Genomic DNA, 143382 nt, shown 5'->3' with positions numbered 1-143382 from the left:
AGGGTGTCCCTCTGTGAGTGTCTTTGTCCTGATCTCCTCTTGTAAGGACACCAGTCTTATAGGATCAGGGCCCACCCATGTGACCTCATTTGCCTTAATCACCTCTTCAGAGGCCCGTCTCCAAGTACAGTTAGATTCTGAGGAATTGGGTGTTAGCACTTCAACATATGAATTCTGGGGGCACATAACTCAGCCCTGACAACCCCCAAGCTCCGTTTCCAGCAGAGCCGACTGGAGAGAAGGTGGAGACGGGAAGATTGAAGTGACCATGTTAGGCCACCACTCTCAAGGCCTCCCGTGGATGTCGGGGACTCGGCACTCTTCACTCCTGTAAACAGAAGCATCCAGAATACAGCCAGAGGCAACGTCTCTGCCCAGAATACACGCAGGAAGTGTGAGCCGCTCTGCAGCCAAAGGGCACGACAAAGCAGTGCTTCCGTGCTGCTGGGACAGACCCTGCAGCAGCCAGACACGGGCCACCCGGGAAGGACACAGCCCTCGTCAGGGCTGAAGGGCTCCCGAGACCGTGCAGGCCCAGCCTGCGAGCCACGCATGGCCCTGTCCCCTGTGTCACTCAGAGGCTGGCTGGGACAGAGGGAGCTCAATATGAAGAATTGTGCATCAGGTAGCAGAGAGCCGAAGGGGTCAAAGGCTCGTGTCGGTATCACAGAGGCAGTGACTAGAGGATCAGCTCATCTCAGGGCTGTGGGGAAACAGGACGAGCTGAGAGGAGAGCCCAGGCGAGCCACCGCTGAAGCCTGCGAGGGCCGCACGATGGCTCACTATAGAGAGACCCGTGGAAAAGGGTGCTGCCCCCCGGAGCTTGGGGGGCCTCTGCAGAGCTGGGATTAAGACCTCTGAGGGGAGCTGCGGCTGGCCGGTGCTGGCATCTTCGAGGGAATCCCACGAGGCTAGGAAAAACAGCAGCGTGGAACCCACTGCTGATGGCATCACCCCGTTGCTGCTGGGGTGAAGAAGCACGCTGTGGCGATGCCGGCAGGGCAAGAAGTCCTCCTTCCCCTCCAGTCTCGCAGCTGCTCTCCGGTCCTCCCCAGGGCAGAGCGTGACGCATGGGGGGGCTGGTAAAGCAGGAACGTCGTCCGCAGAGTCTGAGCTCCGGCCGCACAGAGCAGAGCTGCTCCTGCCACCAGCAGCGTGTTTGCAGAGTGAACAACAATTTAGAGAAGCTTATTATGAGGCGTCAGGGAGAATCTCCAGTCTATCATTTCATAGAAGATGGGAAGGGCAACACAGCACACTTCGCCGAAAGTCATGTGGTTTAGGCATTTGTGGTACAGAAGTTAACCTCAAGTATCCTTGCGTATCAGCACAAGGGGGCCGGGTCACTTTATTGACGTGATCTACAGCAGCTGAAATAAATGGCGCAGGAGAAGTTCGTCTTAGATACCTGTTTGAGGACTTGCTAGAAATCCGCCCACTTCTCTGGGTACTTCATCCAGTAGAAGTGGTTATGACATCATGGCACAAGGAGTAGGGGCTGAGCTTTTCACGTTACTGTTTATGATTCACACTGTTTACCTGATAAGACACTAGCAGTCAGAAGTAAGTGAAAGTGTTTCACAAATACTGGAATCTCACCCTGGACACCCAAGCTCAGTCACCATTCGCACCTTGTAATATTTCCTACCCAGACGTAAAGAATTTTCGGTATTGAAATAGAAGCAAAATAACTCAGTAATTGCCACTTCCTCCTTCTCGTGTTTCTTGCTCTGGGTCGCACATTTGGAGTGTGTTTTATACGACGTATGCGTTAAGTAACACCTGGGAGGTGCTAAATATATATTGAACAGCAATAGTAAAGGGACTTACTCATCTTATGGAAATACTAGTAACCTCAGTGGGAGATTGAAATTGATATTAATAACATATGTCTCCAACGAAGTGTACAGAATCCTGGAGAAGTCAAGGAGTATTAGAAGCCACCAGACAATGTGGCACATCCTCCTAAAGCTTCACTTTAGTAAAAAGTTTGAAGGAAATAAAGCTTTTTTTAAAACAGTAAGCGTAGGTCAGACACTGAAATTATAGAGTAAGATGAAAAATTTCATGTGGACTTTCAGATAGAATAGACTTGAAAAAATTTTACCCTTGATTCTGATGTCGTATCTCCAGGTCCTCATGTCTGAGTTTATTCTTCTCTGCTGTGGGGGACTTAATGAAGTTTTGGAAGTGGGGAAGGAAACTTGAATAAGTGAACAGTTTGTATTTTAAAATATTTGTGGGTTTAGTGCTTCAAGTGATACATACAGAAAGAAGGAAAAATCTAAGGATTTTTCCAAGTAAATTCTTCAAGGAATTGCTCCAATGTGTAGATAAGATATCTGCATTTAGCACTGTCATTCACTATCATCAGACTTCACAAGTGGTGTAACATTTCCTTATCTGATCACATTCTTTGAATAAAAGCCATCTTTGCAGTAAATGCAAGACTAAACTTCAAAGCAAGACCACAGATGGACATAAATTTCTTATTTTTAATATCTTAATTGATATAGCTTAGTATGTACAAAATAATACATATAATAATATATATGTGTTATAATAATTCAAAGACTTATAATACATAATTTTTAAACCCATGCATTCAGAGAATCAGGAACATAGCAGACCACAAGCGGTTTTATTGTCCAGGGTCTTTTTAAAGTTTTGTATAATGGCTAGGGTTTTGTAAGATCATATAAACACTGCATCTTCATTTAATTGTCTTGCCTCGTGGTTATATAAAAGTGTTAATTTGCAGAGGACTGAGGCCACCTTTCACCATTTTCCTGCTTTCTCATTGGCCACCAGTGTTGGCCCCACAGCAGGTGTTTACCTACCGATGAATAATAGCAGCCATAGCCAGTTAGTCAGCGATCTCCCTGCAGTGCACGTGTGTGCTGAACATGCCTTCGGAGTCCTTGGGTACGAAACTATATTTAAGAATTCAACAACTTCCTGACAGTTGTGTTACTCTAATTTCATGATCTGAGGATAAAAGTCTTTGTTCAGCAACATTTGAATAAATCCCACACAAATGGAACCCATAGCAAGTAAGCAAGTTTGACAGATTCTGCGGAACTAGTAGATATTTCTGTGTTGTGAACAGTTGCTTTAAAATAGAAGGAGGTATTTGATTTGACTTTTAGATCCTGTTCCAAGTTGATGGCTTGCATTTTAGAATAAACTCGCCAATTGGAACATTTGTCTCCTCAGTAGGTTTGGTGTGTGTGTGTGTGTGTGTGTGGTTGCCATAAATAAAACCAATAAAGCCGTATTGCTTGGCCTTGCAGGTGCGGCTGTGTACTTCAGTATGTCTGGAGACAATCCTTTGTGGCCAAATATTGGGACACACACAGTAAGTATTAGGGTATACTTCCTAGGACTGCAGGATGGAATACTCAAAATGGGGGCTTTTCCCGGAAACTTGCAATTATGGTTTCCTGTTCCCCAGATGTCCCCATTGTGACTTCTTATTCATTGTTTCCTGTCTGTTCTCAACCTGCCTATATGGATTTATCTCCTCCCTCTCATCTGCCTGGTTGGACTTCCCTGGGACCAGGACAGTAAGCACGCTGGAGTGGGTTTTGTAAAGAAAGGGCACTTTGTGGGCCAAGTCCGTGGCTGTTCGGTGAGGAGTGAGGAATAGCAGATAAATTGGATAAACGGGGTCCCCAGTACTGCCTGTGGAGACTTGCGTTCCTGCCCAGAGTGCAGAAGTGAGGTGCTCAGCTCCGAGGACCACCCTGGGGAACTTGAAGGCTTGTCTCTTCCAGGTGGTGCCGGGTGGGGATGGGGAAGTAGATGGAGCTCGGGGAGACTCCCTGCCTGTGCCGGCCTCACAGTCACTGGCGCCTGGAGAAGAAGTTCTTGAAGGCGCTGTTGTAGGTCTTGTTGAAGGCCGTGTAGATCAGGGGGTTGAAGAAAGAGTTGGAGTAGCCGAGCCACAGGAAGACGCTCTTCCAGGTGGCGGGGATGTCACAGGAGCACAGGGGGCTGATGAGCTCCGTGGTGAAGAAGGGGATCCAGCAGAGCACAAACACCCCAATGAGGATGCCCACCATTAGGGCGGCTCTCTGCTCCTTCTGTTCTCTCCACGTGGCCCCTTCTGTCTGGAAGGTGACAGTGGCGTGGCGGACGGTGAACACCATCTCGGGCTGCCGAGTGGAGGCCTTCACCTGGAAAAGGTAAGCAGAGGCTTCAGGAAGAGCCGCCTCTTCACGCCTGCTGGGTCTGGGCGGGCTGAACCTAGATGCGGGTGGGCGTGAGCCCCGCACATCCACTTCAAGAGAACGTCCTCAGTTGTCCGGTGCAGGGACCGGGCAGCATGTGGGGACCACCCTCGGCTATGAAAACGTGCTGACAGAGCTGGGTGTTTGCTTACATCTTAGAAATGGAGGGAAAATAGGAACGTCTGCAATAATGCAACGACGATGGAGTCCCTGTTGCCGTCTGTTCAACAGGGAACAACAGAAGTAAGCAGGTCATGCGGTGTCTACAGTTTATGACCGCGGAACACGAGTAATCAGGAGCCCGCTAAATCCTTATCAAACCCCGTACACGCAGGACCCAGTATTCCAAAATCGAGAACTTTCTGGGTTGCTGTGAATCCCCTCTAAAAAGTTAGAATTTTCTAGAACTTTTCTTCTGGTATAAGGTTCCTACTGCTGTGCTTCCAGAACATATTGTACTGTTTGGGACAGTTCACTCACCAGGATGTTTATCTCCCTGTTTATTCTGTGTTCCGCCCCCTCCCCCGACTTTTATGGAAAACAGAGGCTCTAATCTCAGAGTCCCTCCACGTAGGTTCTCTCAAGTCCTCTGGAAGGCAGGTTCCCACTGAACTACGTTCTCCAGCTTCACACCCCTTCTCTAAAGGGGTGGAATTCCTGGGAAAGGAAGCTCTTTCCTCCATTCCAGCCCTATTTTTTAGATCTTTGGGGAACTGGAATAAGGGGTGTCTGATGATGAGGCCCCCTAAATATAAGGAAATTGCAGTGGGCTGATTTGCTAAGTGAGCAAATTAGTTGCTCCAGTCACAATGTGGGACAGTTTCTGGGTCGATCAGTCATTCACTAGTGGTGAGACTACCCTGACATTAAATCCTCTTCTTCCCAACTCCAGCCTTCTGTGACCCCCGTACGCTTGAAAAGGAGAATTACCCAGCTTGCGCCCCAGCAGCTTCCCTATCGTATAGAGTAAGTGAGCTGAAAATAGGAACACTATAGTTAAGGGAATGTTAGCTCATGTATGAATTATTAAATTTATGCGATAGCCTTCCTGTCATCTGTTTGAAAAACAGTGAAACCCCAAGCATTATACAATTAAACAGAAGATCGTGAATATTGAAACAAATAGTTCCTTTTTCTGCAACCCTTAAAAGCACATATAAAATAAGAAGTGAAAATTTCTCTCTCCCAGTCTCACCCCTGGATGGAACCATAGTTACCTTTCTTATTTATTAGTGTGTATCTGGGAATGCATTTCATGGAGTTAATTTATAGAAATGCAAACACAGTTTTAGTTTCAATTTTCAGCATAAAGAAAATAGGGAAAACTACCCATTTCCTTAATAAAACTCAATCCCAAAATGGCATCAAGGCAGCCATTTCCCAAAGATGGCAATGGAAGAATAATTCTGGTTCTGACTCTTAAATCCCTAAGAAATTCTCCTTCCTTTCAGACCTTTTCGCTGCTAAGACTGGCCACTCAGGGTTGTGACGCCATTGTGACCACCCGTTAATTCTCTATAGCACACCTGGTGTAAAAGCGGAACATTTAAACCAGACTCAAAGGCCCTGGGGTAACAGTAGAAATAAATACAGCAACACATAACTAGATATTCTGGCTTTTGAGCTATGACACACTCTAGGGAATCTCTCCACCCCTCCCGTCCCCACTCCCTGTCTGCCTTCCCTGTGGTCAGTGCCTTTTCAGGTTGACTCCAGAAGCCCACGCTTAGTCCTTCAGATACTCAAATTCCAGTGGCAAGACACAGTGAGCCCCACGATTGGACTACCAGTGTATGACCAGTCTTCTATGAAGGGTGAGATACACCCCCAGTGCTACATGTTCTATTAGTAGGAGTTTGCTCTTGCATAATGGAAAAAGCTGCAAAGTTTCCATTCTGAGGAGCCGTCTTCTCTCCTAATGATTGACACTGAGAATGTCTGCCTCTTTTGAGACTCTGCTGGTACCTTCAGACACAGTCCTGACCTGTATCCAAAGGGGCTGCCGTATCAGAATGTAGCACGGTACCTCATCATTCGCCCGAGAGACACAGGATCACAGGGTTGTTTGCTTTGCAGGTGTAGCGTAGGATATGAATATTTCTATAGCCCAAGTATTATAAGACAGTTTTATGGAAACCCATCACTTCCAATCTTGGTCCTCGTAAGGGAATGTTAAGCGCCGTTAAGTGTGGGCCTGCTTGTGTGGGTATTTGGCAGCTGTACTATGAAATCCTGGATTCTTCCAGTATAAAGGACCCGGGTTCTTATGAGCTGTTGCCAAACATAGCCTGCATTCATTGTATCTACAGGAATTTCCCACTGTGTGCTAGTTCTAATGTTGCATAAGTGTACTCTCGAAGACTTCCCAGTTACTTTATTCCTCAGCTTGTCTTCAGGATGATTTCTCTCTGTCAGTAGGACCCACGGGCATTCTACCCACCGTCCTTTTCACTGAGTTCTTAGCACAACACTCCGGGAGCACATTCGCGGGGCCCCTTTCCAGCAGAGAATCTAAATTCATTTTTAACGGTTCTTTTAATGTTCCATGGGGTCTTCTCCCACTTCTTAGAATTCTATTTTGAATTCCAATTAAACTTTTTTTCCTAAATACATTGTTTTTATGGTTTGCTTTGAGTAAGGAATTTTCATAGGTTAGAGAACTCCATGCTTCTCAGAAAAGCACGCTCTCTATGACCGTGGTGAGAAATGTTGAGCATTTTATGGGTCCCTCTCTTGTGTGTGTGGCATTCAATACCAGCTCCCTCGGTGAGAGTGTCATTGGTCTGAAGTGGCTCTTCCGGGACAGCAGAGGCTCAGCTGCGGGGAGGAGCTTTGCCATTGGGGAGTTTCGGGCTCCCGATGCTGGCAGGTGGTTGATTTGGCTGCTCGCCCCATGGCTCTCTGACTTACAGACTCCTTAGCTCTTTGCTCATCGACGACTGCAATAAGGCACTTAATCAAGTCTGGAGAATAGACTCTATTGATTACTCTGTCAATTACTCATCATGGTCATTAGTAGATTCACAGAAAGAGGTAACGGGGCAAAAAAAGGTGAACATTCAAGCCGAATTGCACCTTTCCCATCTATCTTTGAAGTGCTATATCATTTAAAGCACAAACCTCACAATTTAAGATTCACATGAAAAAATTTTCTAAGTGAACACTTAGCCTCACATCTCCAAATAAGCGAATTTTGGGGGGAACATGTACCTATGAGTTAGACTTCTCATTCTTCCAAAATGGTTATGTGTTAAATAACTATTTACTGGTTAATCATAAATCTAGCATGTTCTTTTATTTCCTCAAACTATTCTGCTTCACCTCCCTATTAATATCGCAGATAATCAATAGATTATCATCAGTAGTGCGTATTGAAATTAAGGGGTGAAGACTCTTACCTTGGAAGTGTGGCTTCAGGTGATTTGCAGGTGAGATCAGGTCACTGTCACGATGTAAGATGTACTGATGATTCAGGATGTTCAAGCTAGAAATGATCTTACCCATTTAAGGAGGGCTCCACGAGGGGCAGAATAAGAACGTCCCCACAAACTTAGCAAAAGACCAACTATTCTGTAGCTGTGGCAACAAAGAGCCTTGCTACTTGCTTAAACCCCTTCAGTGGATCAAGGACAATGCAGCTCTGTGAATATACACCTGCAAACCAACCAGTCGGTGTCAGCCCTCACTTCTGAACGTCAGCCAGTTAGGGCAGGACTCACCCCAATTAAGTGCATCTCTGAGCTGCAGTCAACCAACAGCAGTCTCACGCAGTAACCCCACTCTGGGGGTGTCAGCTCACTGCTCCCCTCCATGTCCTCCAGTCCCTGAACTCAACGCTGTCCCCAGTCCCCATAGATGATGGGCATTCTGCTTTGTCAGACGGTGCCTGACAAGTGTAGCTTTCTCTTACTATATAGTAAGGAGTATTTTTATTTCAGATACTGTGTGGTGGTTGTATCATCCTGGGACATTCTAGAGAGTCTACCGAGATCATTTTGTGGATCCTCCCCAGGATCCTCGGACTGCAGGTGCATTCACTGTACCCCCCGACTCCAGCTGCCTTTGGATCTGCAGATGCACATCATTCTCAGTGAGCTGAGTTCCAGCCAGCTCCACCGGGCTCTTCTCACTCTGTGTGTTTTGTTATACAAGGATTGTAACCAAGTGTCTTTGAATAAGATCATTCAGCTTAGGTCTTTGTATCAAGTAACTAGACCTTTGTTTGAGAGGTGCACCATTTGGTAATTGACTTATGTTTTTTGTGTAAGGCTATTAGATCTCTTGTCTTGGAGGTATACCATTTAGTGAAAATTTTTATGACATAACCTACTTACTATATTGTTGTTTTCTTTGTTTTTGCTGTTGTTTGTCTAAATATGCAAAGCCTTGTTTTCATAGGTTGGTTGGTTTGTTTTTTGTGCTGGAATACCTTTTTTTTTTCTGTTGAATATAAAAAGGATTGTTCTGTAAGGCATTGGCTTGATAAGCTCTAATCCATTCCAAGGCAGATCTGAAGGCTAATGATTTGGGGACTGTTAGACTTATGACCAATTTGTGAAAAAGCAATCGATCAAACTTTGCTTTGGGTTCTTCACAAAACTTAAGTGAGGGCACTTGCTATCTTGTCAATTTATGAAAAAAAATGTCGCCTTGTCTAGTTGGTATTCCAGCTCATTGGATTGGTGGTCATATGGCCCCCTCTTGGCCTGTGGTGAAGGATTTGAGACACCATTCACAAGCACAAACTGTTGGCCAACTGTAGTGGCCTTTTTCTTGTGTGTCATGGTTTGTCTAAGTCAAAGTCGCAAGCTTCTCCTTTGTGAACTTCTATTTCCTATTTTAAATTGCACTATAATGCTAATTCTTGCATTTCTCTTGATAAATGTGAAAGAAAATTTTTTTACTTAATGAGGAATTTCTGAAAGTCAAAATCAATAAATTAACATATTTAAGATCAACTCTAGAAAAATTAGAAGACAAACACTAAACAGTTGAGAGTCAGCTTCTTTACTTCTGCTAAGACCTTAAAACAAAATTCTAACTCTAAGTTAGTCTCAAAGATTTTGTAACTTTCCAAAACCTCCCCACCTTGCACATCTACATCTCCCATCTACATTTCTACTCAGCTTTACCTGAGTAGACCTCCTAAATGAACTATCCTTTCTTCAGGGATTTTCTCAGGAAAAACAAAATCACATTGTAAAATTGCCAGACAAGAAGTCAAATCTATAGAATTTCAGTTAAAACCTTGGTCTAGAGCTAAGATATAGGCTATAATTAAGAATTTTTCTAAACTTCAGGGAGAAGGGCAAAAAATTGCTGTAGAATTTAGACTTCCTCTCCCGTTGCGGAGCACAGGCTCCGGACGCGCAGGCTCAGCGGCCACGGCCCACGGGCCCAGCCGCTCCGCGGCATGTGGGATCTTCCTGGACCGGGGCACGAACCCGTGTCCCCTGCATCGGCAGGCGGACTCCCAACCACTGCGCCACCAGGGAAGCCCGAATTTAGACTTTTTTTAAGAGTATTGAACAAAATTCTTATTGTCCTGGACTACAGATCAGCAGCAACTAGTTAATTAAAATCTCCCTCAGATGAGGAAAAGTATTTAAAACTAGAAGGATAGAAAAGAGAAGAGCTGTATAACCCAGCTGTGGAAATTTAAAATATAAAATACATAAAGCAAGTTCAGAAGGCTATTTTTAAGAGGAGATTAAATAAGGATTCAAAATTATAAACTAAGTATAGAAAATAGACTTCAGAAAACTTTCAAGCAGTATTCTGATGTAAACCCAACAGCTGAAGTATAATCTTGTCCTGTCTTTCTATAAATGGGCTCAAACCTGAATTAGGGAATTTAATAAGAAAAAATAAATTTAAATGTGAAATTGCCAATTTAGAAAATATCCAATATGGGGCTAGACATTGCCATATATCCTTAGAAAGTAAATAATACAAGATATGGCTCTCTAGATAAAACATTCAAAAGCACTTCTGTTTTCAAAGATTTGGGAGCCTAGACAAGAACACCTGTAAATATTGTCAGCAGAAGAATCTTTGAAAGAATCAATGTCCCCTATTGGCTAAAGATCAAAATGACAACTATCTAAAATCTGTCCAGTGAAGTCACTCCAAGGCAGGTATTATCACCCAACAACTTCCTGTCCTTCTAAACTTCTAAGGGGAATTGCCTATAATTACAGATGTACAACAGTACAGCTTTCTTGTTTATATGGGTGTCACCATAACTACCATTATCCCCACAATTATAAAACAATAGCTCCTTCAGCCTAAAATTTTAAAGCCATCTGAAAAGGAAACATGCAAATCAACTTGTAATAAGTTTTAAAAAATTGAAAACAATGATTGGTTGTACAGATGCTGAAATAAGACCATGAGAGACAGATTTATGGTGTGGCTATTTGAAGGGCTTAAGGGAAAGTAAACCTTAGTTAATACAAAAATTCAAGCAATGAAAATCTTTAACAATCCTCTGTGCCAACTTGTAACTGATATTTCAGGATCATTATCAGAATACTTTAGTTTCTGTAACACAACTGCAAATTTAATAAGTAGAACCCGCTTCCAGATAAAGTGTACTGCTGTCCTTACACATTATGAGATTATAGCTGGTCTGTACATGAAAATGTGTACACTGTATATAATTCAAGACATTACTGAAGAAATAGCAATGATCCTGGAGTCCTTATGGACAAAAGACACCACAGACAGAAAGATTAATTAGACCAGAATGCATGAGAGTCCAGATTGATTATTCCTAGGTTATCATGAATGTGCCTTTTTGTACCAATGTGAAAAGGCTGGGCCGTACTCCAGGTGGATTAATTCAACCACATGACACCTGTCTAAGAACTATTGCCTACTGAAGCCCACCCCTTAATTCAGTAATTAAGGCTTTGATTCCTTGCCTCAGAGAAATTACAGGCATCAATTAAACTAGTGTCAGCACATCTTCAGAACTTATATTAAGCCTTTGAATCTTATGTTATCATATGTAGTAAATCCCCATTGCTAACTGAAACCAGCCAACGTTTTTCTACTGATCGGTTCACTGTGATTCAGTATCTGTTGTCCAGAGCTTTAAAGGCTTCTGCACAGCGCTGTTCTGACAGACGGGTATGTTGATTGCTGTGCAGTCTGAACATCAGGCCTCCACAGATGAAACTTCATCTTCAAGGAGGAGCAACAACAGTGGTGGCGATCTGGACAGTCCTCGATGGTCTCTCTTGAAGCTTTGGCTGAATGAGGACCCAGATCAGGGGGATGAAAACTAAACTTAGGGCGAGTCTGCATGTTCTGCAGCCTGGGTCCAGTCTTGAACGTACTCTGTTGGTCAAGGGCAGTTCCTCTCAGGGGACTTGGTCTTGCAAGCCGTGCCAGTCCCTCACTTCTGAAATTCAGGCATCCACGGACGGACTCACTCCAATAAACTCCCACTGGAGTAACGCCCAACAAACAAAGCTGCTCATACAGACGATGCCAACCCACTCAGACCTCGAAAGTGCCGCAGTCCCTTACACTGGCAAGGCACAAATCCAGCTGTCTTCACGTCAGCTCTTCAGTAGTGGTTTCGCCAGACTTTGTCAAGGGTGCAAGGCCTGCCTCTCTTGTGTTTCCTGTTTTCATCTTGGTATCTGACAAGGGTTAGGCTTTCAGTATGTATTTGAATAAAACTCTGAAGATACAGAGCAGGGAAGAAGCGTTGTGTTTCCCTCGGTAACATAGCTAGTTGGTGGTAAAACTGTATTTAGAAACGTTGGCACCTGCTACCACCGAGAAGTCAGGAAGCCTGGTTTTTAATTAACCCTTCACAGTAACATGAGGACAGAGGCAGTGCCGCATTTTATGCAGAGCCCTGGATCACTTAGAGGCTTTGCAAAGCCAAGGGACCCATTTTTGAAAGTTATCCGGCAGAGAAGGAACATGAAACAATGCTTTGCTTCTGCTCTCTCCAAAGCTGAGCAGTGAAAACCCCTCTTCCTTCCACACTAAGCCCTCTGAGACAGAAGTATAATTGCTTTTCCCTTCTAAAGCTGTTTGGTATTGATTATAAATTGTGTTTACCTGGATAAGCGCCCTGGCAGAAGAGGATCTGTGTAAGGAGGGCCTTGGTGGGCAGCCAGCCTCCTGTTCCTGACCTGGAATCGGGGTGGATGCACACACACACGGGCATTCCAGGCATTTTGGCAGCACTCTTACCCATCAGCACTCTGTGTCCAGTTTAGAAATCTAACAGGTCAGGGTTTCCCAAATTTGGCACTATTAACATTTTGGTCTGAATAGTTCTTTGTTGTTCAGGGTGTCCTGTGTGTTGTACCACGTTTAGCAGCATCCCTGCTCTCTACATGCTAGATGCCGTTAGTACCCTGTCCCCAAGTCTTGGTAATCAAAAACATCTCCAGACATTCCAGATGTTCCCTGGGGTAGGGGAGGGTAATTTGGGTGAGACTTTTGTTCTAGATAAAAGGACAGGTGCCCTCTGACCCCTTTTTCCTTCTTGTTTCTAGAATGATGCCCTCCCCTTTCTCCCATACCTACACCTCTGGTTCCTCTAAGTTTGACTGACTGGTTATACTTGGAATTAGCTACTGACTCGAAAAATACAATCATATTGCAATGTTCACAATGCATGTCTCTCTCACTAGACCAGACTCTTCATAGGCAAAGATGATGTCTTTATCATTCCTTGACCCCTTGCAGCAAGCCTGTAGTATGTGCTCAGTGTGCTTAATTGAATTTCCTTTGTTGTCCCAGAACCAGGAACAGAAATGGGTGCTGCATAGTATTCTGATCTAACGTAAATGAGTGAAGCAGGTTCAAGGGATCACCCTTGGCAATGAGTGCGGTAGGGGGTGGGCAGCCTGCACAGCCGGTGGATTCATGTGAACTCTTATGGTCCCTGAATCTTGAATCATAGGGTCAGATTACCAAGAGTGAACAAAAAGCAGGAAAGCGTGGATGGAGAGAAGATGAGAAAAGAGCCCTCACGGGTGCTGTAGCAGTTGCCGTACCTTAAATGCCACTTGTAAAGAGCTGGGGAAGTGTCTGCCTTAGCGTTTTAATTTCCTCCTGCAGCTTTACTCATGTCCCGGGAGGCAAGCAAGTGGTCCTCAGCTGCACGGACAGTCTGATCAGGGGTGGGGACAGGCCCAGAAAGCAGCACCACAGGCAGTGGATGCATATAACAAGGGCAGAGGCTCTGAGACAGGTGTAAACAGTATCTTTAACCTTGCGTGAGGACAGGAGGATGCTGGGCATGACAGTAACCCAGGAGATACCACACTTCGCAAAATTAATTGGCAAAGAGAAAATAGACTGGGTTGGAACACTAACCTGCTTTGCCTGATGTATGGCAGTCTTCCTGCCAAGTCAGATGACCGTCCCTCCCCTCCCACCTCCTCAAACACCCCCCACTGTAAATGCAGGAAGCTGCACTTTTCTCTAGTGCAGCCCCAGACACCAACTTCCTCAGGCGTTCTAAAGGATGTTATAGATCCATAGAATTTTCAAGCCTAGTGGGACCCTGTAGAATTATGTAGTCCAGATCCCTCGTTTTATATATAGGGAAAGAACCCATGAGAGATGACCTGCTCTGTGAATCTGAGCATGTCAGAGCAGAGTCTGTGATGCTTGCTTTCTCTCTCCCAGTCTACCTCGGTCCCTTCCCCACCAGCCCCCACCAAAATACTAAGAAGTCCCACTTTCTACGGATGTGTGGGGAGATGTGCTGGGGATGAGGCCTGTGCAAATGCAAGCAAAGTTTTTTAAGGATCACGTTAACACCCACCTCCACAGCTTCGGAAACGGGGGAGACGCTGTTGGCCTTCCAGGGGCCCACGCGGAACTTGGCCGCCTTGTAGATCTTCCAGTATACGAAGAGCACCACGCAGAGCGGCAGGTAGAAGGCGCCCACGGTGGAGAACACGGTGTAGGAGGGCTCGCGGCTCACCTGGCACTCCTCGCTGCCCTCAGAGTAGGTCTCCCCCCAGCCGAAGAGCAGCGGGGCTAGGGAGATGACTGCGGAGAGCGTCCAGGTGAGCGTGATCATTACGTTGGAGATGCGCTTGCGGGCACGGAGCGTGTATTCCAGGTGACGGGTGATGGACCAGTAGCGGTCCAGCGCGATGGCCGTCACATTCCAGATGCTGGCCGTGCAGCAGAGCACGTCGCATGCGATCCAAAGCTGGCACAGCCGCCGGCCCAACTGCCAGCGGCGCCCGGACAGCTCGTGCACCAGGCTCAGCGGCATGACCAGAGCAGCCACCAGCACGTCCGAAATGGCCATGGATGCCACCAGGTTGTGCGGAACGCGATGGAACGTGCGCACGCGGAGAATGGTCGCCAGCACCAGCAGGTTCCAGGCGAGCGTCGCGGCCACCAGGAAGCCCAGCAAGGTGAGGACGAGCACGCCGAAGACGGAGACCAGGGGCAGACTGGCGCGCGAGTCTTCGGCGTCGAAGCTGCGGTTGGTCTCCAGAGGGGCGGGGGTGGGGAGGATAAAGTGGGTGAGGTTCGGCGGCAGATCCATGTCTGGGCCAGGAGACGGGCTCGCCGGTGTGCGGAGAAGGGGCGCTCGGGAGGAGGGGTGGTGACCACTGTGTCGGAAGCCACTCCGGATGTTTGTCACCTCTGGCCAGTGGCAGGGTTTCTGGAGAGTGTCTTGGAGTTTGCCCCGACCCCCCGCCAGCGAGCCTCCGTGGGAGACGGTGTGTCGGAGAGGAGAGGAGGGCGCTGGGCTGCGAGCCGCGGCGGGTCTGAATCCCTCAGGCGCTGGGAGAGCAGAGGCGAGGGGCTGTGTCTCGCAGCCGGGGCCCGTCTAAGCTGTCACATGACCAGGGCTCTTCGCCTCGGCGGAGACAGCAGTCTAGTCGCCCAGAGTCGGGCATCTCCCAAGTGGAGGAGGAGCTGGGCGCCCCCGGAGCGTGTGGGCGCCGAGAGACGGGCTGGTGCGTCAGAGCGGCAGTTCTCGCCGCGCGGCCTCCCTTCCCGCCCCTCTCGCCCGCGGCGGCAGCGGGCTGCAACCTCAGCTCCGTGCTGGGGAAGCCAAGCAGGGACCTGCTTTCTAGGTCCTGCCTTCTGCTGTTCCCCCGCCCCTTCCCCGCCCCGTCTGGGGCTGCGGCTCCGGCTCCGGAGAGCGAATGCTGGCGCGCCCACCCAGACCTGGCTTACCGAGCTGGGGATCCAGCCTACGTAAGGTATCAGCTGATAAGGCCGCCTCGCGCCCGGGGTTCGCGGCGCCAGCGCTGGCGCTGTCCCCGGTGCTGTCCCCGCCCCAGCGCGCTAGGCTTGGTGCTGTCCATGGTGCTGTCGCTTCTCCCCGAAATGAGTTCCCCCGGTGGAACAAGTTTACCAAAGAACTTTCCTTGAAACGTTTCTCTAGCCACCGCCTACCCACGTCCTTCTAGGGGCGGTCTGGATACCTTGAGCGGGTTCTTAGCTTTCCACAGGTCTTAACCTTTGCTACGTGTGTTCCCAGTTAAGGGTCTAAGATGATTTCGCTGGCTTTTTTTGCTCTGGATGAGTTCAGTGCATGATTGCGTTCTTACACAACACCTGGTTCTTCCCTTCAAGGGTTGTTTTCTTTCCAGGAGAAAAAGCAAGATAGCAGTTGCTGCTGCCCTAGAGGTGACTGAGGTATTGGAGCTAGAACGTTTAACCCGTTTCCTCCGAGTCACAGAGAAGGTGCACAGTCTCCAGTGCGTTCTGTCACGTTTGCTTTTTGCAAAGGGAAAAGCTGGATACAAGTTGCTATGAAAGCTCCATCTCACTCGCAGAAAGAGAGGGCGCGCGTAACTCTTCCCCACACACACTCACATGACCATACACGTATCCACAGCAACTGAGAAAATATCAAAAGTTCCTACCCAGAAGCTGTGACGAAAAATAGACACATGATATAGCAAGATACAATAAATTAAAATCAGGAAAGTGAGATGACAGAAAGGAAAGTAAGGTGGCGTTAAGCTTTCAATTTTAAAAGTACATACAGTGGGCGTCATGGAATCATGTACATTTACAAGTGGTTGGCCACAAATTTGGTTGGAAGCTTTTTAGCTGTTTGAACATGAGAAAAATGTTTTGTTACAAGATTCCATTTCTAACAGAGTAAAACAAGCATCAGGAGACTGCGCTGAGAAGAGAGAAGCTCCTCCACTGGAACCCAGAGGAGAGGACCCTGTTAGGAAATGTTGAAGAGAACGTTGTTCATTAAATAAAGATTGTTCGCAGAGCCGCTTCACCAAATATCTCGTGAAAACAGCTGGCAGTGGCTGCGTTGCGCACTGCTACTCTGCGTGGCTCTAGTCAGGGGGCCGACGTGCTCATTTAGAGCACATCCCCTTTTTGGAGTCACAGAACTAATTAGAAGGAGATGTAAATGATTGATCCCCTTCTTTCGGGAAAAAAAAAAAGGTCTGAACAATTCTGCATTCCGTTTCCAGAGCCCATGACCAGGAGGAGTGGATGAGCTGCATTTCTGGTAGTCAGGCCTTGATGATGATATCTCTCAATACAGAGCTTGGAAGGCATCATGGGCTTGAAATTATATCCCATGCCCCCCCGCCCCCCCCCCCCCCCCCCCGCAGCACTGCCTGGCACAGCTGTCTGTACTGATAGTGAAGTGAGTAGCTGTCCAATAAGGGACCGAGCCGGGGATAACTGAGTATACTGTGTGCAGATCAGAGCATCATAAACTTAAGAACTGAATGGAACGTTCTAACAAAGAAGAGATCCAATGGAGTATTTCCAGAAGAACCAAATTCTGTTGAGAAATTCTGGTTTATCTTCTTATACAGACACAAAGGAAAAATCAGAGCATTTCAGCTTTTTAATCCTAAAGCATGGTCACACTTTCAGCTTGAAAAAATGCAAACAGGTGTAAAACTCCCATCTGCCATATAAAGCACCTCTGAAATGCCAGTTTTGAGGAAAACATTTTCTTTTTTACCACCTATAGGCTGAACTGTATCCCTTCTCTCTTAAAACTCACGTGTTGAAGTCCTAATCTCCAGTACCTCAGAATGTGACTGTATTTGGAAATAAGACCTTTAAAAAGATGATTAAGATAAAACGAGGCTGTTAGAGTAGCTCTAATTGAATCTGACTGGTGTTCTTACAGGAAGAGGAAATTGGACACAAAGAGACACCAAGGATGTGCGCGCACAGGAGACAACGTGAGGGCACAGCAAGAAGGTGGCCATCTGGAGCCAAGGGGGAGGCCTCGGGAAACCGCCCTTGCTGACACCTTGCTTTTGGACTTACAGCCTCCTGAACTGTGAAACTGAAAGGAAATTTCTGTGGCTTAAGCCACTGCATGGTATTTTGATATGGCTGCTCTGGCAGATGAATACACCATCCAGCAAAAGATACTTGCAAAAGGGTTTCCCTGGTGGCGCAGTGGTTGAGAGTCTGCCTGCCGATGCAGGGGACACGGGTTCGTGCCCCGGTCCGGGAAGATCCCACATGCCGCGGAGCGGCTGTGCCCGTGAGCCATGGCCGCTGAGCCTGCGCGTCCAGAGCCTGTTGCTCCGCAACGGGAGAGGCCACAGCGGTGAGAGGCCCGCGTACAACAAAAAAACACACAAAAAACAAGAACAACAAAAGATACTTGCAAAAGATGCAACCAGATTACTAAATAAGTAAGGTGACATGCTGTGTGGTGGTTTTACAGACATATTAACAAATTATAGGACACCTACTAAAACATGTCTTTATAAAACATACTCTGTGGCCATTCTAGCAATAATTAGATTGCAGGCTCAATTGCCTCTTGAAGTTACTTACAGTTTGTGGTTAAGCCAAATAAGCACATAGAAAACTGCTTATTTTACGTTTTCTCATTTTCTTAGTGGGAAAGTATGCATCTGTTTCATTCAAGTAGGAGCTGATTCTGAACTAAAACTTTGAAAGTAAGAAAAAACTGGAAACACAGAACAGAACCTTATTCTACCCCACTTGCAAGGATCTGATGGGTAAGATTATTCCTACCACAATTTTATGAAATCAATAATTCGTTAAAAGGTCATTCTTATTATATAAAATCTATATTATATACCAGGCATTAAATAAGTGTACCTGTATGATCATACCACAAAAATTTTGTGAGAAATTGTTATCCCTATTTTATAATTGAGGAAACTGAACCTTGGAGATAAAGTAACTTGCCCCCAAATCACATAGTATTTGAACCTGAGTGTGACTACAAGCCTGTGCTCTTTTTTTTTTTTCTCATCACCAACCATTTATATTGTGTATTCCATCTCTTTTCATAAGTGTCAAAGGGAGAAAAACAACAATACCACCAAATGCTAGCAACCTCTCATCCTTAACCCTTCAGACAGAGGGAAACGCTATAACTAATAAAAATAGTAAGTGTATTGTTCACATAACCATTACATGGAAATGTCTGTTCTCTCATAACTTGGATGTTTAAGGTTGGATTGTGGAAGCTCAAAGTGTTCATTAACATTACAAACACAGGGCTGTGGCAGTAGGCCTGGTGCATAATCACATGGATAAACTCCTTTCACTTATAGGATCAGGAGAACTCACGTTTTCATCTTCACATAACAATACAGACCTGTGCTTCATTTTATAATCACAGTATGATGACCGTCTCTGAATACAGAAGAATCATAAGGTGTAGAACGTCAGTATTTCCTGGGTCTTGGGCTCATTATACCTCTGAGGGCATACCAGAATGAAACGGCTTGGTGGACCAAACATTACAACATTTTAGGAACAGGCTGAAGTAAGACAAATAACTTCAAAAATTCAGTTGAGAAACAAAGCTCTATAAGACCAACATCAGCAAATTACCTGATGATAAAGCAATATTGCCATTCCACCAAAGAAGCTTCTTTATAGACCCTTGTACAGCCACATTCTGGGGTGATTTTTTTTTTAACATCTTTATTGGAGTATAATTGCTTTACAATGGTGTGTTAGTTACTGCTTTATAACAAAGTGAATCAGTTATACATATAGATATGTTCCCATATCTCTTCCCTCTTGCGTCTCCCTCCCTCCCACCCTCCCTATCCCACCCCTCTAGGTGGTCACAAAGCACCAAGCTGATCTCTCTGTGCTATGCGGCTGCTTCCCACTAGCTATCTATTTTACATTTGGTAGTGTATACATGTCCATGCCACTCTCTCACTTTGTCACAGCTCACCCTTCCCCCTCCCCATAACCTCAAGTCCGTTCTCTGGTAGGTCTGTGTCTTTATTCTTGTCTTACCCCTAGGTTCTTCATGACATTTTTTTCCCTTAAATTCCATATATATGTGTTAGCATACGGTATTTGTCTTTCTCTTTCTGACTTACTTCACTCTGTATGAAAGACTCTAGGTCCATCCACCTCATTACAAATAGCTCAATTTCGTTTCTTTTTATGGCTGAGTAATATTCCATTGTATATATGTGCCACATCTTCTTTATCCATTCATCCGATGATGGACACTTAGGTTGTTTCCATCTCCGGGCTATTGTAAATAGAGCTGCATGAACGTTTTGGTACATGACTCTTTTTGAATTATGGTTTTCTCAGGGTATGTGCCCAGTAGTGGGATTGCTGGGTCATATGGTAGTTCTATTTGTAGTTTTTTAAGAAACCTCCATACTGTTCTCCATAGTGGCTGTACCAATTCACATTCCCACAAGCAATGCAAGAGTGTTCCCTTTTCTCCACACCCTCTCCAGCATTTATTGTTTCTAGATATTTTGATGATGGCCATTCTGACTGGTGTGAGATGATATCTCATTGTAGTTTTGATCTGCATTTCTTTAATGATTAATGATGTTGAGCATTCTTTCATGTGTTTGTTGGCAGTCTGTATATCTTCTTTGGAGAAATATCTATTTAGGTCTTCTGCCCATTTTTGGATTGGGTTGTTTGTTTTTTTGTTATGGAGCTGCATGAGCTGCTTATAAATTTTGGAGATTAATCCTTTGTCAGTTGCTTCATTTGCAAATATTTTCTCCCATTCTGAGGGTTGTCTTTTGGTCTTGTTTATGGTTTCCTTTGCTGTCCAAAAGCTTTGAAGTTTCATTAGGTCCCATTTGTTTATTTTTGTTTTTATTTCCATTTCTCTAGGAGGTGGGTCAAAAAGGATCTTGCTGTGATTTATGTCATAGAGTGTTCTGCCTATGTTTTCCTCTAAGAGTTTGATAGTCTCTGACCTTACATTTAGGTCTTTAATCCATTTTGAGGTTCTTTTTGTGTATGGTGTTAGAGAGTGATCTAATCTCATACTTTTACATGTACCTGTCCAGTTTTCCCAGCACCACATATTGAAGAGGCTGTCCTTTCTCCACTGTACATTCCTGCCTCCTTTATCAAAGATAAGGTGACCATATGTGCGTGGGTGTATCTCTGGGTTTTCTATCCTGTTCCACTGATCTATCTTTCTGTTTTTGTGCCAGTACCATACTGTCTTGATTACTGTAGCTTTGTAGTATAGTCTGAAGTTAGGGAGCCTGATTCCTCCAGCTCCGTTTTTCGTTCTCAAGATTGCTTTGGCTATTCGGGGTCTTTTGTGTTTCCATACAAATTGCGAAATTTTTTGTTCTAGTTCTGTGAAAAATGCCAGTGGTAGTTTGATAGGGATTGCATTGAATCTGTAGATTGCTTTGGGTAGTAGAGTCATTTTCACAATGTTGATTCTTCCAATCCAAGAACATGGTATATCTCTCCATCTATTTGTATCATCTTTAATTTCTTTCATCAGTGTCTTATAAGTTTCTGCATACAGGTCTTTTGTCTCCTTAGGTAGGTTTATTCCTAGATATTTTATTCTTTTTGTTGCAATGGTAAATGGGAGTGTTTTCTTGATTTCACTTTCACATTTTTCATCATTAGTGTATAGGAATGCCAGAGATTTCTGTGCATTAATTTTGTATCCTGCTACTTTACCAAATTCATTGATTAGCTCTAGAAGTTTTCTGGTAGCATCTTTAGGATTCTCTATGTATAGTATCATGTCATCTGCAAACAGTGACAGCTTTACTTCTTCTTTTCTGATTTGCATTCCTTTTATTTCCCTTTCTTCTCTGATTGCTGTGGCTAAAATTTCCAAAACTATGTTGATTAAGAGTGGTGAGAGTGGGCAACCTTGTCTTTTTCCTGATCTTAGTGGAAATGCCTTCAGTTTTTCACCATTGAGGACGTTGTTAGCTGTGGGTTTGTCATATATGGTCTTTATTATGTTGAGGAAAGTTCCCTCTATGCCTACTTTCTGCAGGGTTTTCATCATAAATGGGTGTTGCATTTTGTCGAAAGCTTTCTCTGCATCTGTTGAGATGATCATATGGTTTTTCTCTTTCAATTTGTTAATATGGTGTATCATGTTGATTGATTTGTGTATATTGAACAATCCTTGCATTCCTGGAATAAACCCCACTTGATCATGGTGTATGATCCTTTTAATGTGCTGTTGGATTCTGTTTGCTAGTCTTTTGTTGAGGATTTTTGCATCTATGTTCGTCAGTGATATTGGCCTGTAGTTTTCTTTCTTTGTGACATCCTTGTCTGGTTTTGGTATCAAGGTGATGGTGGCCTCGTAGAAGGAGTTTGGGAGTGTTCCTCCCTCTACTATATTTTGGAAGAGTTTGAGAAGGATAGATGTTAGCTCTTCTCTAAATGTTTGATAGAATTCGCCTGTAAAGCCATCTGGTCCTGGGCTTTTGTTTGTTGGAAGATTTTTAATCAGAGTTTCAATTTCAGTGCTTGTGATTGGTCTGTTCATATTTTCTATTTCTTCCTCATTCAGTCTTGGCAGGTTGTGCATTTCTAAGAATTTGTCCATTTCTTCCAGGTTGTCCATTTTATTGGCATAGAGTTGCTTGTAGTAATCTCTCATGATCCTTTGTATTTCTGCAGTGTCAGTTGTTACTTCTCCTTTTTCATTCCTAATTCTATTAATTTGAGTCTTCTCCCTTTTTTTATTGATGAGTCTGGCTAATGGTTTATCAATTTTGTTTATCTTCTCAAAGAACCAGCTTTTAGTTTTATTGATCTTTGCTATCGTTTCCTTAATTTCTTTTTCATTTATTTCTGATCTGATCTTTATGATTTCTTTCCTTCTGCTAACTTTGGGGTTTTTTTGTTCTTCTTTCTCTAATTGCTTTAGGTGCAAGGTTACGTTGTTTATTCGAGATGTTTCCTGTTTCTTAAGGTAGGATTGTATTGCTATAAACTTCCCTCTTAGAACTGCTTTTGCTGCATCCCATAGGTTTTGGGTCATCATGTCTCCATTGTCATTTGTTTCTAGGTATTTTTAAATTTCCTCTTTGATTTCTTCAGTGATCACTTCGTTATTAAGTAGTGTATTGTTTAGCTTCCATGTGTTTGTATTTTTTACAGATCTTTTTGTATAATTGATATCTAGTCTCATAGTGTTGTGGTCAGAAAAGATACTTGATACAATTTCAATTCTGTTAAATTTACCAAGGCTTGATTTGTGACCCAAGATATGATCTATCCTGGAGAATGTTCCATGAGCACTTGAGAAAAATGTGTATTCTGTTGTTTTCGCATGGAATGTCCTATAAATATCAATTAAGTCCATCTTGCTTAATGTATCGTTTAAAGCTTGTGTTTCCTTATTTATTTTCATTTTGGATGATCTGTCCATTGGTGAAAGTGGGGTGTTAAAGTCCCCTACTATGAATGTGTTACTGTCGATTTCCCCTTTTGTGGCTGTTAGTATTTGCCTTATGTATTGAGGTGCTCCTATGTTGGGTGCATAAATATTTATAGTTGTTACATCTTCTTCTTGGATTGTTCCCTTGATCATTATGTAGTGTCCTTCTTTGTCTCTTCTAATAGTCTTTATTTTAAAGTCTATTTTGTCTGATATGAGAATTGCTACTCCAGCTTTCTTTTGGCTTCCATTTGCATGGAATATCTTTTTCCATCCCCTTACTTTCAGTCTGTATGTGTCTCTAGGTCTGAAGTGGGTCTCTTGTAGACAGCATATATATGGGTCTTGTTTTTGTATCCATTCAGCCAATCTGTGTCTTTTGGTGGGAGCATTTAGTCCGTTTACATTTAAGGTAATTATCGATATGTATGTTCCTATTCCCATTTTCTAAATTGTTTTGGGTTCGTTGTTGTAGGTCTTTTCCTTCTCTTGTGTTTCTTGCCTAGATAAGTTCCTTTAGCATTTGTTGTAAAGCTGGTTTGGTGGTGCTGAACTCTCTCAGCTTTTGCTTGTCTGTAAAGGTTTTAATTTCTCCATCAAATCTGAATGAGATCCGTGCTGGGTAGAGTAATCTTGGTTGCAGGTTTTTCTCCTTCATCACTTTAAATATGTCCTGCCAGTCCCTTCTGGCTTGCAGAGTTTCTGCTGAAAGATCAGCTGTTAAGCTTATGGGGATTCCCTTGTGTGTTATTTGTTGTTTTTCCTTTGCTGCTTTTAATATGTTTTCTTTGTATTTAATTTTTCACAGTTTGATTAATATGTGTCTTGGCATGTTTCTCCTTGGATTTATCCATTTATCCTGTATGGGACTCTCTGTGCTTCCTGGACTTGATTAACTATTTCCTTTCCCATATTAGGGAAGTGTTCAACTATAATCTCTTCAAATATTTTCTCAGTCCCTTTCTTTTTCTCTTCTTCTTCTGGAACCCCTATAATTCGAATGTTGGTGCGTTTAATGTTGTCCCAGAGCTCTCTGAGACTGTCCTCAGTTCTTTTCATTCTTTTTTCTTTATTCTGCTCTGCAGTAGATATTTCCACTATTTTATCTTCCAGGTCACTTATCCGTTCTTCTGCCTCAGTTATTCTGCTATTGATCCCACCTAGAGTATTTTTAATTTCATTTATTGTGTTGTTCATCATTGTTTGTTTGCTCTTTAGTTCTTCTAGGTCCTTGTTAAATGTTTCTTGCATTTTGTCTATTCTATTTCCAAGATTTTGGATCATCTTTACTATCATTATTCTGAATTCTTTTTCAGGTAGACTGCCTATTTCCTCTTCATTTGTTAGGTCTGGTGGGTTTTTATCTTGCTCCTTCATCTGCTGTGTGTTTCTCTGTCTTCTCATTTTGCATAACTTACTGTGTTTGGGGTCTCCTTTTCGTAGCCTGCATATTCGTAGTTTCCATTGTTTTTGGTGTCTGTCCCCAGTGGCTAAGGTTGGTTCAGTGGGTTGTGTAGGCTTCCTGGTGGAGGGGACTAGTGCCTGTGTTCTGGTGAATGAGGCTGGATGTTGTCTTTCTGGTGGGCAGGTCCACGTCTGGTGGTGTGTTTTGGGGTGTCTGTGGACTTATTATGATTTTAGGCAGCCTCTCTGCTAATGGGTGGGATTGTGTTCCTGTCTTGCTAGTTGTTTGGCATAGGGTGTCCAGCACTGTGGCTTGCTGGTCGTTGAGTGAAGCTGGGTGCTGGTGCTGAGATGGAGATCTCTGGGAGATTTTCGCCGTTTGATATTATGTGGAGCTGGCAGGTTTCTTGTGGACCAGTGTCCAGAAGTTGGCTCTCCCACCTCAGAGGCACAGCCCTGACCCCTGGCTGCAGCACCAAGAGCCTTTCATCAAAAAGAGGAAAAGGGGAAAAAATCATAAATCTTGCTCTCAAAGGCCACCTCTTCAAATTGGGATGATTTGTTGTCTATTCATGTATTCCACAGATGCAGGTACATCACGTTGATTGTGGAGCTTTAATCCGCTGCCCCTGAGGCTGCTGGGAGAGATTTCCCTTTCTCTTCTTTGTTCGCACAGCTCCCGGGGCTCAGCTTTGGATGTGGCCCCGCCTCTGCGTGTAGGTCGCCGGAGGGTGTCTGTTCTTCGCCCAGACAGGACGGGGTTAAAGGAGCCGCTGATTCGGGGGCTCTGGCTCACTCAGGCCGGGCGGAGGGAGGGGCATGGCGTGCGGGGCGGGGCTGCGGCGGCAGAGGCCGGCGTGACGTTGCACCAGCCTGAGACGCGCCGTGCGTTCTCCCGGGGAAGTTGTCCCTGGATCCCGGGACCCTGGCAGTGGCGGGCTGCACAGGCTCCCCGGAAGGGGGGTGTGGAGAGTGACCTGTGCTCGCACACAGGCTTCTTGGTGGCGGCAGCAGCAGCCTTAGCGTCTCATGCCCGTCTCTGGGGTCCGCGCTTTTAGCCGCGGCTCGCGCCCGTCTCTGGAGCTCCTTTAAGCAGCGCTCTTAATCCCCTCTTCTCGCGCACCAGGAAACAAAGAGGTAAGAAACAGTCTCCTGCCTCTTCGGCAGGTCCAGACTTTTCCCCAGGCTCCCTCCCGGTTAGCCGTGGCGCACTAACCCCCTGCAGGCTGTGTTCACGCCGCCAACCCCCGTCCTCTCCCTGCGCTCCGACCGAAGCCCGAGCCTCAGCTCCCAGCCCCGCCCGCCCCGGCGGGGGAGCAGACAAGCCTCTCGGGCTGGTGAGTGCCGGTCGGCACCGATCCTCTGTGCGGGAATCTCCCCGCTTTGCCCTCTGCACCCTGTGACTGCTCTCTCCTCCGCGGCTCTGAAACTTCCCCCTCCGCCACCCGCAGTCTCCGCCTGTGAAGGGGCTTCTAGTGTGTGGAAACCTTTCCTCCTTCACGGCTCCCTCCCACTGGTGCAGGTCCCGTCCCTATCCTTTTGTCTCTATTTTTTCTTTTGCCTTACCCAGGTACGTGGGGAGTTTCTTGCCTTTTGGGAGGTCTGAGGTCTTCTGCCAGCGTTCAGTAGTTGTTCTGTAGGAGTTGTTCCACGTGTAGATGTATTTCTGGTGTATCTGTGGGGAGGAAGGTGGTCTCCACCTCTTACTCTTCCGCCATCTTCCCCTCGTCCCAAGCCTGTGCTCTTAATCAGTATGTTTTACTAAACTAATCTAATAATCAGGATTTCAAAATAGTTGCAAGCTAAACCCTCGTCTTAGTTGGTTCAGGCTGCTGTAACAAAATACCTTTGGGGCTTAAACAACAGGAATTTATTTGCTCATAGTTCTAGAGTATGGACATTTGAGACCAGCCTGGTGAGATTCTGATGAGAGAGAGAGAGAGAGAGAGAGAGAGAGAGAGAGAGAGATCTTCCTCTGATAAGGCCACAGTCCTACTGGATAAGGGCCCCGCCCTTATGACCTCCTTTAATCTTCAAAGTATTCTATCTCCAGATAACAGCCACATTGGGGGTTAAGGCTTCAATATATAAGAATTTTGATGTGTAAGGGGGTACAGTTCAGTCCATTTGCAGCCCTAAAAGACCAGTTACTGATAAGGGAATGAGCCAAACAATTTACAGAACTTAAGGTTATTTTCCCAAAGGTGATAGAAGATAAGAATAGCTGGAGAAGCCTTTCCTAATATTGATCTTTTCTATATGCCAAACAATGGCCAGAAAAATCCAGGCTTGCTGTTTTGCCAAGAAGAAAACAGAATTGTATTATGGATGGAATGACTAGTGTGCATTCAAGCTACAACGTAAGACATGGTGGTCCCCACGCTGTCTTAAAAAGTTGCTTACCCCTCTTTATATAAAAGGCTGTTTTCTTGTCCATTTAACTCATTTCAGAGTAGAAAACAACCATATGTCACAGTACTGAAAGGTAAAGAAGGGGAGCATACTGTCACCCGGCGGGGAACCCTACTTTCATTGAGGATATCTTAAGCTCTATACACACTGTGTGATTAACACGGAACAGTGTGCTAGTCACAGTCTAGATTAAATGCGATAAAGTGGCATTTTTTCCTTTTTTCAAAGGATGAAAATATACAAATAGAAGTTATTTTCAGCTGAAACCCCCATTGAGTGCCTCGCCCACACCTGTGCACGTGTTTGGGACTCTGTGGCTCCTACGCAGGGACCTGGTTAGAGTGAGCGCAGTGTGGCCAGGGGTCATCATTCAGCACAGCTCCAGGCTAGTAAATCCCCTGCTGCACTGTCTGGGCTTGACACACAGTGTGGCCCTAAGTCCACGTCCTCCTGAATCTGCAGACCGGGTTTTGACTGCGTGAACTGGTCACATGATCCCAGCCAGCTGTAGGCAACTCATTAGGCTAAACAATTTCTCGGTCGGAAAACTTGCCTTGTTATTTTCCTATCACATGCAGCAAAGAGCCTTAAATACATTAGACTCCATAAATATTTGCTGAAAGAGCAAGAAAAGTTTTTTTAATTATCTCTTGAGTAAACTACTGATTTTGGCTTAAACATGGGCAGGATATCTGAGCAGAAGCATTGTAATATAGAAATTAAGTGGGAACCTCAGAACAGTGATGCTTTACAGTTTTAAAACATAGTTGTTACAAGGAAGGTGAAATGTTAGGAATGAGTAGATGCTAACTTTTACTGAAATCCTATAAAATAAGGTTAGGACATGGTTATGGAAATTGCACCTCTTGGGTTATATGATGTTCCTCCCATAATTATGGCAACAAGTCACAAGAGCAGAGTGGCAGCCAGAAGCCAATTCACAGAGAGCTATGGAGGTGGTAAAAAGAGCACAGTGACCTGAGAGGCTGGGTAGATGGGCCATTGACAAGAGCATCGCTCTTAACTTAAGCACTCAAAACAAATCACATGTGGATGGTTAGGAGGCCTGAAGTATTTAGCCTAATAAAGAAGCCACAACCCCCTGCCCCGTTGTCAGACCTAAACCACTGCTCAGGCCCAGAACCCGTTGACCGAAGGAGAGGCCATGTGCCTGTGATGAATGATCCTGCAACACAGTACTAGGTGTAGTCACTAGAAATACCCTCAGTCCTTCCCCCAGAGAACTTATGGCTGTGTTCAGTTTACTGTGCGTGGAGGAGAGGAAACATCCATCCTTACAGGACTGATAGGCACAAAATCTGAGCTGACACTAATACTCAGGAATCCAGAGTGCCGCTATGGTCTCCCTGTTGGAGCAGCGGCAGTTGGAGGCCAGCTTATAAATGGAGGCTGGTCAGGGTCCAGCTCAGAGTGGAAGCATTGGGTCAGTTAACCTCCCCCCCCGACCTGGGGTTATTTCTCCATCCCAAGTATATAATTGGAATGCACTTAATGGTAGTTGGGAGACCTCCACATTGGTTCCTTCACCGGTGGGGTAAAAGATGTTTTTTTAAGGAAGGCCAAGAGGAAGTCTCCAAAACATCTTCCCCAACCTGGCAGGCAAGACAGCAAACAACAAAAACAGCAGCAACACAGGGAGGGGAAATGGCAGAGGTTATCGCCTCCCTGTCTTATCCACATGCAATTCACTAGTTGGTCCCTACAACACCAGTTGGGTCCTGGCAGATGACAGTGATCTACCACAAGCTCAGTCGCGTATTAGCACAGTTGCGCAGGTTGTGCAGGGCTGGTAGAATTGCATATTTGCTAGAGTCGGGGAGCATAGCCTTCAGTACTTGGTATGCAGCCACTGCTCTGGCTACTGAGCTCTTTCCGTTCCCATCAGACAGGAGAATCAAAGCAGCTGCAGCTCACCCGGAACAGCCAACGGCAGCCATTTATGTGCCTGTTCCGGGGCTGGGTTAACTTGACCTCCCGCTGTCATAACATGATCTGAAGGACCCTGGATCGTCTAGATCAGTGGTTTTCAAAGCGTGGTTCACAAACCCCAAGGAGCCCCTGAAGGCCCTTTCAGTGGGTCTGCAAGCTCCAGACTGTTTTCACAATAATAGATAGATACTGTTTGCTCTTTTCGCGGTGTTGACATTTTCATCGAGGGTGCAGACGTGATGAGGAAACCTGTGGACACCTGAGCACAGATCAGAGCAGCGGTATGAAATTGCAGCAGTGATCACTGGCGTTCCTCGCTGCCCTGCTCACAGGAAGAAAAGAAAAAGCTGCCAGTTTCACTTAAGGATGTCCTGAGGAAGCAGTAAAGTTATTAACTATATTATCCTGACCTTTGAACACACATCTTTTTAATACTCTGGTAACAAACTGGGGTGTGCACACAGCATTTCCAGTGTGCTCTGAAAGAAGGTGGTTTTCTTGAGGAAAAGCACTTGTGTGATTGTCTAGAGCAGTAGTTGCAGCTTTTTTTTCTTTCTTTCTGAAACACCTTTTTTACTTGACAGAACTACCAACAGAGAGTAACTGTCATTATTCAGTCTAGGGTACTTGGCAGATACTTTCTTAAGAAATGAATAAAGTGAGCCTTCACTTCAAGGAAAATGATAGACAGCACTCACTGCCCGTAATAAAATGTGAGCTTTCAAGTGAAAACGAGAATTTTGGAAAACTCATATCCACCATGGTGAACCACTTCCCAGTACTTTAAGAGTTTTCTGATGAGTTTGGTGGTGATACTAACATAAGTGACTTTCTGATATTATATAATGAAAGGTGTCAGTATCTGGAAGATCTGGGTAACTCAGTGAGCCTTTATTATCCAAATGACCGGTTCGTGATGCTCACAGAATCACAAGAGGGTGAAATATCCATTTCATAGGGCAAAACAGATCAGTGCATTTTAATCTAACAGAGTACGAAAGGTGCATGATATGGTTTCAGATTCCACGTTGCAATAAACCTTTAATAAACCACCACTTACTGAGTTTTGATGTACCGTCACAGAAAAATATCTGTAATTGTCTGAAAAGACTATTAATATAGTCCATTTTTCTGCTATATATTTCTATGAGCCTGAATTTTCCTTATAAACTTAAACTAGAATAACATACCACAACAGATGGAATGCAGAAACAGATATGTGATTCCAGCTGTCTTGAAAAGATTTGCAAAAATGTTAAACAGTGCCGCTCATAACTTTTTTGTTTTGGAAAATATAATTCTTTTCCTAAAGACATCATTTATGTAAACATTTAACGGGTTTATTCTTTTATTTTAATGAATTAATACACAAAAATATTTTAAAATCTCCATTTAAATTTATATTCCACCAAATATAAATAGATGTTACGCACGTAAACAAAAGCTCCTTGGGGTAATCCATAATTTTGAAGAATGTAAGGGGGGCCTGAGACCAAAATGTTTGAGGACCGCAGTTCTAGGCATTCATCAGAACCTCACGTTGGTCTGCTGTTTTGATGCAGAGTGTTAAAGCCCGAGGTGAATACGTGTCCTACAAAGGGTGGGAATGAGCCATTTGAAGATTCAGGCATCTGCAAGGTGAAGTAAATATGCTGGGATTGAGTGGTCTGGGGCATGCAGGACATTCCTTCTAATGTGAAGGAAAATGGATGCACTTCTCGCCACTAAAAGGAAAGCTTTTCTTGGGGCCAAGAGCAGGAAAGGGCTCCACCAGGGGTCCTTCTGCTTGGGCCTGGAGACTCGGCAAACCTGTGGTTCTATATGCATCTGTAATGGGAAAAGACTGCACGCAGATTTGATGGTGAGCACTAATAAGAGAGTCGCGGGGTCGGGCTGTGTGTCTGCTTCTAAGTGTAAAGAGATGGATGCGGCTGGCATGGCTTGGAAGGAGCTTGGTGACCAGTGGATCAGTCTCTCAGGGATGAGGGCTCACCTGGCGGGGCACCTCTGACATCCAGATCAACAGAGGTGCAAGCAGAGGTTCAGGGGACGAAGAATAGTAGTGGAGGAGACGTATGAAGAGGAGCCTCCGTGAAGCCTGGAGACCGGCTGCAGTGGGGGCAGGGGGCTGGACCTCGGCTGGGAAGAACTTACTGAGAAGAACCCTGGAGCGTAAGAGTGTGCAGCAGTGGACACCACACTGTTTCTCCAGCTCCCTCCCTCTGCGCCAGGGCTGCCTTCCCCCGGGGGTGGTGTGTCAGCTCCTGATGTCTCATAGCCACATCCCTCACTGGGACTGCTCTCTGCTGCAGGAAACTGCCCTGCCCAAGCTTGCGTACCATCCCAGTGGGTGGCCCTCAGCCATTTTCCATCCGATGCAGGGAGACAGAGTCCCAGGCCCCTTGCCTCAATTTGGGCCAACTCCAGCAGGCAGCTCCCGCAGGCTTGCCTGAGGCCTCAGTTACAAACACACGGTGGTCAGCTCTTTCTCCCCCAGCCCTGCTTTCCTCGCTTCCTTGTGGGTGTACCTCCTAAGAGTGTTCCCAGTAAACCTACACGAGACCCTCTGTCTCAAAATCTGTTTCCAGGGAACACGATCCAAGAGCAGCACTTCACACAGTGTTCCTTCAGGAAAGAGTATTATTTTGTTAAAAGATGGGTCCCTAACACTGTCAACGCCTATCACAGTACTTGGCAAGCGCAAATGCTTCGATGAACATAAGCACTGGAGAGGCACTTTTCTGGAGAAGAAAATCTTGATACTTTTTTCTTTTTCTGCTGGCTGAAGTTGCTCACTGGCCTAAAGCTAATGAACTAGAGCTAATGATTGTGATGAGACGTTTGAACTAGCTTATGCTAGAAGAACAGAACAGTTCTTACTTGTTTCAGCCTTGAAGTTTCCTACGATATAAGGGGCTGAGCGTGAATGCTCAAATTGTCATTACATTTGTAAAATTAAGTTACCCGTCTTGGGAGGCCTCTAAGAGTGGGATGAGTAACATTTCCTGTAAACAAGCAAGTATGTTTTACACCTGGAGCAGGTGCAGAAAACACAGATAGTTTTAGTTTACCTTCCCCAGCCCCCTGTGTGTTCCTCAAGTATCTGAAAAGTGAGAAAACAGTACCACCTGGGGAGAGGGTAGAATAAGCTGCATCCTCTTCCTCCTGCCTGTAGCAGGTGATTAATTGCTTTGTTGGTTGACCAGGTATATTTCAGGAAGCTGCTTTAAAAACAGGCATTTGCCCTGTTGGCAGTGGGGAAAGCAGCAACAACCTGGCATTGGTGAGGCCGTGTCTGTTCTCAGTTACTAGAGCCCCCTGGCTTTTTGGACTATGTTTTAAAGTCTTTATTGAATTTGTTACAATATTGCTTTTGTTTTATGTTTTTGGTTTTTTGTCCCCCGAGGCATGTGGGATCTTAGCTCCCCGACCGGGGATCGAACCCGCACCCCCGGCATTGGAAGGCGGAGTCTTAACCACTGGGCCGCCAGGGAAGTTCCCCCCTCCCCCCATCTGGCATTTTGGAGGATGGCCTCGAAACTCAAATGGCTGAGTGCACTGTTGGGGAAAATCCATGCAGAGAAACGTTCTTCAGCACAGCCTCCTTTGCACAGAAAAGGACGTGGGTCCTTGAGAATCCCTGAAGCCCAGAGCTCACAGATGTCACCTTTCTCAAGCCAGCCTCTGTAATGACCACCCCCGCCCCGGCCAGGCCTGGGCAGGAGGCGGGCGGGGGGTGGGGACAGTTCCACATGCCTTCACGCCGCCCTTCCTTCCCATCCTGGTTTGTACTTTGTGGATCAAGGAGTTGACGTGGATATTCTGCGACTTGCTGGCTTCTCCATTCTGACTGATCATTTGGAAACTGTGTCTCATACTCGCCGGACCCCTGCTGTGAGGGACTGGGGCTCAGGTTTTATCGCCTGGCCTCTGTAATCCCCACTCTGGCTGGTGGACCCTGACGGTGTGTGGAGGCCCCAGAGAGCCACGTCAGTGAGGATACAGTTTCTTATCTGAGTTGCGCCCACAACAAAACTGAGATGGGGTCTTGGTACAGTTAATTCTGGGGGAGTTGATCTCAGAAAGCAGGGGTGAGGGAGCAGGGAGAGGGGACAGGGAGAGAGCTGGCTCCCTGCAGACATCCAGGGCTCCACCCGCCTGGAGATGAAGAGAGCCCTTAAGGTTGGGTTCACTGAATGACAGGTGTCAAATATTCATCCCCTGACTCTCAGACCCCATTGGTTGAAGTTTGCCCCAGGGGTGTCAACTTCACCACCACCCCTACTTCTGGGCAGGCTTCTGTGTGCAGACCAGGTAAGTACCCCCGGTTGTAAGAAAGCCCCAGGGCAGGAGAGTGGGGAGCAGCTCACACGGCCATGCTGTCAGCGGTCAGTGTGCACAGGTTTTGTCCACCCATCTGCAGCTGAGACCACAGCTGGACCCAAGGGCCTTTGCAGCAGCCAGAGCTAGCACTTCCTGTAGAGTCTGAGGGTTTTCCTTGCGCCCTGTTAAAGGGCCCCAGGTCCCTCTGAAGAGGCCTGAAGGAAAAGTTATAGTGTACGTGTGTGGCCACATTGCAGGGATTCCTCAAAGGGGCCCAGCCTGCTCCTTGGTCAAGAAGCTCTGGTCTGCCTGTGATCAGGCTTGGGTCTGGGTACCATATCAGGGGCTCTGAAGCTTCAGCAATTGGAGTCAAATCTCGCCTACCAGACCTGGACTGTTTTCTGATGAAAGTAACACCTTATTGGGTTGCCCTTGTATTTATTTCTAGGGACCCCATGATCGATCAGCTACCACCTGGGATCATGTCGGTTAAAACACTTTGATGGGCTGTCTGTGCTCATGGTCTGTTAGATAAATGTTGTCAACCATGTCTCTGCCAAGTGTTTCCCTTTTGGGACCCCATTTTTTCAATTCAAAGCAGGGAGCTCATTTCCATATGCCATTTTCCTTTCGCCCTCTATCTCACAGAACTTCTCAAGGATGTCTGTGCTTCCTTTAACAATGCATTTCTGATTCCGTAAAATTTTCTGTTATGGAAATTTATTTTTAAGATTTTTTTGATGTGGACCATTTTTAAAGTCTTTATTGAAGACTTTAAAGACTTTGTTACAATATTGCTTCTGTTTGGCCGTGAGGCAGGTGGGATCTTAGCTCCCTGACCAGGGATTGAACCCCAACCCCTGCGTTGGAAGTCGAGGTCTTAACCACTGGACCGCCAGGCAAGTCTCTTCTGTTGTGGAAAGGTTAAACATACTTAAAACTAAAGAGTTTAGTATAACAAACTCCCACATACCATCATTCCACTTCAGCACATCAATTCCCGGCCACTTGTGCCTAGCTCTACCCCCATGTGCTTTCTCCCCTGTACCCGTACACTCACTGAGTTACCTGGAAGCAAACCCCAGCATATTATTACATCCATAAATATGTTCGTATGTATCTCCAAGATAAGGACTGTTTTAAAAAACATAATCACGTGCATTATCACACCTAAAAAGATGAACACCAGTCCCTTAATATAAGTTTAGTGAACATCCATCATCTCATATACATACAAAATAAGAGAGAACAGTTTCTCCTGTGATGAGAACTCTTAGGGTTTACTCTCTTAATGACTTTCATATGTTAACCCACAGTGTGTGTTAAATAGTTAAATGCATCTATCACATTGCGCATCACATCGCTAGTACTTACTTGTAACCGGAAGTTTGTACCTTTTGACGGCCTTCATGCAGTTCCCCTCCCCCACCCCAGCTTTGATAACCGCAAATCTGATCTCTTTTTCTATGAGTTTGTTATTGAAGTATTATTGATATACAATACTATGTTAGTTTCTGGTGTACAACACAGTGATTCAATATTTCTCTACATTTCAAAGTGACCACCACCGTAAGTCGAGTTACCATCTGTCACCATATAAATATATCAAATTATTATTGACTGTATTCTCCACACTGTACACTTCATACCTGTGACTCATTTATTTTGTAACTGTACGTTTGTACCTCCTAATCTCCCTCACCTATTTCTCTCATATCCCTACCCACCTCTCCCCTGTCTGACTTATTTCACTTAGCATAATATTCTCTAGGTCCATCCATGTTGTCACAAATGGCAAGATTTCATTCTTTTTTATTGCTGAGTAAAATTCCAATTTATGTATCTCGTATATATCACATCTTCTTTATCCATTTGTCTACCAGTGGGTGCTTAGGGTGCTTCCATATCTTGGCTATTGTAAATAATGCTTCAGTGAACATAGGGGTGCATATATCTTTTTGAATTAGTATTTTCATTTTATTCAGATAAATATCTGGGAGTGGAATTGATGGATCATATGGTGGTTCTGTTGTTAATTTTTTAGGAGCCCTCATACTGTTCTCCATAGGCGCTGCATCAATTTACATTCCCACCAACAGTGCAGGAGGGTTCCCTTTTCTCCACATCCTCACTAACACTTGTTTTTTGTTGTCTTTTTGATAATACCTATTCTGACATCTGTGAGGCATTATCTCATTGTGGTTTTGATTTGCCTTTCTCCAGTGATTAGTGATGTTGAGCATCTTCTCATGTGCCTGTTGGCAATCTGTATGTATTCTTTGAAAAATGTTTATTCAGGTCCTCTGCCCATTTTTTAATTGGGTGGTTTGTTTTTTGGTGTTGAGTTGTATGAGTATTATATACACAAATATATTCTTTGTATATTTTGCATATTAACCTCAATCAGATATATCATTTACAAGTATCTTGTCTGACTCAGTAGGCAGCCTTTTGGTTTTGTTGATAGTTTCCTACACTGTGCAAAAGCTTTTTAGTTTGATGTAGAACCATTTATTTATTTTTGCCTTTGTTTCCCTTACCTGATGAGACATAACCAAAAAACTTTACTAAGACCAATGTCAAAGAGCATACTGCTTATGGTTTCTTCTAGAGGTTTTATGGTTTCAGGTATTACATTTAAGTCTTTAATCCATTTTGAATTTATTTTGTGCATGGTGTGAGAGAGTAGTCCAGTTTGATTCTTTTGCATGTAGCTGTCCAGTTTTCCCAGCACCATTTATTGAAGAGGCTGTCTTTTCCCTATTGTATATTCTTGCTTCCTTTGTCATAGATTAATTGCCCAGATAAGTGTGGGTTCATTTCTGGGCTCTCTATTCTGTTCCATTGATCTATGTGTGTCTTTTTGTGCCATTACCATACTGTTTTGATTACTGTAGCTTTGAAATCACGGAGCATGATACTTCCAGCTTTCTTCTTCTTTCTTAAGATTGTTTTGGCTATTCAGGGTCTTTTTGTTTCCATACAAACTTTAGAATTATTTGTTCTAATTCTGTGAAAAATGCCATTGATCTTTTTTTTTTTTTTTTTTTTTTTGTGGTACGTGGGCCTCTCACTGTTGTGGCCTCTCCCGTTGTGGAGCACAGGCTCCGGACGCGCAGGCTCAGCATCCATGGCTCACGGGCCCAGCCGCTCCGCGGCATGTGGGATCTTCCCGGTCCAGGGCACGAACCTGTGTCCCCTGCATTGGCAGGCGGACTGTCAACCACTGCGCCACCAGGGAAGCCCGCCATTGATCTTTTGTTGGGGATTGTACTGAATCTGTAGATTGTCTTGGGTAGTATGATCATTTTAACAATATTAACTCTTCCAATCCATGAGGTAAGTATATCTTTTCTTCTGTGTCATCTTCAATTTCTTTCATCAGTGTCTTACACTTTACTGAGTACAAGGTCTTTTATGTCCTTAGTTAGATTTATTCTGAGGTATTTTATTCTGTTAGATGCAGTTGCAAGTGGGGTGTTTTCTTAGTCTCTCTTTCTGATAGTTCATTGTTGTGTATAGGAATGCAACAGATTTCTGCATATTGATTTTGTATCCTGAAACTTTACTGAATTCATTGATGAGCTCTAGTAGTTTTTTGGTGGCATATTGAGGATTTTCTATGTATCATGTCATCTACAGATAGTGACAGTTTTACTTCTTCCTTTCCAATTTGAATTCCTTTTATTTATTTTTCTTGTCTGATTGCTGTGGCTAGGACTGCCAGTACTATGTTAAATAAAAGTGGCAAGAGTGGGCATTCTTGTCTTGTTCCTGATTTTAGAGGAAATATTTTCATCTTTTCACTGTTGAGATGATGTTAGCTGTGGGCTTGTTTTATATGACCTTTATTATGTTGAGGTGTATTCTGTCTATACCCACTTTGTTGAGAGTTTTTCACAAATGGATGTTGAATTTTGTCAAAAGCTCTCTCTGCATCTATTGAGATGACACAGGATCTTTTTCTGGGGGGTACGGGGTGCGTGCCATGTGGCATGCAGAACTTCCCTGACCAGGGATCAAACCCATGCCCCCTGCATTGGAAGCACGGAGTATTCTCTGGACCACCAGAGAAGTCTGAGCACAGGATCCTTATTCTTAAATGTGTTAATGCAGTGTATCACACCGATTGATTCATGGATGTTGAACCATCCGTGCATCCCTGGGATAAATCCCACTTGATCACAGTGTATGATCCTTTTAACGTATTGTTGAATTTTGATTTACTCTTGGGAGATTGTACACGTCTAGGAATTCATCCTTTTCTTCTGTGTTGTCCATTTTATTGCATGTAGTTGTTCATCGTAATATCTTATGATCCTTCGTAATTCTGTGGTGTTGGTTGTAACTTTTCCTTTATCATTTCTGATTTTATTTATTTGGGCCCTCTCTTTTTCTTGATGAGTCTGACTCAAGGTTTATCAATTTTTTTTATCGTTTCAAAGAACCAGCTCTTAGTTTCATTGATCTTTTCTATTGTTTTTTTAGTCTCTATTTCATTTATTTCTGCTCTGATCTTTATTATTTCTTTCCTTTTACTAATTTTAGGTTTTGTTTTTTCTTTTTTTTCTAATTCCTTTAGGTGTAAGGTTAGGTTGCTTGTGTGAGATTTTTCTTGGTTCCTGAGGTAGGCTTGTATTGCTCTAAACTTCCCTCTTGGAACTGCTTTTGCTGCGTCCCATAGACTTTGGATCGTCATGTTTTTATCTTCATTTATCTTCAGGTATTTTTAAAACTTCTTATTTGATTTCTTCAGTGATCCATTGGGTGTTTAGTAGCATATTATTTAACCTGCATGTATTTGTGGCTTTTTTGGTAAGAATACTTTCTGGATTGTGTTATAAGAAACACATAGTAAATTGTGATAAGATTAATCAGGGTTCAGGTGTTGTCAGCCTGATCAATCCATTATAACGGTCCCCCTCAGCTTTTCACTTATCAGTTTATTTTAGCCATTAATAATCATCACCTTGATCTGTTATTTCACTTTAAGTTGCAAAATGGTAATATTCTATCATTCCTTCTTCAATTAGTAGCTGGAATCTTTTTGTATAAAAAGATTTTTTCTATCAACTGTTTATTTACCTTGAAGTGCAGTTAACATAGCAAGGTAGGATAAGTGCTTTATTCTTTCTCTTTATTTATTTCTGGCTATTGAACACTTGAAATGTGGCTAGCCCTAATTAAGATGGGCTATAAGTGTAAAATACACACCAAATTTCAGACTTAGTGTGAAAAAAGAATGCCTAATATCCCATTAATTATTTTTTATGCTGACTAGAAGTTGAAGTGATAATATTTTGAATATATTGAGTTTAATTAAATTTCACCTGTTTCTCTGTACTTTTTAAAAAATGTAGCTATAGAAAAATTTTAAGTTACATAGTGGCTCACATTTGTGGTTCACATACTATTTAAGTTGAACAGTTCAGTTCCAGAGTATGTCAGGGAATGTCCAACATCTGCACCTCATGGAAGCCAATCAAGGGAACTAGGAGCCATTCCCCATGGCTCCAGTGAACCCTGAGTCCTGTGAGAGGATACCTGCATGAACAAAGTCACCGGCAATCCAATCAGGTATTTTATCTTTCTTAGTCTGGCACCTGGAATACATTTCCACAAATCCTGTCCTGGTTCCCACCAATACAAATTACCTAGACCCTGAAATTCTTTTCCCATAAGAATGTCTTTTCCAGGAGCCAAGTTGGGGTTCTGTGTAAGATCTTGTTTTAAAAATAATTTAACACCATTTTTTTTGATAATCTCTTGGGTCTCTCCCTGATTCAAAGTCCTCCAGTCCCATTATCTTGACCTCATTAATACCAAGCATTCCCCAACGATGCTCACTGGCAGGGACCACAGTTGTGATGCTGACTGTGTGCTAACAACCTCGGGCAGCCATCACCAATTTGGGAAGGATTGTTCTGCAAAACCGGAGACCTAACCATAACCATGGGAACAGTTTCCTCAGCAAAAGCAAGCATTTGCTGCACACGCCAAATGCGGGTCCAACCGGTGCTTTGTCTTTTGAATTGGTTGGAAAATCTAATAAAACGAGAAAGAAACTAAGTATAGTTGGTGTCATGGCTACCACAGGCAATGTTTGAAATTTTTGCCCCACCAAGACTTGGCCCACACGAGGGAGAGAGGGTTACTAAACTTCCATCTAGTGGAGTGTTTCTCGACATGTAACTCATGCCCTAATCTGATAAAAGTCTCACGTCTGGGCTTCCCTGGTTGCGCAGTGGTTGAGAGTCCGCCTGCCAATGCAGGGGACACAGGTTCGAGCCCTGGTCTGGGAGGATCCCACGTGCCACGGAGCAGCTGGGCCTGTGCGCCACAAATACAGAGCCTACGCTCTAGAGCCCGCGAGCCACAACTACTGAGGCCTGCATGCCTAGAGCCCATGCTCTGCAACGGGAGAAGCCACCGCAGTGAGAGGCCCGCGCACCACAATGAGGAGTGGCCCCCGCTCGCCACAATTAGAGAAAGCCCACACGCAGCAATGAAGACCCAACGCAGCCAAAAATAAATAAGTTAAAAAAAAGAAAAGTCTCACATCTGTGCCTGTTTCCCATCCTCATCTGAATATGAGCACCTGCCCCCTTCCTCAGTAAACGAGCAATGCGTGAGTTCCCGACTCTTGGACCAAAGAAAGACGTTGCATCCGTATCGAATGTCCTGGTCTTATTTTGTCTCTTTTCATCTTAGGCCATCTTCTCACTGTCCCACTAAGACTCCCACCCTCTGATTCAGAGCGAGAACTGCACCACAATCAGAATGCCTCCTTGTTTTCAACCTCAAAAGGTCCGCTTTCCTTCCAGCTCTTCCAGGAGGAAACAAGCTATGAGTACATTTTTTGAGGCCCATGGACCAGTGGCTAATGCTCATCTGAGTAGAAGATGAAGTGAAACCATGAAAATGGGTCAAGTTCTTGTACGCCACACATGAGACTTATTAGATCTCTCCAAGGTTAAGCTCAGTCATACCAGGAGGGGATCTATAGGCATAGTTAAGTAAGTGCTGTATATGTTTTGAATATATTCATATATATGCATAGCATATGTAAATACGCATAAAATATTTAAGAAATTGAATTTTCAAGTCTTTGGGCTCAGATTCTCCACAGCTGACAAAACTAGTATATTTCTCTCTCACATTAGTATTCAAAAATCACTTTTCACAGGGAAAACATTTCAGATTTCCGTAGTTCTTTTAAAGAATTTAATGTACTTCACCCAGGAAAAGAAATCTCCATAAATGAAAGAGGCGGCATAACTATTAGAACATGATGTCTCGAAGCTTTAAATTCCAAACACTTCATGTTTTCCTTACTAGTTTTATACTGCACTTCATTGTAAAAGGGGGGAAATACTTTGCGTAAAAAGTATAGTTTTCAACAAAATTATATTTGATCAGAAATCAGTAAAGAGATGTCTAAAACTAACTTCTAACAACTTTAACCAAAATGTTGTATCGGGGATAACAGTTCTGAAACATCTGTTGACGTATTTCCCTCCTCAGTAATCAAGGCTAAGTATCCAGAGGGCCCAAGTAGACACGAGCGTTCCAAGAGAACTTGCGGGTCATAGTAAGGATTCCACAGAAGATGGCAGAGCCTGGGACTGCAGCAGCAGTGGACAGAACAGGACTCCCAGGGTCACGGCCAGGCTAGTCACAAGGAAAGACAAAGCTTCATCCCAGTGTCGTGAAGCTATGGGGTGGGGAGCGGGTGCAGAATTTTAAAAACATGAGTAAAAATACAACAGACGCTTTATATATGAAAATAGCCAAATGGCCAGTAAACACTAAACAAAGTCCTCAACCTTATTAATAAAGGAAATGAAAATTAAAACGGTAACGCAGCACCACTTCTCACCCACCAGAATGGCCAAAATGCGAAAGACAGCACAAGCTTCGGCAGGAAGGAAATGGTACAGCCACTTCGGGAAACTGGTTGGCAGCATCTGTTACACATAACACATGCACATTCTACAACCCAGCAATTCCACTGCCAGACTATATGTGTATCCAACGTAAAAACATACGTCTAACCACCAGATGGCACGTATGGAAATGCTCATAGTCGCATGTTTGTAATAATGAGAAACTGAAAGCTGCCTAAATGCTCAGGGATAGTTACATGGCTAAACTGTGGTGCGTTCACCACGGATCACTACACAGCAATGTGGATGAAGAGCCCGTAATGACGTGAAGTAATGCGGATGGCCCTCACAGACATAATTCTGAGCAAAAGACAGACACACGGCATGTGGTTCCAATATATAAATTTAATAACCGGATAATGGCTATAAGGTGTCAGAAATCAGGACAGGTAGCTGTGCTCTGGGGGTGGAGCAGGAGATGCTGGCGGTGTGCTAGTTCTTGCTGGTTACACAGGTGTAACCACCTTGTGAAATGCTTTGAGCTCCACGTGTACGGCTTGTGCACATTGCCGTATGTCCATGTGATGCTTAGGTTCTGCTTTAATAAAATCTTCAACAGGAAGAGCGGCTTGCGTCTTGCAGGGTATTACCCCCTCCAGCACTGCTCCCTGCCGCAGGATGAGCACTCGTGACTATTATGAAACCACTTGCTTAAAAGTATTGAGAGTGTCACGTATCGCACTCCCCTTGGCAATATTGTTTTACCCTACTTCAGTAGTTATAATAAAATTTTAAAGTCATGATGCCATGCGCCTACCAGAACCACCTGCTGCTTTATGTGTTATTTGACGGCCCCTGTAAAACCACTGTAGAGAACCAAGAATGCGCTTGGCCACGAGTAACAGAGCGCCCGACGAGCAGTGACTCCAAGTTGGATTATCCCGTGGCAGTGGTCTAGGGTCGGAGCCGTGACTTGGTGATATCCTCGGGACGCAGCTCTTTCTGTCCTCGCGCCCTCCCCTCTGCAGGCTGGCTTAACACTCCCAGCTGCACGTAGGCTCTGCACATCCGAGCAACTCGTCCACTCCCAGGAAGAGAGGAAAGGGTGATAACGAGGGCAGCGCTCTCCTCAGCTCGCCTGTGCCTCCCCCCTCAAAATCAGGGGTGCACATCCCCAGAATGCCTCCTGAGGAGTCTTCTATTTATAGTTCGTTGGCAAGAACGTTATTACGTGGCAAGGAAATTTAGTAGTTAGCTTTCTCGTCTGTACAGTAGAGGAAGGAGAGGACACAGAAGGTTGGAAGTGACAGTGAAGTGAGCCAGCTTGCAGTGCTTGCTACTGTACCATGCAGTTTCCTCCTGCTTTTTTAAAATTTAATATTATATTATATATGTTTCTTTTACTATACCCAGCACTGATCAACTCTAGAACTCTTAACAGCTTGACCCCTAAGATCCAAAAAGTGGTCCTGGCAAGGTGACCCCTCTTTCAGGGGACAGCACCGCAATCCACTCATGAAAGAAGCATTGCCATTGGATTTTCACAGGCAAGGCGTCCATCCTGCGGAGAAGCCAGATGGCACCTTCCCCAAGAGCTGGAGCTGGAACCGCAGGTTCATCGGCTTCAGGCCTGTGCTTCTGACCGTAGTCTGTGCTCGGTAGATAATCACGCATCCTTTGTCTAGGAACCAAGAACCAATGTCATAGTGGAACTGCATCGGCTGCCGCTGCCTTTGTCATTGTGGCCTCAGCTTCCTAGCCCTCTCTGCACCTCATTAAGCTTTATGTGCTGAAGGAGTATTTAACTAGTCAATAAATTAGACCTGAGCCTGCTGTGGTTCCCACCACTCATCACTGCCAACGACACTTGTTTGTTCGACTCTAACGCTATCTGTCTGGACCAGTTTGTATCCAGTCACGCTAATCTCAAATTAGTGACCACAAGGACAGCTTTGAAGAATAGCTACTGAGCTTTTCGTGGTAAAATAAGAGAAAAGTAGATCTTCCCGTAAAAAGCATTTTTTGAGGCCCATAATGATGTTATAAGTAAAAATTCTTGTTTTAAATATTTTTCTTCAGGTCATAAAACTTCTCTCTTTGAGTGGCCCTTTCCCTAGATGTGTAAATGTCCTTTCAAAAATCTGTCTGAAGCCCGTTTTGATTAACATATTCGTGAAAACCACTTCCTCACAGTTTATCCAGACTCTGAGATCTCGTGGCTTTAATGCAAGTCTGGCCTTGGGTGGTGGGAGCTGTCTGCCCACCCTGAAGTGACAATCTCACTTTAGGACAGCGGTAGCAATCCTCGGGCCAACTACTCAGTTAGGAACTTTGATTGGCTGCTCCTTCGCAGTGCCGTGGAGGTGGCAGAGACTCTCTCCTCTGCCAGGCTTTACGTTAGTCCTGTGTTTGGCCTGCCCAGCCCAATCTGAGCAAGAATCATGCTAAGTCACCCCTTCACCCTTGACATCTGACCACCCTGTCACCTGATCAGGTTTCTCATCCCCGCTTTTGACGTCTGAGTCTTGGCCTGTCTTTAGCAAGAATCCTGTTAGGTCAGTTTAGCAGCCCCCTCCTCCCTTCATGTCTCCTCTTACTAATTTTCCATCCCCTGACCCTTCCCTCTGCTCCTTGGCAAACCCCCAGCTGTCTTTGCTGTATTCGGAGCTGAGCCCCATCTCTCTCCTAGATTGCAATAGTCTTGAATAAAGTCTTCCCTGCCGTTTTAACAAGTGTTAGAATAATTTTCTCTTTAACAGAGATTGAATAGGCAGTTTTTAGAGTGACCAAGCATCTCAGTTTGCTCTGGCCTGCGGGGTCTCCCAGGATGCAGAACTTTTCGTTGTAAAACCAGGGCAGTTCCAGGCAAATCTGGACTCTCGGCCACCCTGGAGCTTATGCTCAATGAGTGTAACCTGTACCTGACACCACTTTGCCCGGGTCCCCCAAGCAAGTCATAAGGAGAGGCCTGGCTCCCAGAGAAGACATGCTAAGCTTTGGCCATCTGCATGAACTTAGCCCATGGGTGGCATTGGAAGGCAGGAGAAAACCAAAGGCTGAGACACTGCACAGATCAGGGGCCAGGAAGGCTGGAAGCTGAAAATGAGGGGACACATAAGGTGATGGACAACGAAGTCGGGCAGCCTGTGTCTAAGTCTCGGAAAACCCAGAGGCACGAGAGATACCACGCTTGAGACTGGAGAGACCACCTTTCTCCCACAATTCATTCTGAAAAACGCTCAGTCATAACATGGAGCACTGATGGAAACGTTTTGCTACATTGTGTTTCACACAGACGGGTATATGCATGTATACATCCATATAATTTCACTTTTTCATTCACAGGACACATACACACATGCCAAGAAAGATATCTTACGAGCATTGAATTTGCAAGGCATTCCTGATAGAGGACTTGAGTTGAAAATTAGCGTTAACTGGTATGCTAAAAGCAAATTAATACAGGAAAGATGCTGAACCTCACTTGCAGATAGGGAAATGCTATAGTTTACTTACTTTTTTAAAAAATTTAATTTATTTATTTGACTGTGTTGGGTCTTCGTTTCTGTGCAAGGGCTTTCTGTAGTTGCGGCGAGCAGGGGCCACTCTTCATCGCGGTGCGCGGGCCTCTCACTGCTGCGGCCTCTCTTGTTGCGGAGCACAGGCTCCAGACGCGCAGGCTCAGTAGTTGTGGCTCACGGGCCCAGTTGCTCCGCGGCATGTGGGATCTTCCCAGACCAGGGCTCAAACCCGTGTCTCCTGCATTGGCAGGCAGATTCTCAACCACTGCGCCACCAGGGAAGCCCGATTTACTTACTTTTTTTTTTTTTTTTGCAGTACACGGGCCCCTCACTGCTGTGGCCTCTCCCGTTGCGGAGCACAGGCTCCAGACGCGCAGGCTCAGCGGCCACGGCTCACGGGCCCAGCCGCTCCGCGGCATGTGGGATCCTCCCAGACCGGGGCACGAACCCGTGTCCCCTGCATCAGCAGGCGGACTCTCAACCACTGCGCCACCAGGGAAGCCCCCAGTTTAACTTTTAAAAATCTTTTTCATTTTCCTAATTTGATGGGTGAAAAACAGTATAACATCCAAAGCTGGTGAGGGTGTAGGGAAATGATCTTATTCATTGCCAAGAATAATAAACATTTCTGGTGGAAATATAAATTAATTTGAGGAGGAGATAATCTAGCAGGATCTATTAAGACCAACAATACTTATGTTCTGTGATTTCAGCAATCCTTCTCAGAGGCCTAGAATTTGATCCTACAAAAGTAAAAGCCCCAGTTCTCAACTGTAGCACAGAGCTGTTTATTGCGGCATTGTGATGGCAAAACACTAGCGCTGTGTCTATAAGTGAGCATTCGGGTTGTGGTTCTAGTGATCATGGTAGAACCACAATAAGGAATATATAAAAATTTTTAAGTGAGGTACACACCCATATTGAGTCACGCCGTGACATATTAAGTGGGAACTAGCTGTATAGTTACATTTTTTTAATAAAAGGGAACAGAAACCTTCACGATTATGTTTTGCATATCTGTATACGCAAGCAGGGAAAGGCATAGAAGATACACTCGTTTGTTTGCTGTTGCCACAATAATCCACTTCTCCTTCCTAAGAGGAAACGTCAATTATTTGGGAATAATTGCCGTCCTCCACTGTAGATAGTTGTTAGGGAAACAAGAAATTGAGACACCTGCCTAAACTAAAGGTGCTGAAAGACTCAAAGCCTCCCTCTGATGCCCGTGGTCCAACCAGGATAGCACTGAGCCAGGTCTGCTGAGTTAGATGCTCTCTCCAAGGACTGGATCTTGGGAGAAAGGTGGGGATGTGGGAGCAGTGGTTGTCTGTCATTTATCCCGGTGGGTGGGTCTGCTTGGATGCTGGCGGGACTGTCCTCAGTTACTGTTGCGGCGGCTGAGAGCTGGCTTGATTCCGGGCCACCCTTACACTCGCGTCTCCAGGCGTCCCTTTAAGGCCAGACCCTACTGCAGCAGCGCTGGCGTCTCCCCGGCTGACAGCCTTTTCTGACCCTCACGCTGCTTCTATCATGAGCTGCTCTTGTGGTCGCTCGGAATCCACGCCCTCGTAAAGTGGGAAAGTTTAAAGCCTGAGCCTATTTCAAAGCTTCTCGGAGGACCCAGTAAAGAGGCTGCACATACAGGGGGGACGAGGGATACCTGATAAGTTCCTGAGGACGTTGGCAGACGGGAAAGGCTCCAGGCTGCGGGGACTCAGGACAGTTTCTCTGTGGTAGCAGAGCAGAGGACAGGAAGCTGCATATGCAGGTGAAGGCGTGTGTCACAGACGCCGAATCTAGTGCAATCAGAGAGGCAGCAACCAGGAGGCGTATCAGGAACTTATTCTGGTGACTGAACCTTACACCACAGTGGAGCTGATAAAACTGTCGCGGTGAGGCAGTCATTGCTGTGTCTGGGCCGGCCTCTGAGGCCTGCAGGGCTGGCAGTCGGGAAGTGACACAGGAGAGGCAAGGACAGACCAGAACGCGCACGGCTGGGCCCCTCACTGCCGGGGTGGCCTCAGCGAGACGCTGCAGGACTGAGATACACCCCAGGCCCAGGGGGCGGCGGAGCTGAGGGAGGACCCAGCTGCCACCTGTGCCCGCCCGGTGAGCAGCAGAATGCCGCGGCGACAGCGCTTTCACGCTCTGGGGCAAGAAAAGGAAATGGCTGCTGGTGCGACACCGCCTGCCAGGCCTTGAGCAGAGCCTCCTGTGGCCTCTGCTAACCCCAAACCATGCAGGGAAGACAGTTCTGGGAGGCGTGGTTCCCACTTAGCTAAAACGACATAATACAGATTCCAGCACAGTCCGTCCTTTGCCAGCTTGGCAAAGACAGACTCCACCTTTAACCACACTGGACTTCCAATAAGGACTGTAGCAAACCTGCTTCTACCATGTCCGTGTCAGGCAGTTATCCTTCACTGAAGAAAGACATGCTGATTCTTCCCCCCCCAAAACTGGGTATAAAGACCCTTATTCAACTTTAGATGATGATGATTCCTCTCCTAATTGATTCTTCACCTTTGATATCCTGTAAACTAGACACTGAGATATGAATTTAACTATACATCTTATGTTAGATAATATGAGGCTGGAAGGGAGGAGGGAAGAAACTCAGCTAATATATACACAGATATGGTCATATCACAATAAGGAAGAGATACGCATAGCTACGACGATCTTTGTTTCTACAGCCGGTCGTGTGGTCATAGCTGGGATTGACAGGTGCTTTCTCCGGCTGCCCAGTCCACAGTTCCTTTGCCCTTAGCAAGCACCTTGGCTGGCCATGGGCTGTGTAGCTTTCCACTGGCTTTAATCACAAGGCCTGGGAGCACTGAGAGTCCCCTGCATTCTGAATGGAAATGTGGAGTTGTAGGGCAAGGGGTAAACAGGTCAGCTGTAGGCAGCAGTAGATGGCCCAAGACGATTATCGGACGGAATGCGAGAAAAACACGTCTGGGAACATAATGAAAGTTAATAGAGACCCGTCGAGGAACTTGATAAGGGGCAGTACAGATAAGCAACAAATGTCAGCAAACGCTTAGTTATTACGAGCCAAGTTAGTATAGATAAGCAACAAATGTCAGCAAACGCTTAATTATTACGAGCCAAGTTAGTATTGCAGTGTACAAGGTGATAGCGGTTAAATTCCCCTGATTTAAACCTTCCTTGAGCACGTTTTACTTTACCAACTCCCAGCTTCTCCAAGTTTCCCATCTTAGCAATAAAGACATGAAGAGGAAGGATGATATTGAACCAAGCAAGACAGAAGAGAGGGTCGGAGGGAGAGAGCCAAGGACAAAAGTGTGGAGAGAGGGAGGAAAGAAAAATCCTAACACGGGTCAGTGCAAGTCCCTGACAAAGTCTCTTCTTTTTTTTTTTTGAAATTTTGGATCTTTATTTAGAATTAGGAAGGCTGGAATTAATAATTTTATATCTGAAAATACCTGATGCACAATAAAGCAACTGCTCCTAGGATGGGTTCCAAGAAAGGACTGCCTAGAATAGCAAGCTACTGGCAAACATGGATGGGTTGGGTTTCAAGTGTGCTCTTTCTGATGACTCTATGGAAATAACACTGGTAAAGAAGGGATCACTGAAGCTTCTTTCTCTCATTCTAATGAACATGTTGTAGATAAATGGAGTGAAATACATAAATCATAAAGCCTAAAATAAAATGAAAGTTTCCATTTATGATCATACTATACACATACCCTCCAAGACATTGAAACTTTCTATAGGAAAGGAACATGGAACTTAACACTCTCTGCATACTTCTCTGCTTTTTTAAAAAATGCTTTTGTGAAAGTTCTCATAGCTGCCAGACATAGGCAAATAGATTGAGTAAATCCTCCGCCTTAGAGACATATTAGAATTATCCAGAACTCTATTAAATCATTTAATGCTTGAAACGCCTGCCTGTGCGAAGAGCTGTAAAAAGAGATTGCTTTCGTGTTCAGTGAGGTGCTTCTTTACTTTCCATAGTCTCACCTTCCTTTCTCTGCACAGGCACAGAGCAGATGCTGTCTTCCATGTGAGTAACGCAGAAGCGGAAGGAGCGCCGATATCCTTGACATTCACCCCAGGAGCTTTTCTCATATTATGATAGAAACAGCAGAAAGTCGATGACACCCAAGGAAAGCACACTGGTGCTTTCTTTTCTTTGATTTTCTGTTTGATTCTTCCTATGGCTTCCTCATCCCTGACCACGAATACTCTCATCCTTGTCTCTTTCTTTATAAGGAGTCGTGTTTTAAGTGAGGAAAATGACTGGTTTACAACCGAGGAAAGGATTACTTGGAACCCTAGTCAGGAAATAGAGTACCGCATTAGAACTTTGGTGTAGCTGGGTTTTTAATATCTCAAAAATTTATCTTCAGAATTGGCTGGAAATAGAATATTAATAAACAAAGAGCGACACTTTTAATTCATAGCCCCTAAATTTGCTCTAAGCTTAAAGCTCAAAATGCTTGGTCATGTTAGAAGACCAGAAAAAGTATTTTAACTAATTTACGGAACCACATACCTAATTTTGCAACCAGTTTCTTTTTGGGAGCAAATATTCATAAAAATGGTTATCTCATGTTGAAATGTCTGCCCTTTTTATAGTGAAAATGATTTTTATTAATATCTTGGGACAGTGTTCCTAAAACCCCTATATTTATCTTGATAGACACCGAATTATTTTAACTTCTTTTAGATTTTTAGTACTATTCCTTTTATCCATGAACTTCACTACACAGTAGGCATCTGCATTGGATATATTCTGAATAAATCTCACTGACTTTATTCATTTTCACCTGTGCTGTGCTAATAAGTCTCAAATTAAACGGCTCCATCCAGTCTCAGCAGCTGGCATTGTGCCCCACTGAGTATCACAAACTGTACAAGGATTATTTGGGGAGGCTTCATAATTATACTAAGATGAAAATGTTGGCAGCCAGGAGATACATATTTTTCAAGATTTGAGAGAAAATTTAATGAAAGTGCCACAGATATATTACTTAGGATGATAGTTTGCACTTAATATGAGGCCCTTTTCTCTCTGGACTTCAAAGTCTGGACTAATTAATTAGCCCTAATTCCCCTGTTTTCCTGATGGTCAAGCACTCAGACAGACCTCCCGAGACCACAGAGCACAGCCAAGCAGAAGTGCCGGCTGGGGGTCGGGACACCTGTGAGCTAGTTCACACCTGTTGGCTGTTGGTCTTTGGGACTGAGTTTGTGACCTTGGATGCCCCAGCCCAGAGGCGGCAAGCCAAGGCCCACAGGCTCAGTGTGGCCGGCCGCCTGCCTTTGTGAATAGAGTTCCACTGGAACCTGCCCCGCTTGCTGGCACGTGTCCTCTATAGCTGCTTTCGTGCTGCAGTGGCAGGGTTGAGAAGTCAAAACAGAGACTTCACGGGCCATGATGCCTGAAATGTTTTCTGTCTGGCCTGTTGCAGAAAAAGTTCGCTGACCCCAGACCTAATCTCTCTGGACTTGTCTCCCCGTCTGGAAAATAAAATGCAATAGTCAAGGGCTTCCCTGGTGGTGCAGTGGTTGAGAGTCCGCCTGCCGATGCAGGGGACACGGGTTCGTGCCCCGGTCCGGGAAGATCCCACATGCCGCGCAGTGGCTGGGCCCGTGAGGCATGGCCGCTAAGCCTGCGCGTCCGGAGCCTGTGCTCCGCAACGGGAGAGGCCACAGCAGTGAGAGGCCCGCGTACCGCAAAAAAAAAAATGCAATAGTCAATAGCATAGCAACTTGCATTAGAAGAGGCAAGTTTCAATTTTGCCCAACTGTGACTGTCTGATGGTGCCTTAAAACCAAGGTGAAGAATCCCTAGCAGTGATGTTAATTCATTCAAAATGCACCCATCTACTCTTTAAGTTATTTACCCATCATCCACTTGGCATCAGGCACCACACTATAAACACCTGGGGATATACTTGCTAAGAGCAGTTAAGACCCATTTCAGTTAGTAGAGAAAGGACTGTGTGGGTGTGCGATGGGGATGCTGTGTGAGATGGCCAAGAATTTTAAAATCAAGTCTTTTGGTATTTTAAATGTAAGGGTTGGGAGGAGGGCAAGCTCCCGCATTGGAGGTCCCCTGCCCTGAAAATGGTTTACAGACGCGTCAAGCAGCCATTACACTGAGCTGAGATGAGCTTGCGCACCCTGGTCGGCTTAGTCAGCCTTGATCCAGCCAGAGAGCCCCCAGTTATATAACTTCTTCATAATCACAAATAGAAGGGACCAAAGAAATTCTTTCTCAAGGCACCAGAGATGTTTCATGGAGTGGGACGTTTGAGCGTGGACATAGGAAAAAGAGGTATGGTCTGCACAGGCGCATACGTGGAGGGTTGTTTCAGGTGGAGAGGTCCAGAGTCGACAAAGCCAAGGACGTGAGAAGTTCCGGATGTGTCTGAGGAAAGGCGAGTAGCCCAGGTTGGTGGGAAGAGGCCTGAGTAAAGGGGAGGGGAGCAGGAGAGAAGCCTGGGAGCCCGGGTTCTGGAGCGGGTAGGTGGGCGCATGCTGAAGGTCATGGGCGACTGTGCAGGTCGCGGACGGCGGGCTAGAAGGACTGAACTTCGCTCCGCGAGCAGTGGGAAGCTGCCGGAAGTTTTGGGACAAGAGCAGTAAGGGCTGTCTGGAGAGTACTGTTCTGAGTGTGGTGGAACTAGCAGTACTGCTTTGCCTGCTCTGAACAGGAGCAGGCAGTTTCCAAATGGGATCAAATGAAAGACCCGCTTCTACTGCCTCCGTTTCAGCCCCTACATTTTTGGATAGGGATTCCTAATAGATGGACCCTGCTCCGAGAGAAACGTGGGCAGTTACTGTTTCTCCGCACATGGTTTTGCCCTGAAGGTCTGCAGCCTACTTCTTTGCAGTGTCTTCTCAGCTCCGCCCGTCGGGGGTCTGTGCCTGGTCTGCCGCCTGACGTTCATTCCAGGCCGGGCGTCTGCTCAGGCTGCTCCCCCACATGAGGGTTGGTCCCCTCCGCCCCCTCCCCCAGAGCCCTCTCACAGCACACCTCCTCAGAGAGGCCCTCCGTATTCATCGCCGTCCCCGTGGTATCTCCCTGCTTTAAATTGCACTGCCTTATACTACTCATGCTGGCATGTAACATGCTGCTTCCAGACTGGAACTCAGTCATCCCGTGGGCGCCTCTTGCTAAGCCTGGCTTCTTAAGCCAGGCCTCCTTGCAGGGCACCTAAGTGCTACATCAGTGTCTGTTCAACTGAAGTGAATTCCTGGTAACCAGACTGCTTCATTTTACTAAATATGTTCGGTCTGTGCTTACGGTTGTACCACCGCCCGAGCCTTCCTCATGTAACTCTCGGTGGACCTGGGCTTCTCCCGGGGAGCGGTGGTGTTCTGGACGAGTGGCAGTGAAGAGGCGTGGGTACGGGAGCGACTGAGCCCCGCAGCCCCGCCCTGCAGAGGGCTGACTGCTGACACCCACGCTAGAAGGCACTTGACGAGCTGGGGAAAAGAACAACTCGGCCATTTTGTGATACTGCCTCATTTTCTCTACAAAGTAATTATTTAATCTTTTTGGTGTTTCGCTACATTAGAACATAGTTATCCACAATTGTTTATATTTCTACATCTATAAACATGAAAGAACAGGCCTATTTGATTTCCGTAAATCATACAGATATTAGACTTACGATTTTACTATGACTTCCCCAAATGTCGTCCGTTTAGCGCGTTGACAAATCCGAGGAAAAACAATATTGTAATATGCCATTATACCACATGATAATGTCAGAGAGTCTCCTTTTCATTAGAATTACTTAGCGTTATTCAATGATTCATGATTGTTTTACTGTCTATAATAACTAAAATCATGTGGTAGGGCTATTTCTTATAAAATCCTATGTTCTAGGATATTTTAACCTTAAATAAAGGATACATCCACTGAGTTCTAATTTGATAGAAATTATTGAATCCTAACTCATGTTTTTACCTGTACCATGTCTCAGAACAAGTGGGGAATAGCCTTTGCATGTATCCGATATCTCACCGAAAATTCCCTTCAATCTGTCCTATTCCTGCCACTGATCATAAAGCAGTAAGTCTAGAACGTGGCAGTATTCCCTCTTGTCATAGCTTTCCAATTATTGAAAATTAAGTAACTCCCTATAGAGGAGAAATCATTAAATATATAGTAAATAATGAGGTTAATTAATTTAACCCCTTCTAATTAGGAAACTAATTAAATCAGAAAATTAAAACTGACACAAGACATTAAAATAGGGAAACCCTGAACTTAGATCTAACAATCATCTCTTCGTCCTCAACCAGTTCCAAAAGAGGAATGAATATATATTAGCTACAAAAATATAAATCAGTGGACTATTTCCAACCTATAGCAAGTTAAACTTTACATACCACAAATACTATTTTTAGAGTTTACCTTTTTTCTACTTCTGTTATACGTGAAATTAAATCTTGTTTCTTTCAATTTTTTAAAAGAATGAATTAGAGTAAGTAAAAAAAGATGGACTTAGCCCCAAATCTGCTAGTAACTCTCATCATGAACAACTCACTTAAGCTATCTAGGCCTTAGTTTTCTCATCCTCAGTATATTCTAGTAAAAAGTGAGAGTGACTCACAGTGTCTTGGAGATGGAAATACATCTGAATAGGAGGAACAGATTAAGAAGCTAGAATCCGAGAAGATTGTTAAAATCTTTGTCAGTGTGTTACAGTAGAGAACCAGGTCCTAGCCTAGGATCTTCATGAATTAATTGGTGAACAATCTGAGATAAAACTAAGGATACATTTTCAAAGGAGCCCAACTCTCTCCACAGCCTGAAAGTGTCATGCCCATCAACATGATCTTTGGATATAATTTCTAACCTCCAGGAAGAGTCTCAGAATAACAACAGAATTAGATTCAAGTCGTGGTGCTTAGTGCCATTGGCAATGGTGTTTCCAAGCTTAAAAATATCTAAGCAGGTAACCTGCTGGAAGTTTTTGGACTCTCCATCATTTTGACGTTGTTCTCACGCTCCACGCAATTGACAAGGACATGGAGCCTCGTGGTCCAGGCCCTTTTTTGGGATCCACTCTGGGAAGGTAATACAGATTCCTCAAAGCCAGCACCAAAGATCATTGACACAGAAGGAATCTCTGATAGACACTTGATCTACAGGAAAGTGAGTGGCCCCAGTTTGTAGGGAACCTCCCAAGTTTCAAGGCTCTCACTGCAGTACCTGGTGCCTGTGAACACAGCCAGAGATTACATGCAGCCAATGTGGGCTTGGTGGTTGGTATAAACCACTGATGGGGAACAGTTTCTTCCGCCAAATTTGAATACGTCATTCATTCATTTAACTACTATAAACAAATGTGTTCTAATTCCTTGGCATGTCAATGCTGCTGGGTGCTTGACATCGAATGGCCAATACAATTCGTAATGACTATTTTTACACACTTCAAAGGCCATAAATGAAGCAATGGTTAATTCGATAGCCAGCCTGCTACAAAGCAGTTAACCTTCAATAGCCAGTAAGCTGCTTTTTTTTTCTCCTATTACCAGAGCTACAGGATTATTCTACACCCCAAATTCAACCACCTGCTCTGGTGGAACTCCAGGATCTTCATATACTTGGCATTTATTTTGCATTATTCCCCATTTCCCCCTTGTATCAAATAGCCAATTACTTAATCTCTAAAACGTGCAACTTTTTATTCAGCAACACCAGCATTCTAACCTCACACCTCTTGTCTGTGGCCTCCTCCCCTCCAAGAATTGCTCCCTTCTCATCTGCCCCATCTACGAAGTTTGCCTCAGCTATCCTGGCATACAGGGGCCTGTTGTCTAAATCTTTGCTGCATTTATTATTATTAATAATTCCACTAGTGTTAGGCTTGTGTATCCAAGTATTTGTTAGTTTTATGAGGGCAAACATACCATTTTACTTGAAAGAAAAAAATTTCTCAGTGTCCTACCAGGTTTTCATGTGCATTATATAATTAGGGTCACAAGTGAAGCAGCACGTTCAAATTAGGATCATCTGAGAAAGCTGATTTATAAAGGGATTGCTACACAGGTGTAGGCAGGATGTGTGGATGGTGAGGGAACCTAGGTCCAAAGGGATGAGAGGAAGGAAAGATGACCAGAGCCTGGAAGGAGAGAGTTGTATAGAACAGATGACTTTGCCATCTCTAGGCAACCTGACCAGGAGCCTGGGAAATAAACACTCTAGTCCCACTCTCCTCCCCTCTTGGGTCTCTGCTGGGGTTCCTCATTCAGCAGATTCAACTGGCAACCAGAGTACGAGGGAGCCTATTTTTATTTTTTTTTTTTGCTGTACGCGGGCCTCTCACTGTTGTAGCCTCTCCCGTTGCGGAGCACAGGCTCCGGACGCGCAGGCTCAGCAGCCATGGCTCACGGGCCCAGCCGCTCCGTACTTAAGTACTCCGTAGCTTAAGTACTTAAGCTCCGTAGCTTAAGTACTCCCTTTTGTGGAAAGGTTAAATGTTGTAGTCTATAAACCCAAACTAAAGGTTTACTAAACATTGATAATATCTAACTTCAAGGGGTATGTGATTAGCTGAACGTAATGAGAGCAAGACTGAGATTGTTGTATACAATAGAGATGCATTTTTTAAAAGCCATTTGGAAATACTTATCTAAATAACTGCCTCAAGTTCCCACCAGTAAGTACAATTTGAGTTAAATATTCCCAAGTTTACTTTTCCATTTTTTAATTTCACATTTAACTTTTACTTTTTCTAGCTTCGTTATCTAATTTTGCAAAATAAAAAATGAGAAATGTATTACCCTATTTATCAAATTAGTATTAAACAGGCTGTTTATTCTCTGAAGGTTATCAACAAAATGATCATGCTTTGAACTTGATTGGGAGAACTGTAAATATAGTAATGCTCAGTGTCGTGTTTGGGGTCATACACGTGTCAGTTAAAGAAATACTAAGTTTTTGTTAAATGAACTGATACTTCCTCAGAACATCCATTATCCACGTGAAGTTAGATTTCATCTCAAGATGTTTCTTGTACATTACTGGCAAAGCAGCAGTGTTTGATACACTCTACCCGAATGTTTTCTTTGTAGGCCATTGACCCAGGGCCTTCCTGATGCTGGTGTGATAAGGCCCACATATGTGTACAACACTGACCTTGCATAATTTCATGTTTTACAATCTCTAGACAGGTTGATGAGATTTTAAATAACAGGTTTCTTAGTCCCATAATCTGCCTTCTTGACTATCAGAAGTCACAGTAGGGTAAACTTGCCCTGCTGAAATGTTACAAGTTCTTTTCTAACTTACAAAATAAAATACCCGGTTGAGGTATGTTTCAAGTCTTTTAATATAAAAGTAGATGCTTAAGGCTTCCCTGGTGGTGCAGTGGTTGAGGGTCCGCCTGCCGATGCAGGGGACACGGGTTCGTGACCTCGCCCGGGAAGATCCCACATGCCGTGGAGCGGCTGCGCCCGTGAGCCATGGCCGCTGAGCCTGCGCGTCCGGAGCCTGTGCTCCGCAACGGGAGAGGCCGCAACAGTGAGAGACCCGTGTACCGCAAAAAAAAAAAAAAAAGTACATGCTTAGTTCCCGTTTAACCAAGGAAGAAAAAATCTATCAATAAATAAGTTCTCTCCCACAGGTAAATAAAAGGGCATGCTAATTTTGATTTGTATTTAGAACTAATTTATCCCTCCTACATTTTCTTAACATGGAAGGTAAAATGTTACAATGGTCAATACCAAATATATGCTTGGGTATTCAAAGGAAAGACAGTACATTCTTATTCATTCAGGCAAGTACTGAATGTTTTTATTATTTGTATAAAAAAATTGTTAGCTTTAGAATAGGGCTGTTTCAGAATGTTCAAAAGACAAATGAAAAAAGCAAAAAGCAGGATATTTAAAAGGCTTAATGTGTGCTTACTTTCTGCCCATACAAAATCACTTATTACATACGTGCGTGCAATCAAAACCGTATTCGCCGATTAAAAAGAGCCAGTGTCCATTGTATTGCATCCTGGTCAATGAACCAACCACGTCAACTGTCACTTTCAGAACTCCTGTTATCGCAGAATAGAAGTAATACAAGGGCCTCAAATATGAGTTAATGTTATAGGAGGCTGCCGCAATAATTTTGCAAGGTTTCTCTCTCGACCAATTTCACTAACATTTACTTAAAAATGTCTTTCCGCTTAGCAGTTAAGAAGTAGGCCTGATGCACGTCCCTTTCGATTCTCAGGCTTCTCAGGACTAGGACAAAGCCTGCTCCCCGGGGAAGGCTGGGGTCGGGCCGGCTGCCCCGCCCCCCTCCCCCCTCCCCCGCGCAGGTGAGCCGGCAGCAGCGAGCGGAGCGCAGGTGCGCGCAGACCCCCGTGCTCCTCGCGCCGCGGCGCCGCCGGATGACGTCAGAGCGCGGGTACACGTGGCGGCGGTCTGGCGTCAGCGGTGCCGGGAGGGAGGAGAGCGGGGCTGGTTCCGACGGCCCAGGTCAAGACCGGAGCGGGTTCGGGCGATGGGGAGAAGCCCACTGGCCGCGTCCGGGAGGCTGGCGCGCCTCGGCCGGTCTGCAGCGCTCTGTCCCCGACTCGGCCCAGCGCCCCCGTCCTTCAGCTGGGACCCGGGACCCGAGCTCCAGGGCCTGAGGCGTCACCTCGGCTCCCGTCTGGCAGCAGCCGGCGACGCTCCGCTCCCCTGCGCCCGAGGCCAGTGACCCGCTCCCGCCGCCACCGCCGGCAGCCTGCGACCCCGCGGGCCCGCCCCTCGCCGCGCGCCCGCCCCTCGCCGCGCGCATGCGCCGCCCCTTGCGGCCGCGCGTGCTGTCGGGAGGGGCCTCCGCGTTCCCTTCTTTCCCGGGACCGGCCCACTCCGGTCCCTCCGAGGGGGGTGCGTTTCCCCTCGACCCCCGGGCTTCCTCCTGAGGGGGCGGCGGCGGCCACGGGCCCCCGTCTCTGGAGCGGACTGCTCGGTGCCAATGTCCGCGGGGCCGCGGGCTGCAGCAGAGGCGCTGGGCGGCGCCGGCCGACCGCCCGTCCCTCGGCTCCCCCTCGGCGGCGGGCGGGATGGTGCGGCCCGCAGGGCTCGCGCGGCTCCCGCGCTTGGGCGGCCCGGCGCGGGCGGGGGCGCCGAGGGCGGGGGAGCGGGCCCGACTCGCAGGACCGGGCCGGGGCCGCGCGGGCCGCGCCGTTCGGGAGCGAGCCCCGCGGGCGGGCCTGGCGGGGCGGGAGCCGCCGCGGAGCCTTCGGGCCGCCGCGACCATGTCGGACCAGGCGCCCAAAGTTCCCGAGGAGATGTTCAGGGAGGTCAAGTACTACGCGGTGGGCGACATCGACCCACAGGTACCGCGTCGCCCCCGCCCCTACCCCCGCGTCCCCGGCCCGTCCTCGCTCCGGCCGCGCGCCAGGGCGCACAACGTCGGGGCCCCGCCGCCGGTTGCCCGCCGGCGTGGCTGCGCGGAGGCTGGGCCGCCTGGCGCCGAGCAGGCCGGTAGCGGGGCCGGAGGGGAGGGAGGGGAGAGGGAGCTGGTCTGTGGGCCCCGCGGTCGGGGAGGGAGGAAACTTGGGAGGGGTGCTGACCCCTGTAACAGGGGGAGGGGACCTGGGGGCCTGAGGGATCCGCGGCAGGAAGGGGTTGTGTCCGGACTGGGGGAGGAGGGCATTGGGAGGTGGGTCTGCCCTGGAGCCCTGCGCCGATTGTCCCCGTCCCCGCGCGGTGGGGGACCGGGGTGCTGTCTCGTGGCCGCCTCGCCAGCTTCCCACTCCGCTCCTTTCTGGGCGGAGTTCGGACCGGGCCGCACTTCCCGCGGCAGCGTCGGCGGTCTGGGCTCCCCTGACGCCCAGACGGTGGGTCCGAGCGTGGCGGGAGCTTCGGCCGGTGGAGCTGGTAGGGACGTGGGTCCCGGACTGCTGAGCGGACGGCTAGTCGCTCTGGTGTGGCAGCCACCCCAGGTCGCAGGTCTGCGGCTCGGTCATCTCGTGTGCGGCAGTGAACCCTCAGTTTACCACCAGCGGTTGCGTGTTCCTTGATTTCCCTAATTGGGTGAATTACACAGTAATGGAAAAATACCCTGGTAACGCCGTCACACTGAACATTGGACTTTTTTTGTCGTTCGGGCTCATGCCAAAGGATATCGTGGCTTTTCCTAAGTAGAACATGTGTTTGTGTTTGAACGTTAGAATGTTGTTTTTCCATTGTGGGAATTAACCGCAGCTGAGTCTGCAGGTGATTCTTAACACTGTTCTTTTTCCTAAAGTTTATCTTTACAGTTTTATCACCTGGGTGTCTCATTGGCCCTGAGTGCTAAGCTTGGAGACCTGTGGTCTGGGCCTCCTGAGTGGAGACTGATACTTAACAAGTAAAACTTGGGTGGCCTAAAAGGCTCTGTGGAAGGCTGATGGGCCTTGGCCTTCCAGAGGCTTGCCTGTCGGTATCTTAGTAACCAAACTCCCTTGGATCACCACCTAGGTGGTCCTTTCTCCACTGTAACTCTAAAGAGGCTTTGAATTCAAAGGTAAACAGGTGCTGAGCTCAGAGGGCTGAAGTGCCTGTAAGGTGCGGCTTCTCCCTTCCAGGGTTTCCCTTTCTTCACTGTCCACTGTTCTTCCCCTCTCTCATCCCGCCCCTATTTCATTTTAGGACTTTGGCTCTTAAGAGTGACCTGAACCATGTGTTACTTAAAACCTGGAGCAGGCTGCACTGGAACCATGTTTACTCAACTGTGAATCAAGTTTAAGGGCTTAAAAAATGTCCTTGCAAACCACTTTGATCTGAAACAGTATATTTTCTGAAAAGTTTAGAGTCAGGGATATTCGATTCTCTGAATCTTATAAATGTGGGTTCAGAGAGTTCACGTGCGTTGGATGAACATCTAGTTCACTTCCACGTGTGGGGTGCACTCGGCTGCTCTGAGCGTGAAGCGTGCTCCTGGCGTCCGGCTCCTGGCCTCCACCCTCCCCACAGCCTCCACTGCTGGCCGTGGCCTCTCTTCCCTTCCCGCTGCGGCGTCTCATTCACTCCCAAAGCTTTGCCCTGTCTCTGTAGTGGACTGAGGGCTCCACTCAGGCGGGACCCAGGTCTCATCCTCGATGCGCTGGGTGTCTTCCTCGTTCTTAGAGGGGCACCAAAGAAGGCCATGCCCTAAACTGAGACTTTTGTCTTCCCCCCACACCCGCTCTTAGACGTGGTCCTCGGGAGCAGTGTGCTGTCGTTCCCCAGTTTCTCTTCCACGTGCCCCTTTCGGTCACCAGGTCTTGCTGCTTCTCTCACATCATCTTCTTGTCCCTGATGACCTTTTTCCAGTTAAGTTACCTGCCTCTTTCGCCTGAATTATTGCAGTTGTTTCTTAACAGGTGTCACAGCTCCAGTCCTGCAGTGTAAGTGCATTCTTCTTGTGCTGACGGCAGTCTTTCTGTGAAGTCTGATCATGCCTCGTCCCTACTGACCAGCCCTCAGTGTCTCTCCAGGAGACATTCTGTATTTTATTTCAGGATAAAATACAAAGGTTTCTGCACAGCATCTATGAAGCACAGTAGACGGTCTAATCCACGTTCAGCCGTCCAGCGTGTTGAATGCTGCTCTCTCCACACGATGCACGTGTTTTTGCCTTGCTGACGCCTTTAAGTTCATAAGGATTCGGCTCCTATAGCTCCTCTTCCAGAAACGTTTCCGTTTGTCAGAAACTACCTGTCCCCAAGCCTTTATGTTTGAGACATGGCGTGTCGCGTGCTAGCCCAGTCTCAGCACTTACGGTGCTGTGCTCACCTTGTCTGTCAGTCCTGTGTTCAAGACGGACCCTGTGTAGTACCTGGGTCAGAGGAGCCTCCGTGCTTACCTGTCAGTGAATCAAGATTTGCTGCTTTTTGTTGCCCCCATATGTTTCATTGCATATGACTTAGTGCAAGGTTATTAATCTTATGTGGAGAACATGGTGTGCGTTTATTAGAATTTTCACTGTAATAATTTGTATAAATTGAGAATGAAATACAGCATTTTCCATTTTAATTTGTGTGGTTTTTTAAAGGTTATTCAGCTTCTAAAAGCTGGGAAAGCTAAGGAAGTGTCGTACAATGCACTCGCCTCACACATCATTTCAGAAGACGGGGACAATCCGGAGGTGGGAGAAGCTCGGGAAGTCTTTGATTTGCCTGTAGTCAAGGTTGGTAGTAAATTTAATGAATTCTGTGCGCTTCATCAAGTATCTTGCAAGCAGTACGTTGAAGTTTCCGTGCAGCTCTTCTCACACTCTTTGCTGAGGTGCGGCTCTGGGTGGGAGATGCTCTTGGCATCTGAGGAACCATCCAGCAGAAGGCCCTCTACGTGAAATCAGGCTTCAGCAAGGTTTCTGCACGTTACCGCTTACGCACCTGCTGCGGGTGGCCCCGTTTTGTCACCGTCTGGAAGTTGTCTAAGCCAAGGAAACGTGTTGAAGGCAGTGGACGTGCTGTCTTGAAGCAGATGACGTGGGTGAATTCTGCTAAGAAAGTTTATTGATTCCAAGAGGAACTCCTGGAACAGGGCTCCCTTCCATCCCCAGTGGCCAGGGGTCCTGATTTCCAGGCAGACAAGCCTAGGGGAGCCCTGCCCTCTCTGGGCTATGGCTCTGCTCTCCGACAAGGGTCACAGTGACCCCTTGTGCCACTGTCCCTCTGGTGGCTCTCTGTTCCACTATCCAGCTTGACCTGTGGGTAGTTTATCCTAGAAAGTAGAGTCTCAGCTGGTGGGTGAATTGTTCAGTTTTGTTGATCTGCATACTGTGCTGCTCTGTTGTGGCTGCTGGTTGAACTGACTGCTGTTAAATGTGGGTTTTTAAAATTTAAGTTTATAATTTCGATCCTTCTGTTTTTTCTCATCATTTATAGTGTATATTTGTTTTAAAATGGTTCTGTTCCACTACCCTTTTTTTTCTCTTTTCTATGCTGTTACATGTGTTATCTTAAAAAAAAATCAACATGACAGTTACTGTGGCTTAATAATGAGAGAGGTAGGAATTAAGAGAGAGTGCCGCTGAGTCCAGCTGGGCAGCGGGGTTGCCGGCTGGCCGCTGCGAGGCCTGAATGCCACCAGCGTCCAGGGTCTGAAACGCTGCCCTGCAGGCTTAGAAGCCTGATTTTGGAACATAAGCCTGAAAGCAGATCTGTCTCACAAGAAGGTTCTCAGGAGGGCGCTGTGTAAGTCGGAATGACTTAACTTGCGGCGGTGAGGATGGTGGTCGTGTTTCTGGCTGGATGCTTGCTTCCGCCTGGCCAGCGGCTCACTCCGCCCGAGCCTTTTTGAAGTCTGACAGCAGGTTCCTGCCGGCTTCACCTGCAGCCGCCTCGTAGGAGAGGTGGACCTGCCACGGACACTAGGCTGTGGACCCCGGCACCGGTTCCCTGGGGCCCTGTTTCGGCCTGTGGTTTGCTTCCACTCTTTCTTGGCTTGAGGGACTGTATCTCATCCCTTCCCCTGTCTGCAAACTTTTTTCCCCTCAGACAGTAGCCTGGAGCCTGTTATCACAGTGACTTCACACGTTGTGTGGATTTCCTAGTGCACCTTGAAAGGGCAGCCTTGTTAACACGTTTGGGGCGCCCAGTCAGCTTCCGCAGACCACTTACTGCAGTGCTTCTTAAGTCCAGCGACCCCTCGAGCCCCTTTTTGTAGCAAATATTTTGTAATACCCCCTCTATTATCCTGAAATGAAATTCTTATGTACAGTAACATCATATAACTTGAATATATGTTTGTATTTATATATAAATTGCCCAAACTGAAATGTAAAAAAAGAGGAAAAAAGGAAACCAGATAACAGAAAGCCTGCATTTCATTGTGTGAATACCCTGGAGGATGGGGTGTAGCGTCACCGTGGACCTGCTCCTCTGTCCTGCAGATGCCGGTGCCAGCTGTGAGGTGACGGTGCAAAACGGTGACCCATCCTCGCTACAATTCTGGGCTAAACAGCGCTGTCTCCTTCACTTTACACTGAAGTTGTGTTCCCAGGAAGGTCCGTCTGCAATACGGCTGCATACAAGCAGCCACCACCCAGCTCCCGCCGTGGTCACCGTTCTCCCAGTCTAGCTCCCATCCTACTCCCTTTGGCTGTAGTATTTCAAAACGACTCCCAGGCATCCTGCTTTTTGATCTCTTTCAGCATTCCTGCCTGCTTTTAATTTTGTGGCAGCACCTATACTGTCCAGCGACTGCAGTGTTGCATTACAGGATGGTAGAATTTTCCAGAACCCATCCAGCAGTTTGCACTCATTCCAGATAGTGCTGGTAGACCCTCGAGTTCTTGTCTGAACCTAGTAAGTTTCCTACTGGGGGCTGCTGTTAGTAGTGTGGTCTGTGTCCAGCCGAAGGCGGAGGCCTGGTTCTCTAAGTGCATATCCCTTGGCCTTTACCTTAATGTTAAATTTGACAAATACTTTAAAAATTTAGGCTTCCTTTTGCCCAGGGACAGTTTATCTTTCTCATATTTGAATTTTATGGATGTTTAAAACTTGCTTCTTTAGGCACCAAGATTTTTAAAATAATCTTTTTTAATGGAAATACGTTCCTCAGTGGCCTTGGGCCCTCTTAATTATGCTGACTTTCAGCAGTGAATTTATTTTAATTTATTATTATCTGCCTTTGGGATAATAGCTCCTCATTACTGTGCTCTTCTAGCTCTCCGTTCCTGCTGTATTATCATTAGTGTGTCCTCCTTCTTTGCTGCATTATCTTCTCTAGACTTACCTGGATGAGGGCCGCAGGGAGTCTGTTCTGCTTTACTGCTGCCAGCCCTGCAGTCTGTAACCGGGACGCGCGTACTCGCTGCTCCCCAGCCCCCAGGGACAGCTTTCCAGGGTGAATGCTGCATGCAGAGTCATAAGGGCTGCCTGTCCGGAGTGTGAGCTCCTCCGGTCGTGGGCGCTTCCCTCCCACTGGATGCGGGAGGAGCCGCACCCACACCATCCGAGTGGTATTGCAGTGCGTTGACCTAGGCTCTGAGAATCCTGCTGACATGAGACAAAGGGTGGCCGGGAAAACTGGTCTCAGGCAAGCCTCCCTCGTGCTCCCACGCCGCCGGGGAACAGCAGAGGGCTCTGGTGTCACTGCTGGGAATAAGGCTCGGCCCACGCGAGGGTGTCCTGAATGCAGGAGGAGTGGTGGCCAGTTCCCTCCTGTCCAGCTGGAGTCTCCCCAGGACTGCAAGAAGCGAACAGCCGCTGGAGACACTGTGCGTGGAGACGTTGCACACTCCCTTCCAGCTTGGTGGCTTCATCCGCCAAGTTAGTTACACACTTGGCAGAATTATCAAATCATCATGAAGTGATTAATCCAAGTAGAGCCAGTCTTTATTTTATAAAATGTGTAATATTTCTATGCTTTTTCACAGACGTTACACTTACTTATAAACTTATGCTGAGAAATTGTTGATGTTCCCTGAAAAATGAGGAGGGGGTACTTTGATTTCTAAAGTTCTTTCAAGGTGTATATAATGCATGAGAAGTGGGTGTGTATTTACGTTGCAGGTGGCGAAGCTTCTGGAAGTCAGCTGGCTAAGTGGGTTATTACTGTATTTTTACATCGTAATCCTGTGAAGCAGAGCTATCAGGATAATGATTAATGTAATTTTTAAAATTAAATGTAGAAATAATGAGGTAATTTTTCAAAAATGTAAATTACCAAAAAGGTAGTAATTAGTCTAAGGTTTTATAATTAATCTGAGTTTTGCAATTCATAAAAAGATTACCAGACAGAAATTCTTTCTGTGATTTACAAACATTGTATCTACTTGGCTTCACTGAAAAAAACTCACGAATTCATACCTGACTGGGTTCAGGACTCCAGAAGGAAACGTAGCGGGGCTGTCTGTACCTCAGATGGGGGTAGGGAGGGCTGTCAGTTCCCCGTCCCCCCAGTTGTGAGGACAGTTTCTAGCCGGCCTAGAGGCTTAAGCAGTAGAAAGTGTGTAAACCTAGAATTTAAATTTCCAGGGACTTCCCTGGTGGCGCAGTGGTTAAGAATCCTCCTGCCAATGCAAGGGACACGGGTTTGAGCCGTGGTCTGGGAAGATCCCACATGCCGCAGAGCAGCTAAACCTGTGCGCCACAACTGCTGAGCCTGTGCTCTAGAGCCCGCGAGCCACAACTACTGAAGCCCATGTGCTGCAACTACTGAAGCCCGCGCTCTGCAACGAGAGAAGCCACCCACCGCAATGAGAAACCCGTGCACCGCAACGAAGAGTAGCCCCCGCTCGCTGCAACTAGAGAAAGCCCGCGCACAGCAACGAAGACCCAGTGCAGCCAAAAATAAATAAATAAATAAATCTCTATACATAATAATTTTTTAAGATCTGGTAGTGTTTCATTCTGCAATTGGGCTTTTCACCTTGGGCACTAATAACTAACGTTCCACTCTGACGTTTCTGCTACGTGAATACTCGTGACTGTAATCTGGATGCTGTGTAATCGGTTGTAACAGAGCCTTTACTTTTCTAGGAGCTTCACTAGTAACGTGACGACATGTTGAGTATGAACTGGAACTGTGCTTTGACGTGCGTTAATGTTTTCTTTTTCAGCCTTCTTGGGTGATTCTGTCCGTTCAGTGTGGAGCTCTTCTGCCGTATCCTTTGTGGGGAAGTGGGGCGGGAGGGGTTTAGTACTGGAGTGGTCTTCGCTTACTGAGCTGGCTCATTAGTTAGGGGAGGTGGTGTTGTGTTCACTCTGTCCCTGCTCTTTCCATCCGGTATCCAGGTGTGTATACCTGATCCTTGTCATTACCCCTGGGGGGCCGGGGCGGGGTGGGGGGACCAGCTGTGTGGAAGCAGCTCTAGGCTGGGACCCAAGGCCCAAGTTCTAGTTCTTCTGCGACTTGGCTTTAGGATCTCGGCTGGTCTGGACCTCAGTTCTGTTATCTTTGAAATAGATGGTTTTTGTGGTGTCTAGTTAGATGGACTATTTCTAAAATTCTAAGTCTGTGTGAACCAAATCATGAATTGTTTGAAGAATAAATTGGAGAAGAGAACATCAGGACATTTTTAGTTTTATATCACGCACCATTATTCTTTTTAATTCCATTGGTTTATTAATTCAGGACCCATGTTGACCACCTGCTCTGGGCCTGGTTCTGAAAACAGAGGGGTCGACAGGGCCTCATTCCTGCCCCCAAGGAGCTGCCCCGCACTACGTGTTGGTTCATTCAGCGTTTCCTGAGTGTGGCCCTGGAACTACCCAGCCCACATACACACTGACACACACTGTGCTGGAAGCAGGAGTGAGCCCTCTGCAGCCTGCTGTTCTGTGCTCTAGGCCTCAGAGTCCCTGTTTTCGCCCTGGAAGTGTGAAGCTTCCCTGCAGGGTCATTCCAGGCATAATCTGATTTTGGAGGTCACTTCCGTTAAGGTACCTGATACTGTGCGGTCATGATGTCCTAGTGTTAGACCCGGGCAGAGGTGACGTTATTTACCGTGTTGTGTGGCTCTGCCAGGCACTTACTACTGGATCGACGCGGGGGGAGGGAATCTTCGTGTATTAAATATGTATAGGAGACCTCAGATAAACAGAGAAAATACCTCCTTCCACGCAGTTCTTAGAGGACGTGCACAACTTACAGCAGCTCCAGCTCAAACATTCTAAGATTTCTCTTCCACTGTCTGAAGAGTTAACGGAAATTGGTTCCTGGTTTGTTTTTGGCCTTGGTTTTTTAGGAGTTTGAGTTGTGTTTGTTTGTTTTCTTTACAAGCACAGGTGAAAGAAGACTGGGAGGGAAAGGGTGTTTTTGAGGATAAGAGGCTAGTTTTTCCTGGCCTGGATCGTGCACTCGCTACGCAAGGATTTCCTGAGAAGTTGGCACTTTGTTTGAGCACTAACTGCCTGTTTTCCCAAGGAAGGTTAAAGGAGCAGAAAGAACTCCTGAGACTCGGTTAGGCAGCACACTCTTAGCCTCTGTTCATGTTTCCCCAGGTCTTTGGAAGTAGACAGTCCCTGAACTAAGGTAGGAGGATGGAGACAGAGCTTGGATGATGGGGCTGAAGGCGTGATGTTGGGGTCTGAGGAGCTCAGGGCAGCCAGGAGGCCCGAATCTCTGTGCGGTTTTCTCAGACCTGGGTAGGAGACTTCCAAACTGCAAGAAAATTTTCAGTCTGATCTTTTTTCTTAATTCACCTATCTCAGGAGGTGTACTTTTCTCCTGTAGGGAAAGAGAAGTAATACTTTAACCCATTTGAATTCTAGACACTCCAGATTCTTAAAAAAGTCATGTTTGCTTTGAATAGACCGTAAAGTACAGGCACCTAGAGGTCATGTCTGCTTATGGAGAGCCCTGTGCCCAGCGTCTGCACTCTGTAAGCTCTCAGAAAACGTGTTGAATGAATTTGAAAGTCAGAGCTTTAGAATTGGGGAGAATCTTGGGAGTTATATATACTAACTTTTGTTTTAACAAAGGGAAAACTGAAGCTCAGGGTTGTCTTGCCCAAATTCAGAGAGTTCGTGATGGTAATAAAACTAGAAGTCAAGTTCTTTTATGAAAGACTCTGCTGTGTGACAGAAGTAATCATGTTAAAGTAAACTTAAGACCCTCATTTTGCTTTTAAAATAATCACTATGCCATGTGTGGTTGTGTACATGTATAGGCATGTGTGTGTTTATATATGTGTATATAGTTAGATGTTTTTTTCCATGAGTATGTTATGCCCATTTTATTGATGATATAAGTGGAGAGATTGGATTTGAAAATGCACTTTATGGAAAACCTCTCAGTTCTTTCTGTGCTGTCAACTTCTCTTTTTTCCAGTCTGCCCTGCACTCTTCTTTGGTCAACTTAAGTCTGTCTCTTTCCTAAATGGATTGAATGGGAAGCAGAGGGTGGGCAATGTCCAAACGGGCCAATAGGAAATGTCTCTTAGTGAAACAGAGCTTGCACTAATCTCATTTCATTGGTATCTTAATAACTGTAAAACAGAGTAAATGGCTTTTCTCCAGAGTCATGTCAGATTTTCTTTGGAATCACTGCCTGCCTCTCTCAGGTAAGCATAGTACAATTAGTTTTGTGTTATTTACACATAACAGTTCTGAGTTTTTATATGATTGGATTTATGATGTATTTGTAAACCAGTGTTACTTACTAAACTGCATATTCAGTATGACCTTATGACACACTTAAAATGATTTAAATATTCATACTTAGTCTTAAGACTTAGAGCTTTAATGGGTGAAAGTGGTCTTTCTAAAGGATTACAAAGATTTAAAACTTGAATATGAAAACATAGTAAAAATGAAATTGAAAGATGACAAGGAAAATTCATTCAGAAATAAAGGCAGAGAATTTTATTAATAAATAAGGGGCTCATGCAGATCAATAAAAGAAAAAAATAAGACCTCAGTAAACATAAACAAGGCAGAAAACTGAATTTACAGCTTTATAAAGAGGAATTACAAATGAGCATAGCAAAACCTTTGATACACTTTATAAACAAAGACGTGAACGCCTTAATAGCGCTGAGATAAGATTTTCTGCTTATCAAATTTGTAAGAGTATATTCGGTGCTGGTGGAGCTGCAGACAAGTTCCCCTCTCCCGGCAGGAGTGCAGTTCAGTGCAGCGGTTTTCTAGAAAAGTTGAGCCAGGTCAGAGCCATAAAATAGTCTTTCTGCTTCCCCTGCAGTTCTCTTATGTTTAGAAGTTCATCCCAAATTGATAGAAATGAGGGCAGATTGATGCATAAAGGTGTTCAGCGCAGCTTTATTTATAAGAGGGTAAATTTGGAAACAGATGATCCACGATTTGGAAATGTTTAAGAAACCTGTTCTGTACACTTACATACTAATCTAGTTATGTAGCCAGTTGTGAATTTTGTTTTATGAATATATGTAAAGACATGGGGAATGTCTTAACTGGGGAAGAAGCCGGGTATAACAGTTATGTACAGTATTACATCAACCAAATATAATATATAGGAAATATCTGTAAGAGGGACCAAAATGTTAATGGCAGTGAATTCTGGGTAGTGTGAGAAGTGAATGTTTAATATTGTTTTATGGTATTCTGTCCTCTCAACCCCCTAGGTAAAAAACCCTCAAACAGTAAACGATTATTATGAAAAACCAAGTTGGTGTTGTTTAAACTCACTTTTTAGGTTACATGGAACAATTAGTAGCCATTGGGCAGGAAGAAGCAGTTTAAAGGGCTCCCATTTTCTCTGACCTCAGTAGGCCTCATCCCTGTCTGTAGTTCTTAAGGTGATAGTTTTGAGAAGGCGTTTAGTCTTCCATCCCCGTGGAAGCCTTTGAGAAAGGGATGTATCAAGGATGTTAGGTGAGACGAAAAGGGATTTGATCATAATCTTGCCTTTTTCTTACACCTTTGTAGTAGAGGATTATGGAACCGGGTAATATTAGCTTAATATTGTTAGATTGTCGGCCAGACTCAGCTTTTCATTCAAACGGTATCACCATGATCCCTTCTCTGTCCAAGCAATAAGTAAAATTAATTTTGTCATTGTGTTTTTATGTCTCGTAAATTCTGAAAGTTCTTTAAAATTATAAAATCCTCTGTTTTTGCTACATTGATTTAATAGAGATCCTTGAAAAGTTGGCTTTTTTTCCCTTAAGAACCAGAATTTTGCTGGTATTTGTATTTTTCAGCATTTTTCACATCTTTGCTATAAATGTATATTTACATGTTGATGATCTTTAAAGTTGGCTAAAATGAAAATCTTCTCACGATGGGTACTGTGGTTACACGTAATGTTTATTGTTTATACTCCTCTGTATGTTCCAAAGGTATAATAAATACCAGAAAAGTTTTAAATGAAGATACTTTATTGCTCCTTATGCATAAACACAATGTACTGTGGCAAAAGGTAAATTTTGCATTTAAGTATATTCGTATGGATTGGATTTCTGGGCTCATGATTCAGAGCCGCGAACCAGAGGGCGAGGAAGAAGCCGGGGCAGGGAGTCCTGTGGGTGTTTTCTGGGATCAAGGTCATAGTGACGTGGTACTTAGCGGACCTGACTTGGGAAACATAAAAGGACATCAAGAGCGTGTGAATTTAAAACAGGGTTTAAAGTTAGGGGTTAGACATGTTTAAATGTTAACTGGTTCTGGAGAACCTTGTAGCCTTGGAGAGAAGTAGAACCGAGATTACATGTCACGAAGGCTCTGGCATGTGTGATAGGTTATTATGCAGTGCACTTAACACCTGCGGTTGTAGTGCGCATGGCCCACGTGCAGGCTGTGCTGAATCAGGGGCACGGGTGTTGGGGTGTGAGTTTAGAGAAGGTGGCGCCGGTGTAGACTGTGGGATCAGGAAAGCCTTGGTGGAGGCGGCAAGATGTGAGGGGCCTGAAACGACGGGCGGAACTGGCGCGGAGCCGGATGGGGGCACAGAGGCTCGTGCGAGGGGACCGGCCTCAGAACAGGCCGTGTGGCTGGGAGGAGAGGAGGAGAACAAGCGCGCAGGCAGGCGGGCAGAGAATACAGGAAACTCGATAAAGTAGCCGCTGTTTCACTCTTCTTGTATATTTAATCTTGGACTGCAAACGCAGACGTTTGCATTAGAACATTTGGAAAACACAGGAAAAAAGCAAGCAAATTAAAATCACTTGCAGTCTTGTAGGTGGAACTGGTCTGGGAGCTCTAAGCAGGACAGAGGGCAGGGTAAGGATGGGAATGTGGACAGGAGGGCCAGTCACAGTCTTTAGGCTTGAGATGAGGATTTGGACCCAGGTTAGCACCGTGTAGAAGACGACGGCGTGGATCTAAGGAACGGCTGGGAATCGGAAGGTCTTGGTGACTTGGGGGATGCTGTGCAAAGGGAAGAGCCGGTGCTCACAGGGGGCCTCTGCGTGCAGAGCCTGTGGTGGGTGCTCCACAGGAGGCCACTAGGCAGATGACTTCCTTTTCCAAAGTAGGAACATTGCCGGACGTGGGAAACAGAGAGGACTCTGGCTTCTGAGGGAAGGTGATGAAGTCGGACTGAAGCCCCTCGCTGTCCGAGTGTCGGGCCTGGGAGATGCAGCGTGAGGGGCTGAGAGCTACTGCTTCGTTGCAGAGCGGCTAGAGAGGGGAACAGGTAGTCAGGAATAGAGCCTTGCGTAACATGTGGGGTTATGGGGAGATCCGGGGAGAAAGGGGACTTGGAAGTAGACAGAGATGGTGCCGGAGGAGGGGTGTTATGCTGAGGGACTGAGAATGAAGTCAGACATAGTGGTTGGTTTTATTGCGGGGACGGAGCAGGGCCCCAGGGAGCAGTGCGGAGCGACAGTTGGTGCCCCTCCATGCTGCTCGTTGACCCGGGAGCGGGAAGACGGCAGCGCGGGGCTCTGTGTCTGGCACACAGGCTTAGGGGTCTAGGTGGACCTCGGGTTCTGGGCTGAGGAGCTACAGGTGAGGTCAGTGGAGGAGGAGAACGGGGACCCCGTGAAGGAAGCGGGGGCGTGCGGGCGTCTGGGAAGCAGCCCGGCTGCAGGTGTTTCTCCGGGTGGGGAGCGGCTGGGGAGCGGCTGGGGCTGGAGTGGACCAAGGCGGACGCAGCGAGTGCTCGGCGGAATTTTATAGCCTTTTAAGCACATTCGTTAGGAATAACAGAGTCGGTATGACCTTTATGGGTCAGTTACTGCCCTTATCCTCACAGTTCGCCGCTCGTGATGGTGAAAAGAAAGCTCTGCTTTATTTGAATAAAGATCATTCAGCTAAGACTGGGGAAGGCTTTACTTGATACTAGTTCATACGAAGAAGCCCTGGTTCAGAAAAGTGCACTGGGGACACTAGTATTTTGTGGTTGCTAAAAAATGTGAATTCAGTTGTGAGACATACTAACAAACGTATGTTCAGTGTGCAGCGAAAGGACTTCGGTTCACCAAATACGTGAGGATGCTTTGTGACGGGAACAACGCCCAGGGGTGCGGATAAATGAGGATACAGTTCCCCCCCTCGGGTGAGGGCACAGTCCAGAAGGGGAATGTCACATACGCGGAGCTGAAGCGGGTGCAGGGTGTGGGAGCAGTACCAGGAGGGGCGATCACGACAGTTAACCTGCACCTGGTAGGCCTCTGGAGCACCTGCACACGCGCACGTGCACACGGCAGGCAGGCAGGGCTCCAGCGCTGCGAAAGGACTGTTTGCTTGGTGGTTCTCAGTGACCTTCTGTCTTTTCCCGTCAGGGTGTTGATACAAGCTGGAGCTCTTTGTTGGAGTCTTCCAGAGCTCTCCAGGGAGAGGTAGGGAAGGGAGCTTGTGCCAGCAGAAGTTGGGAAGCACAGACATCACCTGCCTTCTTCTGAGCCGGTATTGATGCAGGCTGAGGCCTCTGTTGTAATGTGCTGGGTAGGTCGCGGGGACAGGTCATGAGTCTGATGGAGAGCCTGGCCAGGGTCCTCATTTAAATCTGGAGGACTAAAGAGATCAAAGCCTTTCCATTCTGTATCTCAACCCACAGATATTTCTTGACTGCCTACCCATGTGCCTGGCACTGTACTAGGTCCTGTCGAAGGCGCCAGAGTGGAGGACGTGGTTCTCACCTAAGGCTCCAGTCAGTAGGATGGTAGCTCGCAAGCAAGACGGGACAAGGAGAGCTTGTGGGGCTGCAGCCAGGAGTGTCTGGCGGAGAGACCTGGAGAAGGAGGGCGCCCCCGGGGCACAGAGGGAAGCCCTTCCTCGAGAGGGACGCGGGTGGAGGTGTGGCCTCTGCTTGGGACAGAGGGGCACATTCAGAGGGGCAGCTTGCTGTGGGAGTGCAGGGGCCGTGGGCGCTGAGCCGAGGCTAGGGGCGGGGCACAGAGGCAGGGAGAGCAGCTCAGGTGAGGGGCCGCAGGTCAGAGCGCAGGTGTGGCAGCAGCTGGGAGCAGGACCAGGGCTGAGGCACACACAGATCAGGAAAGCCCGAGACACCGTCTGGAAACTTCCAGATCTCAGCCATAAGGTGTTGAGGAGACATCCAGGCTTTCTTAGCTGAGACCGTAGACATGTAGTTTAGGAAGATTACTTTTTTTAAAAAAGAAAAGCACTTTTCCCCAGTTATAAAATTAATGCTCTTGAAAATTTGGAAAATACAGAAAAGTATAAAAATTAAAATTAAAATGTCCCCATAATCCTGTCACCACTAGGTAACTGTCATTAACATTTTGGTGTGGAAAGAGCATTCTTAATTATGCTGATACAGATTCATTGAATGAGCTGGTTTGCGCGTTCAGTCATTTAACCCAAACGTTCGCCGATGAAGAATCTGGTTCTCAGAGGTTTTCCGAGTTGCTCTTAGCTGGAGTTTGGAGGCCCTGTGTCCATTCCAGGCCTCCCTTCTTCCCGATGTGATGTTCTTTCCACAGCAACTTCCTGTGCCCTGTTGAGACCCGGGCCAGGATCCAGGCCAGCAGGGTACAGGACTAGAGTTACTGCAGTCAGTGAAATAAAAATAATACCTAACTGATGGGTGGCCAGTCTTTGTGATAAAGCCATATCTAGATTATGGGTTTTCCTTCATTTTAAATAAAGATTATATAATGATTCATTAGAGTAATATGTATTACCGTGTAATTAAATCTCACCTCCAGAGGCTGCAGGATGTAAATGTTTTTGTGAAAGTCTCTAAGAAAAATAACATCTTCTGATCCAGTATCCTGAAATGTGACACTGACTTACTAAATTAAAGAGAGAGAAGATAATGATTTTTAAGGTGATTTTATAAAATTAGTGTGTTCTTGTTAGTATTCACAGAGTAGTATGGAATGCAAAATAATTTCTAGGAATATTTGTGAAATGGATGAGAGTAGCTATAGAATGTTAGATCTTTGGCCGGCTGAATAATGGCAGTTAACAAGGAAAAAACATGCTCTTTGTCAACACTTTAAAAAAATTAACTTGAGACAAAGTTCAGAAGTCTTAGCCATAATTCACAGTTTATAATAAGTTATCTAGAAAAAAATTGACTTAGAGGATTATCTTAGGATTAACACCTTTATTTTTCTTAAATGTTTCTTTTGTCTTTGAGACGCTAAAGTTTATTTTTTAGTAACTACGTTTGGTAGTAACCGCCCTTAGAGAAGCAGTCTAGAGCAGTGGGAAAATACAGCTTGGAGCCGGGTCTGGGTTTCCAGTTACTAGCTGTCATTTCTGTGAGTGTGCACCCCACCACCGGGTCACGGGGACTAGGGGTGGACGCGGAGCCCTTGGCACAGTTCCTGGCACATAGGAGGCAGGCAATAAATGGTAGCTGGTCGGTTGTTGTAGTGAAACCTGTTGTACCACGTGAGCCGTTACATCTGGAGTCTCCACTTCATCGCTCAGCAAGCATAAGAATTGTTCCTTTTATGCTTGTCTTATTTTCTGTGTGTTTGATACTTACGTTTTCCCCTGAGCTTACGCACCACTGTATTTTTACCTTTTATTTTATCCATTTCATAATTAGTATTTGTTATCCATTAATTATTAAGGAGTTCCTTAAATATGATTTTGATACTATTGTATGTAAACATTTTTAAAAAATGACACAGGTGGAAGATGGAGTGGTGTACTAGTTCTTTTTCCTATCATTTTTGTTATAGAACGAAATAATCCTCCATTCAATCTCTGGAGTGTGGATATAAGTATTTTTCAATTTACTTGGTGACAAGGCAAAAAAAAGTGACGATTATAAAACTCACGATAGGAGTAAAAGTTTTTATTATAACAAACAAATAGCTAGAAGCTCATCTGTTTTTCCCACTAATACCCTTAGGCTAATTTCATTCAGTAAAAGGGAGAAAGTAGATAAAGCAAAATTGTTATGCTGTCACAGTGTATTTTAATCATAAAGTGAGCGAGTAGGTAAGCAGAGGTGGAGCCTCCTGATGCAAGCTTGCTTTCTGGTTCCTGCCAGGTGTCCCCTGAGGACAGAAGCGCCCTGTGGGCTATGCTCACCTTCCATGGCGGGGGCTGCCAGCTGACTCTCGACAAGAAGTGCACGCACCTGGTTGTTCCAGAACCAAAGGGGGTAAGTGTCCCATGTACGTTCTCCTTTTGAATGTCATTTAAGTATTCCCGGTAATCAGATATCTTCTTTGAACTTCGTTTAAATTAACTGGATTCCGTTTTACAAAAGCTGATAACATTAGTTTATATTATTTATACACAGCTTCATTCCACAAAGGATGTGAGAGGATTATAAATTTTGTTTTGAGCCAGATGTGACTTTTAAAGACAAAGAAATTTGGGTTTATTTCATGTTGAAAATAGGATAGTTTTTTGAATCTCTAAGAGTTTCCTTTCACGTCCACTGAAACTTCAGTTCATTTTTGTGAAAATACATATTAGTCCTCTTCACAATTTTTTTAAAAGGCTTGTACTGAGGGTAATTATAAGCATGCATTTGGTGAAGTTCTCAGTGTACTGTCCTTCTTAGTAATCTGGAATATTTAAAACTGCGTTTATCTCCTTAAGCACGGGACTCTTCTCTCTAAGCACTGGAGGGCCGTAGGGCTCTGGGGGTCCCAGGTGGGGTCCCAGGTCGCCAGCATCAGCCTCCCGGGACTTGTTAGAACCGCAGTCTGTCCAGCCCGCCCCAGACCTAGTAAATCAGAACCTGCCAGGGAAGGGGGAGCCCGGGGAGCCTGAGGCACATGAAGTTTGAGAACGACCGTTGTGTGGAAATCAAGCTTTTTTCCTTCCATGAACATTTATAAATTTGAGAATTAAGTCTATTTATAGTAGGGAAAGCCTTTTGACTAGCTAACGTTTCCACGTGTCAGTCATTAGCTCCTTTTTTTGTTGCCTTCAGTCTGAGTCAGCGCTGTGTATGTTTCGCCCGAGTGCCACTGACTCACAGGAGGGGTGGGAGGCGTGTGGCCGGGCCTGGGCGCAGGGGTGTGGAAGGCTGACGCCCCCCCCTGCCAAGAGGGTCCCTTTCTAGGGCATCTGGAGCAGAGGTGGCCCATAAATGCATGCCGTTCATCATGTTCATTTCCCGACAAGAAAATAACCTGTTAGCCCATGAGTTTGCTTGTAACTTAGTAAGCTGTACAGTCCAAGGGGAGACTCTGAAAATTTGAGGTGAGTCTTAAAATCTACTTGAGTAAAAAATTATATTTTACATAACAATTTAAGAGATAAGTAGTATGCTTTGGTTAAATAGTGTAGGGTTTCTTTTTATATCAGTATTCATCTATGGCTAAAAATAAGTCATTTGATTTTAGGTAGCTAGTTTAAGGGGAATGAAGACTTTATAACTTTTAAAACTATGAGTGAATACTTCTGAAGAGTCAAATTATAATTTGAGGCAGCATATGAATAGAGTGGATTTGTCAAACAGACTAGCTGACTACACACACAAAATAAATGGCATGTTTAAAACAAATTCTTTTTTTTGCATTTTTGGATAAATTTATGGAGAAAATATATAAATGGCATGATGAAACTATCCTTTGTATTCTTGAATTTTTAAAATGTTTTAAATTGAGAAGAATGAAGGAATTTCATAACAATCAATAGAAAACCCAAGTAGGTTGATTAGCCTTTGGAGGAGGGAGCTGGTTTCTGGGTGTAAGTCCTTCACCCCTGCTGAAGGGTGAAGGTGGGGCTGGGGAGAGACCCTGGGATCCTCCAGCCCGGCCGCCTGCCGACAGCAGGAGTGGATTTAGTGTGGGGCCCCAATTATGTGTTTTCTGGAGAATTGCTGGTATCCGAGGCTTTAGAGCAGGTGGGTCAGACTCTGTCGGTTAACCGAGCCATGTTTCCAAACTTGTTTATTTTAAAGCCCTTTTATCATGTAACTCTCCTTTAAGATTCCCTGCTCATCTCCCTTTTCCCTCGGGCGTTCCTTTCTTTCCGCCCTCTACCCCGCAGGAGCGCCCTCTGCCTGCCTGTCAGCGCCCCTGCCCAGTGTCCCCAGCTCACTGCTCCCACCAGACCCTGCCAGACCCTGCCGTCCAGCGAGGCCTCCCTGCCCTGTGCCCTCGGGACTTCGCGCTGGGTTTCTGTTGTATTCCTGTTGTGCATGTTTAACTTCTGTCCAGAACTAAGTCAGAAGCCTCGCTAGCAGAGAATTGTTGCGGCCTTTGTGTCTTAGGTAGAATGAGCTCGATAAACACTCGCCCACCTGACTGAGGAGCGTCCCCACGCTCCCAGGACTGCCCATGGCCCTGAAGGTGTCCCGATCAGTGACACTTTGCACAGAGCAGCAGTCAGTGACAACCAGATTGGACGGCAGGCCGCCTGGCGTTCCTGAGAGTCTCTCGTAGGATTCCTAGCTGTGCGTAGCATTACCTGAAGTTGCCTTCGTAAAAGCGAATTCGGCAGACTTGAAGCCGACCTAAGACCATCGACACATGGTTCGTTGTGTCGCGTGTTCTCTGTCTAAAAGGGGTGTGAGCTTCTCCTCTGGGTAAAGTGGCAACAACAGGAGCTGTGTCCCTCTCCTAAAGTTCTTGCTTCGAGTGCGTACTTCTAGGAAATCTGATAAAACTTGCGGTTTTGTTTCCGTGTGTGTTTGTGCTTCGCCCGCAGGAGAAATATGAATGTGCTTTAAAGAGAGCAAGCATTAAAATCGTGACGCCCGACTGGGTCCTGGATTGCATATCTGAGAAGACTAAGAAGGACGAAGCCCTTTACCATCCTCGTCTCGTCGTTTATGAGGAGGAAGAGGAGGAGGAGAATGAGGAACCGGAGTCCCCGGAGGAGGCCAGCGCGGAGGAGAGGTTCAGCCCCGCCAGCTCTCAGGACGGCTCCCCCTCGGGTGGCCAGCAGCTCTCACCCAAGTCGAACGCTGAAAAATCCAAAGGGGAATTGATGTTTGACGATTCTTCAGATTCGTCACCTGAAAAACAAGAGAGAAATTTAAACTGGACGCCCGCGGAGGTCCCGCAGTTAGCGGCAGCGAAGCGCAGGCTGCCTCCTGGCCAGGAGCCCGGGTTAATTAACTTGTGTGCCAACGTGCCGCCCGTCCCAGGGAACGTCCTGCCCCCCGAGGTCCGCGGTAATTTAATGGCTTCAGGACAAAGCCTCCAGAGTTCCGAAAGGTCAGAGATGATAGCCGCTTGGAGTCCAGCTGTGCGGACCTTGCGAAATATCACTAATAATGCTGACATTCAGCAGATCAACCGGCCGGCCAACGTAGCACACGTAAGTCACTCTTTAAAAAACAAAAGATTTAAATACTGGATTTTACAGCCTTTTCAAATATTTATTTTGTTGTCTTCTGCTTCTTCAGGACAAGTAACTTACAAGCAGTATTTATTTGCCTGAGAGCACGTCCCACGGTCTTTATCTGTGTATACGTACACGTGTACGTATTTCAGTGTCATAAATGCCGTGTACGAGAGGGTGACGGCAGGCACGTAGTTGGAGGCCTGACTGCTGAGTTGGCACCAGGACGCCAGTGGCGGGCGCCGCCCCCGGAAACGGCTTCCACGCCTGCTCGGTTTCATTAGCGGTGGCAGCAAAGAGGAGCCTGCAGGCTGCCAGCTGTTCCTTGTTTGCTTATACCGAGCTCCACGGTAGACAAGTAGCGTAACATAAATTAATTCACTCGTTGACGGAGCCTTAATCTTAATTTACAGTTTTGTGATTGGAGCCTGTTGGTACGGGATGGACCTTGAAAGTTGTCGTAAATGTTTTTCACGTGAAGACGGAGAGGAAGTCGTCCGGGTGGTGTGGGCCCGTCTGCGTATCTGGGGCCCCGGAGGCAAGATGGTGAATGAGACAGACGGGCCCCGCCCTCCTTGCAGGTGGAGCAGGCCGACAGTCAGCATAGGTGTTCAGAAGGCAGTAATAAGGGGTCGTGTACTATGAGGGCCGCTGGGGGAGGAGGCCCCTTAAATTAAGCGGAGACTCAACTGCAGGCGGCCCTGGGCAGAGCTGAGGGCAGAGTTGTGGGTGAAGGGGCAGCGGCTGTGAAGACCCTGGAGTAGGCGTGACCTTGCCGTGTTCCAAGGCAGCGGTCTCCAGCCTTTCTGGCACCAGGGACCGGTTTTTCCGCGGGCGGACGGGGGTGGGAGGGATGGTGCAGGCAGTGACCCAGGCGACGGCGGGCAGCGGGCAGCGGCAGGTGAAGCTTCGCAGCCCACCCGCCACTCACCTCCTGCTGTGTGGCCTGGTTCCTGACCGGGGGGTGGGGGACCCCTGTTCTAAGGGAGGAAAGTCATTGAGACTTGAACTTAGGTGAGTGGGTGGAGGTTGACACGTAGGGTCTTGTCTTCCATGTAAGGAGCCACTGGGGGGATCTCGTCGGGGTGGGCAAGTAGCTACTTCTTATTACGAGTCGCAGCACCACAGTCACGTCTGATGGCGGGGAGGTTTTTAAGAGTCTTTATTGGTTAAAGGTGCATGAAGAGCACTCTTCCTCCCCTCCCTCGGCTTCAGCAGTGACCAGTTGATCGTGCCTGGTCCTCGAGACGCCGGAGGGGTGGCATCCCGAGAAAGGCGGGCAGGGTGTGTGGGGAGAGACGGGGCTCAGGGGCTTTGGGGACAAGATTCCGACAGTCGACACGAGATTCTGGGAAGACGTGTTACCGCAGCCGGTTCGGAGCCAGTGTAAGTTGACGACCCCAGCTTGGGCCGTCAGCCAGTGTGAGCACAGTGGGGCCTGGCCCAGGCAGGGAGGGGGCCGCGGAGAGCAGCCCCGCGGCGACGGGTACCTGGCAGCCCGGAAGGGAAAGCAGTTTTGGGGGTGCGGTGGCTTTGGGGATAAAGGCGGAGAGTGAGGTCACGCACCAGTCACTGACGGGCCGCGTTCTACTCAACATGTTTAGTTTGGCCCAGATAATTTAAATTTGATTTGTTTGCCCAAATCGTGAGATTCTCCGTGACGACGGGGTTTCCGGGCTGTCTTGAGAAGTGGATGGTGTCGTAGAACGGAGCTGGCATCTGAAGTCTGAACGGTGCCTGTCCTTCATGACCGAGCAGCAGCTGTGCCCTGTGGACTGGGGCTCCATCTGTGTGCTCACTTCCCGAACTCCATCCCGTCATGCTTTGTGTTAATCCCTCTGGTCCTGGAGGTGAGTTTGAGTCTGAAGGGGGATTGGCAGTGAGAGGCTGAGGGAACGAGGACGAGGTCCCTGAGATGAGGTGGTCAGAGAATGGCAGGGCCAGGCCTCGCCCGATGGTGTCACCAAGGCTCAGGGAGAAGGTGGAGCCCAGGAAAGAGTGGGCGCATCTGTGGGCGCCTGGGCCCGCGTGTCAGCACCCAGCTCCGCAGGGGCCTCGCGGAGAGCGAGGAGGTGGTCGGAAGACGGAGCACGCGGGGTGGGCGGGATGCGGATGCCAGGCCAGAGGCAGAGCGCGGAGGGGAGATCAGAAATTGGGGGCGTGGGGAGGCTGGAGGGCCAGCCGGTCTGGAGAGGCGACCTGGGCTGTTCAGGGGGCCTGCCCTGCTGGCAGGCGGAGACCCACGTGGGCGCTGGGAGGATGGAGGAGCCGGTGTGCAAAGCCTCTTCCCCCGTCCTCAGCTGAGGAACGAGGAGCGGGAACAGGACGGAAGTGCGGAGCTGTCCGTTCACTGGAGGGTAGAAAGCACTGCTGGTCAGTGACTGGGCATGTCTTCTGGATTCCGCATTTTTCAAATACAGTGGATGTTGACTTAAATCCCAAGTTCCCTCCATTTGGATGTAGAGGTAAACTCATCTCATTGGAAATGGAAATGCTGACTACACCCGGAGGCGGGGTGGGCTGGGCATATCTCTGCCTTTGCGTCGTCCTGCAGGTCGGACCTCCGCAGAAGACGGACCTGATCTACTCAGCCGCGTGCAGAGGCGGGACCAGTTCTAGCGAGGGAATGGTTTTGATCACTAATGAGAACGCTTGCGCAGAGGTCTGAGGGTTCTTCAGCAGTGTCAGAACACTAGGCCATTTTGCTGCTAGATGTGAAGAAAATGAACCTTTGAAATGTTAGAAATAAAAGATTTGGTTTAAAATTAGATCAGGGGGTTGAGGAAACATAGCAACCATCAAACTCCTGGTTTTTTTTGTTTTTTTTGGGTTTTTTTTTGTTTTTTTGCGGTACGCGGGCCTCTCACTGTTGTGGCCTCTCCCGTTGCGGAGCACAGGCTCCGGACGCACAGGCTCAGCGGCCATGGCTCACGGGCGCAGCCGCTCCGCGGCATGTGGGATCTTCCCAGACCGGGGCACGAACCCGTGTCCCCTGCATCGGCAGGCGGACTCTCAACCACTGCGCCACCAGGGAAGTCCCAAACTCCTGTTTAAATTGCAACTTTCTGGTGGTTAGGAGCCGTGTGGTGTGTATCGTGCTGTTTTATGAAAATGTTGTGGCTCTCAGTATTAAGTAGTTTAAGTGAGGACTGTGGCAACTATGAGGGAAAAATTCACAGTTGACGTTCACTAAAAATGGTAGTTGGCAGTGTGGCGAATCGTGTGCCCAAGCAGTTAAGAGTTTTTCTTTGATTCTTCAGGACTAACATAGGTTCTCGGCCAGAGGCAGGTCAGAGGGTTGAACAAGCCATGTGATGAGTGTGCAAGGTGTTCTAAGGGGCACCTCACACCCCCTGGCCTGCCGGGCTGCCCGCTCCCCAGCCAGGCTGGCCAGGTGCATGCACGGCTTTCCAGGCCATTGTCCACCTCTCAGCCTCTGAGAGGTGGCTGGGCTCTTGCCAGTGTCTCTGTCTGCTCTGAGTTGCCCTCCTGTTGCGTCTTGGCCTCCCCCAGCCCCTTCAGAACATGGTCGCCCACGGAAGGGGCCTCCAGCTGAGTCCTGGCCCCGGGCGTTCCTGCCGGCCCACCTGACGCCACCAGGAGCTCCCCTGGCCTGGGGAGCGGCAGTCAGGTCAGCCCTGTTCGTGATGGCAGACAGGCAGGCTGTATCAAATCTACCCTAGGCTTTTACTTCTGGGGGTGAAAGAGTAACATATGTACAAAAGTTTAAATTTTAAGGGTACCACAGGCTGTAAAGTGATGGTAACTCCCTCCCACCCCTGACCCCATGACCCCTCTGCCAGACCAGTGTCCTTTGTGTGGGCTCGTGGCCCATCTGCAGATATCCAGGCAGGGTCCCCTCCCCACTCCTGCCTCTTTTTTTTTTTTTTTTTTGCGGTACGCGGGCCTCTCAGTCGTGGCCTCTCCCATTGCGGAGCACAGGCTCCGGACGCGCAGGCTCAGCGGCCATGGCTCACGGGCCCAGCTGCTCCGCGGCATGTGGGATCCTCCCGGACCGGGGCACGAACCCGCGTCCCCCGCATCGGCAGGCGGACTTCCACCAGGGAAGCCCCTGCCTGCTTTTTTATGGAAATGTTAGCGTCCCAAATGCTGTTCTGTATACTTGTGCAGGGTATGTGGTGGGGTTCATTTCTCCCTCCACTTCACTGGGTATTTTTTAACACTTGGTAGAGAAGAATTAGTTATCCTGTTGATTACAAACGTGTTGAAAACTTTTCTTCCTGCTCAGAGCTCAACTTGAGGAGTTTTCAAAGTACCCAAAGAGTCTCCTTATAGAGATGTCTTACCTATAGGCTGACTTCAAAGACAGATATACTCAAACCCTTGAGTTTAACTTATTTCAATTTTAATTTATTTCACCACTAAATCCAAAGTCTGTTACTCTTGCAAATTATATAACCTTTATGTTTTGGAGTCTGTTTTAAGTGATATGTCAAAAACATATTTGAGATTTTTGTATAGGTTTGGTTTATGTGAAAGTTGCATTTCTGGAGTTTTATTTAAATGACAAGGATGTTTTTAATAGGGATAAATTGTATTGATTGACTTTTGGTAAAATCTGTTTGTTACTGGCTTCCTTGACTATGAGAAGTTGGCTTCCAATTTTTCTTACTTGAGCATGTTGGGAAAATTCATTGTATGACACGTTTCTTTTGTTACATCCAGCGCTGCGCAGGGTAGTAAAATGACATGGCGATCTGACGCTCAGCGAGCTGGTGTCTCCTGGTCCCGGTCCGGCCCCTTCCCGCCTTGCAGCTTGTTCGGCCCTCAGGCCGACTCCTGTCCCTGGGAGGGAGGGTGAGCTCAACCCCAGCTGTCTGGCGGCGGGGTTCTCTAGCTTGAGGTGTTCTGTTCCACGTGTGGAGCTCCCGTCACCTCTGAGGAAGGCGAGTGTACCAGCTGTGCTGAGGGCCTCTCGGCTGGGGGAAGGTCGACCACGCAAGCAAAACTAGTGCTGGTGTCTCTTCCGTCCCTCGTTCGTGTGACAGAGCAGGACGACCGCAGACGGGAGGGGCCGGCGGCTGCTCTCCAGGGTCGCCTGTGTCCCGTGCCTTCACAGGTCTTTGCGTCCTCCTCTGCCGGACCCCTTGCTCCTATGGGAAGCGGCAGCTGTGGGAAGGAGGCTTGGGTCAGGCTGTCCGGCTGCCGGTGCCTTCGTGGCCGGGCAGGAGGGGGCCCCGGAGGGACAAGGCCGCGCCCTGGGGCCGGCGAGGTCATTGTGGCCGAACACCCGTCCCTCTGCTCTAGAGCACGTTGGCCACTTGAGCTTGTGTCGGTCAGCTTTCACTCATTAGCTTGTTCCACTTCACTGAGGTTAGTTTCACATTTTGGGGAAAATGTCTCATGATATGAACTTACTTGCTTCACGGAGGCTGGTGATGCTTAGTGCACAGGAGACAATGGCAGCTGTGTTTGCACCGTCCGGCCAGCGAACGTCTGGCTGACGGCGTGTAGGGTGTGCCGTCGCCCTCCTGATGAGGGCCGGGGAGCACATGTCAGCAGCTGCTGATGACCACCTCGCCTGATTTCTGTTTCCAGATCTTACAGTCCCTCGCAGCTCCGACAAAGACCTTAGAGCCACAGGTGAACCACAGCCAGCAGAGCCATGCGAATGCAGCGCTGCTCAGCCAGGCGAAAGTGACCCCGGAGTCACATCTGTCACCACCGGCCCCGCCGTCCGTCCTGCACCTGCCGCCCCAGCAGGCCCTGCAGCTCCAGCAGCAGCCTTACCCGCCGCCGCCGCATCCGTTTCGGCCACCGCCGCAGGCCCACCAGCCTCAGTTACCCCCGCAGCAGCAGGCGCTGCAGCACCAGCTCGCACACTTGCAGCAGCTCCAGCGCCTGCACCAGCAGCAGCAGATGCAAACGCAGGTGCCCCAGGCCCCGCCGCCGTGCCAGCCGCAGCGCCAGCTGTTCGGACACGACCCAGCAGTAGAGAGTTAGTAATGTGGCTTCTTCCTTCTTTTTCTCCCAAAAGTCCTGTACTTACTTGGAGAGTGTTTGCAGGTAGGGTAAGGATTCATGCCAAAACAACTCTTAGAAAACGGGGAACGGGGGTCTCGTTACCTAACAAAGGACATAGTTAGGGGGACGGGACAGTCAGATTTCTTTGGTACTTTGGCACGCCATACCCCGGAGTGAACAGTGGCGTCCATAGAACATCAGGCTGCCGCAGGGACCAACTCGGATGCTCAGTGCCCAGGCAGGAACCGTTGGTTTCGTGTTCTCAGTCACTTAATGTAGACAGGTGAGCAGCTATGTTTGCAGCAGTGTGCCAGATGTCCTCACCATACTGGTGGATACGTGATGGTCGAGCGTGACTCGCTTCACGCATTCATACTGAACTCTGCAAGATGAGCTTGTTTATGTTTTGTGCACACATTCATGCGTTTGGGACTTTAACGCGTATGATTCTATTCTAGTTCCAGAAGAAGGCTTCTTACTGGGATGTGTGTTTGCAGTTGCGGATTATCCAGAGCAGATGTCTGACAAGCAGCTGCTGGCCACGTGGAAAAGGGTAAGGTTACTGAGATGCAGATACAGATACGTATACCTACACACACACATATAATACCTGAAGGTGTTACGGGCATTTTTATCAACACCCCCGGGACCTTGGGCAGATCCGCTGTTTGGGCTTCAGTTTTCCAAACTGTAAGTGGAAAAGGTTGGACTTTCTCATTCTTAAGATTATTTTCAGTCCTGAAATTCTGAGTGGCACGGATGACTTGTATATAACCGGGGGTGTGGGAAGAAGATCGGGTTTTGGTGCTCTCGGGTCGGGACCCTGGACTTATACGTAGCTGTGTCATCTCTGTTCTCCAAAGGCGAGTGGTTGGAAGGGACCGCAGAGTCCTCTAGCCCAGGTGTGGAACTGAGTCCGTTGATTGATGTATTGGTTTGCACAGTGGCCTTTAAAGGAAAGGAGAAGCAAACGCTTTCTCTTGCAGTGCCACAAATCAAATTGAGCCCAGTTTTCTTTAAAAGCATGAGTTTGTGTGCTTCAGATGCATCTGCAGTGGCTTCCCTGCAAGCACTGTTGGTGTCTAAGCCCCCGCCATGTGCCAGGCAGTGTCAGACCTAGGGAACGCTGGTGACTGAACAGGAGCGAGGAAACCGGGAGACGGGTGGAGGAGCAGCCGCACGCTCGGGTGACGGTGAGCAGCACGTTGGGTGCTGGAGAGCCTGGAGAAAGGTGCTAGCCGGGCGGGTGCTTGTCAAGCAGAGGACCCTGTCTGCGAGGCCGAGTAAGCGTTCAGGGGAGGGAGGGGTCCCGGTGGAGAGAGTGGCGTCGGCAGGGCCGCGGGGCTGCGGAAGGGGCGCGGCAGCGGGAGAGCACGCCCCTGGGGGCGGGGTTAGGGTTGGGGTCCGGGAGTCACGGAGGGCCTAAGACCCGACTTACCTGGCGCGTTGTAGGAACCGGAGTTTGCTCCCCATCGTCTTGAGAGCGCGTGGAGCGTGGGCAGGTGCGCGTGTGGCCGTGAGATGTTGGGCACGGAAGGCCGGGGAGGTGGCTGGGCTGGGGCTTGGTTGGGAAGCGCTGAGCACCCGAAGGAGGGCAGCCGCCAGGGGCAGGGGAGGAGACGCCTGTCTGAGAGTTACAGCGGCAGACGTTTTGTTTTTAATTATGGAAGTGTAGGGGGTAATGATATTTAGAAAGTATCCTGAAGAAAAAAGTAGAACAAAATTCAGAGATACGAAGAGGTTTGCTTTCGGTTTTGGGGGTTTTGTTTTTGTTTGTCAGTTAAAAGGTTAGTCCGAGAGGTCCAAAATTAAATCCTAGAAGTTTGGGAACAGAGGAAATGAAGGCAAGAAAGTTGAAAGAAGGTCGCTTATAACTGAAGGGCGTTTCTGCAGATTGAAAGGAGAGAAGAGGGCGCTGTTCGGGCTGCCGTGAAGGTGCAACGTGTGAGGGATGCCCGGGCTCAGGGCTTGAGGACGCGTACCAGCGGGACCTGGGTGGGCGTCTGGCTCTCAGAGGCAGCCCGTGATTCCCAGCCCGGGATGCCGTATCCAGTCCGGCAGTCAAATGGGACTGTGGGATGAAGATATTTTCAGACTCCCCCAGTCAGAAACTGTGCCTGCCGTGTGCCGTGCCACCCAAGAGGAGGGTGTGGCCAAGGGTGGGGCTTGACCCAGAGATGGAAAGGGATTCCGAGGGTGAGGGTGCAGGGCAGTCCAGACAGGCGTGAGAGCTGGTGGAGAGGGACCAGCCAGCACCGGAGCGGGGGGCGGCGTCCGGGAGGGACGGCACGGGGTGGAGGAGACAGGTCGCTGGAGGGGCTGGACCGTGTTAAGCGGAGGTGACACTGCGTTCGTCTTCTGTTGCTGTGTGATGACTCCCCCGAGACTCAGTGACTTGAAACAACAGACACTTACTACCCCGTGGTTCCTGTGTGGGCTGGAAGTCCTGAAGCGGCTCGGTGGGTGGCTAGAGCCCTGGCCCCCAGGAGGCTGCATCTGAGGGCTCTGCTGGGCTGCAGGGACCGCTTAGAATGCCGCCCCCATGGCTCTTGGGGGGCCCCACCCCCCCGCCCCGGGCCTCTCCAGGGAGCGCATCTGCTCAGCATGGCGCCGACTCCCCCGTGGCTTTGCTGAGGCCGCATGCCATCGCCCGGCGCGCTCTGTTGGTCTGGCCCACGCTCCAGGCCGAGTCCAGCCCTGGCCCCTGGAGGGAGGAGAGTCAGGTGACGTGCTTTTGAGCCAGCATGTTGCATTTCTTTGAAGAGTCTGGGAAAGAAATAGTGAAAGGTACATGGAAAGCTAAGAAAAAGACAGACGAGAAGGAGGGGAATGAGGCATTTGTTAACACCAGGGAAAGCAAAAGTTGGTAGCAGAAAGGAACTTCGTCCCGGTGTGCCCTGATAGACCAGGTAGGTGGTGAGCTGTACTGTATTAAATCCCAAAGGCTGATTGAAATAGGGACTGTGATAGAACCAGATTAGGAAGGCGCACGTGCGTGTGTGTGTGTGTGTGTGTGTGTGTGTGTTAGTTTCTGGGGGGAAGGTGGCCTCCACAGTAGGAGGTTGTAGATAACATCTAAAGCTAAAAAAGAAATTGCATAGAATGTATTAGTTAGAATATATTAATAATTACCAGAAGGAGTTAAAGAGCTGGATGTGGCAGCCTTAGGGGAGTGGAAAGTGAGTGGGGTACTAGCAAACTGCTGGTTTTGTCCTGGGCCTTATTAAACTATGTTTATGCGTCACTTTAATCAACGTAAAAATCAAATTTTAAAAGTAGTAAATGGAGAGGAGTGGGTCAGGATGGCAGAGGAGAGCGACGTGGAGCTCCGCCCACTTCCACAGGTGCGTCAGAAATACGTGCACATGTGGAAACGGCTCTCACACAATATCTACTGAACGCTGGCAGAAGACCTCGGACTTCTGAAGGGGCAAGAAAATCTCCACGTAACCGGGTAGGACAAAAGAAAAAAGAAAAAAAGAGAGAGAAAGGAATCAGGATGGGACCTGTGCCCTTGGGACGGAGCTGTGAAAGAGGAAAGGTTCCTGCACCCTGGGAGGCCCCTCCCTGTCAGGGAGATCAGCGGGGACAGAAAGGGAGCTTCCGAACATACAAAGAAGAACTTAACACCAATCCTTCTCAGACTCTTCCAAAAGACTGAAGAGGAGGGAACACTCCCAAAGACCTTCTGTGAAGCCACCATCACCCTGATACCAAAGCCAGACAAAGACGCTACCAACAAAGAAAATTACAGGCCAGTATCTTTGATGAACATAGATGGATGCAGGAATGCTCAACAAAGTATTAGCAAACCTAATCCAACAAAACATAGATGATAACACCACGACCAAGTGGGAATCAGCCCACGTTCATGAGGATGGTTCAGCAGACACAGATCAATCAGTGTGATACAGCACATCAACAAAAGAAAAGACAAAAACCACATGATCATCTCAATAGATGCAGAAAAAGCATTTGATGAAATTCAACACCCATTCATGATAACTCTTACCAAAGTGGGTATAGAGGAACCAAAATATAATAAAAGCTATTTATGACAAACGCACAGCCAATACAATACTCAACAGTGAAAAGCTGAAAGCCCTCCTGCTAAAATCTGGAACAAGACAAAGATGCCCACTTCACCTCTTCTATTCAACATAGTTTTGGAAGTCCTAACCACAGCAATCAGACAAGAAATAAAAAGGTATCCAAATTGATCGGGAAGAGATAAAATTGTCATTGTATTCATATAACATGGATACATACAGGAAACCCTTAAGACTACACACAAAAATGAATTCAGCAAGGTAGGAGGAGGATACAACATACAGAAATCGGTTGCATTTCTTTATACTAATAATGAAGTATCAAAATGGGAGTGTGAAAAAAACAATTCCTTTTAAAATCATACTCCCCAAAATAAAATACTTAGGAATAAAGCTGGCCAAGGAGGTGAAAGACGTCCAGGCTGAGAACTATAAAACATTAATAAAGGAAATTGAAGATGACTGAAAGAAATGGAAAGCTAGCCCATGCTCTTGGATGGGAAGAACTAATATTGTTAAAATGGCCATACTACCCAAAGCAATCTACAGGTTTAATGCCACCCCTATCAAATTACCCATGACATTTTCCACAAGTAGAACAAGTAATCCTAAAATTTATATGGAACCATAAAAGACCCAGAATTGCCAAAGCAATCCTGAAGAAAAAGAACAAAGCAGGAGCCATGACCCTCCCAGACTTCGGACAATACTACAAAGCTACAGTAATCAAAACAGTGCGTGGTACTGGCACAAAAACAGACATATGGATCAGTGGATCAATGGGCACAATAGAGTGCCCAGAAATAAACCCACACACCTACAGTCAGTTAATCTTCAACAAAGGAGGCAAGAATATACAATGGAGAAGAGACAGGCTCTTCAGCAAGTGGTGTTGGGAAAGCTGGACAGCTGCATGTAAATCAGTGAAGTTAGAACACACCCTCACACCTACACAAAAATAAACTCAAAATGGCTTAAAGACTTAAACGTGTAAGACATGACACCGTAAAACTCCTAGAAGAGAACACAGGGAAAGCATTCTCTGACTTAAGTCATACCAATGTTTTCTTAGGTCGGTCTCCCAAGGCCGTAGAAATAAAAGCAAAAACAAACAAATGGGACCTGATCAAACTTACAAGCTTTTGCACAGCAAAGGAGACCATAAACAAAATGAAAAGGCAACCTACTGACTGGGAGAAAACCTTTGCAAATGATGCAAGTGCCAAGGGCTTAATTTCCAAAATACACAAACAGCCTCACACAACTCAGCCACAAAAAAACAACCCAATCGAAGAGGACCCGAAACAGACATTTCTCTAAAGTAGACGTAGAGATGGCCAGTAGGCCCACGAAAGGATGCTCAGTATCACGAATTATTAGAGAAATGCAAATCAGAACTACCATGGGGTACCACCTCACACAGGTCAGAATGGCCATCATTAAAAATAACAAATAACAAATGCTGGAGAGGGTGTGGAGTAAAGGGAACCCTCCTACACTGCTGGTGGGAATGTAAGTTGGTGCAGCCGCTATGGAGAACAGCATGGAGGTTCCTCAAAAAGCTAAAACTAGAACTACTGTGTGATCCAGTAGTCCCACTGCTGGGCATAAACCTAGACAAAGCTATAATTCAAAAAGACGCACCCCTGTGTTCATAGCACTATTCACAATAGCCAAGACGTGGAAGCAACCTAAATGTCCGTCGACAGATGAATGGATAAGGAAGGCGTGGCACATATCTGCAACGGAACATCACTCATCCATAAGAAGGAATGAAATGATGCCATTTGCAGCAACATGGATGGACCTAGAGATGATCATACCGAGTGAAGTAAGCCAGACAGAGAAAGACAGATACCATATGATATCACTTAGATGTGGAATCTAAAATGCTACACAAACGAATCTATCTACAAAACAGAAGCAGACTCATGAACACAGAGAACAGACTTGTGGTCGCCCAGAAGCAGCGGGTTGCGGGGCGGATGGAGTGGGAGGGAGTGTGGGGTCAGCAGGTGTAAGCGAGAGCGCAGAGAATGGACAGGCAGCAGGGTCCTGCTGTAGCGCACAGGGAGCTGCGTTCAACATCCTGTGATGAACCGTAATGGAAAAGAATATTTTAAGAAAAGGACTTGTATATGTGTACGTGTAACTGAATCACTGTGCTGTGTACCTGAAACTAACACCACATTGTAAATCAACTAGACTCCAGTTTAAAAAACATTTTTTTAATAAAAAATTTTAAAAAGTTGTAAATGAAATGGAATTGTTTCGTGGGGCAGGTCTTTTTAACATATAAAGTTCTCGCTCTTTCGGTATACAGCGTTTTAAGTTTTGACCAGTTCTCCTTAGTGCCACACAACTATGTAACCACTGCCGTCGAGGTACAGGACAGTCCCCTCACCCCAAAAAACTGAATCTGTTTTTAAAAATAATTTTCTGGTGTTCACAGACTTCATTTTGACCTTTTTTTGGTTTTGTTTTTTTCCCCCTTTTAGAATAACGTTTCTTAAAAGCAGTGATTCTAGCCCCGGGGGACGATTGGCAATGTCTGAGACATTTTTCACTGTCGCAGCTGGGGGAGTGATATTGGCGTCTCAGGGGGAGAGGCCAGGGGTGCTGCCGGCCCCCTGAGATGCTCAGGATCCACCCCCGCAGCTCAGTCAGCTGGTGTAAAACGTCCGTAGTGCCCAGTTGAGAAACCCTGTTTTAGAAAGAACATTCCACTTTTCCTTTGGAAGTTCAGATGGAATGGTGTTAACGTTCATTTTTATTGTACAGTGCAGGGTGGAAAAGTCCGTAGATATAGCTGATAACATCTTTTCTACTTTTGGGGAACTAGACGATGAAAATGTATAATGGATTCTTTTAGTAGCCGTCTTATTTGAAATTACAATTCCCTCTTCCCCTGAGCGCTGGAGGTTGACTGTGACTCTGGGTCTTGTGCGTGTCTAGATAATCCAGGCGCACGGAGGTGCTGTGGACCCCACGTTCTCGAGCCGCTGCACACACCTGCTCTGTGAGAGTCAAGTGAGCGGGCTGTTCGCACAGGTGAGTGGGGGCTCAGCTGCGATGGAACCGAGTCTGTCCCTTTCTCTGGACAGTGTTAGCGTTCTAAGTGACTCTAGTGATGATCGTGTTTGGAAAGGACTTTTTTCTACCTCTAAAAATAGAAAATTGCTTCTTACTAATTCTCCTCGATCTTTGGTGGGTTAGATAGATACCTCTGTGGCCTTTCTGTCTGTGAGGAATGGAGAAGGGGACATCCCAGGTGGTGCTAGGGGAGGGTAGACGGCCTTCCGCTCCAGTCCAGGGCCACACTGAATGAAGAGCGGCCGGAAGCAGGATTTCTTAACTGTTGGGGGATTCGTATGCAGGCCTGACCTGGTCAGTCCTCCAAGCTTCTGTCCTGCAGAGCAGACGCTTCCTCCTCAGTATTACCTGCTCTCCCCTGAAAGTTCATTTCTTCTCTTTTCTTAAAAATGTTATTTGTAGACAGACGCGTGTCAGTGTGTGTGACACACGGCCTCTAAGGAACCCCTGTTAGAGTAGGTAGTGGTGCCTGTGGGGAGGTGCTCGGTGCTTACTTTTAGGTGAGCAGTTGCGTTCTTTCGTGACTTGTGTGCGGGGCCCTTTGTGTTCTCATGGGGCGGTTTTAATTTTGATGATCAGAAATGTCGTCTCCTTCCGTGACAGAAGTTATTTCCAGGTTGTCAGACGTGTAGCTCTTCCCCCCCGGTTGGCTCTTGTTCTTGGGTGGCCGGTAGTGTTTTCGGGGTGTGTTAAAGTTAACCTGCGGCACCGTTGCAGTTCATGGCTTCAGTAAACTGAGTGCTGAGCTCGTGAGATTCCTTTATTTATAGGACTCCCGTTAAAGGTGGCCTTGTTAGCTGTCCAGCCTTATAGTCTGTGTTTAGCCTGCAGTGAAAGCCCCCGAGACCAGCCGTGCTCTTGCCTTTGCAGGCGGTGAAGGAGAGGAAGAGGTGTGTCACGGCGCACTGGCTGAACGCGGTGCTGAAGAAGAAGCGGCTCGTGCCGCCCCATCGGGCCCTGCACTTCCCCGTGGCCTTCCCGCCCGGGGGGAGGCCGTGCTCCCAGCACGTAAGGCTCACCCCTCCTCCTCTGCTGGGGGGGTCGTCTGCTCCCGTGTCCTCCGTGGGCTGCGAACGGCCCGCTGGCCGGTGCCGAGCGCGATAGGCATCTTACGTCCTTCTGTTCTCCTGTAACAGTCGCGGCTTCTGCACGGAGTCACTGTTTCATTGACTCTCCTAAGTCTCTGACACCGTTTCATAAATTCCTGAAACAAAGCAAGCGACTCAAACCAGAAGTGGCTGCTGTTGGCCAGACGTTATCACTTGTGGGTTCTCCCACTCAGCTGAGCTCAAAACTGGGATCAGTAAGAAGAACTGACTAATCTTTACATGCTTAATACAATAGCTTCATTAAGATTATCTGAACGGTGTCGTAGTAACACAAAAATGGTTTTCCCATGCTTGGTAGGTTTCTTTTCCATCCCCTTGCTGGCTGTGTGTGTAACACTTTCACCATTAACAAAGTTCTGGTTTTGACATTCTTAGAGATGATGTCACTAGATGCCTCTCGTGATGCCAGAGAGGGAACGGAAACACACGTGTCTATAAAACAAGTAAAATGTAGAAGACAGTTCTATTAACTGGGTTAAATTGTCGTTATATTTTGGCCTTCTTGCTCTTTTTCCTTAGATTATTTCTGTGACTGGATTTGTTGACAGCGACAGGGATGACCTGAAGTTAATGGCTTACTTGGCAGGTGCCAAGTACACGGGCTATCTCTGCCGCAGCAACACAGTTCTCATCTGTAAAGAGTAAGCACGGTTCTGAAGCCATCCTTAATCTTCAGTTTATACACACTGTAGTGGCTGTGTCAGCACTGCTGTATTTCTTAATATGTCATAGTTTCGTGACGGAAATTAGGGTGTGAAAATCAAAGTCTGTTAACAGGATAGCAACGATATTTATGATAATGCTAGCAGAAGAATTAAATTAGATGAATTAATGAGATGCAGTTTAGCCCAGGTAACAGCAGTAAGGTAAAGGTAGGCCTAGCGATGATCTCGTGACCCATGTGTGCGCTTCCTTACCAGCCAGGGTTGGCTCTACAGAAACATCCCTGCCACTTCTAGTGTGAGAAAATGTGGACTGGCTTTGTTGAATGTAAATATAAACTTGAACACAGAACTCTAACATTTAATAAATGTGTTTTCTCTTCAAAAAAAAGACCAACTGGTTTAAAGTACGAGAAAGCCAAGGAGTGGAGGATCCCGTGCGTGAACGCCCAGTGGCTGGGAGACATCCTCCTGGGGAACTTGGAGGCCCTGCGTCAGATTCAGTACGGCCGCTACACCACCTTCAGCCTGCAGGACCCCTTCGCCCCGGCTCCGCACTTGGTCTCAAACCTTCTGGGTAAGCGGGGCCGGTTCCGCGTTGCCGCCAGCCTGCGTACTAAGCACCACCTGTCTCGGCTTCGGCCCTCTCATCGTTCTGATTTCATTTCCCGTTTCCTCGCCACATCTTCCTCTGCACTCTGCCCAGGAGTTTTTGTTGCTGTGTGTTTTGGTTTGCGTTTTCTAAATGGACTCTCAGAGGTAGCAGGAACGTGCAGAAGCCTGCTGATCTTGTCTCAAGCCGGCTCTGGTCTGTCCAAGGCTCCCCGTGAGCCGTAGCCCACCTCCCCTTCAGCTGCGCAAAACTGGTGGAAGGATCACTACCCCGACTGTACACGCTACAGCACTTAACGTTACTGCATTTAGTGAACTGAACGTTACTCCAGAAAACGGGCGTTCAATTCGAACACTGCTTTAACGTGCTGTCTCTCAAAGGAGCCTGTTAAGTTCCAGTTTGAATGGCTTCAGTCACGAGAAAGCCCGTCTTCATTTTGAGCTGTGGTCTGCTTGCTCCCCTGTGACGCACCTGCTGGTGTGACGTCACCTCGTCCTCAGTGGACACGCACCCTCGGTGCTCTGCACGGTCGCCGCCCAGCGCGCTGTGGTCCTTGGTGTCAGCCCCCTCGTCGCAGTCGGTTTCTTAGAAGCCGGACTGTGTGGCTCCCAGAACTGGCCGGGGGGACAGCACACGTGGGGCGGGCAGCCTCTGCTGTGCCCATCACTGCAGCCGCTTAGTAACAGTCTTCATATTTTCCCCTTATTAAAGGTTGTCCGCCAAGCCACCGTGTGTCCAGGATTACCCGCTCCTGAAAGGGCTTTTTGTTTTTGTTGTTGATGATACACTTCCTTTTTTTTTTTTTTAATTGGAGGATAGTTGATTTACAGTGTTGTGTAAGTTTCGGGTGTACAGCAAAGTGAATCAGTTTTACATACATGTGTATCTATTCTTTTTTTTTTTTTAAGATTCTTTCCCCATGTAGGTCATTAACAGAGTATTGAGTAGAGTTCCCTGTGCTCTACAGTAGGTCCTTGTTATCTGTTTCATGTATAGTAGTGTGTGTATGTGTCATGAAAAGGCTTTTGTAACACGGCTTATCTATTTACACAGTATATGTGAAAAGTAACCCGTTTCTCTCTTCAGATGCTTGGCGAGTTCCATTGAAAGTGTCGGCAGAGTTGCTGATGGTATGTCAAGCTAATTACCTTACTTTGGCTGTTACTGTGTATTATACACATGCAGGAGGGATACATTTGTATTTGTGAATTAAGAATTCTTTTAGTAGTTTGTCACCATAACAAATGAGGGCTGTATCTTCTCGCCTGTCGTAGCTGTTTAGTATACCCTGCATCTTTTTTTTCTTAATTGATGATATTGTCAGTTATTCATATTTGTCAGTTATTCATATTTATACACATTAGGAACATTATCGCTTCTTAAAGAATCGGAGAGCTGAGTAAGTAAGACGACGTGTTTCCATAGGGTCAGGGAGGCAAGAGCTGAGGCGTTAGTGCAGTAGCCCTGGACCCACAGCTCACTCTGCAGGAGCCTGGACCTCACCGTGATGGGACTGTTCCCGCATGTCCCAGGTGGGGTTCCAGCCCGCTGGCTGAGCTCTGATAGGGTACCTTCAGGAGGGACCGTTCTGGACCTGAAGGCCAGCAGTTGGTTGTTATGAAACAAGTTGGGGGGGGCATCTGCACTCTCATCTCAGATTGAGAGGTCATTGCTTCAAGTAGTAAAACAGAGAGAAAGTGTATTTGTGGACGAAGGTCTGCACAGAGGTGAGGCAAGGGTGAAGGCTGACTCGGGGGTTCCTCCAGGGGCACCGGCCTCACCCTGCCCTTCGACTCAGCGTGTCCGCAGGTCAGGGGCTCCGGCTGGTTCCAGGAACGTGGGCGCCCCGCGCCTGGGGACCAGAGCGGCCTTCAGCACCTTGCCCCGCCCTCCAGAGCACTGTGACCTGATCGTCCTGAACCCTCGTGGGTGACATCTCAGTTCAGGAAGAGTCTCTTTTTGGGCATGTAGTTGCAATGAGTATGTTTTCCAAATTCCAAACTGGGACACAAGACAAAATATTTGAAGTGAAAAGTGTTCTGAAAAGTTCAAGGTTAAGGATTAAATCCGTAACGTGAACAGAGAGAGGGGTGAAGACGTTTTAAAGAACTGCTGGGTCTGGTGAATAATGAGGCCACCAGCCCAGGGCTTCCCTGGAAGGCTCGCGTGTGTCTGTCTCGGCTGGTGAGGCATGGTGGTGGGTGCGTGTGTCTCGTACACAGTGGGGTAGGTGGAAAGCTCTCGGAAGCTACTGTATTACTGGGGAGACTGATTAAAGTGAATCATATTTTAATCACAGGGTGTACGGCTGCCTCCCAAACTGAAGCAGAATGAAGCCCCTGCTGTCCAGCCCTCCTCCAAAAGAGCCAGGTAGGAAGAAGCGCCTTTTTTTTTTCTTTTTTTTAATGGTTCATGATGAGCTTTTACAGGTTTGTTTTAGAAAATGGTGGCAGTTGGGAAAGTTCCCTGAAGTGTTCAGTTGGGACAGTTCCCTGAAGTGTTCACAGTGAACAGGATTTGGAAGGATTTGCTGACTGCGTCACAGCTTTATCGCGGCACGTCTCATTTCATTGCTGGAGATAAACAGGGAATAGCCAGTGTTTTTTCCTCTCATTAAAAAAACAGTTGAATCTTCTCCATTAACCAGAACCGCGCCAGAACCCCCAGTGAGCTGCTGTGGTGGAACGGGGGTGGGGGACTGGAACCCGCTCCAGGCGTCCTCGGTGTGGGCCCGGGAGCCTGCGTCCCGACCCCTGACCCAGCGGGTCGGCGGGGGGTGGCTGTGTGCAGACCTGCGCTGGTCTCACCTGGTAAAGAGAGGCCGGCGGCTCCATTAGAACCCAGAGGCCCTCCAGGCCGTGCTCAGCGAGGGGCCTCCTCTCTTCCCTGCCCCTCAGCGCTCCCTCCTGCCATTCCCCACATCCATACAGTCTGGGAATGATTGGATTTTTTTTAGTGAAAGGCTAATTATGTGATTATATATGTCATTAAAATGCCACAAATAAGTTTTTCTTAATTGAATAGACTGTCTCAAATATAAGCTAAAAATAGGATTTGAGAAAATTGAAGGAAATGAAAAAGACTGAGGTTTAATTTAAAACGTGTGCTTGAGTCAAACAGCTTTGTTCTGTGCCGTCTGGGTTGAGACGGGGCAGGTGGAAGACACAGGACTGGAGCCTGGGGTGGGGGGCCTTCCGCTCTTCAGGACCAGCAAGGCCAGTGAGGGCGGGGGCGGGGCTGCTGGTGAAGTGGGGCGCTGATTGGCTGCTTCCCTGGGAGGTGCCACACGGAGGCCTTTTGGGGGTGCCTGTGTGTGAATGGTGGGAAAGAAAAAGAGCAGGTAAGTCATTGTATTTTCCCTTTAAGGAAAGACCACCACACACACTTAAAGCTTGTTAAAGCTATTAAAATCCCTTGTTTGCTAAAGAACATTTTTAAGTAAATAACAGGCGGTCTTTTCTATGTGTATTTTATAGAATTGAAGATATACCACCTCCCACTAAGAAGCTAACACCAGAACTGACCCCTTTTGTGCTCTTCACTGGATTTGAGCCTGTTCAAGTTCAGCAGTATATTAAGGTGAGACTTCTGCACAAGGATTTCTAGGAATGTTCCTTTCTGTTTGTTTGCTTGAGGCCAGCAGTCTAATTAAACTAACATTTAATCAGGAATATCATAATATTATAAGTGTTTACAGTGTGTATCTATAAACTGTGTGTCGTCATTACCTCATCAGTGACTTCCCGCCTCATTCCTGCTACTGCTTCACACTTAGATACTCGCTTTCTCATTAGGAGAAAAACGATTTAGGTGAGTAGACCGAGAACCATTTCTATAATCATGTGAACATGATTAGCAAGCCCACTCGGACATCATTTTCATAAAGACATTAGCTTAAAATAGTAGCTGTGCCTCTTCAGGTTTTCTGATTGAATCCACAGTCTTTCAAGACTTGTTTTCTTGGGTAGGAGGGTAGGCCCAAGGGGTGGTGGTGTGTTTGTGTATTTAGATAAATAAGCTTCTTGGAAATAACACCAGGAGGGATTATGGGATTTTGTTTTGTTATTTTGGGGACGGGGAGGGCGATGGCTAAGAGTAGGAGTTGACCTGTGTTACATGGATTCATACGTTTTACTTTTTTTTTTTTTAAGGAAAAGAAACAATTATACATGCTACTATACGTTTATAGTATAATTTATTTTCTTTACTTTTAGAATTGAGTATAGTTAAAGAGATCATCTTTTATATGTTTATGTCTTCTCAGTCAATTCTTAGGTCATCATTTCTTAAAATAGAGACAGTATTTTAACGTGCCTCAGTAACACTCACTTCAGCTTAGAAAGCCTGGGCAGCTGCGTTGTTTTCAGAATTTTACTTATTTATAGGGATGTCTTACTTAATCCTGATCTGCACAGCACTGATTAGGGAAACGTACATTGTCAGTCCTAGTTTTCACTTTCCTCCTACAATGGCGTGGGTTTGGTTTTACCAGTTGCACTGTTTTCCGTGGCCGAGGACTCTGTTCGTAGTCTTAGACGCGTCCCAGGCCGTGTGCAGCTCTGTAGGCCTAGCTCTCACCTCTGGTCTGTGTTCGTGACCCCCAGAAGCTCTACATTCTTGGTGGGGAGGTCGCCGAGTCTGCACAGAAGTGCACCCACCTCATCTCCAGCAAGGTGACGCGCACCGTGAAGTTCCTGACGGCCATCTCCGTGGTGAAGCACATCGTGACTCCGGAGTGGCTGGAGGAGTGTTTCAAGTGTCAGAAGTTCATTGGTGAGTAGCAGCATCTGTACCTCAGTGAACTTATTACTTCAAGAAAAAACCCTTTTAATTTGGCATTGTCTCCATTTTCATCCCAGCAAACATCTAGTTCATTTGTTAACTCTTTGTTATTTATCCATGTAAATTCATAAACTTATTCCATGTTCCAGTCATTTGATTGATATCTTTGCATTTTACCATGAAATTTGGAAGGTATTGGGGGAAGAAGCAGCTCTGCATCCCTGCCATGTTGTTTCCTGATGTGAGTGTATTTTGTTTGGAACGCTGGCTGTCGGATGAGATTCCACATGCAGTACAGCGCCCGGCGGGGAGCCCGGCAACGTCCGGGCAGGTGGGAGGGTCAGCGTGTCCCTCCCTTGCCCGTCTCCCACTGTCCAGGGCACCGAAAGTGAAATCCTGTTACTGGCAGTGACACTTAGAGATAGTTTTTTTCTTAGATGAGTCAGTACACCCAAGTGTTTTTAGAGCCTTGCTAATGAGCGCAGAGCGAATATGATTCCAAGTGACTTTTCTCTGCGGAATAGATTTGCAGCTTCGTCTCACGTGTGTTTTCCTCTGTGAGGGCACATCACAGCCCGTTGCCCTCAGGGCACTGGACAGCACTGTGCTTATAGGCCGATCAAACAGCAAAAATCACTGACAGAAGCACAGAAATGTGAAGGAAGTAGCAGTAAGTGAATCACGGAAGGACCCTTGTTCTCAGAACGAGCTGAGCCAGGGCGAGCGCCGCCGTGTCGGCCCCAGCGGGAAGCGCTGCGTGGGCAGCTCTGCCACGTCCACAGAGAACTGCAAAGCACCACAGACGCTGGTTTTGAGATTACAAATAAATTGTACCGAGTGGGCATATTCACAAATACGAAATCCACAAATAACTAGGTTCAACTATATTATGTAGTGTTTAGAAATTTTCAGTTGAGATTTTAGAAATTTTTTTCGTAAAAGATACTAGTGAAATATAAATAACAATGCAGGCAGAAGAAGAAAAACGTAGAAACAATACCATAAACGTAGATAAGCTCTCAATTGTATGAGCCATAAAGTTCAGAATGAGGGAGTCTGTTCTTTAGCTGAAATTTGAGCTGCTTAATTTATCAAGCTTACCAGTCTGCGAAAACATTTTTTATCTGTTTATGAAAGTTATAACAGTTCATATTTGATGGGCAGTTTTAGCTTTCATTTCTTTATGGCCTTATTAATGTTTGCTGTGTTGACTTCTGAGGGTTTATAAGGTGGTTCTGGTCTTATTATAAACATTTAATATTCAATATTGAATAGTCAAACACACTTCATATTTGATCCCTCATATTTCAGGATTTCTTAACTTTTCCAGATTATCATATAGTTGGAATTGCACAGGATGCAGCCTTTTCATGTTGGCTTCTTAGTCACATGCATTTATGTTTCCTCTGTGTCTTCTTAGCTCATTTCTTTTTAGCACCAAGACTGTCCCACCGTCTGGACGGACCTGTTTATTTATCCTCTCACCTACTGAAGGGCATCTTGGTTGCTTCCAGGTTTTGGCAATTACAAGTAAAGCTGTGTTCTGTGTGCAGCTTTTGTGTGGATGTAAGTTTTCAACTCGTTTGGCTAAATACCAAGCAATGAATCATATGAGAGTAGGTTTAGTTTTGTAAGAAACCATCAAACCGTCTCCCAAAGCGCTGGTACCAGTTTGCGTTCCATCAGCAGACTTCCTGTTGCCCCACATCCTCGCCAGCATTCGGTGTTGTCAGTTTTTCTGACCGTTTTAAGAGTTGCGTGGTGGTACCTCATTTTTGTTTTAATTTGCATTTCCCTGATGACATACCATGTTAAGCGTCTTCTCATGTGTTTATTTGCTATCTGTATATCTTCTGTGGTCATGCATCTGTTCAGATCTTTTGTCCATTTTCTAACTAACTGGGTTCCCTTATTGTTGAGTTTTGAGAGTTCTTTGTATATTTTGGGTAACGAACAGTCAGTCATTATCAGATGCATCTTTCGCGAATATTTTCTCCCAGTCTGTGGCCTGTCTTCTCATTGTCTTTGACAGAGTGGAAGTGGTCGACGTTAATGAAGTCCAGGTCGTCAGTTATGTCTTCCGTGGATCACGCTTTGTGTCTAGTCATTGCTGTGCCCAAAGCCATCTTGGTTTTCTCTTGTTACCTTTCTAGGAGTTTTAGTTTTGTGTTGCACATTTAGATCTGTGATTTGCTTTCAGTTACTTTTTGTGAAGGTGTAAGGTCTGTGTCTAGATTCAGTGTGTGTGTGTGGACGTCCACTTGTCCCCTTGCTGCCTGTGCTCGTAGGCAGAGTGGGGGTCTGCACTGAGCTCTTGTTGTGTCCATCCATCTGCCCTTTCACCCAGAGCTTTACAGTGCGTCTGGAAGTCTGGTCCTCAGTCTTCCAGCTTTGCTCTTCTTGAGTTGGCTGTGCTGTGTCTTTTGTGTTGTCGTATGATATCCACTAGTCATTTACTTTTTTGTTGTTTTTTTTTTGCGGTACGCGGGCCTCTCCCGTCGCGGAGCACAGGCTCCGGGGCACGTGGGATCTTCCCCGACCGGGGCACGAACCCGTGTCCCCTGCATTGGCAGGCAGACTCTCAACCACTGTGCCACCAGGGAAGCCCCTAGTCATTTACTTTTAATACAGACTTGAGACATTTTGTTTTGCCAAAAGTTTACATTTTGAGGTTGTTCCTGAAATTTCTCAAGAAGAATACTAACCCTAGGTTATTAGTTCTGGCAGTATCTGAAATTTTGCATTCCTTACTTTTTTCCATCTTTTAACGTTTTATGGATATTTTTAAAACCCATTTGGCTTTTGAATTAAATTTTTTTGAAACGATCAGTCACCCAGTTGCCTATATAGTACAGACATAGCTTCTTTTTCCTGATCCATTAGAGTCCGTTGCCCAAATAATGCTCTGTTATCCCCAGCACCTCAGTGTGTTTCCTACAGACAGACAAGGACGTTCTCGTGGATGGCGCAACACGGCCACAGTCAGGAAATCAACATCGATCCATCGCTGCTGCCTCGTCCCCATTCACATCCGCCCGTTGTCTCAGCATCGCCCCTAGAGCAGAAGGACCTAGTTCTGAATCACACGTTGCGTGTAGTCTCCTTGAGTCTGGGAAGGGCCTGTCTGTTCCTGTCACTTGAAGATGTCTGGTCAGTTAGGTCTGTCACTGTACAGAATGCCCTCCGTCTGGTGTGTGTACTGTCTCCTCCCGAGGGGGGTGGGCAGGTGGCGTCTGTGGCAGGACCATCACATGGCTGCGGTCTCCTCCACCTCGCATCCTGCCAGGGGCTGCACAGTGCAGGTCCTTTGACGCAGGTGCAAGCCGGCCAGGCTTCTTGACGAGTCATTTATGGGAAGCACTTTGAAACTTTGCAGATACTGCTGTTCCTGTCAGACTTCTGATTTATTCCCTTATTTCCCCACACGGGCTCCTTTCTGTCTCCTTGTTACCGTCTTGTTGTCACCGACCCTCACATCGTCCCCACTCTGACCAGGGATTGCCACTCAGGCTGGCTTCTGTGTCCTGTCCACCTCTCCTGTCCGGTTGACCACGTGGTAGCTTTTGGCAAAACAAGAATGTTCTGGGCTCATCTTAATGCTTCTCTGCCCTGGTTCCACACCAGCGTTTTCCCAAGGATCCCCGAGTCCTTTCAGTGTAAACCTGGGAGCGGACGGACGGCGCTCGTGGCCCTGGGGTGCTGCTCCTGAACCCTCTTCCCACTTCCTGTGTCTGTCTGTCCGATGCCAGTCTACCACGCAGTTCGTCCTCATTTCCTCCCTCCCTTTGTCTGTAATCCTTTCTCCAACAACAGTGAGAAGCCCGGCTTCCAGTGTCCTGGTAACTTACTTGCTAAGCTGCACTGTGTGTGGTCAGTAGCACGTGGACCACCACTGCCCCTGCAGTGCAGCCCCTCTCACTGGGCTCTGACGCCCTCGGGCCTGACAGCTTTAAACTTGGATTGTTCAAGAAGTGGTAGGGGATAATTTTGGAATTCTGTATTTAATTTATAAAATTGGTGTCTCAAACTATATAATCTCTTTCTGGAAGACGCATGTCCTCTGTGCTGCTGTGAAAAGTTTAATTTTCAGGTTGACTGTTTCTCCGGATTCTTAGCAAGTTAATGTAACTCTGCTGCTGCTTTTAGAAAACCAAAATGTCAGCATCTCCTCTGGGACAGGATTGTTTTAGCTACTTCAGTGTCAAATCGTCTCTTATCATAAATATTAACTACTTCTTGGCTCCCTCATAGCTCTCCAGAAGGCATAGCAACCTTGATTCTGCCGTGGACACTTACATTTCAAATGTAGCACTTCAGGGACTTCCCTGGTGGTCCAGTGGTTAAGACTCCGTGCTCCCAATGCAGGGGGCCCAGGCGCGATCCCTACAAAAAAAAAAAAAAGATCCCGCATGCTGCAACTAAGACCTGGCACACCCTAATAAATAAATATTTAAAACAAAACGAATATATCACTTCATGCATGACAGTGCATTTTTGTGCATTTTTTAATTCATCATTTTTTTAGAAATTCTTACCGTCTTCCACCTAAACCAGTCTAGTGCCTTATCTGCTGACGGCTGATCCATTCTAGCAGTTGTTAAATTTCAGCGTTTCTTTAGTGACATGATTGCTCTTGCCCAGTGGTCCTTGAGCTCAGAATGGTTTTTACATTTTTAAGGCATTGTTTCAAAAACAGAAGGGCATGTCTCAAAAGTATATGGCCTACAACGTGTGTCATCTGACTGACCCTAGACTCTCCCTGCTTTGGGCTGTGTTACACAGTTATTATGATGAAATGAAGAAGAAATGATTTTCTGAACGAGATGTATTTCATAAGAAGATTAAAATATTTTGTGATCTTTACCTTTTGACAAATTAGATATTTCTTAAAAATTCTTAAATCTTCAAAATTTGGTAAAACTATTCTTTATAAATTGCTGTACATGTTCATAGATATAAAAAGGAACGTGTTTATGGTAAATCTCAGCTAATTGAGTCTAATGGCTCTGGAGTCACTGTGGTCCCTACACACACACACGACGACAGTTCGTGGCTCTCCCTCCGGGACTGGAGCTCTTCCCCTGGGCCTGTGGGCGCCCTGGGACGGTGAGATTACAGCTGAGGGGTGTGGAGGGGACAGAGCTCTCTGTGCAGTTTTTTCCACTAAGAAACACTGACCAAGGAGGGACAGTGTCTTCGGCCTGGCTGTTTTCAGGAGAAAAGTAACTGACAAGTATAACAGGTGAGGCTTTTGTTCACAGGTAAATGTGAGCCGTGGATCACACGCACCTGACCAGGGGCAGCCTGGAGCAGATGGCACGGTGCACCCCGGGCGCCGTGCACCGGTGGACGGTGTGCACTGGTGGACGGTGTGCTGTTCTCTTTTCCAGATGAGCAGAGCTACGTTCTCCGAGACGCCGAGGCCGAGGTGCTTTTCTCCTTCAGTCTGGAGGAGTCCCTGAGGAGGGCACGCGTGTCTCCGCTCTTTAAGGTACGCTTGGGAGGGAAGTCAGATAAGGCCCCTGGACGCGACAGCCGCTACAGCTGAGGGCGACAGCAGGGGCCTCCCTGGAGCCGCCCCCCCTCCACCTACCGTCCCCACCACATGGGCGGCCCTCCTCGGGCAGGGTGCTTCTGGGGGTCCGGCACCTGCAGAGTCCTGCTGTTTCCCATAGCTAAGAGAATCCACACACAGTTAAACAGATTAGAGAGATGCATTACAGATACCCGGTTCTGTAAAGAGTTACGTGTATGAATAGGTAGGAGACATTTAAATTGATTTTTTTGCTTTTAACAACTTACATTACTTACTACTATTCTCATTAAATGTATATATACTCAGCTAGAGAATGGAGAACATCCTTGGGAACATATTAATTGAATCTGTGCCTAATAATTCTAGACTAGAATATTTAAATATTTGTTAGATAAGATAGAACACTCTGGAAAATTGTCTTTGTCAAACAGTGGCTCAGTAAATTAATAAAGCTAATCATTTTTTTACCCTTCAGGAGCCAATTTAGGAATCAGAAATGATTTGCAATACTGAGTTAAGAGTATTCTACCTAAGATAGTCTGATTTTTCTAAATATTCGAATTTAAAACAAAATAGTATTTTTGGTACACTTAGAAAAACTTAACCAGCAAAACCATTTCCTATTGAGCTTACAGTTTATAGAAATTGAGAAGAGTGTTCCTATTCTTGTTCTTATTGCTTTTCGCAGAGTACTTCATGTCTTTTAGGAATATAAGTTCTAGTTGCTGTTAATAAGTATAGGTCATACCTAACATAGGAAAGTGCTGAAGTTACTTCCGAATTGACACACCTGGATTCCCCCAGGCCCACTTCAGACTGGGGACTAGCCGGGGCTAGTACGTGTATCCCCCTGAAATTAGACATTTTGTCAAAAATCTCAGGGTAGAGTGAGAAATTATGTACACTAAAAATTCCATTTAAAAAACATAATATACATATTTTCATTTTATTTTTAGGCGAAATATTTTTACATCACTCCTGGAATCTGCCCAAGTCTTTCAACTATGAAAGCGATTGTGGAATGTGCAGGAGGGAAAGTACTGTCTAAACAACCGTCTTTCCGGAAGCTCATGGAACATACGCAAAATAAGGTGGACAGAAGCAAAATACGCTATTGAATTCATCATTGTCGTGTACAAGACCCATTGTTTAGTAACCAATAATTTTCTTTTCATTAGAGTTTGTCAGAAATAATTTTAATATCCTGTGAAAATGACCTTCACTTGTGTCGAGAATATTTTGCCAGAGGAATAGGTATGGTTTATTCCTTTCCTCCTGCTCTGTATTAAGCGTGTGTAGGTGCACGCACGGCAGTGCATTCATTTAACGGCTCTTGTTTTCGTTCCTTTCAGATGTTCATAACGCAGAGTTTGTTCTAACTGGCGTGCTCACACAAACACTGGACTATGAATCATATCCTTTTGAAAGATGTGTGTGCAGAAACCCTCTCAGCACTAATATCTGAGCTGTGTGTGTTCCGTATCTCCAGAGTTGGCGATAAAAATGATAAAAGACCCCTTACATTTTGGGAGATTTTGTTTCTATACAATATGTGCTCTTACTCTCCGGGTTTTTTTTCCTACCTTTGGGTGATTGGTGGGTGTCATCTCAGGGCCCCCTTTCTTGCGTCTGTAGCCTGCAAGGAGCCTGCGTCATTCTGCCCCAGGACGGTTGGAGCCCCGGGTGGATGGTGCAGTCGCAGGGGTTGGCGAGGGCTCGGGCGCCCGAAGCGCACCACCTCGGCGTGCGGCCTGTGTTGGATGCTGTCACTAGTTTGCATCGTGTTTGTTTGGCAGTTGATTTCCTCAACAAGCTTACATATAAATTTAACTGACGCACCTGCGCTGGTGACTGGAGCCCGGCGCACGGGTCTGGCTGTGTCAGCTGCCGGATGGAGTGGCCCCTGCGCCCTGGAGACGCCCTTGTTTTCCAGCTGCTTTCTTCGGGGACAAGCATTTTAAAGCAGGAAGACAAATATATTAAATATACTGCATCTTATTAAGATGTGCAATTTTATTCTGAGGAAACATAAATTATGTTTTGTATTATATGACTTTAAGAGCCCACGTTAGGTTTTCATTTGCCGGGTTTTTAAATGTTTTCACAACACTGTTAATGGAACTTTAGCTGCAAATGAAATGGTGTAAATAAAGACCTTGCTATCTCTAAATTATGGATGTTAAAGACTTGAAATGTTTTGTACTTATTTTTTATTTCTTACACTCTTTTCTTTTATATTGATATCTTGCCCACATTTTAAATAAATGTACTTTTGAACTTAGACTTGAGTGGTCCCTTGTTATTACACATTTTTTTGTACAATTTATATGATTTGCACTAAACTGGATCACATTTTAAGTAATTTCCAGGCAAAATATTTTCTAGTAAATTTTCTCCCGAAGAAATAATTTCTGGAAGGTAGCCATTTCTGTCAAGGTAATGAATAAATTCCTGGGCAGAGGCATATTCAGAATATTTAGCAATTACTACAAACAGGCAGGCACCAAGCAGCCAGAATCGTTAATACCACAAAAACCCATATATATATATATCCCGCTTCTATTCCAGGCATGGTTCTAATACACGTCCTGTGGGGCTGTAGGTACAGAAGCATACTGGAGACTACCACCTTATCAGTAATTACTAACATGAATATATACTACAATTATTAATATATTCAAGAACGATACTGTCACAGAGGTTCAGCACTGCCCTCACATCACGGCTCGTCAGGTGTGTTCCTGAAACACTGGATTTGCCTCCATAGCAATGTCTGAGATGTCTTCCTAGAAGGAGTTGTGATCTACTCCCAAGTCTACTCACCAATTGCACAGTCTCTACAGTTTAATTCTTAAACACAGTTTAAGTGGAGCATGTGTATTAAGAAAGTTAGTGAACTCCCCATCCCAGGAATTCTCAGCATTCCCGCAAGGCTCTGACGTTGGTTATACACACTGAAGACATCATTACTTCAGGTGTTCTCCCAACTCATGGTGGAACCACATGGAGTTACTCCTAACAATGGGATGGAAATCGCCCACGACTTCACGATTTTAAAGTGAGGCTCAACACCTTCAACCTGACCTGTGCCGTCTCAAAAGCCTTGACCTGTGGCAACTTCCCAGTGACCCAGCCGCTGCCGTGTGTGTACACCTTCACTCTCTCTCAACACGAGTGATTGATACGCTGATTGTCCACTGGAAACATTCATCTGTTGAGCTCCTTAAAACACACCCGAACAGCAGTTTTGTTCAGATGTACCACATGCCGGCACGCACTTGCATTTCTACAAACCGTATCTCAAACTGTGTGTACATTTTAGCTCATACTTTTGTACCTAAGCAAACTTAGGGATACTTACCTGTAGAACTGACCTTTTCTCCTCACGTACAACAGGTGGAATGAGTGCTGATACGAAATAATTTCGAATCTGTAAAATCCCAGAAGTACAGAAGAGTTTCATAAGTTGGAACAAAATCTTGATCGCAGAGTATTCAGAATATGGCCCTCCTTCTTACACCCTTGAAGAAAAGTGAAGATAATGATGGAATAAGGGCCTTCTGGGTAGAGTATATGCACCTGTTCAGTCTTCAGTGGAGGCGGGGTTTGTTTAACCAACATGCAAGTATGACTGACTTGATTAACCTTTCAATGGGTGTTTTTCTCAAAACCTGCCAAGAATAATCCTTAAAGACCCCAGGAGCTGTCTGCGGCCAACTGGCTGGCACAGCTGCTAAGCACTGATTGGTGGCTCAGAGGAAGTTCCATGTGAACATTTAAGAATAAAGTAAATCAACTTCTTGGAGAAGCTGATTAGGTTAGAAAATTATTTCTCCGAGGAAAAGAAATCTTTCACTTAGTCCTGTTGTTTTCGTCTGGCTCAAGGTTTTTTAATAGAAATGCAAACCACATACGTAATTTTAAAGTTTCTGGTAGCCACAGTAAAAAGCTTTTAGATTTAGTTTCTAAAGTTTTATTTAATATATCTAAAATAGTTTCATTTACAAGTAATATTTTATTTTTTCTTTTTTTATATTTCATACCACTTACAGTTTAAAAAGATATATATACCCAAGTTATTCTAAGGGTAAGGTGTTTTCCAGTAACTGAGTTAGTGCCAACTTTTTAAAATTAATTTTTATTGGAGTGTAGTTGATTTACAATGTCGTGTTAGTTTCAGGTGTACAGCAAAGTGAATCAGTTATACATAGATCCACTCTTTTTTAGGTTCTTTTCCCATATAGGTCATTACAGAGTACTGAGCAGAGTTCTCTGTGCTGTACGGTAGGTTCTTATTATCTATTTTATATGTAGTAGTGTGTGTCTGTCAATCCCAGTCTCCCAATTTATCCCTCCCCCACCGGTGTTCATTTTAAGTTAAAATTCACAAAACTGAGATGGACAGCGCAGCTCCTCACTCGCGCCAGGCACGTTTCCAGTGCTTGGTGACTGGGCGCAGCTGGTCACCTGTGAGGAGTGTGACCCGTCTGTATCCTGTCTCACTTTGCAAGTAAGGGTGGAAGAAATGTGAACGCCACTGAAGACAACAACATACACGCTGCATCCAGGTTAAGCCCAGGATCGTGTCTCTGTGCAGACAAAGCCTAGAAAGACATGGAGCTCGCCCCCTCCCACAAATACATCAGAAGTACATCTACACGTGGAGCAGCTCTCACAGAGCACCTGCCGAGCCCTGGCAGAGAACCTCAGACACCCAGAAGTGCAAGGAAGATCTCCACGTAACCCCGTAGGATGAAGGGAAAAAAGGGAGCAGGACGGGACCTGCACCCCTGGGAGGGAGCTGCGAAAGAGGAAAGGTTCCCGCACACTGGGAAGACCCTCGCTCACGGAGAGATCAGCCGGGACAGAAAGGGGGCTTCAGAGGCTCAGAGGAGAGCGAGGCAGCCGGTGTGCGGCAGGCAGAAGAGAGAGAGACCAGCACAGAGGGTCTGTGCTACCTCCCTGCAGTCCCCAGCCTGAAACACACGCCTGCTGGTACGTGCGGGGTTTGGGGGCTGAAACTCAGGCTTCAGAGGACAGACCAGGGGAGAGGACTGGAGTCGGCTGCACGGACACAGCCTGAAGGGGCTGGAGTGCAGTATGGGCTGCGCGGAAGAAGCCCAACCCGCCACAGAAGCGAAGCGCCGTGCGTGCTCACAGTCAGCTCGCACCGCCGTTGGAACCCATTGATAACGTGCGCAAAGGGAGGGCTGGGCCCCCCAGAGCGGCCTCTTTCTCCGCACTCTCAGCTGACACGGCGCTGCCTTCACCAGCTCTGGGAGCACGCACGAGAGCCAGTGGGCTGTCTACACGCCGAGGCGGGGCTGAAATCAGAGCCCTCTCCCTGTAGCTGTACAATCCACAGACTTGTGCCATTGCCGCCAGCTTTGCAAACTCAGTGCTGGGTGGACAACGGGTGCCTCCATGGCTGGGACAGGCCCGGCCTTAGCAGCTGTGGGCTCTGTGTGGGTGCACACATGGGGCGGGGCCGGGGTCTGGGCTGCTTCCGTAGCTCCCACAGCAGGTCTAGGTGTGTAACTACTGCAGTCCTGGTACCTGACTTCAGTGGACCTGCACTGGTGGTTTTGTGAACACAGTACCTGAGGGACACCAAGGCCAACTGCCTGCATCCCCACCATGGAGGTGAGGCCAAGAGGAGTGCCAACAACAGTGCATTCTGGGAGCCCACGCAATGGGTGACAGGTGACCCCAGGCAGTGTGCTCTGCACGTGGGGACTGCTCCAGCAGGGCAATACTCAGTGGCTCCTCTCCCAGTGGGACCACTCCAATCCTGCCTACCCCACACTGCAGCTTGAAAACGGATCCAGGGGCTTCTGCTCCAACAGCTGCGGAGCAGACCCTGCCCCCAACAGGGCAGTGACAACCACAGAGCAAGGAGGAGGCCCCGCTCAACAACTGGCCAGGCTCTGGTCACCACAACACCAGTTACACCCCCTTTCAGGGGGATGACGGCCAGGACACACTGAGGAAAGAGGCGGCAGGCATCCGTACTCAAAACAGCCCTAGCGCCAAAAATATTAAACCTATGCAAGCTACACAGGGACACTCCCGCATAAAGATAGCCCTCCAAGACCACAGTAGATGATTGTTTCTCCTAAACTCATAGAGAAGCATAAATAAAATGAAGAAGCAGAGGAATCGCTCCCAGTTAAAAGGTCAAGAGAATTCCCCTGAAAGAACAATGAAACAGACCTCTTCAGTCTAACAGACACCAAATTCAAAAAGGAGATAATGAAAATACTGAAGGAATTAAGAAGGGCTGTTGATAGAGATGCAGATTACTGTTATCAAGGAACGAGAAACTATAAAGAGGAACCAAAAAAAATTAGAAAACTCATTTGCCAAGACGAAAGCTAAGCTTAAGGCAATAAAAGGCAGATTGAATAATGAATAACGAATAAGTGATCTGGAAGACAGAATAATGGAAATCACCTAATCAGAACAGCAGACAGAAAGCCAAATGAAAAAAAAAATGAGAGCAATATAAGAGACCTATGGGATAATAGAAAGCGTGCCAATCCACACAGAATAGGGATCCCAGAAGGAGAAGAAAGAGAAAAGGGGACCGAAAATGTATTTGAAGAAATTATGGCTGAAAACTTCCCAAACCTAAAGAACGAAACAGATATCCACATACAGGAAGCACAGAGTGTCCCAAACAGACCTACACCAAGACATAATTAAAATGGCAAAAGTTAAAGAAAGGTCTCTGAAGGCAGCAAGAGAAAAACAAAGAGTTAATGACAAGGGAACCCCATAAGGCTATCAGCTGATTTCTCTACAGAAACATTACAGGCCAGAAGGGAGAAGGAAGATATATACAAAGTCCTGAAAGGGAAAAATCTGCAACTTACGATACTCTACCCAGCAAGATCATCATTCAGAATAGGAGAGAGAAAGAATTTCTCAGACAAGCAAAAAAACTAAAAGAACACAGCAATACTAAACCTGTCCTAAAGGAAATATTGAAAGGTCTTCTCTAAATAGAAGAGAAGCAAGAATCTATAGGAAAGAAAAAATCACAATTGGAAAGTAAATCACTTAAATAAGCCAGTACACAGATTTTAAAAAAATTAAAAAATACGATTTCTGTGAAAGCAATGACAACCACAATGAACAGCAAAAGCATAGGCATGCAGATGTAGAAGAGGACATCAAAATCATAAAATGTGGGGAAGGAGAGTAAGAAAATGTACATATATATTTTTCAGAATGTGTTTGAGCCTATATGACTACCAGTCTAAAGCAAATAGATATTGGAAGGGTTAACATACTTGAAAAACAGGGTAGCCACAAATCAAAAACATATAATAGAGTCACAAAAACCAAAGAGAATACAAGCATAATATAAAAGAAGATCGAACTCAAAAGGAAAAGAAGAAGAAATACAAAATCAATTCGAAAACAAGGTTTAAAATGGCAATAAATACATAACAATAATTACCTTAAATGTCAATGGACTAAATGCTCCAATCAAAAGACACAGTGGCAGACTGGATTAAAAAAAAAAAAACATGAGCCTACAATATGCTGCCTACAAGAGACCCCCACTATAGGGCAAAGGACACAGATTGAAAGTGAGGGGCTGGAAAAAGATGTCTTGTCATGGCATGAAATGGCAAGAAAGCAAGGGTAGCCGTACTCACATCAGACAAAACAGACTTTAAAACAAAGGCAATAAAGAAAGATAAAGAAGGACACTATATAATGATAAAAAGGATCAATACAAGAAGAGGATATTACACTCATCAACATATGCACCTAATACGGGAGCACCCAAATACATAAAACAAATACTAACAAAGGGCGAAATTGACAGGAATACAATAATAGCAGGAGAATTTAACACCCCATCACATCAATGGGCAGATCTTCTAGACAGAAAATCAGTAAGGCAACAGAGATCCTAAATGATACAATAGAACAGTTAGACTAATGATATTTTCAGGACATTAGATTTTAAAAAAACACAAAGAACAACAACAAAAAAACCCAGAATACACATTCTTTTCAAGTGCACGTGGAACATTCTCTAGGACTGACCACATACTAGGGCACAAAACAAGCCTCAACAAATTAAGAGTATAGAGATTATTTCAGCGTCTTTTCTGACCACAGTTGCATGAAACTAGAAATCAACCACAGAAAAACAAGAAAAAAAAAAACGATTACATGGAGACTAAGTAATATGTTACTAAAAAACCAGTGGGTCAATGATGAAATCAAGAAGTAAATCAGGGCTTCCCTGGTGGCACAGTGGTTGAGAATCTGCCTGCTAATGCAGGGGAAACGGGTTCAAGCCCTGGTCTGGGGGGATTCCACATGGCGCAGAGCAACTAGGCCCATGAGCCACAACTACTGAGCCTGCGTGTCTGGAGCCTGTGCTCCGCAACAAGAGAGGCCGCCATAGTGAGAGGCCCGTGCACCGCGATGAAGAGCGGCCCCCGCTCGCTAAAGCCCTCGCACAGAAATGAAGACGCAGCACCGCAAAAATAATTAATAAAATCCTACCCCCAACGTCTTCTTTAAAACAAAAAAACAAAAAACAATGCATATGCCCTTTTTAGTCTTTTTTTTTTTTTTTTTTTGCGGTATGCAGGCCTCTCACTGCTGTGGCCTCTCCCGCTGCGGAGCACAGGCTCCGGACGCACAGGCCCAGCAGCCATGGCCCACGGGCCCAGCCGCTCCGCGGCACGCGGGATCCTCCCAGACCGGGGCACGAACCCGCGTCCCCTGCATCGGCAGGCGGACTCTCAACCACTGCGCCACCAGGGAAGCCCCGCATATGCCCTTTTTAAAAAAAAAAGTAAATTAATAAATACCTTGAGACAAATGACAATGAAAACACAACCATACAAAATCTATGGGATGCAGCAAAAGCAGTTCTTGGAAGTTCATAGCAATACAGACTCTCTTCAAGAAACAACAAAAATCTTAGACTTCCCTGGTGGCACAGTGGTTAAGAATCTGCCTGCCAATGCAGGGGACACAGGTTCGAGCCCTGGTCCGGGAAGATCCCACATGCCGCGGAGCAACTAAGCCCATGCACCACAACTACTGAGCCTGTGTTCTAGAGCCCACGAGCCACAACTACTGAAGCCCACGGGCCTAGAGCCCATGCTCCACAACAAGAGAAGCCCCCGCAATGAGAAGCCCACGCACTGCAATGAAGGGTAGCCCCCTGCTCACCACAACGAGAGAAAGCCCGCGTGCAGCAATGAAGAGCCAATGCAGCCAAAAACAACTAAATAAATTTATTTTAAAAATTAAAAAAATTTTTAAAAGAAACAAGAAAAATCTCAAATAAAAAACCTAACCTACCACCTAAAAGAATTAGAAAAAGAAAAGACAAAATCTAAAGTCAGCAGAAGGAAGGAAACAATAGAGATCAGAGAGGAAGTAGAGATTAAAAAGCAATAGAAAAAAAATCAATAAAACCAAGAGCTGGTTCTTTGAAAGGGTAAACAAAATGGACAAACCTCTGGCCAGGCTCACCAAGAAAAGAGAGAGGACCCAAATACAATAAATAAAAGAGAAGAAATTGCAACTGATACCACAGAAAACCATACGAAACCATGAGAAAATACTATGAATAATTATATACCAACAAACTAGACAACTTAGAAAAAATGGACAAGTTTCTAGAAACACACAGCCCACTAAAACTGAATCAAGATAATTTGAACAGATAAGAAGATAATCTGAACAGACCTATCACTGGAAGTGAAATAGAATCTGTAATAATAATAATAATAACAACTCTCTACAAAAGTCCAAGACCAGATGGCTTCACAGGCAAATTCTACCCAGCACACAAAGAAAAACTTAAACCAATCATTCTCAAACTCTTCCAAAAGACTGAAGAGGAGGGAACACTCCCAAAGACATTCTATGAAGCCACCATCACCCCAATACCAAAACCAGACAAGGACACTACCAAAAAAGAAAATTACAGGCCAATATGTTTGAATATAGATGCAAAAATTCTCAACAACACATTAGCAAACCGAATCCAACAACATATAAAAGAAGATCATACCCATGACCAAACTGGACCCATCCCGGGGTCACAAGGATGGTTCAACATATGCAAATATCAATGTAATACACCACATCACCAAAACACAAAAACCACGTGATCATCTCAATAGATGCAGAAAAAGCATTTGATAAAATTCAACATCCATTCATGATAAAAAAAAATGCTTACAAAAGTGGGTATAGAGGGAACATTTCAACATAACAAAAGCTATTTATGACAAACCAACAGCCAACATAATACTCAACGGTGAAAACCTAAAAGCATTCTTGCTAAGATCTGGAACAAGACAAGGATGCCCGCTCTCACCACTGCTATTCAAAAGAGTATTGGAAGTCCTAACCACAGCAATCAGACAACAAATAAAAAGGTATCCAATTGGTAGGTAAGAGGTAAAACTGTCATTATATTCATATAACATGATACATATAGAAAACCCTAAAGACTCCATGCAGAAACTACTGGAACTGATAAATGAGTTCAGCAAGGTAGCAGGATACAAGATTAACATACAGAAGTGGGCTGCATTTTTTTACATTAACAATGAAATATCAGAAAGGGAATGTAAAAAACGATCCTGTTTAAAATCACATCAAAAAATACTTAGGAATAAACCTGACCAATGAGGTGAAAGACTTATGGGCTGAGAACTATAAAACATTAATGAAGGAAACTGAAGAGGATTCAAAGAAATGGAAGGATATTCCATGTTCTTGCACTGGAAGAATTAACATTGTCAAAATGGCTGTACTACCCAATCTATAGATTTAATGCAATCCCTGTCAAATTACCCATGACATTTTTCACAGAACTAGAATAATCCTAAAATTTACATGGAACCATAAAAGACCCAAAATATTACCAAAGCAATCCTGAGGAAAAAGAACAAAGCAGGAGATGTAACCCTCCCAGACTTCAGACAACACTACAAAGCTACAGTAATCAAAACAGCGCATGGTACTTGGCACAAAAACAGATATATGGACCAATGGAACACAACAGAGATCCCAGAAATAAACCCACACACCTAGTCAATTAATCTTCGACAAAGGAGGCAAGAATTTACAATGAGAAAAAGAGAGTTGGGAACGTTGGACAGCCGCATGTAAATCAATGAAGTTAGAACACACCCTCACACCATACACAAAAATAAACTCAAAATGGCTTAAAGACTTAAACGTAAGACATGACACCATAAAACTCCTAGAAGAGAACACAGGGAAAACATTCTCTGACATAAAAGGTACCAATGTTTTCTTAGGTCAGCCTCCCAAGGCAGTAGAAATAAAAGCAAAAACAAACAAATGGGACCTAATCAAACATAAGCTTTTGCACAGCAAAGGAAACTGTAAACAAAAAGACAACCTACTGACTGGGAGAAAATATTTGCAAACGATGCAACTGACAAGGGATTAATGTCCAAAATACAGAAACAGCTCATACAACTCAATATCAAAAAAAAAAAAATGGGGGAAGATGGCGGAAGAGTAAGACGCGGAGATCACCTTCCTCCCCACAGATACACCAGAAATACATCTACACGTGGAACAACTCCTACAGAACACCTACTGAAGGCTGGCAGAAGACCTCAGACCTCCCAAAAGTCAAGAAACTCCCCACGTACCTGGGTACGGCAAAAGAAAAAAAAGAAAAAACAGAGACAAAAGAATAGGGACGGCACCTGCACCAGTGGGAGGGAGCTGTGAAGGAGGAAAAGTTTCCACACACTAGGAAGCCCCTTCGCGGGCGGAGACTGCGGGAGGCGGAGGCGGGAGCTTCGAAGCCGCGGAGGAGTGCACAGCAACGGGTGCGGAGGGCAAAGCGGGGAGATCCCCGCACAGAGGATCGGTGCCGACCGGCACTCACCAGCCCGAGAGGCTTGTCTGCTCACCGGCCGGGGCGGGCGGGGCTGCGAGCTGAGGCTCGGGCTTCGGTCGGAGCGCAGGGAGAGGACTGGGGTTGGCGGCGTGAACACAGCCTGCAGGGGGTTAGTGCGCCACGGTTGGCCGGGAGGGAGTCCGGGGAAAAGTCTGGAGCTGCCGAAGAGGCAGGAGACTTTTTCTTGCCTCTTTGTTTCCTGGTGCGCGAGGAGAGGGGATTCAGAGCGCTGCTTAAAGGAGCTCCAGAGACGGACGCGAGCCGCGGCTAAAAGCGCGGACCCCAGAGACGGGCATGAGATGCTAAGGCTGCTGCTGCCGCCACCAAGAAGCCTGTGTGCGAGCACAGGTCACTCTCCACACCCCCCTTCCGGGGAGCCTGTGCAGCCCGCCGCTGCCAGGGTCCCGGGATCCAGGGACAACTTCCCCGGGAGAGCGCACGGCGCCTCAGGCTGGCGCAACGTCACGCCGGCCTCTGCCTCCGCAGCCCCGCCCCACACGCCGTGCCCCTCCCTCCGCCCGGCCTGAGTGCCCCAGAGCCCCCGAATCAGCGGCTCCTTTAACCCCGTCCTGTCTGAGCGAAGAACAGACGCCCTCCAGCGACCTACATGCAGAGGCGGGGCCAAATCCAAAGCTGAGCCCCGGGAGCCGTGAGAACAAAGAAGAGAAAGGGAAATCTCTCCCAGCAGCCTCAGGGGCAGTGGATTAAAGCTCCACGTGTATGTTTCTGAGTGAGATTTTGTCTGTATAGCTTTGCTTCTAACATTTGTCCTAAGGTTCTATCCGTCCCTTTTTTTTTCTAAATAAGAATTTTTTAATGCAATAACTTTATTATACTTTATTTTATTTTTACTGTATCTTCTTTCTTTCTTTTTTCCTTCTTTCCCTCCTTCCTTTCTTCCTTCCTCCCTCCCTCCTTTCTTTCCTTCTTGCCTTCTTTCCTTCTTTGCTTCTTTCTTCCTTCCTTCCTTCCTTCCCTCCTTTCCTTCTTTCTTTCCTCATACTTCTACTAATTCCCTCTACTTTTTCTCCCTTTTATTCTGAGCCGTGTGGATGAAAGGCTCTTGGTGCTCCAGCCAGGAGTCAGGGCTCTGCCTCTGAGGTAGGAGAGCCAACTTCAGGACACTGGTCAACAAGAGACCTTCCAGCTCCACATAATATCAAACGGCGAAAATCTCCCAGAGATCTCCATCTTAACACCAGCACCCAGCTTCACTCAACGACCAGCAAGCCACAGTGCTGGACAACCTATGCCAAACAACTAGCAAAACAGGAACACAAGCCCACCCATTAGCAGAGAGGCTGCCTAAAATCATAATAAGGCCACAGACACCCCAAAACACACCACCAGACGTGAACCTGCCCACCAGAGAGACAAGATCCAGCCTCATCCACCAGAACACAGCCACTAGTCCCCTCCACCAGGAAGCCTACACAACCCACTGAACCAACCTTAGCCACTGGGGACAGACACCAAAACAAACGGGAACTATGAACCTGCAGCCTGCAAAAAGGAGACCCCAAACACAGTAAGATAAGCAAAATGAGAAGACAGAAAAACACACAGCAGATAAAGGAGCAAGATAAAAATGCACCAGACCTAACAAATGCAGAGGAAATAGCCAGTCTACCTGAAAAAGAATTCAGAATAATGATAGTAAGGATGATCCGAAATCTTGGAAATAGAATGGACAAAATGCAAGATACAGTTAACAAGGACCTAGAAGAAATAAAGATGAAACAAGCAACGATGAACAACACAATAAATGGAATTAAAAGTACTCTAGATGGTATCAATAGCAGAATAACTAAGGCAGAAGAACGGATAAGTGACCTGGAAGATAAAATAGTGAAAATAACTACTGCAGAGCAGAATAAAGAAAAAAGAATGAAAAGAACTGAGGACAGTCTCAGGGACCTCTGGGACAACATTAAACGCACCAATATTCGAATTATAGGGGTTCCAGAAGAAGAAGAGAAAAAGAAAGGGACTGAGAAAATATTTGAAGACATTATAGTTGAAAACTTCCCTAATATGGGAAAGGAAATAGTTAATCAAGTCCAAGAAGCACAGAGAGTCCCATACAGGATAAATACAAGGAGAAATACGCCAAGACACATATTAATCAAACTGTCAAAAATTAAATACAAAGAAAGCATATTAAAAGCAGCAAGGGAAAAACAACAAATAACACACAAGGGAATCCCCATAAGGTTAACAGCTGATCTCTCAGCAGAAACCCTACAAGCCAGAAGGGAGTGGCAGGACATACTGAAAGTGATGAAGGAGAAAAACCTGCAGCCAAGATTACTCTACCCAGCAAGGATCTCATTCAGATTTGATGGAGAAATTAAAACCTTTACAGACAGGCAAATGCTAAAGGATCTTCTCTAGGCAAGAAACACAAGAGAAGGAAAAGACCTATAATAACGAACCCAAAACAATTTAGAAAATGGGAATAGGAACATACATATCGATAATTACCTTAAATGTAAATGGAGTAAATGCTCCCACCAAAAGACACAGATTAGCTGAATGGATACAAAAACAAGACCCTTATATTTGCTGTCTACAAGAGACCCACTTCAGACCTAGAGACACATACAGACTGAAAGTAAGGGGATGGAAAAAGATATTCCATGCAAATGGAAACCAAAAGAAAGCTGGAGTGGCAATTCTCATATCAGACAAAATAGACTTTAAAATAAAGACTATTAGAAGAGATAAAGAAGGACACTACATAATGATCAAGGGATCGATCCAAGAAGAAGATATAACAATTGTAAATATTTATGCACCCAACATAGGAGCACCTCAATACATAAGGCAAATACTAACAGCCATAAAAGGGGAAATCGACAGTAACACATTCATAGTAGGGGACTTTAACACCCCACTTTCACCAATGGACAGATCATCCAAAATGAAAATAAATAAGGAAACACAAGCTTTAAATGATACATTAAACAAGATGGACTTAATTGATATTTATAGGACACTCCATCCAAAAACAACAGAATACACATTTTTCTCAAGTGCTCATGGAACACTCTCCAGGATAGATCATATCTTGGGTCACAAATCTAGCCTTGGTAAATTTAACAAAATTGAAATTGTATCAAGTATCTTTTCTGACCACAAAGCCATGAGACTAGATATCAATTACAGGAAAAGATCTGTAAAAAATACAAACACATGGAGGCTAAACAATACACTACTTAATAACGAAGTGATCACTGAAGAAATCAAAGAGGAAATTAAAAAATACCTAGAAACAAATGACAATGGAGACACAATGACCCAAAACCTATGGGATGCAGCAAAACCAGCTCTAAGAAGGAACTTTATAGCAATACAAGCCCACCTTAAGAAACAGGAAACATCTCGAATAAACAACCTAACCTTGCACCTAAAGCAATTAGAGAAAGAACAAAAAAACCCCAAAGTTAGCAGAAGGAAAGAAATCATAAAGATCAGATAAGAAATAAATGAAAAAGAAATGAAGGAAACGATAGCAAAGATCAATAAAACTAAAAGCTGGTTCTTTGAGAAGATAAACAAAATAGATAAACCATTAGCCAGACTCATCAAGAAAAAAAGGGAAAAGACTCAAATCAATAGAATTAGAAATGAAAAAGGAGAAGTAACAACTGACACTGCAGAAATACAAAGGATCATGAGAGATTACTACAAGCAACTCTATGCCAATAAAATGGACAACCTGCAAGAAATGGACAAATTCTTAGAAATGCACAACCTGCCAAGACTGAATCAGGAAGAAATAGAAACTATGAACAGACCAATCACAAGCACTGAAATTGAAACTGTGATTAAAAATCTTCCAACAAACAAAAGCCCAGGACCAGATGGCTTCACAGGCGAATTCTATCAAACATTTAGAGAAGAGCTAACACCTATCCTTCTCAAACTCTTCCAAAATATAGCAGTGAGAGGAACACTCCCAAATTCATTCTACGAGGACACCATCACCTTAATACCAAAACCAGACAAGGATGTCACAAAGAAAGAAAACTACAGGCCAATATCACTGAGGAACATAGATGCAAAAATCCTCAACAAAATACTAGAAACAGAATCCAACAGCACATTAAAAGGATCATACACCATGATCAAGTGGGGTTTATTCCAGGAATGCAAGGATTCTTCAATATACGCAAACCAATCAATGTGATAAACCATATTAACAAATTGAAGGAGAAAAACCATATGATCATCTCAATAGATGCAGAGAGAGCTTTTGACAAAATGCAACACCCATTTATGATAAAAACCCTGCAGAAAGTAGGCATAGAGGGAACTTTCCTCAACATAATAAAGGCCATATATGACAAACCCACAGCCAACATCATCCTCAATGGTGAAAAACTGAAAGCATTTCCACTAAGATCAGGAACAAGACAAGGTTGCCCACTCTCACCACTCTTATTCAACATAGTTTTGGAAGTTTTAGTCACAGCAATCAGAGAAGAAAAGGAAATAAAAGGAATCCAAATCGGAAAAGAAGAAGTAAAGCTGTCACTGTTTGCAGATGACATGATACTACACATAGAGAATCCTAAAGATGCTACCAGAAAACTACTAGAGCTAATCAATGAATTTGGTAAAGTAGCAGGATACAAACTTAATGCACAGAAATCTCTGGCATTCCTATACACTAATGATGAAAAATCTGAAAGTGAAATCAAGAAAACACTCTCATTTACCATTGCAACAAAAAGAATAAAATATCTAGGAATAAACCTACCTAAGGAGACAAAAGACCTGTATGCAGAAACTTATAAGACACTGATGAAAGAAATTAAAGATGATACAAATAGATGGAGAGATATACCACGTTCTTGGATTGGAAGAATCAACATTGTGAAAATGACTCTACTACCCAAAGCAATCTATAGCTTCAATGCAATCCCTATCAAACTACCACTGGCATTTTTCACAGAACTAGAACAAAAGATTTCATAATTTGTATGGAAACACAAAAGACCCTGAATAGCCAAAGCAATCTTGAGAACGAAAAACGGAGCTGGAGGAATCAGGCTCCCTGACTTCAGACTATACCACAAAGCTACAGTAATCAAGACAGTATGGTACTGGCACAAAAACAGAAAGATAGATCAATGGAACAGGATAGAAAGCCCAGAGATAAAGCCATGCACATATGGTCACCTTATCTTTGATAAAGGAGGCAGGAATGTACAGTGGAGAAAGGACAGCCTCTTCAATAAGTGGTGCTGGGAAAACTGGACAGGTACATGTAAAAGTATGAGATTAGATCACTCCCTAACACCATACACAAAAATAAACTCAAAATGGATTAAAGACCTAAATGTAAGGCCAGACACTATCAAACTCTTAGAGGAAAACATAGGCAGAACACTCTATGACATAAATCACAGCAAGATCCTTTCTGACCCACCTCCTAGAGTAATGGAAATAAAAACAAAAATAAACAAATGGGACCTAATGAAACTTAAAAGCTTTTGCACAGCAAAGGAAACCATAAACAAGACCAAAAGACAACCCTCAGAATGGGAGAAAATATTTGCAAATGAAGCAACCGACAAAGGATTAATCTCCAAAATTTACAAGCAGCTCATGCAGCTCGGTAACAAAAAAACAAACAACCCAATCCAAAAATGGGCAGAAGACCTAAATAGACATTTCTCCAAAGAAGATATACAGACTGCCAACAAACACATGAAAGAATGCTCAACATCATTAATCATTAGAGAAATGCCAATCAAAACTACAATGAGATATCATCTCACACCAGTCAGAATGGCCATCATCAAAAAATCTAGAAACAATAAATGCTGGAGAGGGCGTAGAGAAAAGGGAACACTCTTGCACTGCTGGTGGCAATGTGAATTGGTACAGCCACTATGGAGAACAGTATGGAGGTTCCTTAAAAAACTACAAATAGAACTACCATATGACCCAGCAATCCCACTACTGGGCATATACCCTGAGAAAACCAAAATTCAAAAAGAGTCATGTACCAAAATGTTCATTGCAGCTCTATGTACAATAGCCCGGAGATGGAAACAACCTAAGTGCCCATCGTCGGATGAATGGATAAAGAAGATGTGGCACATATATTCAATGGAATATTACTCAGCCATAAAAAGAAATGAAATTGAGCTATTTGTAATGAGGTGGATAGACCTAGAGTCTGTCATACAGAGTGAAGTAAGTGAGAAAGAAAAAGACAAATACCGTATGCTAACACATATATATGGAATTTAAGAAAAAAAATGTCATGAAGAACCTAGGGGTTAGGCAGGAATAAAGACGCAGACCTACTAGGGAATGGACTTGAGGTTATGGGGAGGGGGAAGGGTGAGCTGTGACAGGACGAGAGAGAGTCATGGACATATACACACTAACAAACGTAGTAAGGTAGGTAGCTAGTGGGAAGCAGCCGCATGGCACAGGGATATTGGCTTGGTGCTTTGTGACAGCCTGGAGGGGTGGGAGAGGGAGGGTGGGAGGGAGGGAGACGCAAGAGGGAAGACATATGGGAACATATGTTTATGTATGACTGATTCACTTTGTTATAAAGCAGAAACTAACACACCATTGTAAAGCAATTTTACCCCAATAAAGATGTTAAAAAAAAAAATGGGAAGATCTAAATAGACATTTCTCTAAAGTAGACACACAAACGGCCAACAGGCACATGAAAAGATGCTCAGCATCGCTAGTTGTCAGAAAAATGCAAATCAAAACTACGAGGTACCACCTCACACAGATCAGAATGGCCATCATGAAAAAGTCTATAAATAACAAATGCTGCAGAGGGTGTGGAGTAAAGGGAGTCCTCCTACACTGTCGGTGGGAATGTAAATTGGTGCAGCCACTATGGAGAACAGTATGGAGGTGCCTCAAAAAACTGAAAATAGAGCCACCATAGGATGCAGCAATCCCATTCCTGGGCATATATACAGAGACAACTCTAATTCGAGAAGATACATGCTCCCCAGTGTTCACTGCAGCACTATTTGCAATAGCCAGGGCATGGAAGGAACCTAAGTGTCCATCGACAGATGAATGGATAGAGAAGATGTGCCATATATACACAGTGGAATACTACGCAGCAATAAAAACGAAGGAAATAATGCCATTTGCAGCAACACAGATGGACCTTGAGATTATCATACTAAGTGAAGTCAGTCAGGCAGAGGAAGTACAAATACCATATGATATCCCTTATACGTGGAATCTAAAATACAGCACAAATGAGCTTATCTGTGAAACAGAAACAGACTCACAGACATAGGGAACAGACTCGTGGTTGCCAAGGGTCAGGGAGGTGGGGAGGGATGCACTGGGAGGTGGGATTAGCAGATATAAGCTATTATATATAGAATGGATAAACAAGGTCTTACTGTACAGCACAGGGAACTGTATTCCATATCCTGTGATAAACCATGATGGAAAAGAATGTGAAAAAGAATGTATTTATGTGTATAACTGAATCACTCTGCTGTACAGCAAAAATTAACACAACATCGTAAATCAACTATTTTCCATAAAATAATTTTTTTTTTTTAAAAGTACGTTTCCCCTCGTACGTGACAGATCATCTGTGGCGGGACTAGGCACTGAGAAGAAACATGTAAGAAATAACGAGTATCCTCGCCCTCCAGGGGTGTTACAGCCTCATCAGGAACAGTTAACATGTCTTAATCCTGAAAATATTTAGTAATTAAGAAAAATACTTGGATTCATAGGAAGATGGCGGAAGAGTAAGATAAGATCACCTTCCTCCCCACAGATACACCAGAAATACATCTACACGTGGAACAACTCCTACAAAACACCTACTGAAGGCTGGCAGAAGACCTCAGACCTCCCAAAAGGCAAGAAACTCCCCATGTACCTGGGTAGGGCAAAAGAAAAAAGAATAAACAGAGATAAAAGGATAGGGACGGGACCTGCACCAGTGGGAGGGAGCCGTGAAGGAGGAAAGGTGTCCACACACTAGGAGCCCCTTCGCGGGCAAAGACTGCGGGTGGCGGAGGGGGGAAGCTTCGGGGCCGCAGAAGAGAGCGCAGCCACAGGGGTGGGGGGGGCAAAGCAGGGAGATTCCCGCACAGACGATCGGTGCCGCTCACCAGCCCGAGAGGCTCGTCTGCTCACCCGCCGGGGCGGGCGGGGCTGGGAGCTGAGGCTCGGGCTTCGGTCGGAGCGCAGGGAGAGGACGGGGGTTGGCGGCGTGAACACAGCCTGCAGGGGGTTAGTGCGCCACGGCTAGCCGGGAGGGAGTCCGGCGAAAAGTCTGGAGCTGCCGAAGAGGCAGGAGACTTTTTCTTGCCTCTTTGTTTCCTGGTGCGCGAGGAGAGGGGATTCAGAGCGCTGCTTAAAGGAGCTCCAGAGACGGACGCGAGCCGCGGCTAACAGCGCGGACCCCAGAGACGTGCATGAGATGCTAAGGCTGCTGCTGCCGCCACCAAGAAGCCTGTGTGCGAGCACAGGTCACTCTCCACACCCCTCTTCCGCGGAGCCTGTGCAGCCCGCCACTGCCAGGGTCCCGGGATCCAGGGACAACTTCCCCGGGAGAATGCACGGCGCGCCTCAGGCTGATGCAACGTCACGCCGGCCTCTGCCTCCGCAGCCCCGCCCCGCACGCCATGCCCCTCCCTCCGCCCGGCCTGAGTGAGCCAGAGCCCCCGAATCAGCGGCTCCTTTAACCCCGTCCTGTCTGAGCGAAGAACAGACGCCCTCCGGTGACCTACACTCAGAGGCGGGGCCACATCCAAAGCTGAGCCCCGGGAGCCGTGAGAACAAAGAAGAGAAAGGGAAATCTCTCCCGGAAGCCTCAGAAACAGCGGATTAAAGCTCCACAATCAACGTGATGTACCTGCGTCTGTGGAATACCTGAATAGACAACGAGTCATCCCAAATTGAGGGGGTGGACTTTGGGAGCAAGATTTATGATTTTTTTCTCCTTTTCCTCTTTGTGTGAGTGTGTATGTGTATGCTTCTGTGTGAGATTTTGTCTGTATAGCTTTGCTTCCACCATTTGTCCTAAGGTTCTATCCGTCCGTTTTTTTAAAAAAAACTTTTTTCTTAATAATTATTTTTTAATTTAATAACTTTATTATATTTTACTTTATTTTCCTTTATCTTCTTTCTGTTTTTCTTCCTTCCCTCCTTCCTTCCTTCCTCCCACCGTCCATCCCTCCCTCCCTCCCTCCTTTCTTTCTTTCCTTTTCTTCTTTCTTCCTTCCTTCCCTTCCCTCCTTTCTTCCTTTCTTTCCTTCTTCCTATTTCTACTAATTCTTTCTCTCTACGTTTTCTCCCTTTTATTCTGAGCCGTGTAGATGAAAGGCTCTTGGTGCTGCAGCCAGGCGTCAGTCCTGTGCCTCTAAGGTGGGAGAGCCAACTTCAGGACACTGGTCCACAAGAGACCTCCCAGCTCCACATAATATCAAATGGCAAAAATCTCCCAGAGATCTCCATCTCAACACCAGCACCCAGCTTCACTCAACGACCAGCAAGCTACAGTGCTGGACACCCTATGCCAAACAACTAGCAAGACAGGAACACAACCCCACCCATTAGCAGAGAGGCTGCCTAAAATCATAAGGCCACAGACACCCCAAAACACACCACCAGACATGGACCTGCCCACCAGAAAGACAAGATCCAGCCTCATCCACCAGAACACAGCCACTAGTCCCCTCCACCAGGAAGCCTACACAACCCACTGAACCAACCTTAGCCACTGGGGACAGACACCAAAACAAACAGGAAGTACGAACCAGCAGCCTGTGAAAAGGAGACCGCAAACACAGTAAGATAAGCAAAATGGGAAGACAGAAAAACACACAGCAGATGAAGGAGCAAGATAAAAACCCACCAGACCTAACAAATGAAGAGGAAATAGGCAGTCTACCTGAAAAAGAATTCAGAATAATGATACTAAAGATGATCCAAAATCTTGGAAATAGACTAGACAAAATGCAAGAAACATTTAACAAGGACCTAGAAGAACTAAAGAGCAAACAAACAACGATGAACAACACAATAAATGAAATTAAAAATACTCTAGGTGGGATCAATAGCAGAATAACTGAGGCAGAAGAACAGATAAGTGACCTGAAGGTAAAAGAGTGGAAATAACTACTGCAGAGCAGAATAAAGAAAAAAGAATGAAAAGAACTGAGGACAGTCTCAGAGACCTCTGGGACAACATTAAACGCAACAACATTCGAATTATAGGGGTTCCAGAAGAAGAAGAGAAAAAGAAAGGGACTGAGAAAATATTTGAAGACATTATAGTTGAAAACTTTCCTAATATGGGAAAGGAAATATTTAATCAAGTCCAGGAAGCACAGAGAGTCCCATACAGGACAAATCCAAGGAGAAACACGCCAAGACACATATTAATCAAACTGTCAAAAATTAAATACAAAGAAAGCATATTAAAAGCAGCAAGGGAAAAACAACAAATAACACACAAGGGAATCCCCATAAGGTTAACAGCTGATCTCTCAGCAGAAACCCTGCAAGCCAGAAGGGAGTGGCAGGACATACTGAAAGTGATGAAGGAGAAAAACCTGCAGCCAAGATTACTCTACCCAGCAAGGATCTCATTCAGATTTGATGGAGAAATTAAAACCTTTACAGACAAGCAAAGTTGAGAGAGTTCAGCACCACCAAACCAGCTTTACAACAAATGCTAAAGGAACTTATCTAGGCAAGAAACACAAGAGAAGGAAAAGACCTACAAGAACAAACCCAAAGCAATTTAGAAAATGGGAATAGGAACACACATATCGATAATTACCTTAAATGTAAATGGATTAAATGCTCCCACCAAAAGACACAGATTAGCTGAATGGATACAAAAACAAGACCCATATATATGCTGTCTACAAGAGACCCACTTCAGACCTAGAGACACATACAGACTGAAAGTAAGGGGATGGAAAAAGATATTCCATGCTAATGGAAACCAAAAGAAAGCTGGAGTAGCAATTCTCATATCAGACAAAATAGACTTTAAAATAAAGACTATTAGAAGAGATAAAGAAGGACACTACATAATGATCAAGGGATCGATCCAAGAAGAAGATATAACAATTGTAAATATTTATGCACCCAACATAGGAGCACCTCAATACATAAGGCAAATACTAACAGCTATAAAAGGGGAAATCGACAGTAACACATTCATAGTAGGGGACTTTAACACCCAACTTTCACCAATAGACAGATCATCCAAAATGAAAATAAACAAGGAAACACAAGCTTTAAATGATACATTAAACAAGATGGACTTAATTGATATTTATAGGACACTCCATCCAAAAACAACAGAATACACATTTTTCTCAAGTGCTCATGGAACACTCTCCAGGATAGATCATATCTTGGGTCACAAATCTAGCCGTGGTAAATTTAACAAAATTGAAATTGTATCAAGTATCTTTTCTGACCACAAAGCCATGAGACTAGATATCAATTACAGGAAAAGATCTGTAAAAAATACAAACACATGGAGGCTAAACAATACACTACTTAATAACGAAGTGATCACTGAAGAAATCAAAGAGGAAATTAAAAAATACCTAGAAACAAATGACAATGGAGACACAATGACCCAAAACCTATGGGATGCAGCAAAAGCAGCTGTAAGAGGGAACTTTACAGCAATACAAGCCCACCTTAAGAAACAGGAAACATCTCGAATAAACAACCTAACCTTGCACCTAAAGCAATTAGAGAAAGAAGAACAAAAAAACCCCAAAGTTAGCAGAAGGAAAGAAATCATAAAAATCAGATCAGAAATAAATGAAAAAGAAATGAAGGAAACAATAGCAAAGATCAATAAAACTAAAAGCTGGTTCTTTGAGAAGATAAACAAAATAGATAAACCATTAGCCAGACTCATCAAGAAAAAAAGGGAAAAGACTCAAATCAATAGAATTAGAAATGAAAAAGGAGAAGTAACAACTGACACTGCAGAAATACAAAGGATCATGAGAGATTACTACAAGCAACTCTATGCCAATAAAATGGACAACCTGCAAGAAATGGACAAATTCTTAGAAATGCACAACCTGCCAAGACTGAATCAGGAAGAAATAGAAACTATGAACAGACCAATCACAAGCACTGAAATTGAGACTGTGATTAAAAATCTTCCAACAAACAAAAGCCCAGGACCAGATGGCTTCACAGGCGAATTCTATCAAACATTTAGAGAAGAGCTAACACCTATCCTTCTCAAACTCTTCCAAAATATAGCAGTGAGAGGAACACTCCCAAATTCATTCTACAAGGCCACCATCACCTTGATACCAAAACCAGACAAGGATGTCACAAAGAAAGAAAACTATAGGCCAATATCACTGATGAACATAGATGCAAAAATCCTCAACCAAATACTAGAAACAGAATCCAACAGCACATTAAAAGGATCATACACCATGGTCAAGTGGGGTTTATTCCAGGAATGCAAGGATTCTTCAATATATGCAAATCTATCAAGGTGATAAACCTTATTAATAAATTGAAGGAGAAAAACCATATGATCATCTCAATAGATGCAGAGAGAGCTTTTGACAAAATGCAACACCCATTTATGATAAAAACCCTGCAGAAAGTAGGCATAGAGGGAACTTTCCTCAACATAATAAAGGCCATATATGACAAACCCACAGCCAACATCATCCTCAATGGTGAAAAACTGAAAGCATTTCCACTAAGATCAGGAACAAGACAAGGTTGCCCACTCTCACCACTCTTATTCAATATAGTTTTGGAAGTTTTAGCTACAGCAATAAAAGGAATCCAAAGCGGAAAAGAAGAACTAAAGCTGTCACTGTTTGCAGATGACATGATACTACACATAGAGAATCCTAAAGATGCTACCAGAAAACTACTAGAGCTAATCAATGAATTTGGTAAAGTAGCAGGAAACAATGCACAGAAATCTCTGGCATTCCTGTATACTAATGATGAAAAATCTGAAAGTGAAATCAAGAAAACACTCTCATTTACCATTGCAACAAAAAGAATAAAATATCTAGGAATAAACCTACCTAAGGAGACAAAAGACCTGTATGCAGAAACTTATAAGACACTGATGAAAGAAATTAAAGATGATACAAATAGATGGAGAGATATACCACGTTCTTGGATTGGAAGAATCAACATTGTGAAAATGACTCTACTACCCAAAGCAATCTATAGATTCAATGCAATCCCTATCAAACTATCACTGGCATTTTTCACAGAACTAGAACAAAAGATTTCATAATTTGTATGGAAACACAAAAGACCCTGAATAGCCAAAGCAATCTTGAGAACGAAAAACGGAGCTGGAGGAATCAGGCTCCCTGACTTCAGACTATACCACAAAGCTACAGTAATCAAGACAGTATGGTACTGGCACAAAAACAGAAAGATAGATCAATGGAACAGGATAGAAAGCCCAGAGATAAAGCCATGCACATATGGTCACCTTATCTTTGATAAAGGAGGCAGGAATGTACAGTGGAGAAAGGACAGCCTCTTCAATAAGTGGTGCTGGGAAAACTGGACAGGTACATGTAAAAGTATGAGATTAGATCACTCCCTAACACCATACACAAAAATAAACTCAAAATGGATTAAAGACCTAAATGTAAGGCCAGACACTATCAAACTCTTAGAGGAAAACATAGGCAGAACACTCTATGACATAAATCACAGCAAGATCCTTTCTGACCCACCTCCTAGAGTAATGGAAATAAAAACAAAAATAAACAAATGGGACCTAATGAAACTTAAAAGCTTTTGCACAGCAAAGGAAACCATAAACAAGACCAAAAGACAACCCTCAGAATGGGAGAAAATATTTGCAAATGAAGCAACCGACAAAGGATTAATCTCCAAAATTTACAAGCAGCTCATGCAGCTCGGTAACAAAAAAACAAACAACCCAATCCAAAAATGGGCAGAAGACCTAAATAGACATTTCTCCAAAGAAGATATACAGACCGCCAACAAACACATGATAGAATGCTCAACATCATTGATCATTAGAGAAATGCAAATCAAAACTACAATGAGATATCATCTCACACCAGTCAGAATGGCCATCAAAAAATCTAGAAACAATAAATGTTGGAGAGGGTGTGGAGAAAAGGGAACACTCTTGCACTGCTGGTGGGAATGTGAATTGGTTCAGCCACTACGGAGAACAGTATGGAGGTTCCTTAAACTGCAAATAGAACTACCATATGACCCAGCAATCCCACTACTGGGCATATACCCTGAGAAAACCATAATTCAAAAAGAGTCATGTACCATAATGTTCATTGCAGCTCTATTTACAATAGCCCGGAGATGGAAACAACCTAAGTGCCCATCATCGGATGAATGGATAAAGAAGATGTGGCACATATATACAATGGAATATTACTCAGCCATAAAAAGAAACGAAATTGAGCTATTTGTAATGAGGTGGATGGACCTAGAGTCTGTCATACAGAGTGAAGTAAGTCAGAAAGAAAAAGACAAATACCGTATGCTAACACATATATATGGAATTTAAGAAAAAAAATGTCATGAAAAACCTAGGGGTAAGGCAGGAATAAAGACGCAGACCTCGTAGAGAACGGACTTGAGGTTATGGGGAGGGGGAAGGGTGAGCTGTGACAGGACGAGAGAGAGTTATGGACATATACACACTAACAAACGTAGTAAGGTAGATAGCTAGTGGGAAGCAGCTGCATGGCACAGGGATATTGGCTCGGTGCTTTGTGACAGCCTGGAGGGGTGGGATAGGGAGGGTGGGAGGGAGGGAGATGCAAGAGGGAAGACATATGGGAACATATGTTTATGTATGACTGATTCACTTTGTTATAAAGCAGAAACTAACACACCATTGTAAAGCAATTATACCCCAATAAAGATGTTAAAAAAAAAAAAACGAAACCAAAAAAAAAAGAAAAAAGGAGTTCTTGGAATTTAGAAGTAATAATTGAGTTTCATCTTAACGAAAATATCCCCCACAGTGAATAATATATATCTAAATTTTTGTTCATTGACAATTACTCTATAATTTCTGAAATATATCCTTTGTATGAAAGTATGAGAAACAGATTTTATGTTGTAGAATTTTTCTCTTTTCCAGACATGAAACATAATGATAGAAATTACTATTCTATAAATAAATGTTTTCCATTAAAAAAAAATGGATTAAAGACCTAAATGTAAGGCCAGACACTATCAAACTCTTAGAGGAAAACATAGGCAGAACAGTCTATGACATAAATCACAACAAGATCCTTTTTGACCCACCTCCTAGAGAAATGGAAATAAAAAAAAATAATAAACAAATGGGACCTAATGAAACTTAAAAGCTTTTGCACAGCAAAGGAAACCATAAACAAGACCAAAAGACAACCCTCAGAATGGGAGAAGATATTTGCAAATGAAGCAACTGTCACAGGATTAATTTCCAAAATTTACAAGCAGCTCATGCAGCTCGGTAACAAAAAAACAAACAACCCAATCCAAAAATGGAGAAATAGACATTTCTCCAAAGAAGATATACAGACTGCCAACAAACACATGAAAGAATGCTCATCATTAATCATTAGAGAAATGCAAATCAAAACTACAATGAGATATCATCTCACACCAGTCAGAATGGCCATCATCAAAAAATCTAGAAACAATAAATGCTGGAGAGGGTGTGGAGAAAAGGGAACACTCCTGCAGTGCTGGTGGGAATGTGAATTGGTTCAGCCACTATGAGGAACAGTATGGAGGTTCCTTAAAAAAACACAAATAGAACTACCATATGACCCAGCAATCCCACTACTGGGCATATACCCTGAGAAAACCATAATGCAAAAAGAGTCATGTACCAAAACGTTCATTGCAGCTCTATTTACAATAGCCCGGAGATGGAAACAACCTAAGTGCCCATCATCGGATGAATGGATAAAGAAGATGTGGCACATATATTCAATGAAATATTACTCAGCCATAAAAAGAAACGAAATTGAGCTATTTGTAATGAGGTGGACAGACCTAGAGTCTGTCATACAGAGTGAAATAAGTCAGAAAGAGAAAGACAAACACCGTATGCTAACACATATATATGAAATTTAAGGGAAAAAAATGTCATGAAGAACCTAGGGGTAAGACAGGAATAAAGACACAGACCTACTAGAGAACAGACTTGAGGATATGGGGGGGGAAGGTGAGCTGTGACAAAGCGAGAGAGAGGCATGGACATATATACACTACCAAACGTAAGGTAGATAGCTAGTGGGAACAGCCGCATAGCACAGGGAGATCAGCTCGGTGCTTTGTGACCACCTGGAGGGGTGGGATCGGGAGGGTGGGAGGGAGGGAGACGCAAGAGGGAGGAGATATGGGAACATATGTATAACTGATTCACTTTGTTATAAAGCAGAAACTAACACACCATTGTAAAGCAATTATACCCCAATAAAGATGTTAGGAAAAAAAAGCGCTCAAGCAAAGGCCTATGTCTGTGGGGAGTCTCGCTGTCTCCTGCACACCTCGCACGGATCTCAGCCTGTCCCCGGCGACCTGCTCTCTCCTGCCACTCCTCACTCATCTGCCGTGTTCCAGTCACACTCAGCCACAAGCATGTCACCTTCAACTGTCCCCTCCCCACACCTCCTGTCTGTGCCTCACCTGCTTCGTTCACTTGGCTGCACGGACGTTCACGCTGCTCCATCCCCATCACCGTCGGCGGATTCCTGTCCCTCCCGGAAATCTGAACAGGCTTCTAGTTGCCTCTGGGCCTCCGGTCTCTTCCATTTCCCAGTGTCCTCCAGACTTTTGAAGGAGCAATTTATCTGAAATAGAATTCTGGTCGTCACATGCCTGCTAGAAAGAGGGAAGGACCCAGGTTGTGATGTTTCGTATCTTTCTTAATCTCCTGTAGCACCTTTACCGCACCCCCTCATTCCCAGCGGTCACACGGGTTTCCTTGCTGCTGCTTGTACGAGGGAACTCCCATTCCCACCTGGCAAGCTTCCCTGTTCACTAAGGCCTGTAAAGCTTTTCCTCATGCTCCCAGCCTGTCTCTGTAGCTTCTTCCTCTTACAGCTTTAGTGCTGTGACTCAGTATAACAAATGCCTCGGACACGGCACTTGGTTACTCCTCAATCTATTCCTCCACTGCTGTGACAAAGCACAAGCAACAACAACAACAAAAACGGACCAGTTGGACCACGTCAAAACTTAAAACCTTAGTGTTTCAAAAGGCACAAGAGAGTAAAAGGGCAACCCATAGGATGGAGGAAATACTGCAAGCCTGTACCTGATAAGGGCTGATATCCAGGATATAAAAGGAACTACTACAACTCAACAAAAAGACAACCTGATTTTAAAACGAGCAAAGGACCTAAGTGTCCACTGACAGAGGAATGGACAAAGAAGATGTGGCACATATATACAATGGAATATTACTCAGCCATGAAAAGAAATGAAACTGAGTTATTTGTAGTGAGATAGATGGATGGACCTAGAGTCTGTCATACAGAGTGAAGTAAGTCAGAAAGAGAAAAATACCGTATGCTAACACATATATATGGAATCTAAAAAAAACAAAACGGATCTGAAGAACCTAGGGGCGGGACAGGAATAAAGATGCAGAGGTAGGGAATGGACTTGAGGACATGGGGAGAGGGAAGGGTAAGCTGGGACGAACTGAGAGAGAGGCATGGACATATATACACTACCAGACGTAAGGTAGATAGCTAGTGGGAAGCAGCCGCATAGCACAGGGAGATCAGCTCGGTGCTTTGTGACCACCTAGAGGGGTGGGATAGGGAGGGTGGGAGGGAGGGAGATGCAAGAGGGAGGAGATATGGGGATATATGTATATGTATAGCTGATTCACTTTGTTATAAAGCAGAAACTAACACAACAATGTAAAACAATCATACTCCAATAAAGATGTTAAAAAATAAGTAAATAAAATAAGCAAAGGACTTGAATAGACATGTCTCCAAAGAAGATGTATGAATGGCCACTAAGCACAAGAAAAGATGCTCAGCATCACCGACCACCAGGGCGAAGCACAGCTACGAGATGCCCCCTCACACCCACCAGGATGGCCGCCAACCAAAAACAAACCAACAAAAATCGCCGTAAGTGCTGGTGAGGGGGTGGAGAAATTGGCACCCTTATGTGCCGTCGGCAGAAACATAAAGCGGTACAGCCATGGTGGAAAACATTATGGTAGCTCCTCAAATTTTTAAAAAAGCAATTCTACTGGGTGTGTACCCCGAAGAACTGAAAGCAAGGTCTCCAGGAGACATGTATACATGTTCGTAGCAGCATTATTCACAATAACCAAAAACTGGAAGCAAACCAAGTGTACACCCACTGCTGTATGAACAGAATGTGGTCCATACATACACCAGAATATGATTCAGCCTTAAAAAGGAAGGAAACTCTGCAAGGAAGGAAAAAATTCAGGAAATTCAATGTGGCTGAACCTTGAGGATGTAATACTAAGTGAAATAAGCCCGTCACAAAAGGGCAAATGCTGTAAGATCCTACTCACATGAGGTGCCTGGAGAGGTCAAATGCACAGAGGCAGGAAGTAGATGGTGGGGGCCAGGGGCTCCGGGATCCGGGAGGGGAAGGAAGGGGAAGCTAGTGTTTAATGGGGACAGAGTTCCAGTTTGGGACGATGGAAAGTTCCGGAGATGGGCGGTGACGATGGCCACACAACATTGTGAATGTACCTAATGCCGCTTAATTGTACACTTAAAAGTAGCTCAAATGGGAAGTTATATGTGTATTTCACAATTTTTAAAAAAGAGAAAAAGGAGACAACGCTAGTTAAGCCAGCGAGCGGTGAACAGGAGATCGGAAAGATTCTCTCGTGGGCACCTTCTTCTGTCCTCGAGACCATCACTGAACGCTCTTAAACCAAGTTTTCAAAACCGCAAATCCACACAAAGAATTAAATTATAACCAAATGTATCAGAGAGTGCGCGCGCGTGCAGTGCACGTCCACATTCTCCTGTAGCTTCCATCACATCTGAAAAGGGTTTTGACCCAGAAAAGAGCCAGCATTTACTGTGCTAAAGCAAAGAACAATGGCTGGAGAAGCAGTTCTGGAGAGACAGAAGGAGGCCCTCTGAATAGCTGCTGGCCCACAAAGCAACGAGAACCCAGACATCAGGGGCCAAAACCAACTTTCAGACTTTGGAGGCTGGGCTGTCTGCCCACTGAGCTGCGTAGGGCTTTGGTTTTAGGTTGCAAAGCTCTAGGGCTTCTGAGCTTATGCATCTAGATCTTAGAGGCCAAGGTGACACACTGAGACCGTCACTGCTGGAAAGGGGCGCTGCGGGGGGAGGAGAGGAGGCCCTGTGGAGAGGGGCAGTTCTCCTCTGTGACTCAGCCCAAGTCACCCGCTTAGGGACGGCAGCCCCGCCTGAAACAGCGCTGCAGGCGCCCAGCACCGGGAGGGCCCGGCTGCCCAGGGTGCAGGCGTGAGAATCCGTCCCATAGACACACACGTCGGGACGGAGGCACGTGGGTTACAAACCTCCGTCGTGTGACTGTTGGCTGTCAAACGGTGACGTTTGGAGTGAGTGGCACGGGCTCCAAAGCTGGTCCCTGGGCCCTGGAAGGAAGGGAAGGAGGGGCTGGTGCCCTGGGGGGTGGTCCTGACGCGCAGGAAGGAGGGTGGGGATGCTTTCTCCACGCAGTGAGATGCTCTGTGAGAATTCTGTTACACAGCTGCCCGACGAGGCCGCGAGTTGGGAGGGGAGCACAGGATGACGCACGCTCCGTGGGCAACGTGTGATGACCTGGTGGTCCCGAGAAGCCACGGCAGCCAAAGCACCCGGCCCCTCCCGAGGGCAGCGCGGGCAGCCCTGCTTGGGTCCCCACGTGCCCACAACTTCCCACTGGGACCTTCCGCGGGGCCGGCGCCCACCCGAAAGCAGCCTGCGCGGCTCCTGGACTCCTTTCCATCACTGGGCAGGGGAAACGTGCCTCCATTCGCGTCCTGGGGATGTGCAGAGGCTTCAGGGAAGCAGGTGGGTCTCTGCAGACGGGCTGCGCCGCCCTGGCTGTCGGGGGCCTCACGGCTCCGTTCCCGGTGTCGCGTCCCATCGGCGTGACAGGAGCATCACCCCGGACGTACTGCACATCTCCCGGGTCCTCGTCCCTCTGACACCGAGCAGAGGACTGTCCCCGCCAGCGTACAGCGGCCTCCTGCTTCCCTCTGGGCCTCGGGCCGTGAGCGGAACAGAGGAGGAGACGCATCTGACCTCTGCTGCCTCCCTGACCCCAGGCGGTCGGGCTCAAGGGCACCGCAGGCCCGACCCAGAGCCCAGAGCCCAGAGCGCGTGTGGAGAAGCCCTGAGAGTTCTGAGAACGAGGCAGCTGCCTTGCTGTGCACAATCTGGGGAAATGACGGGATCTTCTAAGGTCGTTACTGAGACCCACAGATCCATCTTAACAAGAACAACAAAACAGGCCCTCCTCGCACTCACGTCTTGAGTGCGACCTTCCAGAATTCGAGACCTGAATTCCAGCATCACCTGCACCTTACACTAACTCGCCAACAGCATGACACGCCGGACAGGTGTGTCAGAGACGGGCGTGGCTTGCATTGACATGGATTGACAACTGCTAACGTGTTATTTGAGCACCATTTGTACACTTTCCGAGCGGTAGTCTCTTCTCTTTCTGATGATTTTATTGCAGCACCTGCCCTGGAGAGGTAATGGTGGACAGAGCACGGGGCACTTGCCCCGAAATTGCTAAAAAGAAAAGAAAAAAAAAAAAACCCCAATAAACGGCCCCAGCTGTCCTGAACGCCCCCAGCTGTCCTGATTATTTTTAGTCGGGATTTATCACTGGTAAACTTTGTTTTGCATATGCATGTAAGATATTTGGGTTTTATTTCAATTTACCATTTCCGGATTTTTTCCGAATACAGAAATTAGGTATGGCTGTCGTCATCACCATCACCTGGTATCATATGACAACAGAATGAAGATGATGCCAGTCTTGGACTGTGGACAGTGACACTTCTCTTCCTTAGAATAATGTCCTTTTCTATGGAAAGTTATCTAGAGAAGGAATGATAGCGTGCTAATTATGTTGGCACCTAGACACACAGGCACACACACACAATCTATTTTCCCCAGAAAAACGCTTGAAACATTTGAAAGCCGCTGCCTGTATATAATACGAAACAAAGTTATTTTCTGAGTGTGGATACAATAGTATCAGAGTTTAAGAACTGGTGACAAGATAGCACAATTCACAGCTCTTTTTCACAGCTGGTAAAGCTCATTTCAACAGCCCAGGAAAACTAGCAACAGTTGCTCTGGGATCAGTGAAGCGCAGGAAACAAAAGCAGCCTCTCTGGAATAATACCTTAACGTGAAGCACGGAAGAGGGGGCATACCCGCTAATCCTGAACAGTTATATCACCAGCTTTCAGCACACACTGACGAACTTACAGATGCTATAGTCAACTACTCAGTTAACAGCCCCGGTTAGACTCCCCGAGAAGCGCCCGCAAGAACAGTGCTATGTCCCGAAAGAAGAGCCACAGAAACCGCAGGGACCGTGCACTTCAAGGGTCGGTGAAGAGCTCGGAGCAGGGAGCCCTGGCGGAGGGCACAGCCCCTGTGAGGGGAGGGCTGCAGGGCGCCCCCCGCCCCCGCAACGCCCGGGCAAGGCGTGTCATTCACGGAGAAGCCCCAAATGAGAAAATTCTGCCTGAAGCCAACGTTACCTGATGCTTCCAAAACCGCAAACTGGTAGAGGTGGCGCAGAGTCAGCGGTCCCGAGCTGCAGTGTCCCTGTGCAGTTGGTACCCAACCAGGCTCCTCTGGGCTGCTGCACAGCAAGCCAAACGCCGAGACGCCCGGGTCTGTCGGCGAGGCGGCCAAGCCAGGAGAGAGGAGGGCAAACCTCAGCTCTGGCGTCCCGGAAGGGAAGAGGCTCGGGGTATTTACGCGATAACGAATAAAGAAGCAGGGCCACCTGAGGCGTGGGGAGCGCGGGGAAAGGTGATGATTGGAGAAAGCTGCGGGACTCCTTCTGCGCAGGCGCAGGTGTAGCTGGGCTACAGGCCGCTGCACGGTCTAAAGGGCGCTGGGCGGGCCCTCGCGCAGGCCCGGCTCGGGAATCGGTGGTCCCATCCGGCCCCAACCAGTTCAGCTCCAACTGGACGCAGCTGATTCCAAGTTGCTGAGAAACAACCCGGGCAAACAGCTTATTGCTTAGGCTCCGTGCTGCCTGGTGGACACGCAAGTCTTAACTGACCTTGATTAGGGCAGGTGAAAAGGATTTGACTCGTGACCCACGGACTCGCAGTCAGATGTCTGAGCTGCAGGTGGCCTGTGGCGGCTGTACGGTCATGGGGGGCTGGGCATCCCCCTCCACCCGAGTCCACGACCTGCCGCTGGTACCCCAGGCGTTCTCCGGGACCCTGGGCGCTCACCAGTCGGCCGGGAAGTGGAGTCCAGGCACAGGCTGCAAGCAGGGACGCAGCCCTGGGGTGGAGGGCGAATCTGCCGGTTGGGATCTCGAGTTTTCCTTGGTCCCCAGCTGTTTCCTCACCCCAAGGAGGCCTGTGATAGGGACTCGACGATCGATCACCAACGCGGGCAGGGTCCCCGAGCAGGTCCTGGGTGAGCGAGGCCTCTCCTGCCCGCCCCCGGGTCCCCAGCTCCGGAGCACGAGGCGGCGGCCGGGAGGAATGAGCCAGACTGAGCCGAGAGCCGGCGGGCGCTGCCCGGGGCGGGGTGGCCCCCAAGTGCCCGCCGCTGCCCTCAGGCCGGGCTCCCTTCGCGGGCCGCAGCGCTGACCCAGGCCTGCGTCCTCACCCAGCCACCGCCCCCGCGCCCGCCCCTGCAGCTCCCGGCGCGCGACCCCCGCGGGCGGCCGTCCCCCAGAACGCAGGCTCCGCGCGCCCCCTGCCGGCCGGCCAAGCGCGCAGCCCCGCAGGCGCCGAGCCCGCCCGCGCGCCGCTCGCCCCCGGCCTCTGGACGGGCCCCGGCGCAGCCTCGCTGTGACCCCGGCCCTCGGCCCCCCGGGTCTCGGACGGGGCCCGGCGGAGGCCCGCCCGCCCGCTTGCCCCGGGCTCCGCGCCTCACGGCCGCCGGGGCCCACCTACCCCTCCAGGTGCGGGGTCTGCGTCGCCCCCGGCGCGGTGGGAGCGGACGGCGCAGGCGCAGACGGGGATCACCCCGGCCCCCGCCCCTCGCGGCCACCCGGTGACCCAGCGTCCGGCTCACGCAGCCCGCGCTCCCGGGGAGCCTCGGCCCACCCATCACTTTACCACGGACTAGAGCCCGCCCACCTCCAGCGCCTGGAAACCTGTTTCGCAGAGATTTTTCAGGTGGTAGTTTGGGAAACTTGAAATGCAAATGGCCAGGCATCCTTCCAGCTCTTTGGTTAAAAAAAAAGAATTCTAGTCGTTCTGAATAACACCAGCTTCAGTTTACTGACTACCGCAGGCCAGGAGATTCCACCAACGTTCACATCACCGTTCCCTGAGTTAGTCTCTGCCTCACGAAGGAGGAACTTGGGCCCTGAGAGGTTACTTAGGACACTTGCCCCAGGACACACAGCAGGCCCATCCGACTCTGAAGCCTGTGGCCTGCACGCGGTGCCTGGCCTCTCTGTCCTCACGGCCTCTCCTTGTCGGAATCTTTCTCTCCGGGAGGCCAGGGGACGGGATGGCTTGTCCCGGGCCAGCCCAGCTCCTCTGAGAAGCTCCCGGCCCACCAGCCACAGCAGGTGTCAAACCATTCTTGCTGGTTGGGTTTGTACCTCACTTGCTGACCATCGGACCTGCATCTGGCCACTCGGTCCTGGGAGGTGGGGAAGCGTGTGCCAGTGAGCAACGGACCCCCGCCGGCAGAAAGCCCGCCACTCTCCCAAGGGTGTTCTTAGGAAATTTACCCTCCGTGACCGGCAGGATATTTTGGTAAAACCAAGCTGTCTGTAGTAAAGATGGCTTCGTCAGGACAAACTGTGGTCAAACCCAAGTCCGTGTGCCTGACGCACAGTGAGGCTGAGCAAAGTTTGGAGCAGAGAAAGGTTTATTGCAGGGGCCGAGGAAGGAGAATGGGCAGCTCACACTCAAAAAGCCAGAAGTCCCCAGTGGTTTTCAGGGAAGGGTTTTTCTAGGCCAAACTGGGGAGAGGGCTGCACCTCCCCCTTGCCATTAAGCTGCATTTTGCGATTTTCTAAAATTAAAGGCCTTCAGTGGCATGGGTGAACCCCTGAGAGACACAGCAGCACTTGCCTGGGTTTCGAGAAGGAGCTAGCCACTCAGCCCCACTCCGCACTGGGCTCCTCCGGGCGTGTGCAGCCGGCCCCATGGCCTTTCCCTGACCAGAGAGCCGACAGCAGGCCTGCGGACGGCTGCTGGCACCTCCCGGCTCTCCCGAGGTGGATGTTGGGAGAATCCAGGCTCTCAGAGATGCCTGAGGAAGGGGGCAGCCCTGCAGGGTCCGGTGGTGCTGTGGCCGCCCCCTTCCCAGGAGCGCAGAGGACACGGTGGGCCCAGCTCCTGTTCCCTCCAGAAGCAGCCAGGCTGCTGGAGCTGCCTCCTGCAGAGGACGGGGTGGGAGGGGCAGGGCCTGCTCCCCGAGCCACAGGCTTCTTCACCCCCGGGAGGGCTTCTCTGTCCTGTGGCCGCCCTGCAGCCCCGGTACCTTCTTCCTCCCCCCACGCCCAGATCATTCCCTGGTAGGAAACCCTGCTTCAGGGACTGAGCTGCATCACTGCCTCCCACCCCCCGGCCCTAACTTACCGCCAGTGCCTCCGAATGGGACCTAATTTGGAGGTCTTTTCTTCATCACCACAGATGAGCAAGTGAAGTTGAGCTCGTTAGGGTGGGTCCTAATCCAGTGGGAGGGTTGTCCTCATGGAAAGGGGAAAGGTGGACAGAGACAGGCAGGCACACGGGGACGATGCCGTTTGAAGGTCAGAGTTCTGCTGCCCCAACCAAGGGACCACCAGACGCTGGAGGAGGCTTTCAGATCCCTCCCTGCAGCCTTCAGGAGCCCGGCCCCGCCGACGCTTCTATACAGACTTTGGCCTCTAGAATCGGGAGAGCACACGTGTCTGTTGTTTAAGCTGCACGGTTTGCGGCACTGTGTTAACAGCAGCCCCAGGCAACTAGTACCCCTGCCATTCTTTTTTACAAATAATGCAACGAAAGTTCAGGAAGACCGGCAGAGCACAGGGTCCCGCAGCCAGAGCACACGGTGGAGCCATGCTCACCCCGATCCAGAAAGGCAGCCCACGAGGGCTGCTGCCACCCCTGCGCGCCGTCCGCCGGGCCCCCTCCTGTGCCCGCCCCGCCCCCGCTCTCCTATTCCCACCGGGCTGGGCCCCACTGAGCTGTGGATTCAGCAGGACTGCTCTGGGGAGAGAGTAAAAGCGGGAGAGAGAGGAGAGAGAGAATCTTACTCTTCCAGACAGAGGAGCTCAGCACTGAAACTCTTCGGTAACTGACACTTTATACAAACGGAACTTTCAAGCCGTTGATTAGGTCCTAGTGATTGAATAACTGAAGACACATTTGCCGGGTTTGGCTGAAGTGCTCACAGCTGCGTGCTGTGAGACTGATGAAGCCTGAAGAGTTTCGCATGAGCCCGAGCGTTGCTGAGAGGCTGTTACCCCGGAGCAGGGAGGCCCCACCCACCGTTCATGACCTTTGACTTGCACGGGGCTCCCCGGACAGCCTGCTGCCAGTTAGTGAGCTCAGTAAGGCTCCAGAGAAGCTCCAGCCCCTCAAAGTGCTCTCCCCCTCCCGCAGCACAGCAGAGGGTCCGCCTGCGGGGTGGGATTCCCAAGGCTTGCGAGCAAGTGGTGGTCCCGCCTCCGGGGGCAACTCCCCACACCATGTCCTGCCAGCTCCGCCTGTCCCCTTCTGCCGCTCACAGCCCAGCGCTGGCCCTGTGAGGGGAGGGGAGGACAGGATGCAGAAGAAATCAACGCTTTCCCTGCCTCCAGGGGCTTGTCATCGGGCGGGCAGGGGTCGGGCTCTATTTCAGGAAGATCCCCGGTGCCACTGAAGACACAGGGCCACGAAGGAGAGCGTGGTTTTGTTCAACGCCCGTAACTCCTCCCTCTGCTGGCATCCTCCGGCCCTAGAAGCCCCGCCCCTTGACTTAGCACATTAGCCAATGTTAAGGGTCCCCGGCCAGGAATCTCACCACTTCTAAGTGGCCCGAGAAGGGATTTCACACCTCGCTCCCCATTCTGTTCTCAGGGGTGTGAGGCTGGTGGTAGTGGAGTCCAGGCCCCACACCGATGCTTCTGGGGGGTTGGCCAGCGTGACCAGACCTCAGGGTGATGTGGGAGCTGCAGGAAGTGGAGAAGCCCAAGATGAGCAGGCGGGGCCCAGGGCTGGGGTGCAGCCATGCTCTGGGGGCCCAGGCGTGTCCCTCCTCTGCCGCCCCCAGCATGGAGCGCCCACCTGGGACCCGGGAGTCTGCTTGACCTTCAGGGACCAGAGAGTGGGAAGGAGAAGACAGACAGGCCTCTGGAGGATGTCGTGGGAGCTGCCACGCGGCAGCCCTGGGGACTCCTGCTTAGGTTCTCTGGGGCGATATCGTTCGGTGCGGTGCTTCCCGGACACGTGTGTGTTTGCGTGTGTACACATGTACGTCATCATCCTGGGGCTCAGGGCTCTACCTTACAAAGTGCCCAGTGGATTCTGATGTGCGTCAGAGTCGAGGGTCTTCGATCTAGAGGGTGTGGCCGGTTCAGGCTGTTCTGTTTCCAAATGTTACTCCCAGACTTGTAGTGGCCTCAGATCCCATCTGGGAAACATTAAAGACACAGCTTATACCGCTTCAGAGGATGCCTGGTGGGCTGGTCCAATGAGGTTTCCTACAAAAGAGGCTTGAACTGAACAGGAATTGGAAGCATCCACGGATTTGTCATTTGCTCGGAATCTAGACCTTGACACCCTTTCCAGCAAGCCTGGTTCTGTGTTGGCCGGGGGCTGTGCTTGGGGCCCAGCGCTGGTGCCCAGAGGAACGTGCTAGACCCAGGAGGGAGGCCTGCGCTTCGCTTATCATGAAAGAAAACAATGAGAGGGGAAAGCAACGTAGGGCTGTAGCTGCCTTGCTGTGTGATTTTGGGCAACTCCCTTGCCTTCTCAGGGCTTCTAATCCCCTATCTGTGTAGTGTGAGTGATGAGGTTCAGATGGTGAACGGCTTTTTGGAGTTTGTGGTTTGCAGAAGGGAGCCCAGGCCTCTCAGGGCCAGCGCCCTGAGACCTGCCTGTCCAGACCTCCTGAGAAGCCCCACCCATGAAGCAGTGTCCCCGAGGCTGGGTCCTCTCCCTCCCACTTGCCCCCAGGGTCCCCACCTGCTCCTCGGCAGCTCTATCTTCTCTCTAGAATGCCTGCGTGAAGATGAGAACCACGTGTTACAGACTGAACGTGTGTCTCCCTCCCACCCCCATTCATATGTTGAAGCTCTAACTCCTGATACGATGGTTCTTGGAGATGGGCTTTTGGGAGGTGATTAGGGTTAGATGAGGCTGTGAGGATGAGGCCCCTGTGATGGAATTAGTGTCCTTATAAGACAAGGAAAGACCAGAGCTCTCCCCTTTCTGCTGGGTGAGGACACAGCCAGAGGGTGGCCATCTATGAACCAGGAAGAGGGTTCTCACTGGGAACCTAATTCACTGGCACCTTGAGCTTCAACTTCCAGCCTCCAGACTGTGAGAAATAAATTCCTGTTGTTTAAGCTGCCCAGTCTGCGGTGCTTTGTTATGCAGCCCTAGCTGACTGATGCACACCCAAATCAGAGCAAGCACAATCTGCTTCCCCAGAGCTGGCTGGAGTGTGGGGGCTGACCACCCTCACGTGTGCTCCACGGAGACTGAGGGCAGACAGGGGAGCGGGACAGATTCTCGGTGGGAGAGGGGACTCGGGGTGCCCTGCGGGCTGGGGCAGGGCTCTTACTGCCTAGGGGATGTGTTAGGTTTTCCCCAGTTGGTCCCAAGTTGGAAGTGGGGGCAGACATTAGGAAACTCAAATGCTGGTCGAGTCCTGGCCGCCCGGGGCTGGTTGCCGCAGGTCGCGGGGCAGAGTTCTACTCGTATACACGGTCTGGATATCCTAAGTGTGTGTACCACGCGCTAACAGGCTT

General features: G+C 46.6%; 2 protein-coding genes and 1 long non-coding RNA gene across 18 annotated transcripts; 1 reads left to right on the top strand and 2 right to left on the bottom strand.

Annotated features, from left to right (window-relative positions):
- Nucleotides 1-2481: 2481 nt before the first annotated feature.
- Nucleotides 2482-15509, bottom strand: HTR5A (5-hydroxytryptamine receptor 5A). Its single transcript, XM_067747558.1, has 2 exons — nucleotides 14038-15509; nucleotides 2482-4178 (listed from the first exon to the last, which is right to left on the bottom strand). Exons 1-2 carry the CDS (start codon nucleotides 14776-14778, stop codon nucleotides 3846-3848), a joined length of 1074 nt encoding a protein of 357 aa, XP_067603659.1. The 5' UTR covers nucleotides 14779-15509; the 3' UTR covers nucleotides 2482-3845.
- A 42020-nt stretch (nucleotides 15510-57529) lies between these two features.
- On the top strand, nucleotides 57530-105549 carry PAXIP1 (PAX interacting protein 1). 5 transcript variants are annotated; one of them, XM_067747552.1, is made up of 21 exons: nucleotides 57532-57705; nucleotides 60387-60521; nucleotides 64905-64948; nucleotides 67286-67349; nucleotides 74180-74293; nucleotides 76801-77415; nucleotides 82999-83398; nucleotides 83883-83977; nucleotides 90429-90524; nucleotides 91437-91574; nucleotides 92195-92316; nucleotides 92730-92914; nucleotides 94037-94080; nucleotides 95250-95320; nucleotides 96427-96529; nucleotides 97555-97723; nucleotides 103123-103223; nucleotides 104225-104359; nucleotides 104447-104522; nucleotides 104621-104685; nucleotides 105091-105549. In XM_067747552.1, exons 1-21 carry the CDS (start codon nucleotides 57625-57627, stop codon nucleotides 105100-105102), a joined length of 2865 nt encoding a protein of 954 aa, XP_067603653.1. In that variant the 5' UTR covers nucleotides 57532-57624; the 3' UTR covers nucleotides 105103-105549. The 5 variants fall into 5 exon arrangements, with proteins under 5 accessions (XP_067603652.1, XP_067603655.1, XP_067603653.1 ...); XM_067747551.1 differs by having other exon boundaries at nucleotides 57530-57705; nucleotides 104621-105549; XM_067747556.1 differs by lacking the exon at nucleotides 57532-57705 and adding an exon at nucleotides 71490-71613 and having other exon boundaries at nucleotides 60504-60521; nucleotides 104621-105549.
- LOC137229503 (uncharacterized) lies at nucleotides 91568-138125 on the bottom strand. Of its 12 annotated transcripts, none has more exons than XR_010945717.1 (11): nucleotides 137699-138125; nucleotides 136988-137445; nucleotides 131902-132065; nucleotides 106630-106789; nucleotides 105108-105208; nucleotides 104852-105019; nucleotides 104017-104118; nucleotides 103326-103407; nucleotides 103022-103228; nucleotides 102029-102115; nucleotides 93840-96257 (listed from the first exon to the last, which is right to left on the bottom strand). It is a non-coding gene; the product is annotated as an uncharacterized lncRNA (long non-coding RNA). The 12 variants fall into 12 exon arrangements; XR_010945718.1 differs by having other exon boundaries at nucleotides 136988-137125; nucleotides 137239-138123; XR_010945727.1 differs by lacking the exons at nucleotides 136988-137445; nucleotides 137699-138125 and adding exons at nucleotides 134777-134854; nucleotides 135170-136966.
- Between the last annotated feature and the right edge of the window lie 5257 nt (nucleotides 138126-143382).

The sequence above is a fragment of the Pseudorca crassidens genome, chromosome 8, assembly GCF_039906515.1.
Source record: "Pseudorca crassidens isolate mPseCra1 chromosome 8, mPseCra1.hap1, whole genome shotgun sequence".
NCBI classification, from domain to species: domain Eukaryota; kingdom Metazoa; phylum Chordata; class Mammalia; order Artiodactyla; family Delphinidae; genus Pseudorca; species Pseudorca crassidens.
The sequence above is the reverse complement of the archived record's forward strand: the minus strand, read 5'-3'. Positions and strand labels throughout refer to the sequence as shown.

Excerpts from the sequence above, each read along its gene's own strand:
- HTR5A (XM_067747558.1), bottom strand. The coding sequence starts at position 14,778 with ATGGATCTGCCGCCGAACCTCACCCACTTTATCCTCCCCACCCCCGCC. Across the intron at positions 4,179-14,037 it reads CCGTTTCCGAAGCTGTGGAG|GTGAAGGCCTCCACTCGGCA; the intron begins GTGGGTGTTAAC and ends TACCTTTTCCAG.
- PAXIP1 (XM_067747551.1), top strand. The coding sequence starts at position 57,625 with ATGTCGGACCAGGCGCCCAAAGTTCCCGAGGAGATGTTCAGGGAGGTC. Across the intron at positions 67,350-74,179 it reads TCACTGCCTGCCTCTCTCAG|GTGTCCCCTGAGGACAGAAG; the intron begins GTAAGCATAGTA and ends GGTTCCTGCCAG. Across the intron at positions 91,575-92,194 it reads GGAGGCCGTGCTCCCAGCAC|ATTATTTCTGTGACTGGATT; the intron begins GTAAGGCTCACC and ends CTTTTTCCTTAG.